General features: G+C 46.7%; 2 protein-coding genes and 1 long non-coding RNA gene across 6 annotated transcripts; 1 reads left to right on the top strand and 2 right to left on the bottom strand.

Moving 5' to 3' along the window:
• Positions 1-21,927: 21,927 nt before the first annotated feature.
• On the bottom strand, positions 21,928-44,834 carry LOC112322951 (urea transporter 1). The gene is given in 10 exon segments (XM_045187907.2): positions 21,928-23,525; positions 25,372-25,421; positions 29,239-29,373; positions 29,570-29,717; positions 32,080-32,272; positions 34,490-34,618; positions 39,789-39,978; positions 41,554-41,690; positions 41,692-41,708; positions 44,673-44,834. Coding segments are annotated over 10 exon segments (1,320 nt in total). The 5' UTR covers positions 44,820-44,834; the 3' UTR covers positions 21,928-23,351.
• A 27,376-nt stretch (positions 44,835-72,210) lies between these two features.
• On the bottom strand, positions 72,211-115,849 carry LOC112322741 (urea transporter 2). Of its 4 annotated transcripts, XM_024580366.4 has the most exons (17): positions 115,714-115,849; positions 114,754-114,882; positions 110,546-110,738; positions 106,347-106,494; positions 105,174-105,308; positions 103,656-103,705; positions 102,977-103,151; positions 86,303-86,425; positions 83,995-84,077; positions 83,138-83,297; positions 82,252-82,441; positions 81,795-81,923; positions 80,789-80,981; positions 78,088-78,235; positions 77,283-77,417; positions 76,126-76,175; positions 72,211-73,312 (listed from the first exon to the last, which is right to left on the bottom strand). In XM_024580366.4, exons 1-17 carry the CDS (start codon positions 115,845-115,847, stop codon positions 73,112-73,114), a joined length of 2,376 nt encoding a protein of 791 aa, XP_024436134.4. In that variant the 5' UTR covers positions 115,848-115,849; the 3' UTR covers positions 72,211-73,111. The 4 variants fall into 4 exon arrangements, with proteins under 4 accessions (XP_024436134.4, XP_045043930.2, XP_045043929.2 ...); XM_045187995.2 differs by lacking the exons at positions 86,303-86,425; positions 102,977-103,151; positions 103,656-103,705; ... (3 more) ...; positions 114,754-114,882; positions 115,714-115,849 and adding exons at positions 91,392-91,460; positions 92,874-93,635; XM_045187994.2 differs by lacking the exons at positions 102,977-103,151; positions 103,656-103,705; positions 105,174-105,308; ... (2 more) ...; positions 114,754-114,882; positions 115,714-115,849 and adding an exon at positions 92,874-93,635.
• Positions 115,850-126,582: 10,733 nt separating this feature from the next.
• LOC128779460 (uncharacterized) lies at positions 126,583-130,568 on the top strand. Its single transcript, XR_008425394.1, has 3 exons — positions 126,583-126,667; positions 129,016-129,128; positions 130,169-130,568. It is a non-coding gene; the product is annotated as an uncharacterized lncRNA (long non-coding RNA).
• The last annotated feature ends 12,777 nt before the right edge of the window (positions 130,569-143,345 follow it).

The following is a 143,345-nucleotide window of genomic DNA, read 5'->3' as shown; positions in this document are numbered from 1 at the left end:
GAAGCTGGATGCTTAACCACTGGGATGTCCTGTTGCTTAGTAAGATGCTGTTCTGCCCTCTGCGAGTGCTCTGTGAAGGGCCACTGCTCTGAGAACTATCTGAGACAGTGGGTTTTAGACCCTGTGTGAGGCTGGTGACGTGTTTTGGAGAAGGAGCGTTTTTGTCAGTGCTTTTCAAGTTGCAGTGACCAGCCCAACTGTATCTATAAAAAAAAAAAGGCTTTTTTTTCTCTGCAAAAAAAAAAATAATAAGTATGTATGCAAAGAGGAGACACTGACTCATTCTGAGCTAACCCAGCCTCTGAGAGTGACTCACGATGCCATAAGAGACCGGGGGAAATGACCAAGTGGGCAGGCTGTCAGCTAATGTCCAGTTCTGACATGACTAGATCTAGTGCAGATTGGTTTTGGTTTGGGAGAGGTAGAAACTTGATTTTCCAGGTCATTAGGAGGCATCTTCTCTTCCCCTTTATCTGCCATCAAGAGGGCATGAGATCCTAGGATGTGATTAGAAATGAACAAATAAATGCAGTTTGCATGAAGTCATTCGGTCACAAAGAGTGGGGTCAGGGTGGAGGGGAGGGGCGGTGCTGGGACACGTGGGGAAAGGTCAGAGGCATCAGAACTACTAGGCCCTATGCAGTCGCCTCCTCCCCCCTTCTATGGGCACCGGCGTGGAATATGATGTTTGGGGGTAGCTGGAGGGACGTGAGTCTCAAAGATTGTGCCAGCACTTGTTACAGCTCTGGTCCTCTGTGACTTAAGAGCTTTGGGGACAGTTGGAAGGGTTCCATAAAGTAACCTCCCTTTTCTCCTCTATGAAACTGTGGCTGAGGATGAGATACACTTGAAGGACCCTTCTGTTTCCATGAATCTTCAGAGAAGGGCCTCTTCACCGTATTAGCTTTCACAAGAGGAGGGATTATGGGAATGAAGGTCAAGACAGGGGAGGTTGAGGGCAGGAGGGTGTGGACACAGGAGGGCGAGGTGCCAGAGGCCAAAGTCACACTCACTCACCTGTTAACCACTCCACCATGTCCACCAAGGGAGGGAAAAAGAGAGGGAGAGAAACATTGATGTGCTAGAGGAACATCAATTGCTTGCCTCTTGCACGCCCCCAGCTGATAACCTGGCCCACAGCCCAGACATGTGCCCTGACCAGGAATCAAACCCGCGATGTTTCAGTCTGCGGAACAATGCCCGACCTACTGAGCCACACCAGTCAGATACGAAAGCCTCATTTTAAATGGTTGCATTACATCCTGTCAAAAGTATATGTCTGTTTTGTTCAACAAATGAGCCTATTTTTTTTTATATTCAAATTGTTTCTACTTCTAAGCTGTTTTGATAAATCTGAAGTGAGCATGTTGGTGCACAAGTCCTTTAGGTCAGATCCCCAGGAATGGGGTGTCCAGAAGGACCAGTGTCCCTTGATCCTAGGCAGGCTGAGGCTTTCCAGGCTTCCATTCCTTCTGCACCATTATGAACTTCAGGCCCATTCTTTAGTTGGTCTCTGTATTCCACCTTGTGACTTCCCTAGTGTTTGTACCAGTTGACATTCCCACAAGCACTTGATGGAAATCCAGGTTATTTGGAGAGGTCATGTTCAAGCTGGCAAAACTGTGATGCTGCTTTCCTTTGGTCTCAAGGTAAGTTACACATCCTGATCCACCCTTCGGGCCAGTCCTGGAGGCTGTCCCCAAAATAATGACAATGTTAATGATCACAAGAGAATCAATTTTTTAGTAAGTGCCAACTATGTTGTAAATTTTTTGTTTGTACGTGTAATCTAATTCTGACAATATCCCGGAGAATCAGCGACCTTTCCATCTTATGGATGAAGAAGCAGAGGCTCAGAGAAGATCAGTGCCCAAGGGCACACAGGTGGGGAGAAGCAGGGGAGGCCTAGACCCCGCTTGTCTGGCCCCTGACACCCATGTTCTCTCCACACACTACAGGGTGTCCAAGAAAAGGGGAGAGAACTTGAGGCTGAATGCGAGGCCGGGCTTCTGAAGGGTTTGGGAGTCAGGGGTGAGCCTGGGGTGGGGTTGCTTTCATTTCGGTTTCGGCTGTGGTTTTGGCCTCACCACTTGGTCATCAGTCATTGGGATGGAGGCCAACAGGTCGCTGAAGGTGTTTGCTCAGGGCTGTGTCTCTCTATAAGGACAGATCTTGTCGTAATTCTCATGCAGGCAGAGACTTTCCAAAACGGCTGCTTTTGTCCCAATTCTAAGGTCCAGGCTGCAGGACCCTGGGGATGCCTTGGGGGGAAAAAACCCACTTTTAATTTAATATTTTTTGACTTCTAACCTCCTGCAAACATAAGTTTAATAGCTGCAAAAATACGGTTACAAATATGCTCATTTGTGTGCAGTTTTCTCTCTTTTTTTGGGTGGAGCAGGGTGGGTTGTTATTTCTCCTTTCCTTCCTCCTCTTTCCACAGCCATGCCCTGCCCCCGCGTCCGGGGAATCGTGTTGAACTGCCGCTGTTGGCCAGAAGCCTTGCTGGGGACCAGCCGTCAACTGACACATGTCGTAGGTGTACTGCATGCGGTATTCTAACCACAAATTAAGCTAGAAGCAAGTCGTTAAGGAAATCATAAGGAAGAGAAAATACATTTACAGTACTGTATGTATTTATTGATACCGTACATTGACATCACCAGCTTACAGGATCAATTGTCTGTCTGTACCAACATCAGTACGGTCTTACATGATGCCAACCACTGTAGATGTTACGTGCGTTACTAACACTAGATATCACAAATGAAACGGTAATGTGAAAAGAAATTTGTATTTATTTACAGGTAAAATGGCTCATGCATTGATAACGAAGAAGCAGCAATATGATTGCTTTATAATAGTAAGGAAATCTCAAAAAAATTTAATATATTGATACAATCTGCATATAAAAGGACCTGGGCAGCTGGGTGCGTGTTGTTTGGCTGTACTTTAGCTATGATGTTTGTGTAAATGGAATCATGCTTTATGCATGTTTTGTCACTTTTCTGCTTAATATTTGGTTTTTAAGACTTATCCACATGGATGTATTAGCCGTAGCTCATTCATTTTAATGCTGCATTGCATTCTGTTGTTGATAGCATTTGGTTGGTCCAGTATTTCGCTCCTGTACTATGAGAATTTGTTTTAAATTGTATTTCAAAAATATTTTTTAAAACTTTAGCTATAATTATATCAAGGTAAGAAATGGGTACATTTCATCAATTTTTAAACAGGCATATAGTTTAATGAGTAAATAGACATGGCTTTTAACAAAAATATAGCAGGCTTTTTCCCTCAGGGAGGGTCTGTGACCAAGGCCGGGTCACTTGGAGGGTCCCACCTGGACTGTGGACCTGGGGTGGGGGCGTGATGCAATAGGCAGGGCCAAGCTGTTGATTACTGAGCAACCGTAGTGGAGGTAAGAGTCCAGAGAGGGCGGCAGTGGAACCGGCAGTACCCACCAGGCCATCCCAACTGCATAGTTCCCGGACCTGCATCAGCCCGGTAACCTGCTGCCCAGCCTCCCTTTTTAATTCCAGTTTTATTGAGAAACAAATGACATAACTCACTGTATAAGGTTGAAGTATACAGCATAACGGTTTGATTTACATGTATTGTGAAATGATTACCATAATAGGTTAGTTAACATCCATCAACTCATATAGATACAGTAAAAAGAAAAGAAAAAGATTCTTCCTACAATGAGAGCTCTTAGAATCTATTCTCTTAACAACTTTCCTATACATCACACAGCAGTGTTAACTATAGTTATCATGTTGTATATTACACCCCTCATACTTATTTATCTGATACCTGGCCGGCCGATCAGACCTTTGACCACCTTCCTCCAATTCCTCCTCCCCCACCCACTGCCTGTAGTAACTATAGATCTTATCTCTTTTCCTGAGTTTTCTTTCTTTTTCTTTCTTTCTTTCTTTCTTTCTTTCTTTCTTTCTTTCTTTCTTTCTTTCTTTCTTTCTTTCTTTCTTTCTTTCTTTCTTTCTTTCTTCCTTCCTTCCTTCCTTCCTTCCTTCCTTCCTTCCTTCCTTCCTTCCTTCCTTCCTTCCTTTCTTTCTTTCTTCCTTTCTTCCTTCCTTCCTTCCTTCCTTCCTTCCTTCCTTCCTTCCTTCCTGCCTTCCTTCCTTCCTTCCTTCCTTCCTTCCTTTCTTTCTTCCTTTCTTCCTTCCTTCCTTCCTTCCTTCCTTCCTTCCTTCCTTCCTTCCTTCCTTTCTTCCTTTCTTTCTTTCTTTCTTTCTTTCTTCCTCCTTCTTCCCCCTCCCTCCCACTCTGTCTCTCTGTGTCTCTTTCTTTCAGGTTCCACGTATAAGTTAGACCATACAGTATCTGTCTTTCTCTGACTTATTTATCCTAATGTCTCAAGGTCCGTCCATGTTGTCACAAATGGTAGGATTTCCTCATTATTATGGCTGAATAATATTCCATTATATATAGATACCACAACTTATTTATCCATTCATTCATCAATGGACATTTAGGTTGTTTTCATGTCTTGGCTATTGTAAATAATGCTGCAATGAACATGGGGGTACCTACCATGTTCACTATCTTTTCAAGTTAGTGTTTTTGTTTCCTTTGGCTATATTCCCAGAAGTGGAATTGCTGGATCATGTGGTAGTTCTATGTTTAATTTTTTGTGTTTCCTCCATACTGTTTTCCATAGTTTGCCTCCCTTTTCTAACCTAAAATTGTCAGAGAGGCCAGGCAATACCTAATCAGGTACTATGATTTTAGCAGAGCACAACTTCTAGTGGAGACCCTCCCTCATCCCCACCACCCAGCTTGCTGCATCTGGGCTCACGATGTCTCTGAGGGGCGAGTGCTCTGGCTGTGTGCATGGTGGGTCCTTGTAGCTCCAGTGCACTTCTGTCTTTCCTGTCACTGCTGTGCCAGGCCTGCTCAGCGAATGAACTTCCACACACGTGCCTGCTTTTATACTCTTGGTTGTTACTTCCCATTCTTCTTGCTTAGGAGTGTTATGGCCACAGTCTTTGGGGTAGAACAGATCTGGATTTAAATACTCTTTTGGGGCATGGAATTTCATGACCCTGAATAAGTTACATCAGCTTTTGGATCTGTAAATGATCATCTGAGGAACGGGGATAAGTTGATCTGAATGAGTCAGAGTTGGGCTTCTGTGAAGGAGGTGGTAAGTCTGAGCTATCTCAGGAATCCCAGGGAGGACCCTCCTCTTCCCTCACCCCCATCGTAAATACCACACAGAATTCCATTCTCTCCTGTGCCTTACAGCCTGCAATGAATTTTGTGGAGGACAATGTTTTCTTTGTTTAATTCTGGAACCAGAGATAAGAGACTCTAGCCCCTTGGAGCTATGCTAGACTGAGAGTCAGTGACTGATAGCAGATCTTATGAGAATGTATTTTTGTTAAGAAATAAAGAGAGAGAGAGACAGATAGACAGACAGACACACACACCTGGAGGGCAGTGGAGCCTGAAAAAGAGGTAGCGGTGAGAAAATCAAAAGAGGACTGGGTGGAGGCAGGCCATAGACAGTGTCCTGGCTTTGGATGCTCCGATGGCTGTTTAATCCTTTGCTGTTTCCTTGACACGTCTACTGAGCTGGCACCTCACAGCAGAAGCTCTCCCAGGCCTATGTTTTTTGTCCTGAGCAGTTTCACTGACCACTCTTTGTATACAGCAAAATGAATGGTTTTGAGGCAGGGAAAACAATTAGATTTCAAGCAGATGTCTTGAATAAGGGTAGGCATAAAAGATGTGCAATGAATCTGAGCCACAGGGCATCTACCATTTGCTCAAAAGAGTCCTTCAGAAGAGGGTGGGACTCTCTGGGGCCTACGGTTCCATCCTGGGGGTGTGTTGGTCCCCAGAAAACTTACACGTGTGATGGCCAGGAGGTTGGGCTGAGCTGCTGGGAGTCACAAAGGGTCTCCCCACTCTAGTCCCACCTCCTCCCTGAAGCTTGCTTTGGCCACTGCTGCTCAGTAGGTTTCTGCTTCCTTTGGTCGCTTGTACCAACCATTGCTGCTGCCATGCAATTTGCTCTGTAATCTTCTACTCCCCTCGTTTGACCTCCATGAGGAGACAGTCATGAAAATGGTCCTGGGGATGCAGACTTGATTCAGGCACCATGGCAGACCTATTACATCTCTGAGAGCAAGCTGCTTCCAGTCCGCCAGGGAGACCCCGGCTTCCTCAATTGTCAAATCAAACATAGTATTAGATCAGAAAATTTCAACCACGTATCATAAAAAATATGAAGAGGCCAGTTGGACAGGTTTCTAGGTAGTAATTCTTAAAGCAGATTTTATGTTTTATACATTGAGTTCTATATGGTGTTTTGTCAAACACAGTTAGATTATCATGAAGGCTTTTCTAACATTTGATGAGATTTTATTTGTATTAACTGTATCTTTTGTGTGTGAATTATGTGTGAATGCCTGCTACCTTAGTGATTGCCAACTAGCTAAGTGCTGGGCTCATGAAAGTTTGAATTAACATCTGCTATTTCATCATGTTTTCATTTTAAAGCCAGAGATGATTTTGCTCTGAGTCTGGGTTCTGGTTTTTGAAATCTCCCTGCTTTAGTTAGGAGTGTTTCCTTGGCAAATCACAGAAAACCTAATCACGATCGCTTGAACAAATAGTGGTTTGGTTTTCTCCCCTAAAAAGAAGCCATGTCGGGGCTGGTGCATTAGAGACTTTCCAGGCCTTTCCCTCCTGCCTGTCTCCTCCTCACAGGAGGGCCGCTCCAACTTCTGGCAACACCTCTGCATTCAAGTCTGGAGTTGGAGCAAGCTCCATTTGTTTCTTTTATTAGGGAAAAGAGATTTTCCAGAACCCTCGGGCCAAAGTTCTGATTACATCTCATTGTATCACAAGACCACCCTAAGATGAAGGTGTAACAGGGAATAGAGAGGTGTCCAAACCCCCCACTAATGGCTGGGGGAAGGGGAAGCAGAGTGGGGGCCATTGAGAGTTACTTTGCATATCGAAGGAACTTGGCCAGTCTTTTAGTAATGCTGAAGCCATGGTGGAGTTCCCAGCCTGGGAGATGGCGTGAGCACTTTTGAAGTAGTGGAGGGGCTTGCTGCGCCTGTGCAAGCAAGAAGGTGGTCCCCTACATCACAGGGAGATGTCTGCCTGGACTATCTACGGCAGCTGAGAAAGGCAGAAGAGACGGACCACTGGCAGGTGTAACCATTTATGGGAGGAGTCGGAAATGCGGTTACGGAGAAGGAGCAGCGTGAGGATTTAAACTCAAGCTCAGGGCAGCCTTGATTTCTTATCCTCGCAGTTTGGCAAAGAGAAGCCTCTTGACCATGTGGCTTGGGAGCGGTCTTGGCCATGTGGTATTAAAGAATGAAGAAGGACCCTCACCAGCCCACCATGAGGATGGACCATGCGGTTTTGGATTAAGAGAGGGAGCCTAGCTGAACACAGAGGACTGGGAGAAGCCGGAATGTTACAACGGGAATCTGCCTAGCCAAGCTGCAGACTTTACTCTTGTCCTGAGAGTCAGTACCTCTGACTGGCCTGGTTTGGCAAGGGGAGGCAGGACTGTATGTGTTTGTGGCTTGTTTTTTTTTTTTTTTTTTTTTAAGGGAGTGGGATTTAACAGAGAAATTCTGCCATTATTTTAATCCTGTATCACTTTCAAGAAAATAGTTCATTTCTTTTTCACCAGACTCTGGGTTTGGGAGTCACGGTTTTTTTTTTATCGGTGGCAGGCAATGGAATCCAGAGTGGTTCTGTCACAAAGGGAGTCTGAGAAAGTGAAGAGGTGGAGGATGGACGCCTGCTGGCCAAGCAGCTGGGTCTGCCCCATCCCCACTCAGCAAAGGCTCCAGCACCTTCAGCCCTGGAAGGCAGGCAGCCGGAGGGCCACATGCAGGGCCCTTGACCTGGACTGACTGGTGCTTCTGCCGCAGAGGTGCAGCCTCGAGTCCCTGAGCTCCTCCCCCCCCCACCTCCCCGCTGCCCCAGCACAGCCGGGGGTGGCTCCCTGAGAGCAGGGACGACAGTTCCGTGCTCTTGGAGTAGGCGTTAATCCCTCTGTGGTTTAGGTTTCCCTTTTCTCTTGGCAGACTTTGCAGTTGGAATGGAAGGCTTCCCAACAAGGAAGCAATTAAGTTAAACAATGCTGCCTGTTTCTGAAGTGCTGTGGGCTTAACTAGGATTAAAAGTCCCAATTTGGACATTAACACAATAAATCCTTTGATCCTGTATGCTGGCTGGAATAAGAGAAGGACACCAATCAAAAGAATCTTTTTCTTGTGTTCATATTCTCTGCTGAGCCCTGCAACAGCCTCCCCAAACAGCCTGCACATCACTCTCTGATTAATTTCTGCTCTCCTGTCCCTCCACTGCTCACACATTCTGATCTTCATGTCTATCCAGAGCCAATACCAGACTTCTGCTTCTAGTAGTGGCGGGCTCGGTAATCCAGATCTTCCTTCCCTCTGAAAACAGCTCAGAAAATGAGAAAAAAAACCCCATAATTTCCCCCCGAAAACATCAAAAAGCTAATGGGATAGCGAGGAGATAGCAAGCCCAAATCTAGAGGACAGAAATCCAGACAGGCCAGCTTGGCATGCGGGGCTACTTTTGCCCAAGGGGCGTTGGCTGATCTAAAGAGAAGGCTGAGAAAGAAGCTATGCTTTGAAAATCGTAAGTGGCTAGGAGTCCAAGAGTAGGAATCCAGCGCTTTCTTTTCCAGGGTAGAGGTGCTGACAAATTCCTTGGCACTCAGAGTTGGGGCCCTACTGTGCTGCACTGTAGGACTGAAGTGAACCAGACATAAATTGCCCTCCCATGGAGTGCCGTCCAGCTGAGCCATATGGGTGGGTGGCCAAAGAGTCTGAAGCCTTGACTTTGGATTAAACTAACCTTGAAACACTACTATTCCTAGGTGCCTGGCAGAACAAGTGAAATCCTCTCTGCAAGAAGTTACTATCCTAGGTCTCGATGATTTCCAGAGATTATTTTTCAAACATAACATCCAACGCATGATAAAAAATAACCAGGCAAATGAGGAATGCCATCAAGCACACCTTCAGGGGCACGTGTAGTGGGCCCACCAGTTATATCGTTGACTTCCACCGCTCCCTTTCTTAAGATCTCTGCTACAGCTATGGGATCTGTTCACTGTCCCTGACTGTGCTGGGTGTTCCTGTCCCTGCTCACTTACTAATTTAGTCCCTTCTCCTGGGCTGCCCTGACTAGTCTTCATACAATTTCTGCCTCTGGTGCAATGATGTCTCCCCTAGCTACTCTGCCACCCATGGCTCCTCTGGGCACCAAGCTCCTAGAGCCTTAATGGACTGCCTGACTCAGGATTGGATTTACTATATACTGTTTGGATTGTGGTTTATTTGGAGGATAAATTTTATTTTCCCTAGAATATAGGTTTCTGGAGGACAAGGATCAGTCTTTAATAACTTTAGTATTTCCCTTTGTCTATCACAAGGCTTTATACGGAGAAGAAACTAAATGTGATTTTTAAAGAAGTAGGTTCCCATGGAAAGGTATTTAATATCTGTGAGTGGTTTTGTCATCCGTTAGAATGATTGAAACAATATCTACCTTATTTCATTAGATTGCCGAGAAGCTCAAATGGGCTAATAGGTATGAAAGAATTTAGATTATTTATGCTCTAAAGAATTAGTAACAGTAACAAGCATGATGATCAAGCAATCATTGGGTAGTTACAACATGAAGAACATTGAACTATCCATGATTAGAGATGAACGAGAATCACAAGTCATCATCTGAGTCCTCGGGTAGCCAGGATTCAAGTCATCCGTTCCTTCACCCCTGCTGTGTTTACTTTGTGACTTGCACTGTGTCAGAAATGAAACAGTTTCTGCCCACAGCTAGCCCAGTCAGGTGGGGGACCAGGTGAAGGTGCACGCGATATAACAGATACTTACAAAGTTCTAAAAGAGCCCAGAGGGGAGACACCTGACCTGAGGAGGGAGGTGTCAGGAGGCCTTCCTAGAAGACATGACCAACCACCGAAAGAAGTCTTGAGAGACAAAGAGGAGATAGATAGGTAATGGGAGAGCAAAGTTATTTCAGGAAGATGGAACAGCACCTAAAAAGGCATGGAGTTTCTAAGAGCAAGTCTCCTTAAGCAGATTTTTAGTAGTCTTGTGCAGAGGTGGAGGCCTCTGACCTGAGAGACTGGGCCATTGCGTGGGTGCGGGATTGGCCGCAGCCCTGGGTGCCCTCACGAACCGTGCCAAGAAGCGTGAGTGCTTTCCTTTCCCAGGGACTCTGTGGATCGTCCGATCCAGCACTTCTCCAACTTGGGTGTGATCTGAATCTCTTGGTGGGTTTGTGGAAAGAGAGAGATGCTGGGCTCATCGCTGAGTTTCTGATTTGGTAGGTTGAGGGTGGGCCCGATAATTTGCCTTTCTGACAAGTTCCCAGGTGACTTGGATGCTGCTGACCTGGGAACCACTCAGAGAACCACTACTCTAGTCCCACCTGTTTTCCCTCCAGGTGGACAAGCTGAGACTTAGAGGGGAAGTGCATTAAGAAGGTCCCGCAACTAACAAAAACAAAGTAGCCAGGTGACCAGAGCTGTCAGCCTCTCTTCCCCTCTCACAGCAGAGTCCCCCCATTCCTGGACCTTAAATAACCTTCTCTCCCTCCCTCCCCCTTAATAATCCTACCCTGTCATGCTCTGCTTGCAACCGTCTGTGAGGGAAAGGAATTGGCTGTCCCAATTTACATTAAAATTCACTTTTAAAGACAGTCCCTAAAGAAGGCATCATTTAAATCTAAGACAGTGCATCTTTATTAGTGTATTTGCAGGCAGGCACGCTGGCAGGTGGCTCCTGACATGCCAGTGGGCACTGCCTCATCTCTGCCCCCAAAGCCATCTTGCTCCATCTGTGGAGGCACAAAGTTGGGGCAGATTTGGTACCTATGCCCAGCAGTGCCGTGAGACAAGCCCTCCACCACAGATGGATACTATAACAATGCCCAGTAGCTGTCACAAGTGCAGACTTAGGACAGCAGCCTAGCAGAGGGGACGTACGGAGATCCTGGAGGACTTCCTGGAAGGTGAGCACATTTCCAGTAAGTGAGTGGGAGGAGGAGGACATTCCAGGCTTCAGAGCAAGCCAAGGAGACAAGGGGAAAACTGAAGGAATGTGGAGGGGGTATCCAGAAAGGTTCTTGTGGGCGCAGTGGGGTTAGCTAAACCTGCACGGTCAGAGGGACAGACTAGAAGTTCTGGGATTCCATCCTAAGCCCTTTATCCTGCTTGCCAGTTATGTTTCATAATTTTCTTCTGAAATATGCTAAACAAGAGCTGGTTGGAATTTAAAGGGGCAGCCACAAGCACTGCTCGTGTTTTATCTCAGCAGTTCATGTGATTTCTGCACGCTACTCAACAAAGTCTCCATGTTCATTTTTGATATAAAGATCATCGTTTAAATTACTTCTCACTGGGTAAAAAAGAAAAGCCTGGTGTGCATTATCCTTCAGTTTCCCTTTCTCTAGGCACCTTGCCTCCACCTGCCCACCCTGGTGTGAGATGGGGCCTTGGGGTCTGGGAGGGCGCAGACGGAATGAATGAGAGCAAGGCTCACAGCAGCCTGAGGTGGGGGCGTGGGCACCAGGCAGCCATAGCCGGCAGACTCGAGAACCTGAGATGAGGGCTCGCTGGAAGTGATGGGAACAGACACCTCAACATTTGCAGACCCATGTTAAACCCAGATGCTGTCACTTACTGCCTGTGTGACCTGGCGAAGGTGTAATCTTTCTTAACCTCAGGGCCCTTCACATGGGAACAATGGAACTCTGCCTACCTCAGAGAGGCGGTGGGATTTGACTTAAGGGGACAAAGTATCTACAGCTCCTGTACCTCGTAGAGACTTCGGGAGCCTGAGTTTTCCTTCGCAGTCCTCTTTCCTTGTTTCTCTCCACTCCTCCCTGCCCCCAGCCTCCAGCACGGTGGAGTGGCAGTGAGAGTACAGGGGAGGAAGGAATGGCTGTATCTCCCCTTCCAAACTCTACCCCTGATTTCCCCTGTACATCTAATAATCGTTTAGTGGCTAATCAGAGGTGTCAAACTCATTTTCACGGGGGGCCACATCAGCCTCGAGGTTGCCTTCAAAGGGCCAAATATAATTTTAGGGCTGTATAAATATAACTACTCCTTAACAGTTAAGTGAGAGCTCGGCACTGCCTCGGGGTAGAAACAAGGTGCCGGGCAGATAAAACAAGGTGGAGAACCGGATTCAGCCCGTGGGCCTTGTGTTTGCCACCTGTGGTTTAGCCCAAACTCCAGTGTCTTCGTCTGTAGGATGGGAGAACACCCTCATGAGGTTATTTCAAGGTTCAAATGAGATCACCTATGGTTACTCAATAAAATCGAAGTCATTTCAGTGAACCCAGGTGTCTCCCATCTTCTAAATAATTGCCCTCCCGTTTCCATCCAGCTCTGTCTGCTGCCCTCTTTTTTTTAACTCTTTAGAAATTAGCACAGGTTTTCCAGCTCACTGTCTCCAGGGCCTACCTCCCATTCTCTCCTAAGTCCACGACTCTGCAGAGTTTGGTCCCCCCATGCCAGGGAACAAAAGACTCTCATGGACAACCTTCTGGAAGCAGTAACCACTATCAGCACTTCCTTCTCCTCAAAACCCATTTTTCCCTTGGGTTCTGTGGTACCCACCCTCCTGGGTTTTCCTCCACCTCTCTGGCTGCTCCATCTTAGCCTCCCTCATGCTCTCTTTCTTCTGTTGCAGCTTAAAGGCTGATTTTCTCCAGGGTCTTGTGTTCGTCTTCTTCTGTCCTATGGTCTCCTGGGTCATTTTTATTGGCATGTGTTCATACTTAACTGATTTAATTGCCTGTTTTTCTTTTGAAATACAAACAATTGAAAATAAAGCTCAATAAAATTTATCAGGTTGGCAGGGATATACAAACAGAATGAGAAAATATTGTAAAGAGCCATAGTTTTAAAAAGTTCCACTCAAATGTCCGGGGTTGGTTGATTAGTTGGGACTCTCAGGTGGAAAAGACAGCTGTCCTTTGTAAACTACCTTATGCAGAAGAGGCAAGGGCTCTCACGGAACTGAAAGATAAGGAAGACGCACAGAAATCAGGGAATTTATGGGACCTTCAGGGAGGAGGACCGGAGCTTGGACCTTGCTCTGTCCTACTCCAGATGGCCTTTCCCCACACGGTACGGAACAGGGCCACTGCCAGTCTTGGACTCACATTTTCTTGTGTCACCGCGAAAGGGGGCAGTTCCTTCCCACCAGGCCCAGCCAGAAGAATGGAGATTGGCAGCTGCTGTCCTGTGACTTTCTCGAATCAGTCATTGTGGTCAAGTGCAGCGATTGTTCCAGCCTGGCTCATGGGCCTCTTTCTGCAGTCATGGGTTCGAGATCTGTGACCAGTAGGGTCGGGGTGGGAGGTGGGCACAGACTGGACAACGCTAGCAGTCACTTTGCTGCCCAGCTCTCATACACCCTTCTTCCCATACACAAAATTTCAAAAATGTCCCTGCTTAAGATAAAACCACATACCTCCTTCCTGCTGGGAGACAAGCAGGAGCCGATTGAAGACCCCACCGCTTTAGATCTGAATGTGCTCCTCTTGACCTTGCAAGGGATAGGTGTGCCCCCAGCACACCACTATGTGCCCGTTATGGGGGAGGGACTGCATAACAATAAAAACTACTATTTTAAAGCGGGGAAAAGGAAGAGGAGATGACAGCCCTGGCCCGAAGGACAGCATATCCTGCTGGTCAGGAACAGTGACTAAGCAGGCAGACACGGTTGTTGATTCACTCTCGGCCATGGGGGAGTCCACAGTCAGACACTGTGGCTTCCCTGTGTTCTGCTTGCTGGAGCCTCCATCCAGGGTTCACCTTGGCCACACCTGAGGGACACTGGGCAGGCTTTTGCTGCTGGGGCTGGGGCTTGATGCCCACTCCCTCCTGGCATGGGCTCTGGGGCCTGGGTTTGCTTGGGGTGGATAATCGGAAGCTCCTGGTTGGCAAACCTGGAGTGTCTTTGGAAAAAAACAAGAAGAAAACCAAAAAACCCTCTCACTGATTCCATTTAGGGGAGTGTTACTGACCAGCAAGTGACAATGTCTAAATCTGGAGCCCAGCTTTGCACCTCTGTCTCTTAGCTCATCTCCCCAGCCCTCAGCTTGAGGGCTGTGTTTGGCCTTTGCCTTAGATCCAGGGACCAGAGCTGATTTGCTTCCTGGCAGGTTCTTCCTTAGCATTTATGGAACTGGGACAAGAGCCCAGAGTCCCTGGTCCATCCCCTCTGCCCCTTTTCTTCCTTCTTGGTTCTCTCCTGCACAGTGGGGCCTCATACACCCATATGGACAACTCACTGGGCACATCCAAGCTCTGTTCACTCACCTCCCTCCCACCCCCCATCACCGGTCTCTTAGCAGTACGAACGGCCAAGGGGCTGTGTAGCCTGAAACACAGCATTTACTTGGAACCATGACTCAGGGAATGGGCCCTCATGGAAGCAGGCTGTGGGCCATTCGGGCAGGATATTCTGTGATCTTGGGTGCTTGAAGCACAGTCTAGGAGAAGGTCTGGCTTTAGGTGGGCGTACCCTCTTGTCCCCATTGCTCCTTGTCCTGGGGGATGGGCATGGGTCACAGGAAGGTCATATTAGGACATTTTAAAGCATGGGGCCCCAGGACAGGACCCTCCTTGCCCTGGTTAGAGGCCAGTACTGCCCTTGCCCCAGTGACACAGAATCGTGGCCAGGAATTGCTGACCGTTTTGGGGCAATGAGTTAATTTATCATAGAATGTGTTTGGGAAAGGCCTGGAGATCAGTCCTCCTCATTTCTCCTCATCCTATCAGGTAGCTGCTTCCTCGTCAGCACATTCATTTTAGTGCAGGGACAGAACTCAGCTGAGGGCACACAGTGGGTCACACTATGGGAGAGTGACAAGAAACTGGACGCTACTGCTGAAAGTGGCAAATCCCTCTCCCCTCGTCTTGCTCCCCGTTCCCACTGGGGCACACTGTTAGCAGGAGCCAGCAGGAAAAGGAGGAAATGTGGGTTGTAGAGTCCCAGGCCCACCCTCACAAAGCAGAATAGAGATGGGTGCGTTTGGAGCTGGAGACAATAGCTTAATAAACCGCACAGGCAGAGTGCACAATGACTCAACCCCCAGGGGTCTGTTGCATTTGCTAAAGGCAGAAAGACAATCTCAACATATTTACATTCTGCTTTAATGTAAGCCAGAAAAAATAGCCAGAGAATTCCAATATCCTGACATTTTCCTGCCGAGTGTTTTCTAAAGCTTTTGCCATGGAAACACGTGGCTTCTACCACAATATAGCTCAGTTAATAGTTTAACCCCATGTAGCAAGAGCTATCAGATTCCCAGCCCAGATGGCGGGGGACGAGAGGGGTTCTTACTTAGCTCCCCACCCCATCTTGACTATTTAATGTCCTAAGTATGTCACTTGTAATATTCTGTATCAGTTTTGGTTGTTGATTGCAACTGAGGCAGATTCTGATCCACTTAAGTACCAATTGAGTTTATTGGAAAGATAAGGGGATTGTTCATTACATGAAAGTGATAGTAACCTTGCCTTGGTGGGTGGGGTGGGGGAAGAAGCCAGGATGGTTTTGAATGTTTCCTGGCCTTTCTCCAGGTCACTTTGTCAGACCCAGCCCTGGTCTCCTTCTATCTTGGGAAGTCTGCTCACTATGCAAATTCCTACAGGGCAGAATCTGATTGGCTTGGTGTGAGTCAGGTAGGTATCCCTTCGACCAATTTCTGCAGCCAGGGGTTGGAGTACATTGACTGGTCAGGTCTGAGCCACAGATTCCTTAAGGAAAGAGGAACTGTTACCAGAAGAAGGTCAGAGTAGTTCAGGAAGATAAAATAACAAGAGGCCATGAGTGCAGGCAACCTAGGACTTCCAGAACACAGGAAGAGAAGGCGACCACACCGTAAATGGCATGAAGGAAGCAAGCTGCTTCTTAGCCCACAGGGACCCACAGACAGTCCTGCGGGCACAGGCACATACCCGACTGGACTCCCTGGTCCTCCTCCTGGCTTCTCTTTTTGCTCTGATGTGCTCAGCAGGGAATATGTTTTGATCATGCATTGTTCTTGGCTTTCTCTTATATGTCCTTCCTCCTCTTTCCTGCCCTTTTCATGACCACTGCCTTCGTTCTAGATGACCACCTTCCTTGGATTTGCCCATCAAAAGTAATCTTTCTAGAAGCTTTTTCCTATAGGATTTGCTTTTGCCAACTATGAGGTAGAAGGAGACCAGATAAACTAGTTCCACAAGGATTTTAATACCTGAGCGCTTAATGAGTTGCTGTTGTCACAGCATAATACTCTTACTGAAAATTCAAGGGAGAGATTTTAGGCTCCCTGGGGGCTGCTGGTGAAGGCGCCTATGGCCTCGGTACCTCTCCGATCATGCAGGTGTTGGCCTAATCTGGCCCAGGTGTGACTGCAGTGATCCTGATACCAGGTGCATGCACGTCCCTCATGCACCTAATGCTGAGTCCTGGGTCCTGACAACCCACCTTGCAACCTGGAGAGAAATAATGCTTTGCATTAAGTTACTACCAGCTTTAGGCATGCAAAGTCTGTGTGCATTGAACTGTTTGAACAAATGTATACCAGGGTGACACTGAAAAACTTTATCAATTGGTCTGGCAAGGGTACTGAGCAATCAGATCCACGATGCTGAAGAAGGGACTCCTCGGGCTACTGTGAGTTTGTGTCTCAGAGCCTGTGATGGGCAGTGCTGGGCAGGGTTGCAGGTGACAGGATACTGTCTGTGAGGAACGTGAAGGTCAGAGGTGGGGCAAATGAGACAGGTGTAGGCATTAAAGGAGGTCCCCAGAAGCATGTGGAAAGGCCTGCCTGTTGGATTGGTTATTCCTGTGGCTGGCCTATGTATGCTGTTTCCCCAGTATGAGCGTGCCCTTGGGCCGCTGACTCATATCCTAGCTGCCATTGTTTTCTGCCATCTCAGAGACTTGAGTTTAGCCAGGTTTCCTGGCACTGTGCCAACTTTCCTTTGCGCTTCATTTCATCCCTTTCAAGCCCTTGCATGTCACTGTGTTATAATTCAAAACTTTTTGGGCTGGGATCCAATGAACCCAACCCAAGGAGGAAACTGGTTTCCTCATTGTTTATTTGGAACCATGAAGGAGAATGTGTTGGACACTCTTTTTCAGAGTTTCATTGAGCTGGAACTGAATTGAAATTCAACTCTTTCCAGGGGGACCTTCCAGTGTGGAAGGGTTTAGCGGCTCCCGATGTTGGGTCAAGAGGACTAATGAGAACACGTCGTGGCCCTAAACTTTCCTTACTCCGATCATCACCACTGGCTGTCTCAGCCTTTGCTTAGAATTTTGTTCAAAGCAAACAAAAATCGTGAAGCTGGGGTATTCTCAAGTACTCTGGGAATATTCCAGCAAGGACTCCACAGCGTATCTCTGTGTGAAATATCTTGGCCTAGGCCTCTGTCCTAACCTTCTGTGTGATCCCACAATAGACAGACTTATCTGTCACTGTATGGCTCCACCCACATAGTAGTGTACAGTGTGTGGGGGTACCATACACTGCTGCGGCAGGCACGTTGGCTGCCTGCCCGAAAGCCATTCATCTTGCTGTGGTTGCAGTATGGCAGAGCTCACCTGCTACAGTGGAGGCTGACAATGCTAGATGCATGTTCTCCCAGACTCCTCTGCAGCTGGGAATGGCGATATGACCCAGTTCTGCCAAAAAGACATAAACGAACATATTTTGGGAGAGCTTCTGGGAAGGATTTTCCTCCCCGATATAAAAAGAGAGACATGAGAGAATGACTCTCTTACAATTCTTGTTGCCCCCTTTTCCCTGATGTGTATCTGTAACCAAGGCAGCTGTTTAGAGACCATGAGGAAATAGGCCTGAGGATGAAAGTGTAGTCTTCTGAGGATGCTGAGAATGATAAGGGGGATGGAAAGAGACTGCATCCTTGATGGCATTGTTGAGAAGCTGTGCCAAACCTGGAAAAGAATCTCCTACTTTTAGGATGGAAACTACTATTGCACAGAGCACCTTTAGACAGGTATTCTGTTACTTATCACCCCAAGCATCCTATTTAGTATGGCTGCCTGGTACTTAATATGTTCTTGTCTTCTATTTCTTAGAAGGAGGAAGTCACTGGAATACTCTTCCTTCAACCTTGTCGCCTGGCTACCTCTTACTCAGCCTCATCGCCACACTACTCCATGTACTCATTTACTTGTTAGTTCACCTTATAAAGTTTTGGTGAGGGAAGAGTCCATGATTGTTTAGTTCACTACCACAACCCCAGTTCCCATTATGTAATAAATAATCATTCAATAAATATTTGCCAATGAATGAGTGAATGGGGGCTATGAAGGAGTAGAATGCTTAGAATGTGGCTATTGCCTAGAGGTGAGAGAATGAGTCAAGGATCTCACACTGTTTTTGGCTTGTATGGTTGGCAGAATACCATATTTTGCCAAGTATAATATGCACTTTTGGCCCAAAATTTTGAGGGAAAAATGAGGATGTGTATTATACATGGGTATAATGATTACATACCATGGGTATAATAATGGGTATAATAATGTATTATGTGCCCAAAAAATGTGGGTGCATTACACATGAGAGCACAATATACACAGCAAAATACAGTAGTTGAAGAAGATGACTTTTTTCCTGAGGGTGTTGAAACTGAAGAAGTACCGTATTTTTTGGACAATAAGATGCACTCCCCCCCCCCCAAATTCGGGGGGGATGGGGGTGCGTATATAGTCTGAATGTAGCTTACATGGCTTGCTAGGGGGAGAGGGGGGGCGGTGGTGGAGCGGGGTCACAGGAGGCAGGAGCAGGGTCGCTGCTGCAGGAAGCTGGTGGCAGCAGGAGTGGGGTGATGCTGCAGGCCCTGGGCTGGGAGGAGGGGGTGTCCCGGTGGTGCGAAGCAAGGGAGGCAGGAGCGGAGTCCCCCCTGCAGCATACTATAGTGCTAGGGTGGAGGGTACAGGCGGTGCAGGCACGTTAGGAGAAGAAGGCCTGCGGTGCCCGTACATGCCTCCATCACGTGATGGGTTGTCCCCCATTAACATTAACATAGGCAAATTCCACTGCAGGGTCACCTGTCAATCTGGCCCTGCAGCTGTTGCAAAACTACAACTCCCATCATGCTTGGACAGGTTGGGATGATGGGAGCTGTAATTTGGCAACAGCTGCAGAGCCACACAGGTTGTGCAAAACTGCTGTCCCCGTACAAGAGTGTTGCACAACCTGTGGCTCTCCAGCAGCAGATCCCATAACAGTGTCAGCAGCAGATTTCCCATAACAGTGCATCATCCACTGATGTTTTCAGCTACAGCGCCCCCATAACTATGAAGGACACAGTGCTGATAGTTCTGTCATTACTGTATTTTTTTGTAGGAAGATACGATAGCGCACCATAGTCTCCTGCTGAATCTACCGTAATTGTGGAAAGATGTCGAAGCAGAAAAGAATTTCTGCTTTAAAGGATGTTATTAAACATTTTACCACATTTTTTGCTTCAAACTTTTGTCCTATTTTCCTCTAAAACCTAGGTGCATCTTATGGTCCGGTACGTCTTATAGTCCAAAAAACACGGTACTTTTGGAATAGTCCCTGCAGACAGCTCAATCCAGGATCTGGACTGAAAATCAAGAAAGAAGGAACTGGCCAGGAAGAACGTGTAGCAGAAGAAGTGAGTCTTCAATGCTCCCTTCTCACTGTGTGGTACTGCCATCTATCTTGTTGCCCAAACCAGAAATCAGGAAGTCATCCTTGATACCTCCTTCTCCCTCACCTCCCATATCAGTCCATCAGTAAGTACTAAGGTTCCACTTCTGTCTCTCACACCCATAAACTTCCCTCCATCCCCTTTGCTACCACTGGAGTCCAAGCCAACCACCTCTCTCCCATGCTATTGCGATGGCCTTCTACTTGGTTTCCCGAACCCACTCCAATGCCCTCTTGCTCACCGTATTCCAGCCACATCAGCCTTCTCTCACTCTTTGAAAGCCAGTCTCCTTCTTGTCTCAAGGCCTTTATCCATGTGGTTTTCTTGCCAAGGACAGTGCTCCATCCATCCTCCACCTGCCCCACTCTGGTCTCTCCTTTAGCTCTCAGCCTAAACATCATATCCTTAGGGATGTTTGACTACCTTTCACTACTCCTTATCCCACTCACACTTTTGTGGCCTCAGGAAATTAACTTTGTTGGAAAACCATGGAGTGATTGGGCTTTTGGTGGCATATAGAGGCAAATAAAACCTTAAAAGACTTATGTATCAAAATTAAATTATTCATTAAATTGAGAAATGTAACTTGAGGATCAGAAACTCTTGAGTATGGACAAGTACATTTTTTCCTTTAGAAGGCAAATCTACACAGGAAGTCAGCTTGCAAGTACGGGAGCACATGACGGGCAATGGCTGCATGATTTAAATGTTTAAATGTGCCAAACCACGATTCCGCAGCACATTCATTCCCACCACAGAAATCTCCCCTGATGCCTGTTCCTGGGCGCCCACCCCAGTGCTGAAGACCCCCTGCCAATGCTTGCTTCCAGTTCCTAAGCTTCAGTGGTTAATTTGCTACCCCATCAAACTTAAGTTTGCTTTAGATTTGTCAACATCTACTTGGTTAATACTTAATAGGGCTAAGGTCAGACCTGGGAGCTGTCTTTTCTTTTAGATGACTTGGCACATATCTGGCTCTGATGTATTCTATGCATTTATGTTAAATTTTAAGAACTGTGAAGGTAGACTCTTATAGGACTTATATTCACTTCTTTAAAAGTCTCTTATTTTTTTTTAGATTCCTTCAGGATCTACATAGCTGGTTGTTTGAGCAAACAGAACTGCGTAGCATGGAAGCTACAACCCTGCTAATGGTCTGTGGGGTTGCCAATGCAGGCTCAAGGACATTGAACTCGAAAGAACAGAACCTTTTGGAAGGTGGTTGTTAGATAAGGGGGAAGGCTGAGAACAGTTGTATGTGTAAAACCTTGCTGCTGCTCAACAACTACAAAAACATTCTTGCACAGTTGTCGGTAAGAAGCCCCTTGGAAAACCCTCTTCTGTGGAACTTCTATCTATTTCAATGTATTCCATGCTCATCAGGTGTCCCGGGAAGCAAGCCAATCTGCACCTGGAACGCCTGCAGGTGAGACCTACAATGTCTGGAGCCTTTAGTAGGAGAGCCTCAAAACCTTTTCTCTATTTTCTACCTCAGACCAAAGGGGACATTTGATGACCAGATCACTCTTATACCGAGAGGCAGGGGAGGTTTGTTTTGACTGAGGGCCCTGCAACGGGCCAACCTACTGCGGCCCCGTTTTGTATCCTGTTTGGGCTGTTCTTGAAACTTGGAATACATTTCCATTCTTCCCATGCTTTCTTTGAAGTATGCTACCCATGGATTTGAGAAGGAGAAGTGGAGGAGAAGTGCTCGGGTGGCAGAGACAAGCACAGGCCGCATGGCTTGGGCTAGAGAGCTGGCCCCCGAGGCATGCAGTGGCGCAGCGTCAGCCCTGATGGGGCCCAGGCCTGTCTGGGAATGCGTGGCAGCTGGCTCTCATCACGCTCATCTCTAGCGGTGGCAGCATGCCCTGAGCATCTGCACCTGTCCTCAGTGGCCCGTTCCCATCCCTGAGTGCACAGAGCAAGGGTAGTTGAGAGGACACCCCAGCGGATGGGCCCATAAATATGAAATCGAGCAGGTTTTGCTCAGATACAACTCTGATGCTACTACCAAGTACAAGTAAGAAACAGGATTCTAGTCACTTGAGATGTAAGCAATACATCTTACATACTTACACATGTGATTGTTAACACATACAGCTATAGAGGGCCCGTTTGACTTTTAAACAGAACTTACACAAAAAGCTGTGAGTATGATTTATTTGTATTCTTACATAGAAATTTGTTATATAAACAACAGGAAAAAATACAAGTGCTCCTTAAGAAAACTCATAAAATACTTAATTTTAGGCTAATGCTTAGTAACAAAAATAGCTTGGGAAAACCAATGCCATTTAAATTAGACAATGTACAAGGCTTTAAAATGTTCTTATTTACAAGTCTGTGTGAGCACACAGGGAGAGGGTGTGTAATTAGCCACTGGGTAGGGCTCCATTCTGAAGATGGACTTGGAGGCATGTAAGAGGCCTCCGGGTGGCTCATCCCCCGGCAGGCTCTTTACTCCTGGTCAGTCTTGTTTACGCTTGCCTTTCCTGCCCCCTCCCCCAAGTCTTACTTCACAAATTCCCTAACCAGAGCGATTTCAGTTCAAACACTGAAACTTTAATTTTCCCACAGGAATATATGTGACTGTTGCCAAGTCGTGGTTTCAAAGGCTTTGGTCACAGGGTTTTAATGGGAACCAAGTTTGTTTGTTTTCCTGAGAGAAGGAAGAAGTGACCTTCTCCCTAAACTACTGGTAAGTTTACTTCCCTTTTCATGTTTATTGATTCAGCAAACTGCATATTTTGCACTGAGCACTGCAAACCCAAAGAGGAAAAAACCTTTAAGATCCCACAGGTTCCCTTCTTGCATGTTCCGAAATACTGGGTTGATACAAACTGAAGGGGACCTTCTCACAAGAAAAAGATGATAAACTCTACCTAAAAAATCCTTTGCAATCTCCAAGAAAAGTAACAATTTTGACTGACAAAAGCCCTTTCTCCCTACTGCCGCTCTGTCAGCTTGAAAACACCCAAGCTTAGCTGCTGCAGGTGCCACACCGCCGAGGCTGTCCTGTGGGGAGCTGGGAGCGGCTCAGCCATCAGCTGCAACAAGGCCTCCTGCACGCAGCCAGAACTGGCGCTTGCTTTGATTTTCACAAGCCAGGCTGCTTATCTGAGAATTCTGGGTTGGCTTCGATTTTGTGACCATGAATTCCATTCCCTTAAGGCTTAGTTGGTTTACAGAGCTTAATTTTTAATACTGTTAACATTATCTAGCCAGCTGAACATCAAACATATCAATAAATATCAATAATTAGCTCCCGTCTCACTTCCTCTTTCTGCTGGAGCCTTTTGGCTTTATAAATATATTCCAGTCTCAGTGCCTACACCCCATAAGGGTTTAAAATTCCGTAGGAAGAGCACGTGGGTGTGTCTCTCACTTGTTTAGGGGATGTTCCTGAAGTCTAAAAGAAAACTACAAACTGAGCATTGAGAACAGATCGCTGGTGGGTTAGTGGGAAAGCAGTTACTAGTGGGAAACAATGGTTTGCTGGGGCCTGGGAGGCCGACTAGGCACTTAGTCAGAAATGATGTGTGACCACAGCTGGGGGTGAAGGTTGAGCTCACAGAGGGCTTTCGACCATCCTTTTCTTGGCTTGTAGGTAGAAGATGCGGTTTTCTTCAGGATAAGTGACTTTACTGAGGGGAATCTTGTAGATGTTGGGGTTTTTTGTGTTCAGCAAGAGGAACAGCAGTGTGGCCAAGCAGAAGGGCCAGGTACAACATGATACTCCAACCTGGTGAGAGAGAGACAAGCCACGTGCTTTTTGAGATCCTGTCAGAAAGCTAATCCTCCCAAAGCTTCCCCGTTACTCTGTTCTCGGCCTGCCCAGGGGGACAAACCACTGCTCTGGGCTCTGCTTCTGCTCCAGAGACTGAGTCTGAGATCTCAGGGCATTTAGCAGCGGGGATGTCATCCTCCATTCTTTAAGGTGGTCAGTTATATTTCTATCTTGTATCTCTTCCCTTCCTCTCATGCATTCAGGTTTCTGACACCAGACGTGTGAAGATGCTACTTGGTGCACAGAGGTGACATTTAGCAAACCACCTGTGGCTCCTGACCACTCGTCACACCCACAGGCCTTCTTTGACTCGTTCAGCCCCCAGCGACCTCTCTCCCCTGATTTTCACTCAAACTAGGTCTTGGACTCCACTTGCCTTACTGCTTTTCACTCTGTCTCCCAAACAGGCTCTAAGCAATGTGAGGGTAAGTCTTTCTTCTGTGCAAACACATGATCATGCAGTTCTGCACATGCACCATGCACTTGATGAGGTCTGGCTCCCTGCAAGGACCCCAGGGGTGTGATGGTGCCCGAACCTGACTGCACATCAGAATCGATTCTCTGGGGACAGGGTTAAAAAACACAGGTGCCCAAGTACCTATCAGAAATGCCAAGGCACAGGGCCTAAGGACCTGCATTTTTGAAAATCTCCCTAGCTCACCAGCTGTGCAGGTTGTCCACTCTGGTCCCCAATGGACTGATGTCTGTGACCCTTTGTTGGGATGCAGGGGGCCCCACAATGCTCTAATGCACTGCCTGTCATGCCTGTAATGGGCTTTGACTTTGCACCAGAAAGATACTGTGTCTCCAGAGAACTCTCCCAGATAAACACTCTGTGAGAGGACCAGACACTGTCTCGACCCATTGGCAGCCATGACCACATCCACATGGATGGAGCTATCAGAAACTGGCTCTGCATCACCTGCATGGTGGGTGAAGAAGAGAGAAAGTCCAGGGCCCTGGGAGGTGGGGGATCCTGGAACAAGTCATATGAGGTTCCTCCTAATATGAGGGGAAAAGGTCAAAGGGCTGGATAGTGCTGAGAAAGGGTGGCAGGGTACACTTAATGGGCAATGATTTTGCTTATTAATTAATTCAGCCAGGATATGGGTCTAAACAAGTCCTATTGATGACTGACTGGGGATTTTAAAAAGACAAAGGGTATGTAAATTATTGGCTTGATTAATAAAAACTGGGCCCTGGCTGGTGTGGCTCAGTGGGTTGAGCACCAGCCTGTGAACCAAAGGGTCACCAGTTCGATTCTCAGTCAGGGCACATGCCTGGGTTGCGGGCCAGGTCCCCAGTAGGGTGTACATGAGAGGCAAACACACACTGCTGTTTCTCTCCCTCTCTTTCTGCCTCCCTTCCCCTCTCTCTAAAAATTGGTAAAATCTTTAAAAAAATGGCTTTTGGTCAATTATCTTTTTCTTCACTTTCCTGCTTTCTCAACTACTATATAGTTCTAGCTTTGTGTTTAATTAAAAAATACTCTAAAGTTAACTTCCTGATACTCAGAGTTAGAGTGCAAATTTGATAAAATGTTATACAACCTAAGTTTCACTTCTTTCAAGCAGGTAATCTGATATTCTTAACAAGCTTGGTGATTGTCATTTGGACTAAAATGGACTGTGATGCTGGGAGGTGAGTGAGGACAAGACAGGTGCAAGAAAAGGGGAAGTGGTGGCTGTCACAGTCATGGATCCTGCCAGGGACACCACCTGTGTGGACTTCAGGAGGGTTTCCTCACCACTGAAAACTGACCAATCATGCTGAAGACAAAGCACAGTTAAAGCAAACTCACCACGGTCATCAGGTGGGACATGCTGCCTCTGAGGTAGGCAGTGAACAGGGCTGCAAAAACAGAAGACAGAACAATGCTTGGTGGGGTTCATTTCATCACGGAAAGACTGCCTTCTGGTATAAATGACCTGGAATGTAAATATTCCCGTGTTGCCAGCTGGCCCGGTACCCTGGTTACATGCGTGAGTTCAGAGTCAGCAGCTTTGGGTTCGAATCCAGACTCTACCACTGAGGTGCTTGGTGGCCTCCCTGAGCCTCCATTTCCTCACATGCTGGTGGGAAAGACTCGTCTTTGCAGACAGTCTGGACTTCAAATCCCAGCTCTGCCACTTTGTTTCTTGTACAAGAAATCACTGAACTTCTCAGAAGCTAGCTGCATCGTCTGTAAAAAGGCAACTTGGAGACATGCTTTACGAGGAGGTGGTGAGTCCCAAATGAAATAATGTGTTCCCACAACAACAGCTGTCTACTCGTCCCCGTCACCATGCGACTGAGATGCTGCTGTGAGCGGGAGGGTGCAACAGACCGTGTTGAAAGGGTTTTCTCTCCTGTTGATACCTACTGCATTTCTAAGGCAGAGTCTTGGTGTTCCAGTCTCATGCTGCTATACTGTTGCAAAGTGATCTCCAGTTCCAGGTCACCTTTCTCTCCACAGTGAGAGTGCCAGACTATCTAACAGCAGCTGCCCATCAGTTAAGCCTTGCTCAAGGGGACTGGGAAAGCCGTCGTCAGAAGTGAAAGTCCGCACAGGACGGTTTGTGGGTGACGCCCTGACAGCTCTGGATAGCGTAGGGAAAGAAAGGGCCCTTGAGCGCTGATGGCAACACTGGGTTCTGCTCTTCACAGACAATGTCCCTCCCAGCAGAGTCCTACTGTGACACCTCGGCCATGCAAGAGATACAAAATGTGTTTACAGTTTGCACTGATAAATCACGGAATTGAAGAATTCCCTGGCCCTACAGCTTCTGGGTTAGAGGTAGGGAAGGCGGCATTGCCAGGCCCATCGGAGTCTGCCAAGCCTTCTTTCCTGATCCAGCCACACAGAGGAGCCCTCTGTGATCCACGCCTGCTGTTTATTTACCTTGGCCGACAGGGCTGGTTTTTGTCTGACAGTATCCAGGTGATGTGGGCAAGCTGAATCTTGCTGTGGCATTTGACATGTGATATTGACTTTCCAAGAGGGGCGGGAGATCTGTCTCAAAACTCGATGTCTAAAATGAAAAGCACTGATAGTACCCAGTGTGGATGAAACGGACACTCTCACACACTGTTGGTGGCAGGGGAAATTAATACGGCCTCTGTGGGGTGAATTTTGGCATCTGTTAAAACCCAAAGTGGCAGAGCTGGAATGTTGGCACCAGGACGGGGGCCCTTAACTGCCCCTAACCATTACACTAAACTAGGAAAGACCATCTGATCTACGGAAAGGAAGGTAGGTGTGGTAGGCAGAGTAAAGGTCCCCAGAGATGCCTACCTCCTAATCCCCAGAACTTGTGAGTATGTTGCCTTACATGGGAAAAGGGACTTAGCAGTGGCAACTACATTAGAAATCTTGAGATGGGGAGATCATCCTGGGTCATTCAAGTGGACCAAATACATCATAGGGTCCTTATAAGAGGGAGGCAAAAAATTCTATCCTCTTTATAAGAGGGAGTAGCAGTCTGCTTTATGCTCTTCCGTATTGATTGAATTTTTGTTTTGTGTTCTATCAGCCAGGTGCTACTTCTATAATAAAGTAATGAAGGTATTCTTGCTTTGGGGAAATACATCTGGTGACAGCTTTGGCTTCATCCCTGTCCATAGCCTGTCAAGATCTCATCAACAGCTCTTGTGACCGAAACAGTTTCTGCTTGATCTTCAAGAATGAGGCTCTGGCCATGGCCCGGACCACCCTTCCACCACTGAGAATGTCTCCTCTCAGTTTTTAGGACTTATGGAAGAGCCAGCTACTCTAGGAGGAGCTTCGTGATGATTCTGAACTGTAGTGTCCCCCCAAGTATCTTGGACTGTAGAGTCTCCTTGTTATAGTATAAACATCTGATGGTCTCCTGTGGGCTCCCCCTCTCACTCACCTGGCCTCGGCCCTTAGCTACACCTCTTTGTGTGCAGGGACCACCAGGGATCTCAGTCCCTAACTCTCACTAGCACTGAGTATTTAATATGCATTTGCTGCTGCTGCCAACACAGAAAAATAAAGGTATGCACTCCAAACAAGGGTCTGAAACCTCTAGCTAATCTCAGAATGAAGATTCTAACCCAGCTGAGCTCGGGTGGCCATATAATCTCTTGCAGCCTTCTCTTTTGCCCTAAGCTTATGAACCAATATGGGAGAACGAGCAAAAAGTTTTGGCAAGGCTATTAGGGGAAATAGCTGTGTAATTACAAAGAAATTGGGAAAATGACATACAAGTGGCCACCTGAGTTTTGTTATCCTTGCCACAGCACCAGGAAATGAAAATTAACTGAGGCCTTTGAAATCCTTGGTCTCATCCCACCCTCTGCCCAATACAGGAATCTGTTTTAAATCCTGCCTGACGTGAGGTCCACCACTTTAATAAGGACTTAAGACACCTTGGATTGACTAATCTGGTGTTAAATTGACTCTAGACAAATATTTCTATCATATCTGAAGAAATTTCTGCACAGTCCACTATCTCTCTGCCCCTCTGTCCCCCAGGGAGGGTCATTCCCTTCAGTCTAGCACAGTATCTCAAATCCTTTTACCAGGATTGAATAAACAATGTGTGGCTCCAGGAAACTAAGCATCCCTTACAGTGGTCTGGGAAGTCCTTAGCTTTTCAAATCCAAACCACTTGATGTCTGTTTTCACCTGAGGCCTGGAGGCTACTAAAGGGAAGCAGAGAAGTCTTCAGGTTGTTAGCAAATGTGGATTCTGGGTTTGCATTGACCCACACCTGATTGGATGTCCTTTGGCCTAAGTGTCCCAGCAATAAAGTGAGAAAGATGGAGTGGAGCTCTCCATAACCCCTTCTAGCTTGGACTAGCTGAGTCTGGCTAGAAAACAGGGGTCAAAAAGGGTTAATATAGCAGTTCACAAGATGTGGTCCCCCCCTCCCAGCAATGCCCCACCTCACACTCCTGGTTAGAAATGCAAACTCCTCTGCCCTGGCTGGTGTAGCTCATTGGATTGAGTGCCTGCTGGCTTGTGAACAAAAGGGTCACCGATTTGATTCCCAGTCAGGGCACATGCCTGGGTTTCAGGCCAGGTTCCCAGTAGGGAGTGAGAGAGAGGCAACCACACATTGATGTTTCTCTCCTCTTTCTCTCTCCCTTCCCCTCTCTCTAAAAATAAATAAACAAAATATTTGAAAAAAACAAAGAAATTCTAACTCTTTCCTCCATCCACCTCTAACAACGAATTCGGGTCTAAGGGTGGGCCCAGCAGTCTGCATTTTAACACACCTTCCAGGTAATTCTGATGTACCCTCAAGCTTGAGAAGGGCTGGATTGATGTGATTCTCAAAGGGCCTGAGCATAAAATTCTACCTGATTCACCAGGGGACACGGTGCTGTATTTAGCTTATTTCCTTTTAGTTTCTTGGGTCATATGATTAGTGTGAAGAACACAGGACAAGTTGAGTTTCTATCCTCCAACATACACATATTGTAAAATGGGTAGTAGAACTCAACAGGCTCTCCTGCCTCAATAACCACTGAGCTAGGCAGAGTCAACCTGAACACTCCCAGGGAGGGGGTGTCACTTGCCCTGGTCACACACACTTAGACAGCAGGGGTCCCAACTGGAACCCCAGCCCTAGTTTCTCATGCAGTCCTTTTCTACTGTTTGCCCTGGATTTTGATCCCCAAGTCACGAGCAACCCTCCACCCAGATGCACGAGATACTCACCACAGGCAAGAGCCAGGAGGTGGGTTTGCCAGGTGAGAGCCATGAACATTCCTCCAATCGCAATGCAGGCCAGAGAGCTGTTGTAACCCCAGAGTCCAAAGTAGATGTCATTAAATGGAGCCGAAAGACTGAGTGCTGTTGGATAAGACAGGAGGAGTCAGAGTTGCAGATGGAGGAAAGGCAGGATGCTTTGGAAGGGGTCTGGGGCAGTGGAAGGAAGTAGCCACTCCTATTGGTCCTTTGGAAGCAGAGACCTCTAGAATGGTCTGGAAGATAGGAGATGCCTGAAACAACGCATGGGGCGCAGGAGGTGCTCGCAGTGCCCGCTTACCTGCTGCTACACCCACCAGCGATCCCACTGCAGCATGTAGGCACATGAGCGGGGAGGACAGCAGGATGGCGCCCAGGAAAATGAGCCCTGTCCACAGACTGTCACAACCATATATCTGGCCAACACCCACAGGCAAGGATTTCAATAGCTGCAAAAATAATTTAGGAAATAAAGTCGTTAAGACAACTGGACAGAAACCCACAGGACACCCACAAGCACATACAAGTAATTTTAGATTTAGCATATCTCATCTTTTGAGATCAGTGTTATTAATTTTAAAAATGCTCTCTCTTTACAGAAAAATCTCTGTCATTTTTCTGCCTTATCCACAGAGGTACACCAGCCCCTCCCTGGTGCAACAGAGCCCGCCTTCTCAAAACTCCCCCTTCACTCCCTGGCTCCCCTGTTTGCTCTGACGCTTGAACTTGGTAACAGCTAGAGATCGACCCACAGCCTTTTGGTGGATGGGACATTGCTCCAACCAACTGGGCTACCTGGCCAGGCACAAGTGATAATTCTTTCTAACAACACTTCTGGTAGGGCCAAGATAGGCACAATTAGACATGTTAGTTCCCTTATGACCAAGGCCATTTACTGAAAGATGCCCTCTGCCCTGGCTGGGGGACTGGGTTGGAGCATCGCCCCATACATCAAAAGGTTGCGGATTCGATTCCTGGTCAGGGCACGTACCTAGAGGTTGTGGGTATGATCCCTGATCAGGGTATGTATGGGAGGCAACTGATGGATGTCTCTCTTTCTCCATCCCTCTCTTTCTAAAATCAATAGAAATATCCTCAGGTGAGGATTGAAAAAAAAAAAAAAAGAGATGCCTTCCCTGGGTCATATGTAAGCCTTTTGTTAAGGACCTTCATGGGGCAGTGATTCTGACACTGGGAGTCCCAGTTTTGGCACTAGGGAAGTGTCCTCTACCTTCATGCATTTGTCTGGATGTAATGCTGGCTTCCAAATGCTGGTTTGGTCCTTGCTCAGTGCTCAGAACCATATGCTTTGAGTTTGATTCCACCCTAAGATGGACCCTAAATTCTTCCAGCCCATTCTGGATTTTCATGTCTACACAAGATCATTTCCTATTTCTTTTAGATGCGAGAACTTGACACAGGCATATCCAGCAGAACTATCCCTCAGGTAGCCAGGGAGGTGGGGGTTTGGGCGAGATGGGAAATAAGTGTGCTGATGCTGAGGTGGAAGTTCAGAGGAAGGGGAAGGACAAGACCCCTACTTCCCTAGATCAGCACTGTCCAACAGAACTTTCCATGACCTTGGAATATTCTACATCTTTGTTGTCTAATAGATATGGCTATTGAGCACCTGAAATGTGGCTAGTGAGGCTAAGGAACAAAATTGTAAGTTTTAATTTTAATTAATTTTACATTTAAATTAAAATAGTCACATGGGGCTCACAGCTACTGTATTGGACAATGCAATTTGAGATTGATCAATAAATACTATTTTATAATGTCATTTTTCATGAGGAGTTATAATAAAGTTTTGATTTTCCTTCTGAGTTATTTCCAAAAGCTCCCATTCATTTTCTGGGCCAGAAGCTAAAGAAAAGACTGCTTGAGCCTCTCACATATTTTGCTCAGCACAGAGGACAGAGAAAGCTGTTTCACAACCTGATAGTGGGAAAGCTGGTCTTTTGCCCACGAGAAAAGCTAAGGTTTCATTGGTTTTCTTCTGATTTCAAGTGCACTCTTGTTTTTAATAATCAGGAAACTTTAGGGAGACTTATTAAATAAACACCAATAGGAAGAGCTGGAACTTGATTTGGGTTAGCCGGGTATTTAAAAATGGTGTTCTCTCTATGCACATCTGTAAAGAGATACATAGTATACAGCCTATGATAGTGTTTCTCAGACTCTGGCCCACATTACAAGTATTTGGGGAGCTTGTTAATGCAGGTTTCCAGGCCCCACCTCCAGAGATTATGGTTAAGGGACTCTGAGATGGTGCTTATGCTGGTATTTAAGAAACAATGATTCTGATTCCTACTGAAGCTTGAAGACCCTGAACTATTGTACTTATTCTGTGAGACTGACCATAAGAAAAGCAGAACAGAGAGGTTCTGTGGTGGATATAACACTAAGCAGCCAGTTTTTTTGATTTGGAGGAGGCAGGTTACGGAGGACTTAGCCCCAGGCTGGAGGTCCCTCGGCATCAACAGCTGGCCCCCATCACATCTGCCCAAACAAGGACCAAGTTTGCAATAGAGCGTCTGGTTTCTAATGGAGCTAATACTCTGGAATTGGCACTACAGACCTTAGGTACAGAGGGGAAAAGTGAGCTTTGACCCAACAGTCACTTAAAAAAAGTCCCTTAGAGCCCAGAGCTTTGGAAAAGAACAAACACGTTGGCTGGTAAAATGAGGGCAGCAAGGCACCCCTGGAGGCGAGTCTCTAAAAGGCGCTGATGCCCATGAACGACTAACCAGGAGGACACTGGATGTCTTCCGGAGGTGGGGGGGAAGGTGGAGAAATAGTGTATCTTACCTGCAGGGCATTGAGTTCAGACCAGGTGACATTGGGAACTGAGGTTTCAGGTATGATCAAGGTGGTTGGGAAGAATGGATTGTAATGTCCCGTGGCTGAAAGGTACAGGGTTATCGCCATGTTGAAGGGCAGGGTGAAGACAGGAAGTTCCCATTTGGTGAACACAGAGTTCAACCCACTTGAGAAAAGGGGACTAAAAACAACAACAGAACAGAATGGAAGAATATGCGTGTGACCACCATGTTGACAAACCGAATCTCTATACTATGGAAGGCCTTTGTTTCATTGTAAAATATGTCCCTAAAGTGCTGGATTGGAAAAATTTTCACAGAAACAAACAAACAAGCAAACAAACAAAATTCAAACACACTAGGGATAAATCCTATCATAGACTAATTCTTACTTGCAGTCAAAAAATCAACTCAGTTTATTTGGCTTTTGAAAAGTTACACCTGGGGTTGCTTACAGTGAGCTATAAATCTAGGTTTCAAAAATATTTTTCTAGTATTTAAGGCATATGAGATAAAATACTTACACCGTTAAAGCCACCCCTCCCCACCAGAGGCAACTGCAGTCTCGAACTTGTCTGCCATCTGCACAAGTCTTTAGTGTATGTCTTCTTGAAAAAGATAAACAATTCTCTAGGGGATAATTTCAGGTGATGTGGGCTGGATGAAGAAGGTCCTAAACTCAGGGGGCAGAGTTTTAAGTCCTTGAGTAGTTGATGAGCTGTGTGACCTTGGGCAAGGCACTGCTCCTCAGCTTTCTCGTCTGTAAACTGGAGGATTGGATTTGTTGGTCTCTGGGACCCTTTTGCCCACTCACTTGTTGACTTAATCAAAGGGCCATCACTTTAAGATCAGAACTCCAGATTTCATGGGTTGTGGGACGCTGTGTGGTAAGCATTCCTGGGCAATGACTCCTGCCCTTGAACCTGTTCTTCCTAGTGGGCCGGAAGTTACCTTCTCAGCAGGTTGGCTCTGCTGGCAGATTCTCCCCGACACCTGCAGGTGCAGCCAGAGGGGGTGGCTCTCCTGCAAACACTGTCTAAGGTGGGCTTTACTTGTCATTTGTGTGGATATTAGTGTTTTATATTGTAAACATGGTACAGTAAGAGGGAAATGTTTGTTTCTGAAAAAGGATTTATTATCAACATAGAAACTAGTTTGAAGAATTCAGGTTTTTTTTTTTTTTTAAAAAAAAGGAATTCAGTAAAGAAATCTATTCTCACTCTGCCATGATGCTTACATCACTTCCAGTAAGAATTTTTTTTAAGGGGAGTTCATAGAGGCACAGAGGTTCTTAAAGTGGGGTCCCTGGATTGGCTGTATCAGCAGTGTCCAGGCTCTTGTTAGAAATGCAAATTCTCAGGCTCCATCCAAGATGACCTGAATCGGAAAGTCTGGGGAGGGGAGTGGCAGTCTGTTTCAACCAGCCCAGCAGGTGATTCTGATAGAGTGCCGGTGTGAGGACCACTGACTCAGTGAAAGGTTCTCAACTTTGGTTGTACTTTAGGACCCTCTGGGGGTCTTTAAAACTCCCAACGCCCAGACCCTGGCCAGTATGGCTCAGTTGGTTGGAGCATTGTCCTGTACACCGAAAGTTTGTGGGTTCGATTCCTGGTCAGGGCACATACCTAGGTTGTGAGTTCAATCCCTGGGTGGGGAGCCTATGAGAAGCAACCAACTAATTTTCTCATCGCTGTTTCTTTTTCTCCCCCTTCCCCTCTTTCTAAAAAAGTAATGAAAAATGTCCTTGGGTGAATATTTGAAAAAAATACAAATCTCCCAAGGCCCAGGCAACAATCCCAACCAAGACCAATTACATCAGAATCTTGGGGAGAGTGGGGAGGTGGTATGAAGGGCCAGGTGCATCAGTGTATTTTAGTTTCCTTTTTCCAATAGACATAAACCAAATCTAAATTTAAAAACATTTCTCACTCTCCCTCCTGGGTGCACGCTCGTGCTGTTCCCCTTCCTCTTCCCCTTCCCCCAGGCACATTACCATCGCCTTCCTCTCCCCCAAGCTCCAAAGGCCCTTCTGTTGCTGCTGTAACTTGTTTCCTGAGCCCCTTCCTTCTACTGCTCAGTCTTCTACCTCTTTCTTAAGAGACTTTCTAAGTAAACAAGTCTCCTATAGTTTGAAAAAAGTAAAAACAAAACATGATTTCTCTTCAAGCTGTATTCTGTACATAACACGAAGTTTACCAGCTAACCACTTTACAGTGTGCAGTTCAGCAGCACTGGGCACGTTCTCACCGTTGTACAGCCATCACCACCACCCCTTCTCAGAACATTGTTCATCCTGCAAGACTGAAACCCTGGACCCACTGGGAAGTAACTGCCCGTCTCTCCTACCCTCGACTACAGATTCTTCCAAAAAAGCATTTGGAAGACCAGGTACAACTTACCAGGTCATGGATAAAGCACATACAGGGAATAAGAGCCACCAGAAATAGTCTCCCTTGTCTGAAAAGACAGCCATGAGCACTCCCACGAGGGTGGCATTGTAGCCATGCAGTCCTGCTGCAATTGCTGACCTGTGGGCAAGAGACACAGCATGGGCATTTCCTGGGTGGACGTTGGCTGGACTTGCATATTAATGACACTTGTAAATTCCAGATCAAATTCACGTTAGAAAATGAGATATTTAGAAATGCATTTCAAAGTCTATAGAAGCCAAATACTAATAAAAACATGGAAAAATAAAATATATGTAGAAAAAATACGGATGTGCCCACAGAGCAGCCCCCTGCAGAGGCATCGCCGCTGAAGAGAGAATTCCAGCATGTAGGGGAGAAAGAGAAACCAGCAAGGCAACCCGTCGTTTCCTTTTGGCCTTTCCTTAGGGAAGTTATTATTTCTTTTAAATCATTAAGAGCCTCTGACTTGAATAAAGCTTTTAGATGAAATTGTTTTGGAAGTTTGATTTTCTTGGTGAGAGATGTAAGATTCTTGAAATGTAAATTCACTTTCACAGTGTCTTTGATCTTATAAACATCAACCTTCCAACTGAGCATACATTTCATCTTCCTGTGCTTCCATTTTGTTGTCTCTAAATATACATCTCCAAGTTATTGCAAAGAAAAACAATGACTTCCCTTTTAATTGGCAAAGCACTCCATCTAATTTGGTGCATATGTAGCACCTAATTCTTTTTTGAGTCCCTTTTTGCTTCTCCGCATTTAACCTCACCTCCTCCCCATCTCCCCCATTGGAAACCATATTGTATTTCCTTACTATCATTACCTATTATGGGAAAGGTTGTGCAGATGCCTGTCGTGACATAGTCTGGCCCCTGTAGCTGCCTCTGGTGATAGCAGCTGCTTCTCGTGATAGTTCCTGGCTGGGGAGCTATCCCTGGAGAGAGTGGCTGCCTCTCCTGATAATGTCTTCCTTTTCCCATAGTGGCTGCCTCTGCCAATAGCAGCTGCCTCTCTCCATAGTAGCTGCTGGTCGCGATAATGTCCTGCTGTTGCGATAGAAGCTAACTTTGGCGATAGTAGGTGCCTGTTGCGATAGTGGCTGCCTCTTGCGACAGTAGAGGCCTGTTGTGGTAGTGGCCGCCTGTTGTGATGGTGTCTTCCTCTCTCGATAGTGACCACCTGTCGTGGTGGTGCCCTCTCACAACCGTGGTTGCCTTTCGCAATCGTGGCGGCTTCTCGTGGTTGTAGCTGCCTGTCGAGATAGTGTCTCTGTCTCCTGAGAGTGGCTGCGTGTGGTGATAGCATCTTCCTCTCACGATAGCGATCGCCTCTCATGATAGTGAATGCCTCTTGTGGAAGTAACTGCCTTTCAACATAGTATCTGCCTGTCGTGATGGAGACTACTTCTTGCGACAGTAGCTGCCTGTCTCGATAGTGCCCTCCTGTTGTGATAGAGACAACCTCTCGTGACAGTAGCTGCCTGTCGCGGGTACCAGCTGCCTCTCATGATTCTGGCTGTCTGTCGCGATACTGGCTGCCTCTTGCAATGGTGGCCACCTCTTGCAATAGTGAATGCCTCTGGACATACTGGCCGACTGTCGCAATACTGGTCTCCTCTCCTGACAGTGTCTTCCTCTTGTGGTACTGGCTGCCTCTCACAATAGTGGCTGCCTGTCGTGATTCTGGCCACCTGTTGTGATATTGGCCACCTCTTGCAATGATGGTCACCTCTTGCAATAGCGAATGCCTCTTGTGATATTGGCTGACTCTTGCAATACTGGCTGCCCCTCCCGAAAGTGTCTTCCTCTGGTGACACTGGCTGCCTGTCATGATAGTGGCTGTGTCTTGTGATAGTGGTTGCTTCTCGAGATAGCATCTTTCTATTGTGGCAGTGGCCTCCTGTCGCCATAGTGTTTGTCTGCCGCGACAGTGCCCGCCTCTTGTGGTAGTGGTTGCCTCTTGTGATACTGGCTGCCTGTCGTGATAATGGCTGCCTCTCCTGGCAGTTGCTGTTTCTTGTGACAGTTCCTGTCCAGGTAGCTGCCTCTTGTGATAGCGGCTGCCTCTCGCGAGAGTACCCGGCAGGGAAGTTGCCTTTCATGATAGTAGCTGCCTGTTGCGGTATCGCCCAGCCAGGAAGTTGCCTCTGGTGGTAGTAGCTGCCTGTTGTGATACTGCCCAGCTGGGTAGCTGCCTGTTGCAGTAGTAGCTGCCTGTTGCAATATAACTCAGCCAGGGAGCTGCCTGTCGTGATATTGTTCGGCCCAGTAGTTGCCTGTTGTGTTACTGTCCTGTAGATGAAAAAGGGGCCACATGCTAAAACTGCCAAGCTCAGGGGAGGCCTGCATGGCGGCCTTACAGACACAGGGACCCAAAGTAACCACATAGGATGGTCTGCAATGAAAACTTTCTCATTAAAAGTGAGTTACGATGTAGTCATGTCCTAGGCCGGTATCATCCTGGACAAAGGCCAATCTTCACCTTATCTGAGCCTATTGTCTTTTTGCATCTAGGATAATATACCCTTGGAATGTCAGGGTAATTTCCCTTTTCCCGACCTCTCAGGGCACAAACACTGCACAAAGCAGAGACCACAAATCCCTTGTTGTTATTACCATGTTAATTGTTAACTGTTAACTACTACTCTGTACCCACCTAGTAGAAGTATGTGTCTATTCATCTTACTTTTTATCCAGTCCCAGAGGTTTACCCAATTTGCTTTCTCCCGTCTTCCTGATCTATCACCAAAGGATTTCATGTAACCCCCTTACGTCTTCCCCTTTGATTCTGATGTATAGAAAAAGTGGTAAAACTGCCATTTTTTGAAGATTTTCTCAGTCCCTTGAGATTTTGCTTCCCAGCAATTGTTAGTTTGGTACACACACACACACACACAAAACCTCATAAAAATTCTTATAGGTTTACATGTTTCTTATGTTGAGAGTTCGGCCCCATAGCTGGGTTCTAATAGGATGTATATTTAGTTGAATTTATTGGGTGACATCAGTTAATAAAATTATACAGATTGTAGGTGTACAAGTCTATAACACATCATCTGTATATTATACTGTATGCTTACCAGCCCGAGTCACCTCTCTTTCTATCACCACTTATCCCCACTTTACCCTCTCCTGCCTCTCCCCACCCTCCTCTCCCTCTGGTGATGAACATAGTGTTGTCTGGCTGTGAGGGTTTTTTTTTCTCTTAATTCCTTCACCTTTCTCACCTAGCTCCCATCCCCCCTCCCCTCTGACAGCTAAGAATCTTTCTATTTTGTTTGTTAGTTTATTCTCTTCATTAGACTCCATATATAAGCAAAATCATGTGGTACCTGTCCCCCTCTGGCTGACCCACCCCACACAGCTCAATACTCTCCAGGTCCATTCATGCCTCTGCAAAAGGCAAGGTTTCCTTCCCTTCCACAGCCGAGCAGCATTCGATTGTGTAAATGCACCACAGCTTTTTTTTATCTACCTATCTACTGATGGGCACTTGCTAACCTCACTTCTAAAAGCTGTCTTATGGGTAAAGTTTCTACTCCTGGTCAAAATGGTTCCCATGTCATAACTGGGAAGTAGAAGCTGTTGGCAACATCTGGCAACATCTGGCACCATGAAGGGCCCAGCATTCAAGGTCAAATAGGGCCACAGGTGTGATCAGAAAGGGAGTGGGTAAGGACAAATGCTGGGCCTGATGGAGAGTTGATGCAGCCAGTGGTAGAGGATGGCGTGAGAACGCCTTCTTGGCTTATTTTTAAGTGGAACAGGAGGCACCAGCGCATCAGCAAGAGATAATGTCACTCTGAGTGAGAGCATTAGAGGAAGGACTCCCTGTTCAAAAGTCCTTTGTCTGCCTTTAATAATCCTGCAGGCCATGTGGGAGGTGATGCAATTTGTGTTGGTTTGACTCAGGAAGTGACAATGCCCTTCAGAAATTGAGACTAAACGTGATGACAATGGAGAGCATTATGCAAAGATTTATACTCTCAACAACTGGCTTTCCGAATTAATGCTTGAGTTTGGTCAACAGATTTAACGGCAATGTCTACAAGGTGTGGAACACCATGGTTAAAGCAACAAGAAGATGTGCTTTCACTTAAAACAGAGGATTGCTGTTTCAGTGAGTTCCTTTTAGGACCAAGGAAAAGAAAAGACTTTTATAAACTAGCATGTGTGAATATGGCTGATCTTCTAAAATACACCTGTTTTAAAAAAATGCCTCAGCTTTCACTGGAGCAAAGCAATGAAGGAACATTTGATATGGCACAGTCCTGAACAACACCTCCAACGTGGAAAAACCATTTCTCGGAACACACCGGAACAGGATTTAACCTAAGATGCCAATCACCCTCTACAGAGAACAAATGAGGCTCCTTTGACCTCATGCAAAAGTGGAACATTTGCTGACTCTCTCCCCAAGCATCTCAGACAATTCACAGTAAGAGTTCCAAGAGCTTAGCTGTGTAATGACAATCCACTGGGGATTACGCATTGACCTTGAACACCTGGAAGATCAGCATCCTCCTGGAAGGAACTGGTTAGTCAGCAGCGTTCTGTACACCAGGTGGGAGTCTGCTCATCACTCCTTCTTTTAACATTTCAATCACATTGATTTCAGTAGTTTTACCGTAAAATGAGACTAAGCCTGCTCATCAAAGAAGGGTTTCCACGTATTAATATATTTTCAAATTGGACAATTTCCTTATATTTATTACTTTTTAAAACACCATAAAGCATTTTGGCCACTTGACAGATCTATTTAGAAAGTAGACGCTATCTCTAGCCTAGCGCGGAGTTCAGAAGATGTTCTAGCACTACTCAAGTCAGAGCTTGCTCACTTGGAATGTGTGGTTACTCATCTCTCTAAAAGCTGAGCAGAATGGATTTCCTGAACAAATCATGGAATCAAGGTATAAAGGGGATTATTAAGCCAATAAGAGTTTTCATGAACCCATGCATGTTTGCCCCCCCCAAAAATGCTGATGATAAATAATCGATCAATTATCAAAGAGGATCCCTTTAGAATTTCTCCTGGGATGTGCTTGTAGCCTGTTCTGGTTACCATGTACAGCTGCGAGAATTTGGCGTTGTTCAGACTGGCTACTTATTCAGGTACCGTGAATAAATGATACCCTGACCTTTCAGTAAAAGCAAATAGAGGGAGTTCTGTGGAATAAAGGTTGTTTCTCCTTGGGAGGGTGGGGCTTTATTAAGGCTTCCCAGAGTCACTGGTTGGCTCCTGTGTCCTCAGCAGTGAGAGAAACAGCTTGGAGGGGTGCGCCTACCTGTCCTGACTGAGCACCAGCGCTGTCAGGGTGGAGACCACCGTTCCCACGAAGCCAGTGAGAGCCCACCAGGGGTTCTGGACCAGGAGTCCCACCAGAATCAGGATCCCACTGATGGGGTTGCTGACGAACACCACTTGGGATAGGCCCCGAAGAACCCAGTCGAAGAACTGGAGCACCAGGGGTTTGTCTGGAAAAGATGAGATGGGCAGAGCTAAGAAAGCAGCTGGGCATCCCTTCCCAAGTTTAGGGCCCTCTTGAGCAGAATCATCAAAATCCCCTCTGATGAAGGCAAGCCTTATTTCTGATATTCTTTGAACACTTTCCCCTTTAGTGGCACCAAGATCCCTAAAAGCATCCAGTTTCTTTATGCTCAACCCACACTGCCCCTACTAGAATGTCAGCCCCAGAAAGCATCAAATGCACTCACTTACCATCCTTAGAGATACAGACTTTGAAGCCAAAGGAATAAATCAATAAAGCAAGATTTCAGCTGTTAAGTGCTGACACTATAAAGTGGGGCCAGTTGCCTTCCTCTGATATGAGCAGGACCCTGGGCCTGACCACTATCTCCATAAAAAAAAGTTTGAAGAGGCTTGCATGTTTGGAGATAAAAAGTCAAAACATGGAGAGGAAAGAGATAGAAAGTAGGTGAATATAACTAAAAATATGAGTAGAAGAACTGAAATGGGGTGCAAAGCAAAAGAACCCCTGTATAGAGCATATTCCCCAGCAGTTAAGATAACTTTTCGTAACAATGGCAAGCTGAATCCTAACTAATAGGTATGCTACCGCCCTGGGGGAAAAGGTGTGTATGTGACTTTCAGAATGCATTCTGCCTTGTGACAGAGCCAGGGAGGTGGTTCCCTGGTCACTGAGTTACACTTGCCCTGACTAAAGGCGGCAGCTAAGAGAATGTAAACCATATGGGAAAGTGACAAATGTAGCTCACGGTGGGAGGGGCTGGAGAGGTCACGCAGGAAGCTCTGAGGCAGGATTTAAACTCAGGGTGGGCAGAGAGAAGAGGCCGTCCTGCCATGTGGGCTGAGAGAGTAGGTGGAAATGTGCTTGTCTGCAGTGAAGAGGGCAGTCCTACGAGAGATTCAGCCATGCTGTCGGAAGTGAGATAGGAGCCATGTGGGTGGAGTGAGTGTAGAGGAGAAAGAGCCCTAATGTAGCAGCGAGGCAGTCTGTAGTCAGGACCCGGCCTGGGGTCGTAGGGAAGAGAACAGCATGCTGCTGCTCTGATCGGCCCACTCTGGCTGACTCAGAGGCCATCAAGGACCCGCCTTGCAAGATACTGACCTGCTGCCTTGCAGACCTGGACTCTGTCTGGACTCTTGGGACTTGTGCCTTTCCTGGACTCCACCATGACCCAGTGCAACATGGCACATGCTTTCCTGGGCTATTACATGGAGGCTGAGGACAATGTACCCCAGATCCTGAAGGAGAGAGCTGCTGCGGGACTGTTTGCACAGCTGGCTTAAGCACAAATAAGGATATGGGGAACTATTGGGCTTGGCTTTGGCTTTTAGCCTTTTGGGGAGCAAGGGAATTGCTAGGTCTCAGGGAAGAACAGGGCTCCGAGCCTAAGTGTTCTCAGCGGGATCTGGTAAATAAAAACTTGTTTCTCTCAACACTGATTGTTGGGTCATGCACCAAGGCATCATGTCAATGGGCCCTTGTTTGCTCGGTTACAGAAGCATCAATCAATTTCTCCCAAAGCCACTTTTCATATCTCTCCCAGGCATAGAAGCATAAATACCTTTAAGCCAGTTGGCAAATTCTTTCATGTCACCGGTGACATAGCTAAGTGCCTTGGGAAAGCACCTTCTCCCTCGACATGGTGACATCTGGTTTTCGCCGCGGTCCACTTTAACTATAGCGGGGCTCTCCTCCATGGATCTCTTCCCCTGGCCCCTTGAGGAAAGAAGAGAGCTCATAAATACCCTGACACAGAATACTCCAGACTGTCCAGCATCGGGCCTGGGCACAGTAGGCACAGAGGGTGAGTTTAAAGGCACTTTGTCTAGACCATGACACCCCATGATACTAAGAAAGCACCATTTTCCTCTTGAAATATCATCATGGACATTATTGTCCGAACCCCAGTTACATCCTGCTTTTGTCATTACTGTCTTTGATGCTGCAAGGAGAAGGTTCTGGTTTTTATTTTCATAAGGTGCAGTTTCTAATTCAGCAAACATTTATTGAGCACCTATATCCTGCCTCAAAGATCTCACTCAGCCTAGTGGAAAAGGCTGAAAACAGTTATTTTCAACAGAATGAGTCACATGATACATAGAAAGAGCTAATATCACACGTTAAGCTGCTCGCTGTCAAAGGAGCCAGTTATTAGATCACAAAGTGGCGCCGACTAATGCAGACCAATGAGCTACTGTCTACGACTAACACTCTTTTAAAATTAAAATTTAATTTTATGAAAAGAAGCTTTCATTTTTACAAATTTGAAGGGAAGAAAAACTTAAAAAAGTTTGGTCTTGTCAGCACAGCCTAAGAAACCCCTTCACACATGTTCTCCAAATTCAAAGATTACTTGGGTATGTGCTCACATCAGGTAACTGCCTCAGATAATCATTATTTTTGGAATTAGTTATTTAAATGTTTTAAAACAGGCAAGAATATCATTACACAGAGGTACAGAATGTGAGTAAGGTGGAATTGGACCAAGTGGTTGAAAATCCAAGAGTTGAAATCTAAGAATTGTACAATATAAGGATGTACAGGGCCTTCATTATAGTAAATGTGCTTCAGGAAAATACTAACGGCATAACTGTGACTTGTGTTCACTGTGAGATTCTTCTCACGATTAGTGTGTAACAGGGAAGCCCCAATATAGAACTGTTTCACGATGTTGATGGTGGACACAAAAGAATACCAGTGATGTAGTCCCAGAGGTGGGCAAAGGGAGAAGACAATGGCAAAACCACCTTGAGCGTGCAAGAGAAGTCCGGAGCCCAACCAGGTAAGTGTGAAGTAGGTGAACACCAACACCATCAGCCCCCAAAAGGCACAACTGGAATGCTGAAGCCACAGGCACAGAAGACGCGACCGTGGAAATAACAAAGCCCGTGTGGATAAACCCACTCACCTTCTACCCATGGCCAGGCTGTGAGTAAGGGGTTCGTTCTCATGGCTTTTTCTGGCCTCATCATTGTTTACCATAGCCAACAAATAGCTCCTAACAGACAGAAAAGTGATGCCTTTTTTCCCCCCTTCAAACCTGACTCTGGCTTTGTCTTCTCTTAGGCCTGGTAGGGAAATCAATGGAGGTAACTGATTTTTTTACTAAGCAACAGTTGTACTTTAATTGTATTATTCCACTGCCCAATTGACCATCCTGCTTTCAAACAATGGTGAACCACTAATCATTACACAAAGTAGAAGGTATTTATGGAACACATTCTAGATGCAGCTCATGTTGGCGTGGCAAAATGGTGTTCGATTCATGCATGTGTGAGACTTCCAATGAACCTTTGCACTAGGAAACTCTTAAATTGAAGACTGCTGGAGGTGAGGATCCAAAACTAAGTCTCTGTGGAGGTCACTGCCCCCACAGTTAAACATGCAAAACTGAATTACTAAGCAATTGTGAAAAGCTGGTTTTTATTTTATAATCTAAGTGATGGCTATCAGTTATTTTCAGATATTTCCCTCTTTAAATGGCATTAGTGAGGATACTGGTTGGGCAGCCCCTTCCTCAGCTACGGTGACTTGTCTTTAACAGCTATGCCAACTTATCGGAGGCAGCAGGCTCCCACCAGGCAACCACCAAAAGCTCTGCTACAACAGCCTTGAGTTTCTCTGGGTAAGCAGGTCGGGATCTACAGAGGCAGCACGGAATGAAAACACTGAAGGGGCATTTTCCATCAGGTACAGGAACAATTAGGTATATATGGGTCATTCCAGGGCAAACACATTCATGTTCTCAAAATTTCCAGCCCATACGTATTTATTTTAGAGGGTTTAAATTCACCATGGCCTCGGAGATTTTCAAGATATAGATAGGAAACCTGATACTACAACTGGCTGGCTGTGACTGGGAACCTGAACGGGCTGAGTTCCCTGTGAAGCCACCTGAAGCTAAATAAAGATGGACTTTTTGTCTGAATCCACAGCCCACCATAAAGGAGGCTAACTGCCTTCTTTAAGGAAGGAGCCACATGTTGGGCTGGGTGGTGGGGCTTCCATGTCTTAGACAGAGGGGTCTCCTCCTGCTGGTGATTTGAAAGCCCTTGGGAACAATTTATTCTGAACTACAAAAAGCTTCTGGATGCCCTGCAAACCCTGACCCCCGGAGCTCCAGAGCTCCGGCATTTGTACTGGTTATGAGAAATAGTAACTTAAAGTCTGTATAGTTAGTTCATCCTAAAATTTTATCACACTAGACTTTGTACATTCCTTTCGGGCACTTTAAGAATCCACACATCGTATTTGGAAAGACAGTGGAAGGCAGTAGGGTAGGGACCACCTAATGATGCACAAGCTTCTCATATCCGACTAAGTAGGCCATTAAATTCAACTAAAAAGGCAGGACACGAAAATGAAAAGAAAAAACCCTAATAAAATAGAAGCACGATAAGGTAAAAAAACAAAAACAAACAAAAAAGCCCAACAAAGCCCAGACTACTTCTCCCTTGCTTTTCTGCGGGTATCAAAATGCTGCAGCTCCACTGCCCAGCATCTGAACCATGAGAAGCACCGTGTGAGTTGCTGGATCAAGGCCCCGTGCATCCATCTGTCCGCCCAGCACACAGCTCAGCAGTGCAGGAGGTCCCCACTTCCCAGGCTCTGCTCAGGAAAGAACACAGGAGCGCAGGTGCTGAGGTTCCCAGAGACAGAGGCTGCATGAAGGAAGCATACCTGTTCTGGCTGCCCGCGAGCCAGGGCCAGCTTTAGCCGGGGGAAGCCTCCGCACGTTGCTTCACCGGCTTTATTTCCAAAAGGGACCCTCCAAAGAGGAACAGGAGGGGCGTCATCAGCGCCGCCAGTCAAAGCCTGTCCATTCATCCTCCTTTCTCTCCACACTCTCCATACATGACAAAGGGCAAAAAATACATGAATCAGCAGGACGCGCGCCCTGGCTCTGAGGAGCAGGTGAACTGTAAGGTGGAGGGAGGCCGGAGAGCTCGGGGGTGGGGGGTGGGGGGTCCTGAGGAGAGGGGGTGTCTCCATCAGCCAAGAGCTCCAGCAGCAAAGAGACAATGAGCTGACTACAGGCATTGAATGTTCGTTTTGCTTTGTTTAGAACACAACACAACAAAACAAAAATGGTAGCAAACCATTCTGCATCGAGACCAACGCACAGATCTTGTGCCGCGTTTTTCCACTACCGAGAAGTTGGCAGATCTGAAGCCTGTTTCAGTGGGAGGGGTGGGGTTCGGCCCTGAAATGCTTCAGCGCAAACTGTTAGGGCTCCGTCCTGGGACCAAGGCCAAAGCAACAATGTCCTCAGTCTTGTTCTTTACAAATGTAACAAGGCGGGGTGTGGACTCAATTTTCTGTAATAAGGTACTAGCTACACTTAACACACACCAAAGGCCCTGTCTGAGAGAATGCTAAATGGCATTTTTTCCCTGTATGTCTGAATAACAATTGTTAAATGCTGGTCATCATCTTGTTAATGACAAACAATTCTTAGTTGAATTCAACAATTGTGGCAGATTTTTATGTTTTATTTTTTAAAAAAACCTGTTGCATGCAAGGATATCATTCTTCCTCCATAGTTCCAGAAAACATTGAAAGTGGTACGTGTGGTATTTCTTGTTTTCTCCGCCTTTTATTTAACTTTTACTTTCTTCTATTGGCTCGGTTTGAAACCTGAGAACTTACAGTCTACCAGAGTGATTGAGAACAGTCTACAATTGTGGCAAATATCACTGTCATGTCTTAGAAAAAAATTATGTGCCTGTGTTCTCTATCTGTGGTTAAACTATCTGATTAGTTAAATACAGAACTGATGTGTCTCTGGGTTACATTGTGTATATTTTTGAGAAAGAGCAATATTAAGAAGCCCAATGGCAAGACTCTCATACATGGTTAAAAAGGAAAGAAAGACAGAAAAAAGGAAAGAGATAAGCAGGAACTGCCGCCTTGCGTCAGTGTGAACGTGTAGCCCTGCATCCCTGCACGTTCCTGCCGTTCACCCACAACCAACATCACACACATCGTGGGGAATCATATCCTTTGAACTCAAAGTCAATATTTTCTTAGAGCCAAGAGATGGAAAAATTTGAGAGTGAGGTGCAGTTTTAGAGAGTGATAGCTTAAACCTTCATTCTATAGAAGAGAAAATGGAGGTTCACAGTGGGGACCATCCAAGTTCACTCAGCAGTCAGCCTTACGGAACAGGTAAGCCTCGGTAGTTCCACGTCTTCAAGTCTGGGGTACATTAGTGCCACCCAAGGTTCTGTTCAGGTCAACAAACGGTGAGGGGAGAGTTTCTGAGTGCAGCCCGCAGAGGGCGCTCCGGTGCAGAGAAGTAGTAGATGTAACCTGTCTCCATGGCTGCCTTGGAATGACTGAGCTGGGAGCTGAACAAGGACAAAGGGCCCAGCCACCCCCATTTCACCCTGTACCCCTGCCGGACCGGTGACTGTTCTGGCAAATGAACACCTCCTTGGGCCTCAAAGCAAGCCCCGCTCTCCTGTATTGCTGACACACCCACAACAATGCCTATGTGTGCTGAACCTAACATCCGGAGAATATTCTGGAAGCTGCTTTCTAGCAAGAGTCAGAAAGCCTCGATCACCAGTGAAACAAAACGGTGCTTGCCATTCTAATACGAGGCAGTATCAAAATTTCAATCCAACCAACATTTCCTATTTTAGCATACACAGTAAAACTTGTTCTACTATCAGCATATGTTAGAAATTTGCCCAACTGGAGAGACCTGAAAGTCTTCAATTTTCTATGTCTCAAGCACAGGCATAACTTGGAGATATTGCAGGTTCGGTTCCAAACCACTGTAATAAAGTACCTTCATAAAGCAAGTTGCACAAATGTTTTTACTTTCCCAGTGCATATAAAAGTTATGTTTACACTGTGCTGTGGTCTATTAAGTATACAATAGTCTTGTGCCTAAAAACACAACCTACATACCTTAATTAAAAATAATTTATTGCTAAGACATTGCTAATCATGACCCGAGCCTCTGGTGAGTCATAGTCTATTTTCTAGTGGAGGGTCTTACCTTCCATGTGTGAAAAAAGAGAATACCCCACAACTTACACAAAGCATGATAAAGCAAAGTACAGTAAAATGAGGCACACTAGTATGACTTTAAAAAATAGTCAAAGTTTTGGATATGGATATAGAAAAAAGAATCTACACATTCAATCGTATTAAACAGACTTCCAACTTTGACATTTCTTTGGTACTTACAATAATCTTTATTTTAGGTAGTTTTTGATATTAAAGGTTGGGAGGTGCTCAGTTTTCTTCAGGGCTGTGAACAGAAACAAAGAAAATGCTGTGAGGTATTTCTGTCCCCTGATTAAAATACTTATCTCTTGGGAACACACCTCTGCTAGAAGCCCTGAGGTCTGAATTCCATATTAGAAAGTGCAACTGCAAAGAACCTGCCAAATTCAGAGTTTCGTTGTGGGTCCCCGATGGGTGAGCACGTTCCCTCTGGTATGACAGCACATGTAGGAAGATCCAGGAAACCAGACTGGAGAGGGCCATTGCCAGTACCCCACTTTTTTGGGAGTCACAGTGATGTCTCCAACTTTTCTTAATTATTTCAAGAACACAGCCCGAAACTCTCATACAGCGTGGATGAACTCGGAGTCATGTAGCACATCTGGGAGAGACCTTGCTGAGAACCCTCTTCCACACAGAGCTCAGAGATCACAAACACAGACATCGCTTTCAGGCTTTCAGGAAGAAGCCCATGGCTTTGGGAAATTGTTTTCTAGTCTACCAGAACTCTGACTTTGCTTTCTACTCAGTTCTGACCATTGGAAACATTTCTCCACTAAAACAAAGAAAAGGGAGAAAGAGCAAAAACTGAAGCAGCCTGAGCAGCCAACAGTTAGAAGTGACTAGAAATGAGGAGGGTACTCACACTCCAGCTGGCTTCCCGGTGGCAGAAGGCACTGGCTTCCCGGTGGCAGAAGGCACTGGCTGATAAAGCCTGACTGTGCTCTGCTAACAGGGAGGGTGCTTGGAGGAGGCAGTGCTGGCAGGGAGGCACCTAAGAGTTTTATACTGAGAACCCTACTCCGCACATTCGGGCACTCAGCTATCTCCTCCCACTTCAGGCACCAGTGCCAAAGCACTGCTGAGAAATGGGTCCCCTGTCTTGCACCCAATGTCTCTCTCTGTTCTTGATCTGGTGCCAACGTCTTTGCCATCCTTTCCCCAGTGTTTCGAGGTCTTTGCCGTGCCATAATCCTACTCACATTCATCTTTTTCTTCTCCGTGCTGTTTCCTGTAGCTTCCCCCCTCATCCTGAAATATTTTTTGGAAGGTTTGTAACTGAAAAGGATCAAGAGAGTGTCACTTTAAAAACCAAGGAGCAGGTTGCTATGCAATGGACTCTGGAGCTAAGTGACCGAGTCTGGAGGGAATTTGCTCTTAGACTTGACACACCTTCTGCACAGGTGTGTGAATCCAGCAAGGTCCTGAGGCACGCCGTGTGTGGGCGAGGAGGACAAGGGGCAGACAATGTGTTTTCTGGAAACCAAGCTGCTCTTCCCCCAGTGAGGAGAAAAAAATATATAAATCTTTCTCTGGAATGTCCCTCTGCCTAGGTGGAAATCGCAGCACAAATTCTGCTGCCTTTAAAAAATCCAGAGGCTACATAGTCAACAATGTTGTGATAAGTTCACACAGTGACGAATGATTACCAGAATTAGTGGGGTGGTCATATTATAAGGTATAAAAATATTGAATCACTATATTGTACACCTGAAACTAGTATAACCAGCATAAGATTGTATACCAACTATCCTTAAATAAAAATAAATTTAAAAAGAAGTGCAGAAGCAACCATTCCATAGCAGAGGATCTAAAATTTAAGTAAAAAAATTCATTTCTTCCTCATTCTCCTCAGACGTCAGTTTCATGGCATGTTCTGAGGGGCGGACTCTAACTCAGGGGTACTCTGTGAGCAAAGAATTTAAAAACTCCACAGAAGGCTATGCAGATGTCAGCAGCCTTTCTCTCCTCTGGGCCTCCCTCCTGCCTGGACGAGCTGAGAGCCCTTGCCGGTGGTCAGCAAAGCAGCCACAACTCTTTGGCTCCCCCCGCTGGATGGCCGCCAAACCACAGGGTTCCTTGTTGCCCTGGGGGCTGACTCCCTCCCTCCAGGTGCCTCCTGCTGCTGAGGGTGTTTGTGTCTGGGACTTGGGAAGGAGACCATAGGTCCAGGTTCATGATTAGAGTTTTGAGGCCCTGGCATATTTCTCCCCCTGGTAAAATAAGGAGAAAATAAACTAGGGCTACCCTGAAAGAGAAAGGTGAATCACGAGAGGACATTCTGAGGGTCTGGCACAGGAATGGAAAGCGTCCCACTAGTGTTCCTTATGCACGTGAGCTACAGTCCTTAGAGTGATAATAATGATGTTAATAGCCATGATAATGATACAAATGGCACAAATAGTTGAGCATTGACTCTATGCAAATGAGAAATCCAAATTTTCACAGCTTGATTGGTCCATATAGCATTGCCCTGATTGGTCAGAATTGCATATTGATTGGTCGTATGGAGCTCTGATCGATCGGTAAAGATGCAAGTGTGGATATAGCTGCGCAGCTGTGATTAGACGGGGCAGGTCTCAATCCACCGGTGGAATATGATTTTAGGAATTCCTTTATAGGGGTTGGCTCAGCCTGCAGCAACCCAGTGCAGGAGTCCAGGCTGCCCAGCCCGCAGCTTTCCCCTAAAATGCCGCCTGTGTGAGAGGCCCTCTGTAAACCATGGCTGAGAGACTCTGATTAGAAATTTGGGCCCATAACCACAAGGAACCTTAAAATTTATTTTATATATTTATTTTTAGAGAGAGGGGGAGGGAGGGAGAAAGAGAGGGAGAGAAACACTGATGGGTTGCCTCTTGTATGTGCCTCAACCAGGGACCAAACCTGCAACCTGGGCATCTGCCCTGACTGGGAATTGAACCGGTGACTTTTTGCTTTTTGGAAAAATGTTCAACTGATCCACACAGGTCAGGGCACAAGGGATCCTTTTTGATAAGTACAGTTCTTCTTGCGGTCGAGAAGAGAAGGCACAAGAAGCCCTCAGCCCCTACCCTTAATGCCAATAAGAGCAGAACCTCGGACCCATGCAGCTTGTGTGCACGCTCTCTCTCTTTCCTCGTGACCTCCTTGTGTGTGGCCCCAGGAGAGCTGTGTAATTATTCTCCAGGTTCTATGAATAATAAGCCTTTACCAAAGTTTTCTGATGGTTGTCACTGAAGGATGTTTGTGACTGTCAAGAGAAACACAGGTGCGAGCTACAACACCGGTTACTGTTAGGCCGACACCAGCAGAAACCAACCATCCACATATACTTGTAGACGTTGTCCTGAAGCCAACTCCACAGGGACCCAGGAAGCCTTCTGCGTCAGTGGCCCTGGTCAGGGGCTGAGGGTATGTACTGGGGTCTCGAATCGTCTGGGCAGAACCACCGCCTCTTCTATCCTTTCTTCCTGGCCTCTCCCTGGCCTCTATAAAGCCATACCTTATCACACTTTCTGTGCTGCTCACATAATACAGCCTGGCTACATGGTATTCACAAGGCAGCGCAAAGCACGTGGGGTTCTGAGTCTGACAGCTTTGAGTTTGAGTTTTGGCTTCATCCCTTGCTAGCTGTGCCCCTTACCTACGCTGACTATAGGCATGCTACTTACCCCGCCTGAGCCTTTGATTCCTCGTTGTAAAGTGGGGTAAGTTTGCGTCCTGTCTAAGCTTGTGATGAGGTTTGGCGAAGATGTATGTAAAGCTCTGTACTGGATACGAAGAGGTGCCACCATTCCAACGTCTGTCTCTCTCAGTAAGGGTGGGTTTGTTCTTGAGAACTCCTGTAGGGGTCCCTCCTTCCAGCTAGAACCAGGGGAAAAGCTTCTTCCTGGCTCCCACATCAGAAGGGGTGTAGTTATGAGCAGGAAGATAAGTAGAGGGTCTGGCACAAGTAACGCCCCCCTTTTTTATTACAAAATATTAAGCATGACAATATCACACACAAGCACACTACAGGACATTTTTGGTAAAAAGTTCAAATTTAAACTGTAAATTCTTACACCCATATTATTACCCTACCAACCATACTCAGGCAGGCCTTACTTGCGCCGGACCCAGTGTTCGGTAAGCACCCTGAACCAGGCAGGTGGCTGGCGAGGCTTCTCCCACTGCAAGGTCCTAGGGTGCCAGAGTCTGCTGTCAAGGAAGGGCTGTGGCTTTGGAAGGAACCCTGAAGCTGGAGATCAGGAGGACAATTGGGCCCCCAGGAACAAGTCACGCATGGGTTCTTAGGTATTGTAAAACAGAGCTAATTGCTCACTTCAATGCCTTTTTCTCAGTTCTTTCTCCAGTACCTCCTGGTGTCATTTACGGAGCATCACTTGCTGCTTAGTCCCTGACATTGTTCGCTGGTTTTTGTTCCCCTACATGTTTTCCAACCACTTCTCCTTGTATCCCTTGCGCTCTTGGTTCACTGGACTCACCTTCCTTCTCCCTGTCTGGCTCAATCACAATAGAACATGTTAGAGCTTTCCTCCTTTTTGAGTTTCTCCATGGAGTTTTGGGTCCTAGAAAGTTCTCTCCCTTCCTATGTTTTCCATCTTCACACCCAGCCCTCTCTCCTCTTCTATTTGGATTCCCCAGCAGACTCCTGCCCACGCTGCTCTTCTGGGAACTTAAAGCAACATCTCTCACTGAGCAAGTGCTCGCACTCCCACCCCCCCTGCAAACAGCTTTGGTATTATCTTTTATTAAAAAAAAGAAATTACACTGCACAGTTCCACCTGGGCTGGAAGATTCTGGACGACAAGGTGAGGATCTCTTATTCCTCTTTATTCGTAACATCTCTTTCTTTCCAAAGAGATTTTGAGGATGTTCATAAAATAGATGTAGGAGGAGATTAGAGCTTAGTGAAGAAATGGGGAAGAGTGACATGATTTTAGTGGGTTTCTTTTTGCACAATGTTTTACATTTGTAGGTATTTCTAAATACATGTTGTTTGACTCAGAAAGTATTCCAGCTCTATTTCATTTGGATGACGGCCGGTAGCTGTCTAGCTGCAGGCAGTTAAACTTTTCAAATCTCTTGCACCACAAGCGTAAGGGGCGGGGCCACACTGAGGACTTCTAAAGGACAGGACCGCTGCAGAGGGCGCTTCTGCATCCCGCATCCTGAGCAGGCCTTTTGTAAACAGAGGAGCATGTGCTAAATAAAAAAAATCTCCTTCTCTTTCTATCCCCTCACCCCTCATGAAGAGCGAAGCAAAGACAGCAAGTCTGGAACAGAACGTTCCTCTGCAGTGTGCTCTGAGCCCACAACGTCTAGCTTGGTAAACAGACAAAAAGGCACCAGACGAGAACCCAAACTCCCACTGACCCAGAAGCCAGTTGGGGCTCACACTTTGTGGTAGGCATTCCTTAGCCAATGCAGCAGGCACACAGTACAAGCATCTCTCTCAAACCTCCACCGCCTGTCCCTGGCCAGAGCAGCCTGGGGATGGGCGATGCCAGGAGGCACTGTGGTGCCTCCATTTTTAGCTCTTAAATGCAGTTATTCAGTTCTTAAGTGCTGTTATTCAGCTCTATTTAATAGCTGGGGGTTCCTCCTGCATAGGGCAGAAGGGCGAAGGAATCTCCACCCTGTCCAACAACTTCAATTAGATGCCCAAATGCATCGTCTGTTTTCCAGCTTTTAAATGTCTGTTTTCCAGCTTTTAAATTAAATGCAAGCCAGTGCAAGGCCCATCACGGAGGACTTGGGCATCCGTCCACAGCCAGTGCCTAAGGGTATGCAGGTTGTACACTGGACAAATGTACTACATCTAAGGGACACGATTAGCATCCCAGACATTTACATATTTACCGCAAAACTCCTGCGGGGGCACTAAATGCCCCGAGGAAAGGGTGCTAGAATGCCTTTGCACAAAGGGGCCATTTGGCTAGCGGTGGTCCTGCTGGTGTCTAAAATTTTTCCCAGGGAGGATGAATAAGGAAAGGGGTAGCAGGAGAAACATTTAAATTTCCTCAGACTCTGTTGAGAAAGAGGAAAAAGGAGGTTTGGGGCTGGCCCTATTTCGCTGACCCTCTCTTGAGGGTAATTCACAACTTACTAGATTGTTTCCTCACCATTAAAGATATTGGGATGTTGGCCTGAAGCCTAGGCAGTGGGACTGTAGTTTATAATTAGGCCATGAAGAGAAGGTGGGACAGCCTGGCATCACCATTGCAAAGGGGGCTTTCTGGACCAGGGGGCTGGCCAAGTGTTATGGGCTCTTGGCAAAGACATCAGCCACCAGAGGTGGAATGGGATGGGTTGAGGCCACTTCCATCCAGGCCCCCGACTGGGGTTACTCACCAGGGAGCACTATGCAGAGAGCCGGCATTAGAGTAGCCAAGAAGCTGCAAGGAATGGATGGATGTGCTAAGTAAACTGGGGCTGCCCTCTGGAGCTGCCCTCTGGAGCTGCCCTCTGGAGCTAAGGAGTGGCAGCTGGCTCAGGCTCCTCACGGTTGTCCCATCTGGAAGCTTCATTACTGCTGGCTGCACAGTTTTGTCAACTCAGCCTGATTTAAAGGACCCTTTGTGGTTATCAGAAGTGCTCTCTATCACCATCCCCGTCTTCCACCAATTGACAGACACAAGCTGGAGAGGGACTCACAGCCTGGCCTCACTCCTGGCGTCCCTCTTGCCCTTTCCCTAGTGTTGGAAATTGAGAGGCACTAATTGTGACAAGATTGGCACTTCACCCTCTAGCTTCTCACTTGCCTCACTGATTACAAGAGGAGTTGGCCTAATTCTCAGTCTTGTAGGCACATTGGACTTACTTGGGGGAGGGGAGCTTCTAAAAAACGCCGATGTGGGTCCTTTTTGCTAGCAAGTCTGATGTAATTGGTCAGGGGTATGAGAACTTTAGAAGTCCTCTTGGTGACTCCAACAGGCAGGCACAGTTGAGAACCGCCAGACTGAATCTAGTCCTAACTCTTCACCTTCCAAAGCAGGGAAGTCTGTCACAGTGGAATCAGATGGATTTTAGAGTGTGAAAGACCAGGTTCAAGTTCCAGCCCGCCATGACACCCCAGGGAAAATTACTTCACTTCTCCAAGCCTTAATTCCATTAGTGAATTAATGGAGGTTAATAATACCTACCTTGCCAAATATAAAGATTAAATAAGATCAGGTCGTGTGATAAGCATTCAAGCAAACATAGCTTTGTTATTCCCTCCTAAAACTGTTCCTACCTTTGACTTCCTTTTTTTTTTTTTTTTTTTTTTGCCAATGGTGCCATCATTATCCCAGTTCTTATGCTCAACAAATGTTTGATGAGTGAGTAATGGCTGGTGGATCTGACCATTCTTACCCAATGAAGGAGAGGGGAAGGTTTATTTCATTCAGTCTTGTTAATGTTCTGAAGTCTTCCCAGTGTGGTCCACAGACCAGCACCATCCACATCCCTGGGGACTTGGTTAGAAATGAGGACCCTCAACCTTACTCAGACCTTCAGAATCAGAGTGTGCATTTTAACCAGATCCCCAGGGGGTCTGCATGCACATTCAAGTTTGGGAAGCAACACTCTCTAGCATCCTTGTCCTTGAAAAGGGATGAATTCAAGCCCCTGGAATGGTGACAGTTTACGAATTCCAGTGTTTTGGTTGGAGACACCATGGTGAGCCCAAGTGAGTCATGGTTGCACTCCAGCTGGCAGCACAGAGCACACTGTCACGGGCTGGGCCCTGCTGGCCCACGGCAGAGCTCTAGGCAAAGCCTCATCACCCCATTAGACTCCATCAGGGCACTCTATCAGGTTCCACCCTCGGTAGGGCGCTAATTGCTTCACATAGGCTTAGTGCATGCCTAACCGCCCTCAGTCACTACAGCAAGTTGTCACAGGTCACACAAATGAAGTGATGCTTGCACGCATAGGGGCAGACCCCTTCCTGCCCAGGGAGCCTGTGGTCTAGCCAGAGGCCCCAGGACCGACCCCCCAATCCAGGGTCTTGGGGATCTTCCCCAAGCATTCCTGCTTGACTTCCACTCCTTGGTTCTCCAGCTTAGATTCCTTGGCCTTTTTACCCAGGACCCTGCAATGATACCCCATCCCACTCCGGTGCACAGCTACCTCACCCAAAAGGCAAGCCACTGGGTGTGGAACTGTACTTTCTATTGTCTACATTACGACAGTAAAGATGTTAAATAAGCTTTTCAAATTATAAATACACCTGCCATCCCATTTGTTATCTCTCTAACTCCAGGGCAGGTGTAGTAACTGCCTCCCCTCAAGGCTCACTGAGGGGAGGTGACACTGCAAGCTTGGGCTGCAGTCAGCGGCCGCTCCCACGGTGTTTCTCTTTGCTCTCCCAGCATTGATCATTATTTGTAATGACATTAATTGCGTGAGTTCTTGCTTTATTTAGTTTTTTCCCACTTGGCTACAAGCTTCCTTAGGGCAGAATCTGGGTTGGCCCTACTCACAGCGGTAGGGAGGCAGCAGACAGTCAAGAGGGAGGAAACTCTGGAGACACCCTAGACAAAGGACCAACTAAGACAAAGGACATCGATACTGAACAGAACCCCTGTTCTAAGACTGGCTTCTCAGGAATGAGAGGTCTCCGGAGGTGCCCCAGGGCTAAGACAAATGACATCCATCCAGCACGGAGACCCTGTCCTAAGACCACTTGGAAAAGTGGTGAATCATGACTGTATCTGCTCAGAAGATGCTACACGACCTCTGCTTCATTATAATAGCATTATAATACATTAGCATTGTGGGATTCCATCCCCTGGTAGCCGATCAAGGAAAATCATGGGAGACCACGTGCACAGTAGCTTAAAAGTGATATAACTACTATTGTTCATTCACAATGAAAGCCCACCAAAAGTAGCCAGGAACTATCCGCCCTATAAGAATAGAATCTCTTCAGTCACTGAGGGTCAATTTCTGCCCAGAGTTGGCCTGCTCCCATGTTCTGTGGAGTGTACTATCGCTTAATAAATCTGCGCTCTTTCTTTCTGCTCTAAACTCTGTGTGTTCAGTTCAATTCATGGTTTATGATCACTGAGAAACTGGTTACCTGTGCCCACCTGCAACAGTAGCACTCGTTTCAGGCTCAGCGTCTGGCGCATAGAGATCCTCAACAGGTATTTCCTGAGTATACGTATGAGCAAATGTGATTCTGACTCTGGAGACTTGAAGAGCTAGTGTGGATTCTTCACTGAGATAGTTGTGTGTGTGTCTTTGGTGTGCCAAGGCGGCGGGGATGAATTTGCCCCCAGTGCAGCCCTCAGAGCAGGCTGCAGCATTATTGGGACATGCAGTCCAGGGAGGAGTGCCCTTGCCATCCGAACACACCGATGGCCACTCCTGCCACAGGACAGTCAGCCTTAGGAACAAGCACCCAGCACTCCAGCTTGCAGGCCAACCATAGTCAGAGGATTTGGCTAGCGTCCAGGACAGTCCTAAAACAAGGGACGACTGAGCCCTAGCTCCAGGTTTGCAGGGGGCTGGTTCCAGGGGCACCTGAGCCATCCTGAGGGTGAGCAAGCAGAGAGGAAGCCTGCATCTTCAGGACCTTCTGGGTGGCAGTCAATGTCGATAATATAGGAAGTCCCAATCCAAGCTGCCATACCTGGGCTCAACCCAAACCCAGGAGGCCTGGGCTCCCAAAGATTGAGTGTGGGCTATTGCTGGTTTCTCCTCCATTTACATTCCAGGTCACAGACTGCAAGTGCAGGACACCTTGACTAGTTTAGCAACCTCCTGCTAACCTGGGACTTACCGTCTCCTCTCAGCTCTGAGCACCCCCTACCCTACACTTGTTCATGCCCGATTTCCCATGCTACTGTCTATCAGGGTAAATTCTCCAGACTCTAGAGGATAGTGTGAAGTGGAAGGTAGTTCTTGTACCCTGGTGAAGCAACAAGACACAGGCAGCATCAGTGTCAGGGTCCAGGCTATATGCAACCAATGGTCATCTATGGGCCTTAGCCCAGAAGGCATTCGTAATTATCATCGGCTTACAAGGGAGCCCATCATGCGGTCTTCCAGAGAGGGACGGGAGGCCTGTCAGTTTCCTCAACAGCTGCCATATTTTAAGGCTCTCTGAATGATAGGAGACAATATGCAATTAAGTACTAAACTGTGGGCACACACACGTTAGAGCTAAGAGTTTGGTGTCTGCAGTAGGCAAAGGGGCATTACTGAAGATAAAAGCCTGATAAGGCCCTTCACATCTGAGTAGCATTGAGTGAAAGCAGTGAAAGAAGAAATGGCCTTTCAGGAAGAAACATGAGTGTTGGCTGAGGGAAGCGTGGCATGCCTGTGGGCTGTGAGCATCTCCGTGATTGTGCTGGAGGGTGTGTGCTGTGAGTCACGCCTGAGTTCCCAGCCCCTGCTTGGGTTCCCAAGGGAAGCAGCGTTCCTTCGTGTCTGCTAAGGCAGGTGAATTGACGGCCCTCCTCGTTTGCTGCCCTGTAATGTGATACATGAACCAGGCCTGGAGCCCCTACTAAAAACTCAACATCAGAAAAAGTATAAGTAAGGAAAATACTACATTGTAAAAAGAAAGAGATGGGACTATGAACCTCTACAGCCATTTAAAATAGAGAAATTATGCTTTGAGCTTTAAAGATGGATGACATGAACTAGAGTGGATTGGGACCCCTTGTGTACAGTATACATTCAAGTAATAACTATAATAAACTGTAAGCAAACATTAAACACAGTTTTATTTGCCTTCAAAAATTGGGGAGAAGGAAGCAAATTTGTTTTTTTTCTTTTTCCCATGCATTTATTTCTATTTCTCAGTAATAACAGGAGGTAAGGATGTTTCTCTTACCAAGAAGCAGTTCTAAAAGGGGAGTCAACTTGAGATTTCTATTTGTTACCCCCCACTCTTCTCCCCATCCAGTTAAAATCCAAAGCTCGGCTTGCTTTAAGATCAAATAGCGGCCACCAGAAAACAAGAAGGGATTGCTGTCCCTTTAGGAAAGTCATGAAACACTTGTGAAATCACTAGTAGGTTTTTTGCTACGTTCTTTATAATTTGGGGCTCCTCTGGAAATGAGGGTATTGGAACAAGCTCCCCAAGGCTCTACCAACACCAAGTCTCTCCAATTTGGGTGCTTCCTGTAGCCCTGCTAATAAAGAGGACAGTTTTCCTGCCAAATAAGCCGAGTCTGAGACTCACAGGAAGGGGGTCTAAGGCATCGGGACACGGCACGTGGGAAGGCAGCATCGAGGCCTAAGGGAAAGGTGGCGACTGCGGACCATTGACCAGGTTTGCACAGCATGTCAAAAACCCAGCACATTCAACCAGATCTAACTCTAAAGTAAGTGGAGATCGGGAGTGACTAAAGTTCTCTGGACAGAGCAGTGCGATGATGACAGCTGCACTTAGGGAGGCTGTTGGAGAGCGATTCATGGGGTGGCCTGGAGGTCAAAGCCAGGGAGGCTCGCTCACAGTGCCTGCAGTGGGGACAGTACCAAGGGGAAAGGGCTGCAAATATGAGATCGTTTGGGAGGGAAAAGGGTGGTAGGCTTAGGGTGAAGGTCAGGTGAATCCAAAACAGCACCAAGTGTTGGGGAGGAGGTGGAGAAACCATAACCCACACACGCTGCTGGGGGAAATGGACGTGACACCCACTGTAGAAAACTGTGCATGGAATCTACTAGAGTGGCTGTCTGCACACCCGACAGCCCAGCAAGGCTTTCCTAGGAACATACACAAAAGAAACACGTACATATGGTCACATCAAAAGACGTGCACCACAAAGTTTAATATGTGCTATTTATAAAAGCCAAAAATGGAAACCCAATAGCCCATAAGCAATAGAACGGATAAATAATGATATATTTACACTGCAAGAGAGAATGAATGACCTAAAACTCCATGTGGTAGTATGGCTGCAACTACCATGTGGAGTGAAAGAAGCCAGGAACAAAAGAGTATAGATGGTATGATTCCATTTACGAATCATACCAGAAGGTATGAAGCCATGTAGTATGAAAAATAGAGCCATTAATTGAAGAAGATACAAGATACAAGAAACATTATACATAGTACAGTGATGCCTCAGTCCCCTTCAAAGTAGGCACCTTGAGACCTCACACAGTTCTCCCAGTCGCCATCGGCTGCCCTGTTGTATTTTCCTGAATCTTATTGATGGTCTGAAATCTCTTCCTTTTCAAAGGTGATTTTAGTTTTAGAGAAAGCTAGAAGTTGCAGGGTGTCAAATCTTGGCTGTAGGGGTCTGAGTCACCTGGGTGATTTGATGTTTCACAAAAAATCTTTGCATGCAATGTGATGCATGCATGTGTGTTGTCATGGTGAAGCTGCCAATCACCAGTTGCCCATAGCTATGGCCTGCTGAATCATCCTAATAGTTTCCACAGAGGAATGTTCAAGCTTAACACAAAATTTCATGCAGATTTGTTGCTCTACTCGCTCAGTCACTTTGGATGTGATGGCCACACAGTACACATGCTCACTCAATGTGTCTACTGCTCCCACTCACTAGCACAGTGAAGTCATCGTCCTTTATGCGTGCACATTCTAGTTCACTCTCCTTGGCTGCCAGGCTACTTCGATGTCACGCATTATATTACACAAACAATAGCTGGACTTTTTCCAGACAGACTTCATATACAACGTTGAAAAACAGGCTAGGCTGAGAGAATTCAGGATGTTAATCACCATTGGAAGGGGGCGCCAGGGCAATTTCTGGGATGCTGATAATGTTCTGTGTCTTGATCTGGGTTCTGGTTTTCAGGGTGTGTTTGTGAAAATTCACCAGGCAGTATACTTACATGTGTACTTTAATGCATGTCTATTACACTTTAATAACGATGATGAATGGACAATATGGAGCAGAGTAAAGGCGTTAGAGAGCCCTTTTGGTGATGCTGAGTTTGAGATGTGCAAACAGGCAGGTGGAAGCGCCCAGGGTGCAGTGGAGGTGAGGGACTCTGGTCTGAGCAGGAATCCAGGGCTGCAGACATGGAAGTAGGCACAGAAGTGGCAGGGAAGCTGAGAGCACAGCTATGTCTCCTGGGACAGGAGGGGAGCGTCGGGAGCGTCAGAAGGCAGGAGGAGGATGAGGAAGCCAGGAGGAGGATGAGGAGTGAGCAGGGACATTCGTCAGCAGTGCAGGCAGCCCTCCCCTGCCCCAGGGCCCTCCGCCTGGCTCTGCTGGCTATGATGTCTGTCCTTCAGGACTTTGTATGTGTTGATGGGGTGGAGGGCAGATGCTCCATCATCCCTTCAGGTGGCATCATCTCCCTTTCAAAGCTGAAGAAACAGCACGGGCCAGGTGCAACTGTTCAGGGCTAGGGAGTGGTAGCGTGAGGTGTCAGCTCACTGGAAATTCATTCGTGAAATGTTCATTTGCGATTTTTTAAACTTTATTTGGGTATACGTTAAAAACAGATTTGTTGCAGGGTGTCTGTGCTCCACTACTCAACTTCATAATCAGCAGTCAAGGCCGTGTGAGGGCCCGAGTTCTCCTAGCAGTCTGAGGGTGCTCTGGAGAGGTCCATTTTAGGGCCGTTTCTGGCGAGCAGGGCGGCCTCATGAGCCTTTAACAAGCCACATTAAAATGGTTAGAAGTGAAGTGTGTGCAAAATAACGTGAAAGTGTTGAGAAAGGAAATTTTGCTCTGCCTTGAGGATCAGAGAAGTCCTCCCACAAGATGCTGGGGACATTGGACTGGGTACTGAGTCCTGAATAGGAGTGTTTCTGGTGGAAGACAGAAGGACGTCATGAGGAGAATAGTGCAAACAAAGAACAAAATGAAGGTGTGTGGGGTCTGAGGATCATAAAACATTCTAACGTGCATGTGAGTGTGAGTGTGTGCGTGTGTGAGTGTTGTATGAATGTGACGAGTGAGACTAAGGCTGAAGGAGGAAGCCACAGCCGGCTCATGAAGCACTTTGCTAAGCTCAGGGTTTGGGATTTATCCTGCAGGCAGGTGGAATTTCTGATGATGCTAATTTGGAAAGTCCACCATCCCCCCACCCCCACCCCCACCCCCTCCACCTTTACCGTCCCCTCGCCTCCATTACCAGCAGGGACACAACCAAAGCATGCATTACAATAATTGTCTCCACAGAATGAATTATTATACTGCTAATTAGAGCACAATTAGTTAGGGAGCAGCCTATAAGGACTGCCTACTGTATTCTGGGGAAGAAGCTGAGTGAGTGGAGCTTGGGTCCTAGTTGGGAGCCTCGCCTCTGCTCCCCTGCGCTCTTCTGCTCTCCATCGGTGGTGTGAACTGTGTTGCCGGTAAAGTGATAAGGCCCACGTCAAAAATTATAGAGGAGATAGAATGGTTTCTGAGTATAGGGATGAGAGACAGCCCAGACTGAACTTAGATTTGTTAATAATAAAATTTTGAAAATATTATCTTTGCAATTCAAGGTTTCTGCTTTCCTAACAGTGCAAATCACTGCCTTATGGTAGAATAAATAGTATCTAGGAGCTGATCGAGTAGCTTTACCTCTATTTTCTCACTTCACTATTAAGAGAACTGCAATATGGAACTGGAGAGCATTATGCTTAGTGAAATAAGCCAGGAGGCGAGAGACAAATACCATATGATCTCATCTATAAGTGGAACCTAATCCACAAAGCAAACACGCAAGCAAAATATACCTAGAGGCATTGAAATAAAGAACAAACTGACAGTAACTAGAGGCGGGGGGAGGGGGGTAATGGGAGAAAGAAGGGAAAGGGTTATTAAAGAACAAGCATAAAGGACACATGGACAAAGCCAAAGGGGGTAGGATCGAGGTGGGAGGTGGATATGGGTGGGGCGGTGGGGAGTGGTATGGGGAAAATGGAGACAACAGTATTTGTACAACAATGAAAAAAAAAAAAGAACTACAGTAAGAGGTTTGTATTATTTCCTTGTTAGGATGAGAAACTTGGGCTCAGAGGCATTTGAATACAATCCCCAGGCCTCACAACTAGTAAGTGTTTTCTTAGTAGCTATGTACGCTTATGTGATCTGGTGTCATTTTGAGAATCAGTGAGATGGGGAACATGTTTGAGACTGGGAGACTGGACCTGAATGGAGACTGCAGTGGAAAAGGGGAGCAGAGGGGACTTGCATGGCTTTTGGAGGCACTCTGGCGCCCTCTCGTGGCAAGCTGCATCACAACAAAAATGCTTAGTGTGCCTGAGTTCAGTGGTCTTTCACACAGGATTTGTCAACATGCAAAAGGGCACAGAAGTGGGCAGTGGAGATGGGAAGGGACAGAAAAGAAGAGAAGTAGGTAAAGAAGAGCCAATGTGGTCCTAGGTACCTGTCGGCCTCTGCTGCTCACCTCTTTATAGAAAACTTGGCTCTCTCCCTTAATCCAGGGATGAGCAGCTGTTCTCAAGTGGGTGTGCACAGAATCACTGGGCAGCTTCAGAGAGCAGCCTCTGGGCTCCGGCTCCAGAATTTCTGCTTATTAGGTCTGAAGGGGCCCAGAGTCTGCATTTTAATTTTTTTTAAAGATTTTATTTATTTATTTTTAGAGAGAGGGAAAAAGGAGGGAGAAAGAGAGGGAGAGAATCATCAATGTGTGGTTGTCTCTTGAGTGCTCCCTACTGGGAACCTGACCCACAACCCAGGCATGTGCCCTGACTGGGAATAGAACCAGAGACCCTTTGGTTTGCAGGCCAGCACTCGATCCACTGAGCCACACCAGCCAGGGCCCAGAGTCTGCATTTTTAAACAACATCCATGTGGTTCTGATGCAGTTGGTTCTTGAACCACACTGTCAAAAAGCCATACTGTTTAATATAAACATTTATCTTAAAAAATGGATGTTTCAGCAGTAAACTCAACACATGTCTCCTAAACCACTCACTGAAAGGAATTCAGAAGAATTCACAGGTTACTGTCTTATTTCTGTTCTGACCTGGTTAAAGTTAAAAGATACAACTCTATCAAACACGCTCTCCCCATTCCCATAACCAAGTTGGTGGCTTAATTCTCAAAGGGCAAAGTTAGAACATCTTAACAGAATTTAAATTCTGTCCCCTCAAAAGAGTGCATCCAAAACTTGAGTTCCTTGGGCATGTGCTTCTAAAGATGTTAATAAGTGGCCACACAAAAAGCCTTCTCTGATAAAGTAAGGATGAGAGAGTTATTAAATCACGCTGGCACTAAAGTCTTTGAGGAGCCTACACTAAAGAAAGATGTTTAACTTTATTTGGCTAAATGCCTGGATCTTGTTGAATCATGTGGCTTTCTTATTTTTTTGGTTACACATTTATTAAGTTTCATGATAGACCAGTTTGGGAAATACTATCCTAGAAAAATAGGAATGTAAATTACAGGTTTTTTTTCTGGGTTCTGATAAAAATTCCTATAAGTTGGAAAGAATAGTCCTTTCAATAAGTGGTGCTGGGACAACTGGATATTCACATGCAAGAGACTGAGGACCTCCCCCACCTGGGATACATAAACCAACTCAAAATGGATCGAAGACCTAAATATAAGGGCTAAAACTTTCCCTGTCAAGAAAAGTTTTCATTACCTTGGATTAAGCCGTGCTTTTTTTTTTTTTTTTTTTTTTACTTTTTTAGACATGACACCAAAAGCACAAACAACAAAAGAAATAATGAAGTCCAATGATACATTGGACTTCAATAAAATAAAACATTTGCGGTTCAAAGAGACCATCAGGAAAGTGAGAAGACGACCCACAGAGTGGTGGAAAATATTTTCATATTATATATCTGATAAGGAACTTGTGTTCAGAATATGTAAAGAACTCTTATAACACAGTAATACAAAGATGAATAACCGAATTTTAAAAATAAGCAAAAGATATAAATGGATGTATCTCCAAAGGAAATACACAAATGGCCAACAAGGGCATGAGGATACGCACATCATGAGCCACTAGGAAAATGCAAATCAAAACCACAGCAGGACATCACCTCCAACCCACTAAGACAGCTAGAATCCAGCTAGAATCAAAGAAGACATAACGTAACTGCTGAGGGAGAAGTGGAGAAATTAGAATTCTCATACAATCCTGTTGGTGGCCATGTAGAACGACACAGTCATTTTGGAAAAGAGTCTGACGGTCCCCCCAGGTAAAACAGATAGATACCATATAACTTAGTAACTCCACTCCTGTGTATACGAGGTCTGTCCAGAAGGTATCAGCCATGTAATATGAAAAACAGAGGCATTTATTGGAGAAGATACAAGATATAAGAAACATTGTACGCAGGACAATGACACCTCAGTCCCCTTCCAAGTAGGCACCTTGGGACCTCACACAGTTCTCCCAATCTCCATGAGTTGCCCATTGTATTTCCCTGAATCTCATCGACAGTCTGAAATCTTTTCCCTTTTGAAAGTGATTTTAGTCTTGGGAAAAGCTAGAAGTCGCAGGGTGCCAAATCTGGGCTGTAGGGGGGCTGAGTCACTCGAGTGATTGGATGTTCTGTCAAAAATCTCTCCATGAGTGGTGATGCATAAGCGGGTACATTGTCGTGATGAAGCTGCCAATCACCAGTTGCCCACAGCTGTGGCCTTCTGAATCATCCAAATAATTGTCATGGAAGAATGTTCAAGCTTAATGCAAAATCTGATGCAGATTTGTTGCTCAGTCATTTTGAATGTGATGGCCACAGAGTATACATGCTCACTCAATGGGGTCCATTCCCCACCCCCTCACTGATTAGTGCAGTGAAGTCCTCATTGTTCACACATGTGCATTCCAGCCCACTCTCCTTGGCTGCCAGGTTACATCGATGTCATGCAAACCGTTCTCCTTATATTAACAATGGCTGGGCTTTTTCCAGAAAGACCTCATTATATCAAATGAAATTAAAACCCACAAAAACTTATAATAGATGTCCACAACAGCATCATCACAATAGCCAGAAAGTGGAAACAATCCCACCGGCCGTTTCCTGTGGGATGGATAAAGAAAGGGTGGAGTAACAACACAATGGCATATGACTCAGCAGTGAAATGAATGAAGTACTACTGATCAGTGCTACAGCACGATGAGCCTTGAGAATATTTTGCTAAGTAAAAGAAGCCAGTCACAAAGGGTCACATATTACGGTACATGGTTTCATAGACCTGCAATATCCAGAATAGGCCAATCTCTACAGACAGAAAGTAGATTAGTGTTTACCTAAGGTTGAAGGGTTGGGGAAATGGGGAGTGACTGCCGATGGGTATAGGGTTTTTTGGCCAATGAATACAGGGTTTTCTAGGGGGTCAATGAAAATAATAAATTGTAGGGTTAATATCACATTTTATGTTGAAACTACAGTTTTTGTAAAGAATGTAAAAGCTATTAAAATTTATGCTAAAGATAAATTGAAGCTTTTTAGGGGAGAAATGAACAAATCATTTATATTTTCTTTAAGTTATGCCAAACCATAATGAGACCCTTTCCCGCTGGTGTCAGTGGTAACTGTGGCCCCCACAAGCTCCTCTCTGAGTCATTTGGGTGGCTGCTGTGATAGTAAGGAACTCGGATGTGCGGGGCTTCCCTGCCCCCCTACTCCGGCCACACTGTACACAGACAACAGTCTCTCTCTAATACTCTGGTGGGTTCTTCTGACCCAGACTGACTCCTCAAGGAGCAAGTGGTGGGGAAAGGATGGGAGCCCCCGACCCCCCTGCAGTCCCTGTCCCATCCCTGGCCCCACCAGGCAGTTCACAGAGGGGTGGAGCTTGTCTCACTATCAAAACTCGCCTATTTTTTACCCTCTTCCAGTTACAGGACCACTCGGTCCCCACACTTGCTCTACGCATTGCTCTGTGTTCTGTTTTTCTCCATCTCCTTCACCTCTTGGATCAGGGGTGTCAAACTCATTTTCACCGGGGGCCACATCAGCTTTGCGGTTGCCTTCAAAGGGCCAAATGTAATTTCAACTCCTTAATAGTTAAGGAGTATTTACGTTTATACAGTCCTAAAATTATTTTGGCCCTTTGAAGGCAACCATGAGGCTGATGAGGCCCCCGGTGAAAATGAGTTTGACACCCCTGTCTTAGATGTTTACCTGGTTCAGTCTTCCTCACTGTAAGTCTCAGTAGAGCTCCCTATTTGTCCACCTGCTGTCACTGCTTCCCACCCTTCCATTTTCCGTCCCCACCCCGAAGCAGCCATCCCATACCTGCTCACGCAGCACACCTCCAGCTTCTTACCTGCAGCCATGACTCTCCTTCAGGGCAACACTGCCCGTAGGGCCAGGAAGATAGCGCCCAGTGTGAGAGCGGCTTGGGGTAGAGGTGCTGCTGATAAACTCACTGTTTCACGCTTCCTTTCTAGGTCAAGGCCGCCCACTCAGCAGGCTTCCGGGGCCAATGCAAACCCTTGCTTACTGGGCCGGATGTTTCCTGTTAGTGGTTTCGTTTCGCTTTATATAGTCTCCTTTGGGGTGCAGGACCGGGGCCCAACAACCTTGAGAAAGAGGCACACTTCGTTTTTGAGGATTCTCTGTGCCTCCTGCGTACACCCCTCCTGCCTCCATGTGCCCAGTGCCTCCCATTCCTCCTTATCAAAAGCGACCTGGGGCCTGAGGGTGGCCAGGACTTAACAGTTGGTAGGAGCGACTCTGATTGGAGGTGGGTTGAAGCCCAGGAAACAGACACCGCAGCTGTTTTCAACCCTGGCTGCACATTGGAATCACACTGGGAGCTTGAAGAATACCAGTTCCCAGGCCCACTACTGACTTAATTGCCCTTGGATAGGGCCTGCGAATCAGAATCAGGTGATTCTAATCCAGCCAGGAGGAAGCACCACTTGACAATGATCTTGAAGTCTGGACTTTGATCCAGCAGTGTCTGCACAATCCAGGAGTTTGCTAGAAGCTCAGATTCTTGGCTCCGCCCAGAGCTACCAAGTCAAAATCTTTGGAGTGGAGGCCCAGAGATCTGTGTTTTAATTTAATAAGCACTGTAGACGTTTCTTACATACATAAGAGTGTGCAGACCGATGCATCCCTCCATGCAGCAAAGGGAGAAGGGATGACCGGGGACAGCACCCGATTTCTCAGTCTACACCGTGGTTCTCCGGGTGGGGTCCCTGGACCAACAGCATCCGCATCACCTGGGAATTGTTAGAAATGCATATTCTCAGGTCCTTCTTAATCAGAAACTCTGGGGTTGGGGCCCAGCAATCTGTTTAACAAGCTTTCTAGATGATTCTGATGCATGTTCAAATTTGAGCACTACTGGTCTACCATTTACCTGACTCACTTGAGACCATTACATGATTTGGGTCCCAACTATGGAGGTTCTGTAAGAAAAGAATGGTGGCAAAGGACACTTGGAGAGGCCTGAAGTTATTGCCCATAAAATGATGAAATGTGTGGGGTCAGTGCTGTGTCCATTCTGAAGGGTTCTTCCCCCGAACACTGTTAGGGGAATACATGTTGGGAGGAGGTGACAGGCAGGAAGTCGGGGAAGCAGGACTCAGCCAGCTGGCCTGCCTGAGATTCCACGTCTGTTTTACGTATGTGGTTGGGTGTGTGAAGCAAATCTCAAGTTCCAGGCGGGATGAGTGAAGGGGCTCTGTAGAGGGAGAGAGACTGGGGCTGGGAGGGTGTTTCAGTCAATTACTCAATCCATTATTTCTTGGGGCTGCTGTGTGCCCATCCGTGGGCTAGTTCTATGAAGGAAAGGGACAAAAACAACGGTGTGTGCGTATAGGTAGCTATACTTATCTACAGGGCAGGAAAAAGTAGGTTTACAGTTGTGAGTACACAAGCATGGAGTTTATTCTTGCATTATTATTTATTAATTATTGAATTATTTTCCATAGGAACAACTGTAAACCTACTTTTGCCCAGCCCTGTATATAGGTATGTGTGTGTGAATGCACAAAGAATGTGTGCACACACATGTGTATACCTGTGTATATACATGCATGTACATATATGTATATGCACATATGCATGTGTGGGGGGTTGCATGTGTGTTGTGTGGGTGTGTATATTACAACCACTGTCCTCGTAGGACTTGCGATCTAATTGGAGAGAAAAGACCCACGTAATGCAAAGAAAACAGTTGCGTGGTCCACTCCATGGTAGTGTCTTTAAGGGGCCTCTGGGGGGTTCGTCTTGAGGGAGTTTTCCTAAAACAACTGATGCTCTACTCTGATGAGGTAAGAGGAAGGAAGGGGATAGTTCAAATGGTGAAGTGAGGGGCACCTTTGGTGCACCCCCACGTGGATAGCCCGCCAGTTCTTTCCCTAACATCTAAAGCTAAAAAGGAGTTCTGATCTGGCCCCTCTGGCCCTAGACACCTACATGTTAAAGAAAACCCATGAGATGATGCCCAGGCTCTGCTGGGCCTTTCTGGTTACTGGGACTGCCTGGGAATTGTGGGTAAGAAGGTGGGTTCCTCCATCCCTCCAGTGCCAATGGGCCCTGCGGCATGGGCCAGTCACATTATCTGGGTTCCTGTTTAGCCTTCCCGTCAATACTGCTCCTAGGTGGGTATGATCCTCATTCTGTGGATGGTGAGCTGCAGGCTCCGGGAGATCAGCTTCCCGCCAGTTGTAACAGAGAAGGGCTGGACCTTCCACAGCACCTCTGCTTGACTTACTGTTGAGGTTTGATGGCTACAGGAGGTTGTGATGACTTCATTATCTTTGTCTTCGGCCCTTGCTCCTTCTGAACTCAGTTTGTATCCTACATCTTTTATGCTCAGGAATGTCTTTTCTCTCCCACTTGTTGTCCTCTCAACAACAGCTAAAAAGTTTCCCCTCACTTCCACATTTCATCAGAGGTTTTAAAACATTCTCAAAGCACAAATAAATACATATGTTCATTACCATTGTTACTCTAGGAATTCAAAGGTTCATTTAATTTGGAGGCAAAGGGCAGAACGTTTTTTTTTAGTATATAGAAAACACTTTGCAGTGTGGCCGGAATGCTTCCAAATGCTCATGGAGGCGGAATGGGGCACTGGGGGCCTCTGCAGATGGACTTGGCCCCCACCCCGGGGTCAGTGACACTGACGGCCGGCCGGAGGCCCTGACTCGGCAGGGACGGGCACACACTATGCCCCGCCCACGTGAAGATGCTTTGACAAAGGTGAGTTAATCATGTGGCTTCCTCCCTGCATATCATCTTCACCGGTCTCTCTGCAAGGCCCCTCTCGTGAATGTATGAAGGTGTGTCTGTCTTTTCATTTTTATACTCCACTCTCTTTTCCTTTTAGCATTTCAATGTACCTTTATTTGTGTGCTTGCAAAATGCATATTGTTGTTTTGCGTGTGCATGCATTTTTAATTTATGCAAACGGTATTGATTATAAACATAATTTTCTTATTTTTATGCCAGCACTAGGTTTTTAAGATCTACCCTCATGGCTACATGGGTAATACTGGGGGTCTACCTGCTGGGTAGGACCCCACCGTGCGTCTCACCCACTTTGCCTCTGCCTTCTCCCGCAGCTCTCTGCATCACAAACACGTGCTTTGGTGAGCAGCCCTCCAGGCGGCCCACTGGGGCCATGCGCGATGCTGTCCCTGGGAGCCACGTGCACTCTGGAGGGGAATTTCCAGGTCCCAGGGGCTGTTTATACTTATTCTGAGGACCTGCGCTCCAAATGGCCGCACCAGTCAGCTTCCCACGAGCATAATGCGTGGTCTAGTTTGTAAATATTCTGGGGGTGCTTGGAAAGAACGTGTTCTCTCTTCGTTCTCTTGTGGGGCGGGGTGTGGAGTAGGAGGGCTTAGAATCTTAAATGTATATAATAGCTTACTCTTATTAATTCTCTTGTTTAGACCCCCGCTATCTTTGTTCCTTTTTTGTTCTCTCGATGTATCAGTTTCTGAGGTTTCGGTCAAATCTTAGCTACAATGATTGGTTTGTTTATTACTCCCTGCAGTTCAGTCAGCTGTGGCTTGATGCATTTTGAGGCTGACTGTTCAGTACCTATCTGTTTACAATGATTACGTACTCTTGCCCTCTTGCTTGTTTACATCATTCTTTGTTCTTCACTTTTCAAGCTATTATGGTTGATACCCAGCTTTCTTTTAGTCCATAGTTGTTTAGAATATTTTATTGCATCTTTGTATTTAAACATTTTGTGTCTTTCTGTTTCAAATGTGTTTCTTGTAAACAGCAAATTGTTACCTTTTTAAATAAAAGTACAACCCTACATCTCTGTCTTGCAGTGGTAAATTTAATAGTTAACATGTTTTTTTGGGTCAATTCTGTGACATTATGACTAATTTCTGCCTTCCGTTTATTTTTTTACTTACTATCATTTTTGGGTGACTTTCTAGAGTGCTTTTCTCCTCTCCATTAGTAAGAGAATATTCTTCTGGTCCAAATTTGTATTTCTCATTTTGTTCTCATGGTGGTTGCCCTTATCACCCATGTTTATTCCTGCCTGTGGGCTTTTTAAACTTATCAACTCTTGTACAAGCTAAGTATTCCTACAGCCTCCCCTGCTTCTTTTGTCTCTCTACCCCTTTCCAGCCATCATTCAGTATTCCAGTTCTAGGTCTAGAAATACGTGTATTTCTTCTATTTCCCTCCTTTGGTCCTGATAAAAAAATAATCATTACCAAGGTATTTGATCACCTACAGTATTCTCATGTCTCTTGTAGCATTTCCTAGATTAGTTTTCTTCTTATCTGTAGTTTTTTCAGGGTAGGGCTCTGTGGGTAAGTCTTCGGAGGTCCTTTCATGCCTGAGTACACTTTGGTGATTCTCTTAAATGCCTTTTGTATGTGCTATGGCATCCCTCTAGGATTGCTGGATCGAATCTTCTGGCCCTAGTTTCTGAGACTCTGGCTAGGAGCCCTGTAATTGTCCTCCTTTCTTCCCACCGAATTGGCTGGTCAGTGTTATACCGGTAAGCTGGCTATCTGGGGATAGAGCCCAGATCTGTAGTTTGCCAATTACTGGGGTGTAAAGACTCCCACCATGGCTGCTTTCAAGCCCCCCACGTGATGTCATTGAATGTGGCCTTGGGAGAGGTGTGCCCATGAGCACCATCGGTTTTCAGGAACTGGTGTGAGCTGCCTCCTTCTCTCCTTTGTTGATGCCTAATCGAAGTGCTGGAATAGACTCCTGTGGTCATTGTACATTTTCTCAAGTCGAATTATTTTGTCCTGTCTATTTCCACCTTGCTTGTTATCCTAGGCCAACTCAATTTGCTTTATAGGTGAGGATATTGAAATACTTAGAAGAGCTAAAGGGATTTGTTAGTGGTCAATAATCAGAAAGGCATGCACTCAGAGGTTTCCTGCTCTTAATAAAACCAGATTATAACACTTTCTTGGAAAATGCATAAAAAGTGGTATTTTAATAGTTCTATGTCATCACTTAGAGGTTCTGGGGCAGCTGAGTGAGCTGTGAGCATAAACAGCCTTCTGGTGAAATTCCTGGATGCCTAATCCTCAGAGAACTGTGACTCCATCGCCATTAAAATATAGCCTGAGACCTATTTGGCCTCAAGGTGTGACCGCAAACTCAGAAGCAGCCCCTGGAGGGGAACTCCCTCCCCTTTCCTATGTGGGGGACTTGTTTGCAGCAAGAAGTGTTCCATTTTCCTGGACAAGTCATAACTGGCTAGATACAGTCTGGGAGAAAAACAGGCAGCCCTGTCCTCTTGGGCTGGCAGAACACGGCCAGGATCGCAGGGCAGGCAGAGAGAAGAAAAGGTAAATGTGGACCAGCTTTTCTTAAATGATGGATTTTAGTGAACTGGAATTCTTTCCTTAAAGCTGCATTTATAGAGGGTCTGCCCCCTCCACCTTGCCTCCTTCCTACACCCCCATCTTAGGTTCTCAGCCATCATGCTAAACTGGAAGTGTGTGAGACGGGGGCTGTCAGAGCTGCATCCACACTCCTCTGGGGGAGGGGTGGGAAGGCTGAGCCTCCTGGCTTCCCACAAAGGGGTCCTGGGCTCCAGGAGCTCAGTGCTGTAACTGAAGTCATAAAATAACATAAGGATTTGGATTTGTAAGTCTGGGGGCACAAGGCTAAGAGACCTTGCTCTATGCCCTAAAAAGTGAGATGGGTTGTTACCAACTTGTACTTTAATTCAAACAGAAAAAGACCACTGTCCTTTCTGTATAGCCCCCTCTGCAAACTGACTGAAGCCTCTCCTGAGAATTTTTCACCCATTCTCCTCTCTCTTCAGACACCTGTTTGACTGTGGAAAATCCCTCACATGGGCAATGTGCGAACAACGTAGGTGAGCCGCATGTAAAAAAAGCCCTGATACCAACTTGCAAACTTAACAGTTTAATGAGAGTATGCTTACATCTATTACAAAAAGAAACACATTTGTTGAAGATATGATTTGAATGTTGAAAAAGATCATTTTTCATCTTATGACATTTCCAGAAATGTTTCTGTTATGTGAGGAAAGACAAGTTGGCATTTCCAGTGAATCAGGTTCCTAACCCCAAGTCTGGAGAACATCTTCTCACGACTCAAGACAAAATCTCCATAGATCGTTAAAACCGCTCTGCCCCTTCCCCAGGTGGCCCTTCCATCTTTTACTCAACTCTAAGTGATCACTTGTTGGTCATGCTGATTTTGTCAGTTTACAGGGAGGAGAGAGAGAGAGATGAATCAACACTTCTAAGGTGGAAGGGATGACTGAGTCCCTCCCTGTCAGGAAACTGGTAAGAAATTGAGGCTGAGAGATAGAGGGTGGACTCACCCCGGGGGCAGGAATTCATTAGTGTCAGAGCTGGGGCAGAACCAGCCCTTTGCCTTCTGGTCTAATGTGTATTTCCTGACACTGTGCATTGCTGCATTGGGTGGCTGAGTTGGATGACCATGTCACCAACGTCTGTCCTCTTTTTGGTGAGTTCTTTTTAGGGATGTGGCTTATTTTGCCAAAGAAGGAATATTCCCATCAAAGGAAGCTCCTATGGAGTGAGCTGTGCAAAGTCTAAACTAACCATATCTTTGATGAGTGTTGTGCTTCTTAGAATGGAGAGGTTCCTGAGTGGTGACCACACAGTATTTCCCTGTGCTTGGGAATAAGTGGGGCTAGGACTGCTCTGGGGGTGGGGAATCACAGAACAGACAGAAGGAGAGGTTAAGTGGCCTTCAGTCTGGGGACATGGGCAACATGCTAAAGACTCAATTTATAGTGACATGTTTTGGAAAGGGAAACTTAGGAGACATCATAGGCCTGGTACTTTGTTATGGTTGACGGCCTTCTGTTTTTCTCCTGGGACAGGTAATACATGCGGTTGGCCTCTGGGTAGGTGACTTTGCTGAGCGGAAGCTTGTAGATGGCGGGGTTGTTGGTCGTCAGGAGCAGGAAGGTTAGCGCAGAGAGGCAGAAGGGCCAGGTGCAGGTTGGCAGTCCAAACTGGGGGTAGGAAGAACAAAAGAGGAGCCTTGGTTACATCAGATGCTTGTGCCTGTTTCATCAAACACCTCCAGCCCTGGGCAGAGGAGGGGTGCTTCGTGGGGGTTGGTAGGACCGATACTGAATGCATGGGCAATAGGAATAAAACCATGCCGCTGGTGTCAGTCGGCAGTGTTACCGGTGAACTCACAAACTTCAAAATGCAGCCATTTGAACCCGATTGTAATACACCTTTATGTAGGAGACATGATTGTTGGGGTTATCTGGCCAGCCTATATCTCTGACTTAAGGAACTGTGGCCATTCCTACCTTATTCCATAGCCCCTGTGGGAGGAATGGCATTGACAGTCATTTTATAGTTCAAGGCCCTTTTCCTGCAGTCATGGCTGATTGGACCAGAGACAGACACCTGACTCAAATGCAGCTTCCTATAGGCAGATATCCTGGGAATAGAATTCCTCTCTTGAGAATTTGAACTAAGAGGCACAGAGTCTGTGTCCAGAGGCTCTTGATCTGGGTTATTTGGGGGCTCTGTCATCACAGAGAGACACAGGGAAATAGACATGTAGAGAGAGGCAGAGATGTGACATCCTAGTCCCAAGAGCTGGAGTTGGAGAGTAGCTACCTCTCTTCTCAAGGCTCACCCATTCTCAGCTTCCTTTCTCATGGTGTTGTCCTGTTTTTATTTTTAACATTCCCTGAAGCTTTTAAATGCCCTTCCTTGCTCTTTATTTGAAATAAGTGGAATGGATAGCTTGCTAACATACAGCCTGCAATTTCAGCTATGAGGCAGGTCAAACTGTGCCCCCTTGCCCCTAAATGCCATTTCATTATAAGGAATAAAAACCTCAGGTAATACCAAGGGGGTAACAATGCCAGCCATGTGTGTGTTCAAAGGTGTCGCTGTCGGATGGGACGTGGGGAAGAACAATGGCAGCCTGGTGCCAGAACTGCGACCGTAAGGAAGACCCGTGAGTGATGAACCCCACTCAGGGAGTCTTCCCAGAGCCCTGCTAAGGCTGCACTGGGTACCTGGGGATCTCCTTCGAGTCCTACAGTGGGAAGGATGGGGGCGGGGAGGTCCACAGGCCCAGATCCAAGTCTCAGCTCTGATCGCCTTGCTGCAGTCATTCTATCTTTCTGAGACCTGTTTCATCAATAATAAAATAGGGATAATAACATCTACTCAGAGAGTTGGTGCCTAGAGCATGTGGCCCTCAGTTTGTGGTCATCACTGAGGTGGCATTGTTGAAGACATGGGCTACACAGACATGGGCCAGTTGGAAAGCAAACAGGGGAAGCTGCTAAGTGCTCTCTTGTGTGGAGGGCTTGAACAGTCTCATAAATGTCACTCAACCTTTGTATATCCACAAGACCGGAAATTCCTTCAGAGTGTGTCAGTAACCTGCACATTTTTGTATCCCAGAGAGAGGTCAGCACAGTGAGTTAAACATAATAGCACATGGAAAGTAAACTTCAATTTGTTTTGAAAAATATCTCAATTGACTGGTGTGACCTGTAACTTCTGTGCACCAGAGGAAAGGGCCAGTCACCCTGCAGATGCCTCTGAACAAGAACCAAAGCCTCCTGTTCCACATCCTTTCCAGTCCTGTGCCCGAGGAAGGCAGTGACAAGCTCTTATTGGGTGGACAATTGGGAGAGTTGGGGTACAAGAACAATGGGAGCAGACAGGAGTCTCAGAAGCTCTACTCCATCCTCCTGCCCCCTGTCAGTGTTTCTCATGGTCGGCTATTTAGTCCCAGCTCTAATGACGGAGCTCAAAACCTTAGGTTTCATTCCTGCAGCATTTCTTGAGCACCTACTGTATGCTGGCACTGTAATAGGTACTGAGATAGAGATGAAAATGGGACCGGGTCCCTGTTCTGAAGGAGCACGCAGGCTGCAGGTGGACAGGCCCGCGTGTTTTTGAGTCACCACAGGAGTGCATGTCACACGTTGCAGCAGACGCGTGAACAAGATTTGATGGAGCTCAGAGGAGGGACTTAGCCCATTGGGGACACAGGATGGTATCAGGGAAGACTAATTCTAGGCCTAGAAACTTCTTGCCCATGCCAAGTCCAATTTCACTAGGAAGGGATTTAGACAGGTGCGAGTAGAATGCCCACCTGTCTCCACCTGCAGGACCCAGGGACTTTTCCTGGTTGCCCATGGAAGATGTGCTGCTGAACCCTTATCCAAGACGGGGAGGCACTGACTTCAGGCTGAGCCCTGAGTACTCTGTGCTGGGGCCTGGGAGCCTCCCTGTGTATGAGCTGGGCTGGGCTGGCCATGCGGTGCCTCCTAACCTCATTGAAGGGGTTCTCGGGCTGCTGCATGGGCTGACAGCCACCAGCTCTAGCTTCTCTCAGGCTTGCCTGGGGCTTGGCTCCCTGTCTCCCCTGAAGCCTTCCCTTAGGACCCCTGACACCATGCTGGTTGCTATGGGACAAACAACTGGCCCACAAACTAGTTGGGCAGATGATCTATAAACATACTAAACAAATGATAGATTTAAAACTAGTTCCAGAGGACGACAGGACCAGAGCTCTATCAGAAAGCAGTTTGATTTCTAAGATAATGCTTTTCAAATTGCTGGCCCACTGACAATGGTCCTGACTCAGTTGCACTTGACATTTAAACGTTTGAGGCCCAGCTTTTTATGTCCAGCAGGAACTAAGGTGAGGGGTGGAACTTGCGACAAGAGGGATTAACTGGGGGAGGCTTCCCAGAGGAGGGGCTTGGCATTAGCTTTGGGGAGACGCGAGAACACCAGGAAGGGTGCCGGGGCACGTTCTTAGCTCACGGGGACTCACCACAGATAACACGTTAGCCAGGGCAGCACCCAGGTAGGCTGCAAACAGGGCTGTAACAGAACCGAAAAACAGGCACATGACTATCGGCGCCTCAACCTTCGTCTACTCGTTCTCTCCTCATACGGTTTATGCCACAAATGCTTGCTCTCAGATTACAAAAAATTGAGTTTTGTTTCCATTGCTTGGCAGCTTAGGAAAGTGTTAAATTCCAAGCAAATGCTGGCACATCTAAGACAGCAGATGAACTTTGTTAAAAAGGGCCAGAATTGAGCTGTTACAGTTCTCTTGGGTCGCACCACCTTGCATTCTAGCAAAGGAACATTTAGCGGCATAAACCATAAATGAAAATTTTACTATGCAGCCAAGAGGAGTGAATCCCAGGACTCCCTGCTGGTGTATTTCATCACAATTTATGAACATAATATGGGCTTCCGGGGAGGAGCAGCATTCTGTGAACTTGAGGAATACTAAGTGCACCAACTGCCTCATCTCCTAGGCTCTGCATGGGGTGGGCATGACCAGGCTGGCCACTGGGAAGAGCCAAGTGCCAGCTATTGGTGAGGGTCTGTGAAAATGGGCCAGGGTAATTGGGCTTTGCTTCTGAACCTTTACTTTCTCAACTGAAAGCATCCCAATTGTTCCTAGGATGTTAACAACGAACCTTTATTAGAGAGTTACTGAGTGCCCAGCTGACCACATCGTGACCACATCCCACAACCTAAGCACTATTTGAAGGTCCTATGTTTGGTCAATGTTTGGGTGCTTAAGGTTAATTGCTGTATCTGATGTAAATCACCCAACTTCAAATATAAAGATACATTTGCATAAGAGTTGCTCTGTCATTTAGTTCTAATCACTGGCCAGGAAGGTAGCAATCACAGGAGAGAGAGCCCATGAATAACAACCAAACAAGCACCATCTAAAAAAATCTGTCTCCAAGTGGCTGACCATTTTGCGTTCAGTGAAAGTGGTTTTTAATATATTTATCCCTAACCAATCATTCAAAAACAGTTTTAAATAAAAACCCTTTTATAAAGCAAACGATCCTCATGTTAATCTTTAAAGGATCAGCTGAATTTTCAAAGGGTGGTTTTCCTTGCGGGGGATGGACCCAGCCATCTTTTCTGCTGCAAAGGGGATTTACTGGCAGCACCTACCGCAGGCGATGGCGAGGAGGTGGGTCTGCCAGGTGATGACGTAGAACATGCCCCCTATGGCGATGCAGGCAAGTGTGCTGTTGAAGCCGCACAGGCCGAAGTAGATGGAGTCGAAGGGGGTTGCGAGGGTGAGAGCTGTGAGAGAAGGCAGACACCGTGCTGGGTGTGTGCGTGTGGCGGGGGCAGGGGGTTCCCATAGGCTCCCTGCCAGCCCTGGAACCCACCGTGGTCCTTGAAACCCAGACTAGTTATCCTTATAGACATGTATAAGAAAGAACTTACGATTTTATTCAGTGAAAAAACACCTACAGGAAACAAATGGCCACCGTGTCACGTGAATATTAGTGGTGAAGCTGTTATGGGTAGAAGAGACCCTTTGAGTAGAAACTCCGAAGTGTAATTTAAGCAGTCCAGAGAGGGTCCTTCCCTGGCCCAAAAGAGGACGACTTCTCCTTCTTCACTGATATCTTAATGTTCGCTAATGGAGAATACATCCTTCGGATCATCATTCAATATAAGACTTAAAATATAAACACACCTGGAAAAAAACCCCTCCCAAACTTTAAATTTATACTAAAGTGTAAATGACTAACACCAAAGTCTTTCTTGAGGGCAGCTTTTGCTCACAGGAGCATAAGGGCGCTGGCATCCCAAATAGAAAAAACATGGCACCATGAAATGAGGGAAAGCTTATAGAAATAAGTAGGTGAAGCATTGAAGACACATGTCACCATTTTCTTTGGAGTCGGTCCCAGGCACTAACATCCTTATGGCCCATTAGTAAGGGAGAAGTGATGATACTGACCTGCTAACATCCCCATGGTGGATCCAATCACAGCGTGCAAGCAAATGAGAGGCGAAGCTATGAACAAAGCTATGAGGAAAATGCCTCCAGTCCAGGGGTTATCACAGCCGTACACTTGGCCGATTCCAACAGGGATGGCTCTCAAAAGCTGTGGGTGTCACATGCAAAGAGACAATTTTATCCTCCACTGGAAATAATTTGGCGCCAAAGCCTCCACACTAACATTTTGCAACAAGTGTCTAAGATACTATTCAAATAGGTTACCTCTGAAAGGAGTGTGAGCTTTAACTGTTTTCATCTTGAGTTCTTAGAACAGTAAGGGGTCCGGGTATTAAGTTTCCTTCATTTGGAGACAGGAGTGTAAGTCACTAAACCCCCAATGAAGGGAAACTGAAAACCTTTCCAATGAGGGTATTATTCATTAGAAAAGTAGCAGATGTCCTATCAAAGTAGGGGCTTAAAAACCCTCTGGTAACATTCCTTTTAAAGCTAAAAAGATGAGTAGAAGGCTGCAGATGAGTTGGAAAAATGGTCCTTTGTGTTTTTAAGAACAACATGTCTGGAGTGCAGTCACGTAAGTCCGGTCTGGGTGAGCAAGTGGACTGGCACCCACAGGAGAGCCCCGAGAAGGCAGGGTCATCGCACCCGCTCTTTGACAGCTAACTCGCCTAATGGTGGCTGACAGGTGAGCCCCCTGCTGGCATCTGGCTCCCATGCACTGCATGGGTGGGGGGCTCCATCTGTGCAGGACAAAGGGTTTGAGGAGGTCAGGGTCAGGGCCTGGGGACACTGGCACATGTGCCCTGCACTTGGGAAAAGAATCCTGAGTGTGTAGCCTTCCCCAGCAGCTGGGGTTGGACCCTGTGTCGTGGGAGTCTGGCCAAGGCCCCTTGAGCTGGGAAAGTGTTTCAGGAGCGAGGCTCTGGGCTGTGCTGGGAGGCACGGGGGTTTGTCTTGCCCCTTGAGCAGTGAGCTTAGGAGAAGCAGTGGCCTGGGGCCAGAGAGTGTATATGTTACAATGAGGCAGGTCTTCTGTTAGCCTGTGTCCTCTGAGAGGACTCTGCCCTGTGGGGGTGTGCGAGACAGGAGGATGCTGAGGGAGACCCAGGCACAGTCTCCTGTGACCCCAGGAACAGAGAACAGAATGGGGGCGCAGGCATCCCTAAGGGAGGGGGGGAGGCAGGACCATCAAGAGTTTTATAGCGAGGCAGTGGCACTGGTCAGCTCCCAGGGGGCTCTCCAATGGCTACAAGAGCGGAGGAACTCAGGGGTTCTCAGACCTGTGGGGCGGTTTAAATCCTCTCTCTGACATTTACCGCCCGTGTCCCCCACATTCAAGGTTCGTATGAGATGGCCAAAAGGCGAAATGTCTCCATCGTGACCGTAACCCATTCATTTGTCCAGAAAGTTATTTCTAAAGAACAACTGCCCAGAATCGAATTTTTCTTTCCTGGAACTTTTGGGCTTTTAAAGTTTTTGTACAGCGTGTCTTAACTTTGTTTTTTCCACCTCTACAAAATTCCTAGGTAGCTTTTCCATGGAAAATGTGGCCTGCAGAATGCCAAGTACCTTAAATTTGCCTTTTCTAATAACATCGTCTCCCTGTAGCACACCAATTAGACAATTTTGCCCCTGAAGATATTGGCGGGGTAAACACCATGAAAGGGAAGCCTCAGGCGTGAATTGCAACGTGGCGCCTGTCCTCCCTGCTGGCTCAGGAAGGCCCGCAGACACTCACACGCATGCACAAATCTCGAGAACAGGGCTAATGCGGGTATTTCTCTTCCTAAATAATGATGCTTTTGGTGCAAGTGCAGGGCTCTTCCTACTATGCCTTGCTGTTGCAGACTTTGAAATGGCAAGAGAAATTAGGCAACATTGCTTCCAAAAGTTCTTTCAACAAGGGCAAGTAGTTTTGTGGTTAGATGATGAATTGACAATAACGGAGTTTCCGAGGGAGCCCCGTCGGGGGGTTGTTCAGTGTGCCGGAAGGTGGGGGGGCCTCAGAGAAAACGTGTCCACTTAGATAAGGAGGCTAATGGGCTCATTGCTCCAGGCTGATTTAATGCTCTTAGTGTAGCTTCTTGTTAATTATCTTGGCAGACTTCCAGAGGCCAGCATTATATCCAGAATACTTGTAAAAAACTTTAGAAGCTCTGTTATATATGCATGTTTTAATGGAGGAACACCTGTGCCTTAAAGCACGTGCATGCCTCGGAGAGCAAGTGGAATTAACTCGGAGGCTGGAGCAGAGGCTTCCTCAGCTGAGAGGTGGCAGTGTGATGTGTACGTGTTTAATAAGTCAGCGAGACCGGGTGAAAGAAAAAACACGTTGCAAACTGGATTAAAAACGGGAATAACACATCGAAAAGACTTTCAAACAAGGAGAAAAGAAAGAACGCAGGTCTAGCAGGCAGGAGGCCAGAGTTCCAGTATTGACTTTGCTCTTCACCAATTAGCTGCCTCTCGACCTGGCCTCAGTTTCTTCCTCTGTGGAACCAGAAATGGCCTTTTTAGCTCTTAGTTAGAAAGAAAAGAGAAAAGGATGGTGGCGAATGACAAATTGTGTGTAGAGTGCCTCTCGCTGTATAATTGTTAATAGTAGTTATTATTCGTGATGTTTCTAATGTGCAAAATAAGTAAGTGCTACTTCAACACTGAGTTTCAACGCATACTGTCCTTCACCTTCCCCAGTACCTACCAAAGGCACTTGGACCTCTGACCAGGTGATGTTGGGCACAGAGGATGCAGGCTGCAGCAGTATCGTGGGGAAGAAGAGGTTGTAGTGGCCTGTGGCTGCCAGGTACAGGGTCACGGTGATGTTGAAGGGCAGCGTGAACACCGGGAGGTCCCACTTGCTGAAGATGGTGCCCAGGGCACTGGAGAGGATGGGGCTGGTGGCAGAAGACCAGGAGATGTTGTTCAAGAAGCCGCAGACCCTGACACTAGACTGAGCAGGGGCAGGGTGCTCCCTGTGCCGTCCTGGGGAAAAGCAGGCTGTCTGCGCCTGACTGGCCCTGAGCAGTCGTCTCCCTGGGCCTCTTGCACCCTATCCTTGGCACAGTGACAGGGTGGATGCCCAGAGTCAGCTTGAGAGGGAAGGCTTTTTGGGGGGACGTCTGAAGGCAAGGAGCCACAGAACTTCCTTAAAGAGTCACATAGCTCCGTGCCCAGGCATGAGGAGAGAGGCCGGCCTCATGGCCAGCGTGCCCTGCAAGTTCTGGAGGTGAAGGAGGAGCTAGGGCCTGGCATCTGAGGGCTCTGCCTGGTGCTTCCAGCCCATGCTGGAAGGCTGTCCCAGTTTGGTCAGGGGTTCCAAGGACAGGGAGAAGCTTGGGAGGGGGTGGGTGGCAGCAGGAGGAAAGAGAAGGTTTTCAGAAACCGCTGGGACCCCATGGTGTGGCTCTTAATCTGTGTGCCCCTCAGTTCCTTTCCCTGTGCTCTGGCAGGGCAGGGCCAGACACCCTTTTGGGTCTCGAAAAAAGAAACAGAGGAGTAAATGATGGGAGGTAAGGAGATACTGTCTACAGGCCGCCCAGCACACTGCTCACTCTGTGTGACATTAGTAATTAGTTCCTGTGGAAGTTTCCAATGTGCTAGCTGAGCAAATGCCACTTTAACAGCGAGTTTAGACAGATGGACATGGAGTTGGGATAAAAGCACTGGCAGCCCCCTGAGCTGCACCCACAGCCTCAGATGCCACTTACCAAGACATGGACATGACGATGACAGGGAGCAAGAGCCACCAGTAGTAGTCGCCTTTGTCCGAGAACACGGCCATCAGCAGCCCCACCAGCACCCCGTTGTAGCCCTGAAGTCCTGCTGCGATGGCCGATCTGGGGGGGAGATAGGGGGCTGGGGAGGTGGGGGCTCCCCAAGGCCCAGTGTAGGGGTGCTGCCATGTCGATTTCCTTCTGAGGCAGACTTTTCTCAACTGGGGCCTGACAACCCACAACTTCAAAGAGATGGCCCCTCCTCCCATTCCCCTTGACGACGTGCGGGGGTTATATGTTATCAGGGAATGGTTGTTTTTAGTTATTGGTGTCCTTATTTTGAGGGGTTTCTGAGCTGGGAGCCAGTGATGAGGAGATGGGAAGGTGGCAATGGTCCCCACAGGGAGTGACCTCTGGCCTCAGGCTGGGGCCCCGGTCTCCTGGAACTTACTTGTCCTGACTGAGGATGAGGGCTGTCAGCGTGGACACAACGGTGCCCAGGCAGCCCGAGATGGCCCACCAGGGGTTCTGGATGAAGAGGCCGAGGACGATGAGGATGCCGCTGAGGGGGCTGTTCACAAACATCACCTGAGATGTGCCCCGCAGGACCCAGTCCAGGAACTGGAACACTGGGGATTTGTCTGCAATGGAACCGGGCAGGTAGTCAATGCTCAGAGTGGCGGCCCTGGGCCCCGCCCCAGAGGGTGGGCGCAGGGTGGGAGGGAAGGTCCACACCCTCGGTGGGTCTGCAGGGAGCCAGCCCCCTGCTGCCACCTGCCACAGAAGGGGGTAAACTGAGGAACCGAGAGGCCGTTCGACTGCCCAGAGAACTCTTCAGGCCCACGGCTAACTGGCTGTGCTCTTCAGGTTGTTTTTCAAGCAGTGGGTGCCCTGAGCTACCTGTGCCCCCATGAGAATAGTGCGAATTTTCAAGAAGATGGATCTGGAAAGAAAACTCGCGTGCTGCCTAGAGGGCGTCAAACCCACGGCCTGAGCTCTGGGGAAGTAGATGAAGAGAACCTACTGGAATAGTAGACGCCGTTCTCCCACGAGCCACCCACGGGACAGACGGTTTTTCTAGAACGCTGGCTCCAGAGTCTCGGTGCTGAAACGCCTGGCTGCAGCCCTGTGACGGGCCACCCGGGAAGCCTAGCCGTCGTGCTCAGCAATGGGAGCTGCGCGCTTCCAGTGACTGCAGCCACGTCCCAAGGGACACAAGTCTGTTCCAACAGCAAAACTGCTGTCTTTGCAGACAGAGCTCAGTCCGGGCCACTGAGAACTGCGGCCGAGTGTTTCCCGGGGGACGAGGAGAGGTGGCCTCGTCGCAGCCCCTTTACCTTTGAGCCCCTCTCCGCACTCCTTCATCTCTCCCGAAATGTAACTGAGGGCTTTGTAGACCCTTCTCCCGCAGTCAGCCACGCAACCGCGGATCCAGGCCGTCCTGGAGCTGCTGGGGTCCGCCTTGATCTCTGCGCTCTCCTCCATGGGGTCCAGATCCTGCCCAGGGACAAGACACTGGCAAGAAGCTCCTCAGTGTGCGCTTCTCGTGCTGAGAAGCGGCCCAAGCTCAGACTTAGGTTCAGCGGTTAGTGAGATTGCTACTTAATCATCTCTATGCTCCCGTAGGCTGATATCTTTGGTTTCATTGTGTCACCTCAGTTAAGATGAGCAACAACCTTGACATTCAGTGAGACAGTATCTTCACTCTCGTTCTCATTCTGTGGCTGAGGGCCCAGGAATGGAGAGGCTTTCTCACTGGCAGACATCAAGGTTGAACAGTAGCATTGGGATGTAACCACAGGTCCTTAGATTCTTTTTTCTTTTTAAACATTACTTCCACTATACCACATGCTTTCCTCCACATCCTTTCCAGAAGAAAGGACCCCTCCCCAGAACTAAAATGCAACTCTCTGTAAAATTAAACATGTAAAGATTTTGTTTTTGAGTATTGGCTCTAGCTTGTTTCCTAAAGCCTGGATTTGGAGGAAGGTGGATAATAAAGAATTCAAATAAGAGGAATATTAACCTTTATAAAGTAAACTGTGAAAAACTGACATTTTTATCCCAAGTAATTATGTTTCAGGAGACACAAATTCAAGAAAGTTTGCCCAAACTAGAGAATGCCTTTCCCAGACCCCAGGTCCCTAGTCTTCTTCGGGGGTGCTGCCCCTAGCGTGGGCCACATGTTACTCACCAGCAACTCAAGGGTGGGCTTCCGGTACTGATAGGGGTAAGGGTCTTTGGTTTGTCTCTCCTGGTGTTCACCTTTCCCAAACACTGGAGTTGGGAGGGGGAAAAAAAGCCATCATCAGTTAGGACACCTCTACCCTGGCACGGAGCAGCAAACTTCTTGGGAGGCTGGCATTGGAATATCTCTTTCCTGTTCCACTAGAGGAAGCCCAGGACCTTGGCACCTTGCAGGTGGAAGGTCCCTTTTTCTTTTCTTTTGCTGGTTATGAAACCATTTGGGCTCTCCCTTTGGGAGGAAAATGCACATCCTCATGTAAACATTTTACAGGAGTTTAAGGAGTCTAGAGATTCGAGTGACCTTGAGTTGACAAACTCTGATTTAGCTCAACCCTTGTATTTTTTAGATGAGGAAACAGTGACCTGTCCATGATGCCCAAATTCAGGGTTCTTTCTCGTATACCACACAGACAACTTGTAGGTGTGCAAAGGAAGGAACTTGGACACTACTGCTCATAAAGTATTAACTGCCTGAGCCATGCAAGGTCTGCTTGCATTTGCCCATGACTCTTCCCAGCTGGATGACCTTTGGCTGTTTGGGTCTCTTTTTTGGTTGTATGCCTTGGAATTTTAGGCATTTTAGCAGCAACGGTGGTTTGAAGTAAGAAGTGATATCCATGTCGTTGAAATTGATTTTGGCATGCCCTTATAATTCTAAAAAAAAACCCTTGTGAAGTGTCTGTAAACATATTTTTCATTGCTACCAGAAAATTTATTTTTAAAGATGGCCAATTTCAGTAGGGTTTTATACGTGGTAAAAGAATTTAGGACCCTTGAAATTTCAGTCTTGATACTCTGGTTCCCTCTTGTGGTCAAGTGTGAGAATGGCAGGCTGGGCTCTGAATGCCCGGTATTTTCAGACTGAATAGGCAGCTCCCAGTCATGATGCTTTCCTGAGTCTTCACAGTACCCAACCACTGGGAGGAAGGCATCCAAGGCATTGTGTTCCCACTCTCAAAGGGGCAGGGTCTGCAAATACACTGTGGTTGGGAGGTTACACTATGCAGGTGAAACAAATTCCTGTTTGGAAGCTTAGAAAGGAAGAGTAGGAAGCAAAGAGGATTCCTCTAGACTTTGAGGCCATTGTGTATGATATCCTAATGGACCCACTGCTTCTGTCTGAAGCTCCCCATGGCCTGCCAGCTCTTCAGCAATTGTGACCAGGCTTCACCTCCCAAGCTCTTTTGCACGGGGCTGTCGGCTAGGCCCTCCCCACTCCAGCCCCGCACCACTACATAGGAGGATGCTTGGAGGGGAATTATTAACTTTTTGATGCAAGCCATCCTCTCTTGCACACTGTGCTCAGGGCCCCTGACAAATACAAGCTCCCAGGCTAGAGGGGCCCTTGAAATATCCTGAGGCCCTCTCCACCTTGTGTGATGTTTTCTCATAACACCCCAGGCCCATTTCTCTGGGTTGGCTACTTTGGATATGAAAGGACGTGGCTCAGATGACCTGGAGCAAGGAAGTCACTTCTGGGAAGCAGGTGATGTTATAGAAAGGACAGAAACCAGGAGTCTGTTTTGCTCCTCGCAGTGCCCCTCACCAGTTGGGTGACTCTGGGCAAGTCAGCTGTCCTCTCTGGGGCCTGGGGGACAGAATTAGATGGTCTCTCTTCCCTGGCTTTTTGCGAGGCTGCTCCAGCCTTCCAGCAGGCTGGGGACACCCTCCAACCTCGCCCCCCAACTCCTTCCTATTTGCCACAACACGTCCTCAGCTTCTAAATCTAAGTTTCTGGCTCCCCCACTGGCTCAGCTTTGGCTGCCATCTGGACCCCAGTCTTGGCCTTTCAGAGCCCCCTCCCCTTCCTGCCTCTCTACTTGTTCCCTTGCCCTTGGCATCCCCATTGCTGCAGTATTGAACACTTGGCATCTCTAGCCTCCTAGACCAGTGGTTTGTGGCCTGGCAGCAAACAATCTCATGGAGAGCTTTGAAAGATCCTTAAGCCTACTCAGGTTGCTCCCCAGAAGAACTAACGTAGAGTCTTCCAGGAGGGGATGCAAGTGACCCCAATGGGCAGCCAAGTTTGAGACCTCCTGGCCTTGACCTACAGAGTCCACTGTCTGTTTACTCTCCCAGCCCAGGAGAGTCTACTACACATGGGGACCCATGGCTGGAGTCAGAGGTTGTTTAGAATAAGAACAAGCCTGACCCCCAGGGTCCTCCCCACCGTCCTGTGAAGCAGGTGCTGCCATTTTCCTCATTTTAGAGATGAGTAAATCAAGGGCCCAAGAGCAAGGGGAGGAAGTGCACACCTTTGCTCCTCCTCCGAATGGATGACCACTCGATGTGGAACACACTCCTGGGCTTGGGGAGCACGGCCTCTGAGCCCTCATCAGCCTTGGGGCTTGTCGTGACTGGTGGCTCCCCACTGCCGCCTAGCCAGGGGTAAAATGGCACAGGTCAGTATCCCACCCTGTCCGTACCCTGTGAGAGCCAAGAAGAGAGTGCAGGAAAAATCACAGGTGGAAGCTGGAAAAGAAAGAGCCGTGTGGTCTGAAGCTGCAGTAGTCACTGCCTCAGTATCTGCTAAACATCTGGCTTCTCCATTCCTCCAGTTAAAGCTTCCACTCCTTTCCCCACCCACCCATGCCAGGCCAGAGCTGCCTATTGGTGTCAAGAGACCATGAGCTAGTCTGCCTATTTCTCCAGCAGGAACTAGCCTGAAACTCATTCCACCTGACCTTGGATTGGTCTGGTAGGTAGACCCTAGCTGACTGCCTATCTCTGTCCTTCAGCAGGTGCCTCGGTTTCCATCTGAGGTGGGGAATATTTGTGGGGAGCCCCTCAATGCTGGCTGCACATTAGAATCACATGGGTGCTTTAAAAGTGCCTGAACCCTACCTCAGACCAATTTAGAAAATTAAAGTTTTTAAGTGCTCATAGCATTTAGAAGACAGCTGTAGTGGGCAGCTCAGGCTGAGAATTGCTGATCTAGGTTCTTGCTGCTCCAGGCGTGGTTCCCAGACCAGCATCATCTGGGAGCTCGTTAGAAATGCAGACTCTCAGGTTCTACCCAGACTGATAAAACCAGAATCTGTATTTCAACCAGATTTCCCAAGTGATTTCCGTGCACGTTAAATGTGACAAGCACCAATCTGCGGGGCAGCAAGGGTCCTGAATCTGGGACCAGCTACAGGAAACCCTCTGCTGTACCTTATTCCTTTAAATTTGCACACGTGGGGAGAGTGGAGCACTCTTGCCCCTTGGAACAGGGTTTCTCGGAGTGTGTGGTCTGAGAACCGACAGCATCACCTCACCTCGGTGGGTCGTTAAAATGCGTGCTCCCGTGCCCACCCAGGTCTGCTAGCTGGCGTATTTGTTGGTCCCAAGGCAGTTCTAACGCAGTGTTTTAATGCAGTTTTAACACATTCTGCTTGGGGTTCCGGCCCACACTACAGTTAGATACCTAGTGGCTGCCAGCAATAGTGGGGAGCACTCACACTTCTGTCACGTTTGCACACTGGCCCTTTTAATGCACCTTTAAACTGTTCAAGTAGGCAGTGTTATCTCCAAAAGACGGGAAATGAAGGCTCTGAATGATTTCTGAAGCAGACTACAGACAGCGAGCTGTGCGGCTCTCAGCCCTCGGTCCTTCTCTCTGCATCCTCGTTGCCCAGAGTCTGGTTCACGGACCAGCTTCATGCACATCAAAGGGGGCTTGTTTGAAATGCAGACTGTTGGGCTCAATCCCAGACTGATCGAATTGGATTTTTTTTTTTTTAAACAAGGTTCCCCAGCTGACTTGTGTGTACATCAAAGTTTGAAAGCCTTGGTCTGAATCACACTGCTCACCTGGAAATGACTTCAGCAAAGCTCAGAATGTGTCACAGTCAGCAAACAGAGAGCATGTGGGACACGTGTGAGCAAGGACAGGGGTTGTCTGCACCCTCAAATTGCAAGGCAAAACACGTGACCATGTCCCATCCCTCTTGGCTCAGGGTGGGGAAGAATCTCCCGATTCTGCATCCTGTTGGTGAGTCAGCATTGAACCATAACTCCCTCGGCGGCTGGAGAAGCCCTCTTGACCCTGTGCTTCAGACACACCTGGAATGCCATCTCACCCTAGGACACCTCTGCAGATAGGGTTCATGCAAGGTGACAAGGACCAAGGTGGGGGATCATTGCATCATCTGGCAAAGAGGGGCATTTTCCCATAGCACCGATCCCCGTGCAGGTCTGCCTGGCTGGAAGGGCACCTCCACCAGCCCATTGCTCCTCATCCTCATGTGCTAAGTGTGAGTCACCACAGACACACCCTGGGCAGACCAATATTTTGATCTGAGCATCATCGACTCAGAACTGCATGGAGCTCCTCCATGCAGCTGATTTCTCTGGATTTGCATGACTCTGAGATCCAGAGAAATCAACTTGCCCACATCACACATCCATCATGGCGCAGCCAGGAACTGCACCCAGGTCTCCTGACTTCCAGCACGCTGCTCTGAAGATGGCTTTGGAAGGCTGGGCTTGCCTTTCATGCCCTGGCTCAGCAGGGCTCACATTACTGTGAACTCCTAGAGTTCATGTCCCAGTCACAAAAGACAAAAATAAAAAGCATCTCTCTTTCCTTTAACAACACTTCATTTTTTGTCCTTGTTTGGAATGAGTTGGGAGGTGGCACCGAGGATGATCCAACATGGTGCTGGTTCTGGTACTGGGCTGCCAGCCTCAGACCACCCAAGAGGGCAGCGGGCCCTCAAGATGGGCCAGCCAAGAGTGGAGAATGAAATGTGCAAACAGATGCCATGACAAAGGTTGGAGATAAAGTAACACATTTCCTGAGGCTGTGAAAAAAACTTAAAGCTAAGGTCATAGTAATTTATTGCTACTGTTGGGACCACATAGCTCGGTTCAGGGACTCTGGCCACACTAGGTCCTACCTGACTGCTTAGAGGGCCAAGGGGGTTGCCCTCTCGCCCAGCTTTGAGTGCCCAGCTGTGGCACAGGGTTTGGGAAGCTCTGTCCTCAGTAACCTGTGGGTAGACCTTAGCAGCTGAGTGACTCCCTGGCATGCCCGCCTGTGTAGGAACTGCTGTCCTCTCCTACTCCGACAAGCCTTTTAGGTGTCCCCGGGCATGTAGCTTCACACCGGGGCCGTTCAGGACCATTTCAGGGGCACGGTCCCTGCCCTTGAGGGTTTCTGCCACCCATGTTTTAATAGGCAAGAGTCCAACAATGCTTTCCTCCCATTGACTCAGAGAAGAAAAGAACGGCTATGAGCCATAATGATTTGCTTGGAAGCACTTTTTCTGGAGAGTCCTCTCCCATAGGACTCACGCCCCTACTGACTTCTAACTACAGAAAATGCCAACTGTTCTAATAACAGGGGTAAGACATACCGAGTACAAGAGCCCCGCCTGCCAAATACAATTTTGAAGGTGACAACAAGTTCTTTAAAAGGATCAAAACAACCTTAAACCATAGGATGACATCTTTCAGAAGGGGCAAAGATGGTCTAGTGATCTCATTGAAAGTCAGCCTTTCCTCAAACAGGGCCATTGCTATGCTCTGTCCACAAGCTCTCTCTCAGGTGGGACAGGTTTTACCATCTCCTGGAGGGAGTTCGATGCTGCCCTTGCATCACTTGCCATGTTCAACATATGGAGCACCTGAAACCCACCAGTCAGACCGATTTGTCCCCCCTTCCCAGCTCCGTGGGTCTCCTGTCCCTCCTGCCTACTGTTTGCCAACACACCCGCCTATCAGGGGGCCATTTCTTATTATGCCAGTGTGACTTTTTTGAAGTGACACATTGTATATGATTTGACTTTTCTAAGCATCCAGTTCTATGTGGTTACACTTTGTCCACAGTTCCAGGCCTGTCTCTCGATGCACAAGTTGAGCTTTGCATCACCACGACTGTCCTTTCCAGGGTGTGTGTGCGTGTGCACACGTGTGTGTGATATGAATGCCTGTGGGTGATAAAAATGGTATCTCTTTCTGCGAAGTTGTGTTTAGTTGACATTTTCAAAGATCATCCTATAGCCTCTCGGAGGCCTTGAATGTCAGGACTGGAAAGGCTTTTGAGATTATCCAGCCCTCCCAGTTCATGGAAGGGGACACCGAAGCTGAGAGGGGTGGGGTGACTTCCTGGGGCCCACACAGCTAGTGCCTCTCACCGTCTAGTCCACCACTCATTTCCCTAAACCTTCCTTCCTATCGGATTTATTTGGGATCCGACAAGGTGAGCTAGAATCCATTCTCTCTCCTCTGGGGCATTTGAGACAAACCCACGAGTCTTCCTGAGCCTTCCTGAGATACCTACACTGGGAAGTGGGTTGGGAGGGAGACACACAGAATAAAGGTGAGGGTCAGGTCTGTGGGGACACTTGGAGATAAATTATTTGGAGGTTCTAACTTTTGAATTAGCCAATTTTTTAAAAAGAAGGTGGGGTATGAGTCACTGTAATCCTGAAATAAGTGAGGCCTCAAACCCAAAGTAAATACTTTAAACTCTCTTCCACCTCACACAGCTCACTAGCTGGCCAACAGACTTGCCCAGATTGTGTTTGGTTTTGCTTTGTTCTTAGTGCCTTTGGCTCACATCACAGAGAAGACAGTAATGAGCATAAATGAGTTGGTGCCTCATTTAACCTCAAGATGCCTTGAGATGACTTCATAAATGAGGGTATAGAGGGCAGAACAGGCTGTCTGTCTGTCCTTGGGGTGACATCTGTCAGATCTTCCCCCAGAACGACCGTGCACTCTGTCCCCCCTGTTCCCACCCCAGCCCACACCCTCAGAATCACATGTCTACATTGTCAGTCACCCTGATTTTGATCTCCCCCCTTTCTATCCATTCTGTGCTTCAACCACTAGACCATATCATTATGTCACTCATGTACTCAATACTCTACCTGGCGTCCTATTGCCAAGGGTGTGACGCTCAGGCCCCTCTGCCTGGCTTTCCAGATGTTCCACAGGCTGGCTAAGTTCCCCATCCAGCTCTTTCTGCTCCTGCCCAACACACACCCTGCCTTGGCACTCTGGCCTTATTGCTGGCCCTCTATGTTTCTTTCCTCTTCTTGCCTAGTTTCTATCGGCCTCTCAAGGTCTGGTTCATGTTCTACTTCCTCCACGATGCCATCTTTGACTTACTGGGCCATACGGATCATTCCATTCTTTGAATCCCTGTTGTGTTTGCAGAAGACTGTAGACTAACTACATCTCTTGAAGTTAGGGCCACAGTGAAGTTTTATGTCGACAGTGACCATGCCCATGAAAAGTTAATAAATCCTTTCCAGTCCAATGAAACTACTTGGAATTCTCAATCCTTGACCGAGTGACCTTTGAGTCTAGGCATTGACAGGAGGAAACTGAGGCCAGAAAGAAGTGGCTTACCTGAGGCCACATATCTGGTCAGTGGTGGAGCCAGGGTTGACCTCCTGGTTTTGATGCTCTACTCCTGCCCTGTAGGTGTTTCAGACAGTTGGAGCCTTCCCAAGTGATATCAATGGACTTGTGACATTTTTAATTTAAAGAAATTATGAATTATTTCATATCCCAAAAGGAGTAGCAAAAGTTACCAAAACAAAACAAAACAAAACAAAAAAGCCCACCTGTGTATCATTACATTTGTGACACCCAGTGAAAGGCCAGTGGAAGTTCTGGGCCAAGGTACACTAGCTTCTTCTCTTGTGGCAACATTTCTGCACTCCCTTTCCTCCCATCCTCCTCTCCAACACCCCTTCTCCCCATTATCTGTGCCAAACATAGCTAATTGATCATAGCACTTTCCCTATAAGTTTCAATACAGCCTCAGAATCCTTCTTAACACAGTGCTCCAGAAAACCAGTACCAATTAGTCAGAGTTGGCACTTGATGGTACCTTCTTTTCTCCCTCTAACCTTAAAGGAAGGCACAGATGAAGCAGAGGCCTGGCCACGGGCACTTCTGAACTTCACAGGGTAGTCTTTCATCAGCAAGCTCACCAAGGTTCATGTGCGTTGGTGCCAATTTTGGAGGAGGTCACATACCTTACAAGGCGGTCCATTCTCTGACCAGATAACTTCAGTGTCCTTTTGAATTTGTCCCTTAAGGCACAGTTATCTGTCTTCCAGAAACACCCACTCTCTGTAGCTACTCTGAATATGTCAACAGTAATCTAAGATGGCTGTGTAAGAGAGGGGCACCAAGAAGATAGGTTGTTAACCCAGGTGTTAAGATGTTTGTGGAGGCTGAGATGGTCTGGTTCTGTCCGCATGTCTGTGGGAGGGGTTTGGACCTGAGGAGAGAGGCCTAGATGCCTGGACCAGGGGCTGCCCCACGGGAATCAGCAGGTAACGGCTCCTGGGAGGAAGGTTTTCAAATCTACCTCATTAACCTCCCCCAGCTCAGCTCAACATGGTGCTGCCCTGGGAACCGTACTAATATCAGAGCTGTGGAAAGGATGACAAATAATACGAAGGCTCATCCACTGGGTAGGTATGGTAGTAAGGGATTTGAGGGCTGATGGATTCACCTGGTTCTTTCACCAGGTGAGCAAGAAGAGCTCAGGGTTGTGAGTTAGGACACTGGGACATTTGTCCAGACTCCTGTTCTCTGGACAGGTCTCTGGACAAGCCGCAGTGTCCTCATCTATAAAGGGAGGGATTTGAACTATAAAAAAAAGAGCTCTTCCAGTTTGAAGTTTTCAGAATCTAAACTCTCTTCAGAATTCTTAGCAAAGTTTCCTGGCCCAAGACTGACCTTCCTCAGACACCACAGCTCAACAGCAAAAAGGAACAGAGAGGGGTCAGCCTTTCTCTTCCTTTGACAAGTTGGATGGCCCTGCTGACCACAGGGGCTACCTGGTCCATTTCTCTCCCCCCAGGGACCTCTTACCTGGACTCCTTTGGATGTCCTGTACACAGGGCTGGAGGGATCTAGGCCATTGAGATTTGGGAAGAAGCTGCTTTCTGATTGGCTGGTGTCTCTGGTCTTGAACTCCAGTCGTTGGACTTCTCCGTAAACCCAAACCCCTTCAATTCCTTAAGCCTTCCAGCCCATCCTCTTGCTGACTTTCTGTAAATTCCCTCTTCATCTCCTAACCTTATGCCTGGTGCATGCCTTCCAGTGGAGGAAGGGTACCATGGAGGACGAGGGAGGGAAAAGACAAATGCTCTTGCTGCAGCTCGCCCACGCTCTCTCTGGCCTTCCTGACAAACTCCCTAAACTCCCCAGGGAATCCTGGCTCTGGCTACCATAGTTCCCTGACCTGGTATGATCAGGCAGGTTTCCTTTAAAGGGGCAGAGCTGGGGACTGTCTAGCAGTAGCTTTCCTGCCCTCCTTTAGGCACCGCTATCCAGTCACTCCTCTCAGTAGAATTCTTACTCTGGCATTTGCCTTTAAGGCAATCATCTAAATGTTGTCTCCTCAGGAGGCCAATTTGCCTTCCAAGCTTAATAAACTCTCTCAGTTCCCCATACAGGTAGGGCACAGGCCGGGGAAGAGTACTGCCATCTGCATCTTGATGGAAATGTCTGTACAGCCTAATACTAGATGCTGTCTTTCTGGTTCTGTGGAAATTTTCAGACCTTTCCTCCTTCTGACTCCTGGGGACTCACCATGGGACCCTCTCAGTGGAAGAAGGGCATGACCTAGCCCCTGCCTGGAGCAAGGACTCTGAGCTCTATATATTAGCAAAGCCAGCCCTCCCAAGTCCCATGAGGCCATGGGGTCTGGTATGCTGGAGTTTGGGGAGGGGGCCCAATCAAAACAGGTTTTGTTTGGCTTTGTGTTACAATGGGTCAAGCATCTCTCTGCCACCTTGGGCTTGTGTACCCTTGTCCCCTCCCCCCTCCACTCTGTGACAGGCTGTGAGGTGGCCTACCCAGGTTCAGAAATGGAACCTCACACTGCAGGAATTAGCTACACTTGAGTAGACAAACTCCCCACTGACGTCAAACACCCCCACCCTCCATGCCAGGTGTTTTGGAACTGCCAAAGAGGGGTCCTGATCACGGAGGGCCTTCAAAAGATGGAAAGCAAACAAAGGTGGGGGTGGGGAGGAACCTGGCGGGCCCCACATTCCAGGGACAGGTGTGGAACTGACTGCAGACCAGTTCCCTTCACAGGGAGCCCTCCCTTGGTGTTGCAAGTTCAGGGCCCATGGCGTCTGTTGACGACACTTTTTCTTGTTCCCCAGCTGGCTGGTCTCTTGGCTCAGCCCGGATGCCCATCGCTTGCCCTCTTGCTCTGGCCTCTACTGGGGGTCCTGAAATTCTTGTGGTTCCCTCACTCCAGCCCCCTCAGCATCTGCACCAGAAGTAAGAGGGGGTTGCTGCCCATGCAAAGCATGTAACCAATTTGAAGAGACAGGACACGATTATTCCTGAGGAACCATCCAGGAAGTTGACACGCCATCCCATGAGCCAAATGGAACCGTGGTGCTTAGCAGTGCAGTGAGTGCCAGTCACATGCACTAGACATACGGTGGGGCAATCAAGTGCCCTCCTAGAAAGCGGAAACCAAGGTGGAATCGTGTCTCTGACAGGTCCTAGTGAAGACTGCAGCTCAGACACCAAAACTCCCCGAGAGATCTGTCTATACCCTCAGATTAGTTCCTTGAAGGCTCAATCTGAATTCACTTTAGAACTAAGTTGGCAATGCTTGTGGCTTCCCCCAACTCTACATATTCAACATGGTAGAGGGAGGAGGTTGCACTGACCAGTAGGAGCTAAACTCGGAGAAGTCAGATTCTTCCAGAGGAAGAGGCTAGACTTCATGATGAGTAAATGCAAGCTGAGCTAAAAGTTCTCTGAAGAGCTAATTCCTTTATTTCATCTGTTCCAGCAGCCTGTGCAGCTGTAGGAAGGGGCTAGGGCTCCTAATGATCAATTCACAGAGTTTAAGAAGGACTTTTCTGGCAAAATCCTTACCTCCCACCTTGGGACATTGGAAGGATGGAAGGTTTCCCTATGGATTTGCCTAATTTCTCTCAATGGCAGAAGGCAGGAAAAGGCAGGCAAGTCAGAAATAATCTCACATAGAAATGAAAACTTTTAAAGTTGCCGGATGAGACTGAGTTTGATTGAGGAGAAATTATAGCCACCCTGAAACTGCCAACCTCTAGCTGGCTTTAGACTGTAGCTGTCCCCAGCCCCTTGCAACCTTCAGGACCCAGAAAACCAAAGACTCCTAAGGGAAGCACATGGGTTTGATGTCACCACAGATGCAGGCCAGGAAGACAGAGTGTCTTGATGGGAAGATCTCAGAGGGTTGACCAGAAGAAGAACCCCCTGAGACGGGAGAGTGACAGGGAGGAGACGGTGAAGGACAAGGCACAGCTGAGTGACATTGGGCCCACAGCTGGCATCCACACACACAACCATGTCGAGCATTTTGGTAAACTGACCAAATGGCTAATTGGTTAAGCTCTAGGGAACGCTGTAAAGGCAACAATGGTATGTTTTGGGTACATTTGATCTCTGTGTTCTTAACTTTTTAAAAAGATTTTTTATTTGTTCTTAGACAAAGGAGGAGGGAAGGAGAAAGAGAGGGGGAGAAAGAGAGGGAGAGATATATCGATGTGCAAGAGAAACATTGATTGATTGCCTCTCACACACCCTCAATGGGGGACCTGGCTTGCAGCCCAGGCATGTGTCCTGACCGGGAATTGAATCGACAACTTTTTAGTTTGCAGGACGATGCTCAACCCACTGAGCCACACCAGCCAGGGCTGTTCTTAACTTTTTGCCACCTCAGTGATATCACCTCCTCATTCCTCTGTAGGAACTCAGAGCCATAGAATCACAGAAACTTGGAATTGGAAGAGAAAGTCTACAGTGGTTAGCTGGTCTATTCCCACCCAAGGCAAGCATCTGCAACAGGCCTCCGGTTCCTTCTCCTGCACTGCCAGAGCAGGGAACTCAGGGTTACACCAGATAGCCATTTCTTAGGCAACGTTCATGGTTAAAAAGCACCGTCTCCAGTGGTTCAGAGTCTGCCTGCTTATCACTCCCTCCTAGTGGGTCTTGTCCCATGTTCCGAAGTAACTTTGAGTAAGCTGACTTATTCTTCCACATGTGTTACCTCATACCGCAGACAGTCCCAGCCCCAGTCATTTTCCTTTTCTCCAGCCAGCGGTGTCCAACCTGCGTCCCATGGGCTGCATGTGTCCCAGGACAGCTATGAATGTGGCCCAACACATAATTGTAAATGTATTTAAAACATTATGAGATTTTTTTATGATTACGTGTCACAATACATTTAATGTGTGGCCCAAGACAATTCTTCCAGTGTTGGACATCAAAAGGCTGGACACCCCTGCAAGCCAAAGACAGCACCTTCATTATCATTCCTCTTGGGACAAGGGGCCCCAGACCTTATTCACCCAGCTTGGCCTCATCTCAACATACCTTCCCCTGCCAAAGGCTCTCTTAAAATGTGCTACCCATTTTTTTCCTTTGTACTCTCCCTTTTTTTTCATTCAATGTATTCTCAGAAATGATTCCTCCGACCTAAGATGCAAATGACTAATCATGCTTACTGTGTTACCTTCCGAGAACTGTTTATATTTTAACAGGTTCAAAGCCTTCAACTGAAGGGAGGCTGGGAATGTGTGGGCAGCACGTAATGGCAAGAGGAGGATAGGCACAGAGATTTCCGGGACCCTTAGAGTCATGCTTGACACTTATCCTGAACAGAAGCCCAACCCAACCAGATAATTCACAATAATGAAACTGGTGACGTTAACTTATGTGGCTCAGATAAATCTGTGGTGTGATCCTCATCTTCCTCTCAGGTGAGACTTCTCACCTGGCCAGGAAAATCCTCTTAAAATGAATTCCTTGAAGGCAGGAACTGGTCTGACTCTTTCCTGGTTGGTTGTCAAGTGGGGGCCTGAGTAGCACATTAATAGTCCCTCATATAATGTCTTCTGGATGAATGAGTGAATGAGGTCAGGCCACAAGGCAGAGTTTCTAGGGGCTTTGCTCATGGAGGTGGGCAAGTGCCCTTGAGCTGCCAGTACAGGGTCCCATTAATCATGGGATAAGGAGACTAGGCAGAGGTTGGGGTCCATGAGTTACCAGAAGCTGTATCTGATTTACCGATCAAGAGGAGATTGACAACAATAAAAGAATAATATAAACACACATGGAGATTCAATTTTGGCTCCCATCCCAAAGATATTATGGAATGAAAAACATGATTTTTGAACTAAAATATTCAACTTATCTGTTAAATTGAAGAAAAGACAGGTTACTGTTGGGATCTGAATCAGTGGTCTGGAGGATGAAATGGAAGAAATATCTCAAAGCAGAGCAAAAATACAAATGGAAAAAACTGTGAAGGAGGTGAAGGACTTGGAGCAGAGATCAAGGAGAATTGACATTAGGCATTCCAGAGACTGAAAAAGGAAGAGTGGGAGGAAAAGCAGTAATCAAACAAACGTTAGAACAAAAGCTGCTGAGCTGAAGAAAGACTTGAGTTTGCAGATGGAAAGGCGGTTTTGATGAGGAAAGACACATATAGGCTTAACCTTATAAAATCCCTGAACTCCAGATATAAGGAGAAAATCTTACACCTTCTAGAAAGAAAGAATGGGTTGTTTACAAAAAGGAAAGGATGAGATTGACATGAGATTTTTTATTTGCAACAGTTGGAAACTAGAAAATGAAGGCACAAGAACTACAGACAGCTGAAGAGAAAGGCTGTAGCCCCTGGGCCCCATCCCCAGCTTAACTGTCCTTCACTTACCAGGAGAAAGAAACTGTGGACAGGCAAGCAGTCAGAGAACATGTCACCTGTATCCTGTCATACGTTATTTGAAGAAAATACTCAAGAAAGGGTCCCAAACAGGTAATTAATGAATAAGAGCAAAGATCACAAACCAGGGGGAGGCGATGAATAAACAGTGATAAAAGGTAACACGTCCAATCTGAACAGGAAACTCCAGATGAACAGTGATAGAACTGCTGGGAATGTGTAATACAGGGGTTAATTAATAATTCTTGTACAAAAAAGAAATATTGCAATGGAAAGATTAAAAATGATAAAAATGATCTCAGCACAACCTAGGTGTGGGAAATACAAGAGAAATGAGTGTTAGGGACGGGGCCTGGGGAGGAGAACAGTGAAAGTAGTTTAGAGGGTTTCATTCCTCAGGCTGAGAAAGAGCATTGGACAAATAGGGTTTCTTGTCAGGGTAAACTATTTGGCATCTTGTCTTTTATATAATAATAGAGAAATATACTTTTGATTATGAGCATTGGGGAAGGGGCAGTAACCACTAATAGAATGGAATAAAATAGCAGACCTTCCAAATCAACAAAGGAAAGAGGAAAAAAAGAACAGTAATTAACCTGCTAAAATGAGAAAAATGAGAACAGTAAGGAAAAACAAAAGCAGTAACAAAAAACAAATAGTAATATTCTCCAGGTCCATCCATGCTGCAGCAAAAGGTAAGAGTTCCCTTTTTTTCACTGCTGTGTATTCTCCATTGTGTAAATGTACTACAGCTTTTTTATCCACCCACCTAATGATGGGCACTTAGGCCTGGAGAATATTATGCTAAGTGAAATAAGCCAGTCAGTAAAAGACAAATACCACGTGATCTCACTTATATGTGGAATTTAATGAACAAAATGAACTAATGAACAAAAGAGAAACAGAAACATAGATACCTGGAACAGACTGACAGCTGTTGGAGGGGAGTCGGGGGACTGGATGAAAGATGGTGAAGGGATTAGCCAAAGAACATTCATGCATGACCCATGGCCACGGACAATGATAGAGGGATTGGCTGGGAAAGGGGAGGGGATGGGGCTGAGGGGAGGTGGACAAAGGGGAAAAAGTGGGGACAACTATAATAGCATAAACAATAAAAAATAAATTAAAAAGCAATAAAAATAAAGTGGAAGAAATAAAACAAGCATATTCATTGCTACACTAAATATGAAAAGGTTAAATTATCCTATTAAATTACAGAAACACCAAGATTAGGTTAAATACAAAACACTGCTCTATGTTACTTTTAAGAAACAGTTAAAAGAAAATGATCAAGTTAAAAGGAAATGATAATGATGAAAACAAAGGGATAAGAAAATATCAGGAAAAAGTAGGTGTGGCAACATTAAAGTTGGATAAGCTGAAATGAGGTTAAAAGTACTAATGAGGATAAAACTGGGCAGCTGTAATAGTAAAAAGTAAAATCTCTGAAGAATCAACGATAGTCAATAGGCATCAAATGGTACAGCTGCTACATATGTGAGACAAAGATTTCAGAAATACAAAAGAGTTTAATAAAACTATACAATTACAGTCCTACCTCGGTACTCGTTGGCTTCAGAACCCATTGCGTTTTGATGAGAAAAAATGTCTCACACTTGGCGCTTACTTGGGACTTGTCGCACTTGCTAGAACTTGTGTGAGTCGTGACGCTGCCCGGCACTTGTTGCTTGCTTGGCACTCATTGGCTTCAGCACTCATCATGAGCTCCAGAATGAATTAACAATGAGTGCTGAGGCACCACTGTATAGTGGAATATGAATAAACCCTTTTCAAAATTGAGATCCCATAGACAAATAAATAAGCACATAGAAAGAATTGAATGATGCAATTAATAAATCAATTTAATATGTCTTTCTTTCAAATAAAAATTTTGCATTTTATATGTCCAAAATAATTCAAGTAATTGGCTACAAAGAAAAATTCAAAAAATTTTCAAATAGAGATTTTACAGGCCATATTCTCTGCTTATAATCCAATAACACTAGATATAGGAAGTCTAAAAATATCAAAAGATCCTAAGTGCTGGAAATTAAGAAACACATTCTTAAATAATCCTTGGATCAAAGAGAAACCAAAACTAAAATTACAAACTATTTAAAAACTGATAAAGGTAGAGTATTTTATTCCAAAACCTATAGTACACAGCTAAAGGTGTACTCGGGGGAAAATTAGTAGCCTTAAATGTCATTGTCACTAAAGAAAAAAAGATCTAAAATGAAGAAATTTTACATCAATTTTATAAACATTTGGACAAAAAGAACATTTAAATAAACCACGAGAAAACAGGAAAAAATCAATAAAATAGAAAACAAACCACAACAAGTAGAAATGACAAATTAATTCCAAACTGCTTCTTTGACAAATCCAATAAAATGGGCGAATCTCTCACAATCCTGATTAAGGAGAAGAGAGAGCAAAATTACATCGGATTAGAAAGTGCAAAGGAGACAGAGCCACAGATGCAGGAGAGGCTGAATTGTTGTGAGAACATTATGAGTAACCTATGGTGTCAAATTTTTAACACTAAAGAAAATGTATTTCCCAGCAAACAAACTCTCAAGTTTGACAGAGAAGTAGGAAACTTGACTTTGTCAATTATCAGAGAAGATATTGGGAAGATGATTTGAGATTGATGATTTAAAAATGCAGCAGGACAACACTGTTCCACGCTGACAGAACTCTTCAGTGTGGAGAGAAGATCAAAACGGGAGGGGGAGAGGGTGAGGCCGGAGGGAGAAGAGATGAGAGGATTTGGGGAGGGGACAGTAGAAAGGGGTGTCTGTGATAGAAAAAGAGTTTAAGACAGGGTTTCCTCTAAAGCCCTCTTCCCGCCAGTCCCACCTTACATTCCTTCTCTCTTTAATGACTGCTCATTGATGCTCAGCCACAAATGCACATGCTCAGTTACTGCTGGTAGTTTGGGGTGATAGTGGAAAACTATCTGGTGGCCTGCTCCCACGTAATCTCATGTTGGCCATGTGAATCTGTAAGTTTAAGGCTCCTGCCTCTACTCAGTTGGCGGGGGCGGGGGCAGGGGCAGTGAGACAGGGAAGTGCTGGTAAAGGTGGGAGAAGATCGCTGCAGGGAGCTCTCCTGTCTTGTGAGACTATTTGGGCTACGTCAGAGGACATCTGGGCATCTGCCCATGGCCTGTGGACAGGGTGACCTACACTGGGCAGGCTTCTTAGAAGGGTGGGGATTCTCACTTGTGCCCCATCCTCATCCATGCCCAGGACAGAAAGACACAGCCTCTGCCCACAGGCCTGGCTTCATGAGATTTGTTTTGTCTCCAGGAAAGACTTGTTTAACTACATTTGGGAAATACCACCAATTTTCTGCATCTTAGCCCCAAAAGTGTTTTTAAAAAACATTTCATCACTGTTGCCTGATTCTCTTGGCAAACAAACTCAGTGATTAACACTACTTTATCCAGGCATTTCTTTCTTATATCAGCCTAGTAGGTAATTTGTTTCTCCATTTATACATAAATATCTGGCCCTCTTGATCCTAGTGTATTATAGAATTTCTGGGGCCCTGTGGTTTTTCCAGACTTGCTGGACATATATTTTTTCCTTTTTCTGACTTGCATCACAGGACGGGGGACCACCTGGCCTTCACACTCCCTTCCAACCCCAAGATTCTATGAGTCTCCCTGCTCTTCCTGCTGGAAACTCCTGGGTTTCCGAAGAGTCATGGTTTTTACTTCCTCCACGGTGGTGAGCCTACTGGCAGAGGGGGAAACAGAGGGAGGAGGTGGGGGATGGTGAGCCTTAGACGTGGTTCCCAGACATCTGTGTGGAAGGGGGTATAGTTTAAAACTAGTGCATATCACTGGGTCTGTCAATTCTCTGAGAGCCTCATGGCACATCTTCCTGAGTCTGGTCATACTAATCTCATTTTCTCGTGTCCCCTCTGTTTCCTAAGAATCTTCATACTGTCACCCAGCAGGTAAATGCCTTTGTGGCCATGTCTGTTGTACACAGAACCTGGTGTACCCTTTGGGCCTCCTGACAGCCCATCAACTCCTCACCATCATTATGTTGATTACCTGTATCAGGCATGGGCCAACTATTGCTTATAGGCCAAATCTAGCTGGCTGCCTGTTTAATCAAGTCTTGTTGGAACACAACCACATTCATTCATTTAAATACCATCTAAGGCTATTTTTTTGCTACAATGACAGAATTGGGTATTTTCAAAAGAGACTGTATGGCTTCCAGAGCCAAAAATATTTGCTATATGACCCTTTCCAGAAAAAGTTTGTTAACTCCTAAGCTATATATAACTAAAGAATGAATGTAAACTAATGACTATATGGATTGGAAACCAAATTGTAAAATTTGTGGATAATTATTTGTTCTTCTAGAGTCAAGGGTAACCATTTAAATATCATACATCTCATAGAACCTCCCAATACCCACAAGCAAGTAAGAAAATGGAATAAACTTCTCTAGCTATTCACAAATGAACTCAGGCTTTTTCCTCAACTGAAATTTCTGCCCAAAGTTGCTGGTTTGAGCTACACTGAGGAATGCTTATCCTTCATAATAAAAGTCACATATAGGATTGTAATTAATTAATTCCTTCCTGCTATGGAATATAATCTTGCCCATTACTTTGACCACTAATTGCTCAAGACTCCCTGTCTAGACACTTCCAGTACCCTAGTTGCCCCTATTTTGACTTTAAAACTTTATCAGTGTGAAATTCCTCTGTTGTGTAAAGCTGTATGTGTCCCAGCCACTAGCTCTGTGCACTGTGGTGCCTTCAATTCTTTGCACATGTCCCCTGAATTTTCACCCACTGTGTGTCTACCTAGGAACATTCAGCAAATTCAGTTTTGAAGCATCTATTACGTTAAGCATGCCAACAAGATTATCTCTGAATCACTTTCCCCCAAATAACATTCAAATAAATACAAATAACATTCTTGTTTTAAGTCGATGACATTTAAAACATTATGCCTTGCTTCTACTCCAGTAAGCTCATGGCCAACTTCCTCTAATGTCATGTGATGGATAGTTAAGGCGATTTGGATAGAGAGAGAAAGCCAGCATCAGGAAAAAGAGTTTTAGGTGTGTTTGGTTCCACACAGGTGCAAGGAGAGGCAAAGAAGGAGGGAGCTGCAGCTGATTGACCCAGAACCGAGACCACAGGGAAGAGACACGAGGTCCAGGCAAAGAGCATTTCTGCCTGGAACTTGACTAGTCACCGCTGGGGGACTTCTCTTCTTCACTGCTTTTCACTGTTAGGTAATAGATGCGGTTGGCTTCTGGGTAGGTGACTTTGCTGAGGGGCAGCTTGTAGATGGCGGGGTTGTTGGTTGTCAGGAGCAGGAAGATGAGGGTGGAGAGGCAGAAGGCCCAGGTGCCTGGTGGCACACCAACCTGGAAACAAAAGCCCTGGGGTCTGAAAATGTTCCTAGGCTCCTGAGACCTTGGATGAGAAGGATGTGGTAGGGGTTGAGGATGGGGACCCTCCCCCAGAGACAGCATTGGTTTCTAGGGTCATAAGGACAGACGAGTTGGTCTAGGAATTTGTGGTGTCATCGTTGGACACAACCATAATCTTTTAATGATGGAGCTGAAAATTGGCCTGGGAATGGATGACCTCCAGTATCTAGCTGGATAGAAGTACTTCTATCTCTTCATCCTCGTTCTCCACTGCTGCTTGCAGCATACACACACACAGCAAGCACACAGCACGCACACATCAGAGGCACATGTAACTAATTGCCAGTCCTTCTCTGGACAAACCCTGGATAAATCTTGACAAAGGCATTGTGCAGAGTATCAGCTACCGTAATCCCCTCAGGATTCTCCCACAAGACTCCAAACACCCTGAAGCCCTGGCTAGGGATGGGCACAGCGTTCAGAAGAGTCCAAACTTACCACTGCCATTATGTTGGAGAGGGCTGCTCCCATGTATGCACAGAACAAGGCTGCAGAGGAGCAAGAATCATCGAGTCAGGTTCCCAAGGCCCACCCCCAATCCTCTCCAAGAGCAGAGATCCCAGCCTGTTTCCAGCAGCCTCAGCATCCACACCACATCTTGACATTGGGCATATGTGAATGACATTAGTTATCTTTGCAGGTAGGTGTGGCCCATCTCCCACCAGACTGTGCATTCTCAGAGTAAAGCTTAGAGTAAAGGCAGAGAGTAAAGCTTACATATCCTTTTATCCCCTCCATTTCCATGGTGGCCTTGCATAGAGTCAGGGGTCATTAAGCATCTTTTGCTTGTACACATTGACCTTGGGGATGGTCTAGCACAGACTGGATGACTGGATAATTACCTGTCTGGGGGGTAACGGTCAGACTGTAGGAGCTCCAGATAAGGCCCCTCCTGCCTAAGATTCTGGATGACCATGATGCTATTGGACCCTCAGCAAGTCCCATCAGAGCTGGACCTTATTGGGTCTCTGAGCTCATCCCTAGGAGCCAGGCATCTGGGTTCAAGCATGGGATATAGGCATCCAGGTCAGATAGGGGAGCTCTGCCACACCCCTGGTGCATCTGGACGAGCTCCTCTGCCCCTGCCCCTTTGCTTTCTGTTTCTTTGTCCAGAACGCCTTCCCCTATCTTTGCTCATACAAATCCCACCCTGAAGGTGTAGCAATGAACCTCAGCCTCCCTTGGAAGACTTCCCAGATGGTTCCAGCCACAGGAAGCCACCCCTTTTCTGAAGGCCAAAGGCAGTTATAGTTTGAACCTCAAAATATCTGGCACTTTGACTTAACAAACATTTACTGAGCTCACTGTCTCCATGTCTACCCTTGTGCTGGCTGCTGAGGGATATACATGGAAGTTACTCAGAGCATGGTGTTGGGTGCAGATTGTGGCTGATTTCTCTTCAGACACAGCATTCTCTCTTTACTCTATGGAATTCAAGCTGCCATAGAGCTATGTTTTATTTTTCTTAGATCTCAGTGCTCCCATGTGTACCATCTCACTAGATCTTTCCAATGATATTTTTAGACATCACAATCTTAATTGTGCAATGACTTCCCTTCTGCTAGACTGTGTCTTCCTGAGGATGTGGTCACCACATATCTGCCACACCTCGCTGAGGGCCTGGCACTTACTAGTGCCCTACAAATCGCTGGGCAATGAAGAGTTATGGAGAGCAGGGATGCTGCCACTAGCACATGAGGAAATGCACATGTGGCTTCCCCATCAGTGTTCCAATACTGTGTGAATATAACAGCAGTGATAGTGAGTGTGACTCCACCTGACAGGGGAGGAACCTCAAGTCCTCGAGCTGTGAAAGACCCAGGCCACACTAGTCCTTCTATCACTGCTGCTCAGTTCTGACTAGTGGTCACCAGGGGTTTCACATCATCGAGGGTGTGGGGGCGGGGAGGGAGAAATAGCAGAGTGACTTGGTTGTCAGCTTTCCCAAATACCCACTGCAGACGAGGGCCAGCACGTGGGTCTGCCAGGTGAGGGCGTAGAACATGCCTCCGATGGCGATGCAGGACAGGACGCAGTTGTAGCTCCAGAGGCCCATGTAGATCATCTCGAAGGGTGTGGCCACTGTCAGGGCTGTGGGACAAGGTATGGTGTTTCTGGCTGGTTCTGGGTCACAGCACCAAGGCCACCTTGTGGCTGGTGCTGGGACTCAGGGTGGCCTACTTCCAGCCCTTCCTTCCATACCCCCCTACCCTCACCCATCAAAGGAGCCTCTGCAAACAGCATCTTGTCTTTGGAAACCAACAATGGGAAGAGAGCAGTGGTTTCCAAACTGTTTTTCAAAGATTACACACAGACGTATGACTACTTCTAGGGTGAGGGCAGGCCAAAGTCATGGGACTCCAGGCTCCCTCTTTGGCCAGAGCAGCTGCATTTTCAGCAAGAAAGATTTCAGTTGAAAACGTTCTGCTTCAAATGGTTGATAAAATGTGAATGTGCACGCATAGATACATGGAGATAGAGAAATGATACAGCAAAATGGGTGGGGTGTGAACAACAGGTGAGCTGGGTAAAGAATTATGGGTACCTGTTGTGCTAGTTTCATTTTTGGTAAGTTTGAAATTTTTTCCAGATAAGTTTTATTTAAAGTGCTTCCTCTAAGACATTTTTGAAAAATATTGGAATAAGTTAATAGGTTCCTAGTCCCAATGCAACAAACTCTAATTTCTGACTATTGTCCACATACACATATATAAATATGTATATATACATATCCATATATGTAGAAATATTAAATCACATTTGTCAAGTGGCAATACAATATATGAGAAAATCTTTTCTTTTAGCTTGCTCGAAATTTCAGTGTCAGCTCACTTATGCCTCTGCCTGGTCGGCTTCAGTTCCCCACTCCTTTCTCCCACCCCTTTCTCCCACCCCTCAGCTCCTAGGGGCTCAGTCTGCAGGCCAACCAGTCTTCCATCCCCTTGGCTCTCTCCACATGTCTTGCTATTCAATCTGCTCTCTTTGGAGAGTCAAAAAAGGGAAAAGTAAGCCCCTACCCCTGATAGTGTTTAAAAACTCCAGTGAAGATGTTAAGTCTAGAACATTTGTTGTGTGGGGGGGAGAATGACCTTAGGAATATGATCCCTGCAGAGAGTGGCCCTGCCCTACCTGCTAGCATCCCCACGATTGAGCCAATGGCTGCATGCAGACAGATGAGTGGCGAGCAGATGAATAGAGCCACCAGGAACACGCCACCTGTCCAGGGATTGTCGCAGCCGTACACCTGGCCGACCCCGACGGGGATGGCTTGTAGCAGCTGCAAAGTAAATAGAGTCCAGGTCAGTGGAGTGTGGGCTTATAAAGCACAGACTAGGCCTTGGGGCCAGGACTGAGCCATTCCTGGGGTGGTAGGCAGGTAATGGGGTGGAACAGGAGTATGGCTGAGCCCTCTAGCAGGTGAGAGAAGATGGGAGAGCACGAGCTGGAACAAACAGCTCCTCACTCCACCACCTAGCAGGCATCCGAGCATCCCTCATGCAAAACCAAGCAGGGCTCCCTAACATGGGGGCTGGGCTGAGTGCTTCTGAAGGACACATGGCTTCTGCTTTGGGGGGATCAGGGGACTCTTTCTCTCTAGACTGCCATCGGGGGTTTCAGGGTACTACAAAGTTCTTCTAGACTTTCTGAAATCCTAGAAATATTCCAGGAATATTGGAAATATTCTAGGCTATTTTGAGGGATGATTAGACCAAAGGTCACTCAGCACACTGGTGGCCAAGCCCAGTTACAGCCTCTGAGCTTGACCCCTAGTCTGCTGGTGGCTGCTGCACATTCAGTGCTACCCTGGGGACTATGAGGCCCTGGGAAGGCGGCAGAGGCACTTCCCTGCTGAGGAAGAGCACTCAGCACTGAAGACAGGTAATGTGAAGACCGTCTGGAGGACAGCATGCAGCCCAACCCTCCCTGAGCCCAAGCATCGTTTGGTCACGTTGGAATTGAAGATGATTAATTGGCAGTGAGGTCAGATGGCCTTATTCTGCTCAAGCTGCATCACCCACATTTTGGCCGTCCTTTGAGGGTAAGAAGGAAGGGAGAGGGATTGGCAGGGAGGGGAGAGAACTAGCCTGGGGGTGTCAAGGGCTCCAGCTCTCAGGCGGGCTCTGCACAAGGTCCTGTGTGACCGTGGGCATATCACCTCCTTGTTTTGGGCTGTGGTGCCCTCCTCTGTAACAAGGAGGCTGCCCTAGCAGGTGATCTTCCAGCTTTAAAGTGCTTTTCTCCACTATCAGGGCATGTGTCTTTTTTGAGGACAGGGTTCCCTTATGGCTGGTGTTTAATAACTGTTATTGATTAGCTCAGTGGTTTCTAAACTTTGTATACATTGGAATTACCTAGAGATCTTTAAAAACATATTGATGTCTGCTTCCTCTCCAGACTTTCTGATTTAACTTGTATGGAGCATGACAGGGCCTCAGGGGTTTCTAATGTGCATCAGAGTGTGGGGACCCATGGATTCATTATTGATAATCTAATATAGATGTTGGAAATTAATGGTCTTTCTCCCATTGGTGAAATTTTGTATTTTTTAACAACTTGGCTGAATTCTGAGGTTAGTCTGATTTCTTTGGTCCAGGAGTCTCAGAGAGCTCTTGAACTTGTCTCCCCTTGTCTCTGAGTAGGTGGTCTTTTAATAACCAAACACTGTTTAGGGCAGACCCTGCGGGGTTGTGGAAGGAATGACAGGGCGGGGTCCCTGTGTTATTTAAAAGAACCCTGGAAACACTTTGTAACCAGTCCAGGAAACTCAGCTGAAGTGGGGGAACAGGCTGGAAATCTACTCAATAAATATTCCATGATTTCCCGAAGTCTGAGGAATGCAGGATGCTAAGGGGAATCCAGCTCCCACCTTCCCATCTGGGAACACGGGTTTTAAGCCCAAGCAGTCAAGAATGAGAGGAATGAGGGAACAAGCTGCCTTGGAGTGGAGCCTGGGTTTAGAATGAAGCTTCCTCCACCGGGACCCATATTTTAGCCCAGTGAACTGTGGCCCCGGGGTGGCCTGCCCTCCCCTTCAGGAGGCTCTCCAGGCTGCAGCTGACACCCTGGTGTGAGGAGCGGTCAGGTGTGCTGTGGAAATTTACTGAGCGAGCCTCCTCCTTCTCAGAATAATCCTCCTGTAACAACAACAGGCTTGTTCAACAAAAAGGAAGTCACTCCCTTCATTGTTTGAAAGAGAAAGAGGGAAATGGCACTGATTCTTCAAAGCCCAGCTCTGGTCGGTGAGGAAGAGCAGGAGCCTGTAGTGGGAGAGCTGGGGCGTCGGGGAGCTCAGAGAGTGAGCTTGGGGTTCAGGGTATGTGGATTTGGGGCCTACCACTTTTTCAGTGTCTCTTTTGAAGAGACACGAGAGGCATCTCTTCCCTGTGGCCCTTTCCACTCCGGTCCCCTCAGCACTGGACTGTATAGCTACACAGTGCGGGATGGCTGGGGGTGTCTTTCTCTCTGGCAATAGCTCATGTCACTGCGGCTGCCACGTGGGCCATGCCTCATGGGTATAGCTTAGGGACAGTGGGTCTGTGCCCCAAAGACGGCGTGCCTGATTGCCAGATGGCCGATCATTGATGATCCTATCAAAGTTAGTTTTGCCCCTGCCTCTCCCCCAGCCATTTTCCACTGTAGCGGTAGCGGGTGGGCTTTCCCATAAACACAGGCTACTGGGTTTTCTCTCCTCTTGGATTTAGGCCCTAGCCCTGCCTTTGACCCCACTGTAGCTCCAGCCCTAGACAAAAGTTTAAGAAGACAAAAACTTTAAAAATGGTTGGCCACAGCATTTGCCCCTAAGGGTAAGGGGGCCTTTTCTTTTCTGATGGGCTTCAATTCAGAGTGGGCCTGTCCCTGGAGGTCAAGCGCTGGCCACCCCACCCCAGAGTGGTGGCCTGGAGCCGAATACCCAGTAGCAGGGCCACATGGAGGTTTAAGCACATCTAGACAACAGGCATGGCTGTGGGGGGGGCAGTGGAGAGGGCTCAGAAATCAGGTCACTCAAACAATATGTGGGGACATAAGTCGTGTTTTCAAATTTTCAAAAGGTGGTCATGGAAATGATATTGTAAATTACAAAGGAGAGCGAGAACTAATGGGTGGGAAATGAAGCGAGGTAGCTAAGGAATGTAAGGAACCCTCCAACACTGACAGGCACACAGTCATGGGGTGCCGTGTGGAGAGCAGAGGGGATCACCTCACTGTGATGCCCCCAGCTGAGCGTGCAGGGCCTGCTATGTACAAAGTGGGGGGGTGGCAAAGCTTGGGCTCCACAGCAGGCTGCCTGGGTTTGAAGCTCAGGCACTAGCTGCGGTTTGACCTGGGGCAAGTAACCCTCACTGCACCTCAGTTTCCTCATCTGTAAAATGGGGATGATGATAGTACTTCTATCATGGGGTTTTTATGAGGGTTAAATGAGTTATTAAGTTGAGGGCTTAGAACAACATTTAATGAATAATAGGCTTGCCTTAGTGTTAGCTGACAGCCATTTCGAGGTTTGTTAACAGGGCCAAAATGTTACAATTTTCTACCTATTATGTTAGATTTCTATTATATCCCTTCATCTACGATGTCTAGCAGTCAGTAGAAAGAATGAGTATGTACATTCGTGACTGTAGGATACAAAACATGGTTTCTCAGCTTTGGCATTCTGGACATTTGGGACTGGGCAATTCTTTGTCATGGGGAGGGGGTTGCCCTGTGCTTGGTAGGATGTTTGGCAGCATCCCTGGTCTCTGCTCACTAGATGCCAGTCACACCCCCACATGCCCAGTCCTGACAATTAAAAATTGTCTGCAGACACTGCCTACTGTCCCCAGGAGGGCAAAATCACTCCTGCTTAAGAAACATTGATATGGAAAGCACACGAAAATTTACCCTCCAATTCTATTGATAATATTTTTAAATCCTAATTTTAACCCTTTTGTTTTTAGTGTCTCGCTCTTTCACTGGACTATCCACCTTATGTACTATTTCCCCCTCAATCCCACCATCCTGTACAGTCAACTGAACACACATGGACTGTCGTTTATTATCTTATCTGTTTTTCTGTGTGGAGTGAGGGCCTCACGGAGGCAGGGATGTTGCTGTCCCCATGTATTCCAGTGTCTGATAAAGTGCCTGGCACAGAGTAGGTCTTCAAAAGAGGCTTGATGAAAGAGTCTGTGAGGGTGGCAGTGACCCTTTCCTGTCCTCTTCCCCACCACACCCACCGTCTGAGGGAGAGGCGTGTGGAGAGGCCGAGAGCCTGGTTGTACACACACCCGTCAGTGAGAAGGCCTGTGGAGGGGGCAGGGGCCCAGCCTCTCTCCCACTGGGTGACTTACCAAGGGCACTTCAATCTCTGTCCAGGTGATGTTGGGCACTGCAGACACGGGCTCTATCAGTGTCGTGGGGAAGAAGAGGTTGTAGTGGCCTGTGGCCGCCAGGTACAGGGTCACCGCGATGTTGAAGGGCAGCGTGAACACCGGGAGATCCCACTTGCTGAAGACGGAATTCAAGGCGCTAGAAAGAACTGGGCTGAAGATGGAAGAAACAAAGTGTTCATCACTGTGGTCATTCTTAGGTCTACACCACCCCGTCTGTGCTGGCCCCTGTGCCATTTACTGTCCCCTCTTCTTGTCACGGTTATTCCTGGTCCTCTTGATCCACTGATCTGTGATTGGGAATAGGGTGTTCAATTCAAGGCTGTACCTTTGGGAAGCAGAATGTAAAAATAATACAACTTGTCTTGAATAGAAAACTTAAAAAATGATTTAAATATTTCCTTGTCAGTTAAACCAAGAGAGCTGAACAAAGTATAATTGTTACAAAATATCATATATTACTTTTGGATCATCAAGCTGTGCCATGGCTACTATGCTGGGCTGTGATCATATTTTAGGAGCCCGGCCTTCTAGAAGGAGGGGCTAGGGCACATAGGTCACACATGGGATTGGACTCAGTTAAAGTACTTGAGCTACTCTGAGAGTCACCATGTGAACCTGAAACCTTGAGGTGTTTGTGTTCTCTCTCTCTTGGCTTCTTCCCTGGAGAGAGCATAGATTTTGGAGAAAGAGGGAGCAAGGTGCAAGTTCTAACTACAGTCTGAATTACTATGTAATTAATCTTCCTCACCTTTAGTGTCCCGTGAAGGGCCCAGGCACCCTGGACACCTCACACCCCACTTCTCCCACACTCGGTGAGCTCTGGACAAAACATGAAATCACGCAGGAGCTCACATGATCTAGTTGATTGGTCTACTTTTAATGAATGACTATGAATTACAAATGGGCATTTAAGACTGTCTGAAATCCTTCCTAGCAAATTAACTCTCCAATTGCTGAGATGACTGTTTTACATTTCCTCCTTTCTCCTCATATCTTTACATCTGTTTCCCTTGAGTTTCAGCTGACTACCTTGCTTTATTTCATTAAGAAAATAGAAATGACAAGAGGAGAAATGCTTCATTTCCCCAACCATAAGATCCACATTCCAACCGCCTTGTGTCCACGCACTCTCCTCTCTGCCCTTTTCACATAATGGAAGTGTTCCTGCTCCTTTATCAGCTAATTCTTTCCCCTGTGCTTTGGGATCCAATCTGTCTCAAAGATTTCCATCCTGCAATTCTCTCCTGTCTCTCTCCTTTTTCTCTGAGTCATTCTCATAAATATACAGACATATTCTCATATCTTCTACCTCTACAAATCCTCCCCATTTAATCTGATGTCTGCTTAGTTATTGCCCCATCTGTCTGCTTCCATTCACAGCAATACTCATCAAAGTATCGTCTATCTTGGCTGCCCCCGATATTCCTACTCCCATCCTTTCCTAAACCCACCCTAGAATCAGAGTTCTTCCCATGTTGTGGAGATGATTCTTGTCCAGTTCGCCAGTGGCAACTATCTTGCCAAACCCGTGGTCATTCCCTGCCCCCTCATTGGGCTGTTGGGCCCTCTGACAGGATCGAAGCTCTGTCTGGGTTGACACGACACTGCATGTCCTGTTTTCTTCCAGCTTCTCCAGCTGCTCCTTCTCGACTCTCCGTCAGTGGTTCTTCCCCTCTCCTGCCAATTTCTAGACATGAGGGGATCCTCTGACTCTTTCTTGGGTTTTCCCATTTTCTTTCTTTGTAAATCTTCTCTTTCTGGGTAATAGCTTTAGTCCCATAGACAAAAATATTTTCCATGGGCTTCTGCCTTCCAAGTCTTGACCATATCACTGAGTTCCATATGTATACATCCAATGACCTACTCAGCGTCTCTTTTTGGAAGTTTGAAGTTTAATATGACCAAGGAGAACCTTCAAGTTGCATCCTGTCTCCAAGCATTTTCTTAGTCTTCTCCATCAACCCAGGTGCTTGGGCAAATTATAGGAGTATCTGAGTCATCCCTCACAACCCTCATACTCCACAGCCTCTCAGGAAGTTCTGTTGGCTCTACCATCCTTAAAATATACCCAAGCCCAACCACTTCTCCCCACCTGCCTGGATATCACCCTAGTCCTAACCACTCTCAGCCCTCCGTGGCTATTGCAGCAAACTCCTAACTATGCCTCCAGCATTTACTCTTGTCCAGTTGAATCCATTCTCCACATGGCAAGCAGCAGACTGATTGGTTTAAATTTAAACCATATCCTATCACTCCTCTGCTTAAAACCCTTTAACTGCTTCCCATCACAGTTGTAATGAAAATCTAAAGGCTCACTAGATCTGCAAGGCACACGGGGTTTGGTCCTCCTCCACTTCTGCCCTCACCTCCTGCCACTGCTGCTCTGCTCAGGGCTCTGGCCCCACCAGTCCTCTTTCTTGAACACATCACAGTTCTCTGGTTGGGGTCTGTGGCCCTGCCGCTGCTTCTGTCTGCAGCATCCTTCACCCAGATCTTCAGATACCTGGTGCCTCCTTATTTTTCATTTAGATCAAATGTCCCCTCTGCAAAGTGGCCTTTCTGACAACCACATCTGGAGCCACTCTCTGTTCCATTTGCCCCATTTTGCTTTCCTCAAAGTACGTATCACATCTTGAGATGAGCTTTTCAATTAACCAGTTCACGAATTTATTTCTATCTTTGCCGAGGAAAACATCAGCTGTAAGAGGATGGAGACCTTGTCTTGTTCACAAGGGCCCCGATACCTAGAATAGTCCCTGTACGTAGCAGGCCCTCAGCAAATATTTGTTGGTTAAACCTGGAAAATGACACTACTGAGACCTCCCCGTGGATTTGATTTCAAGGACTGCAGGAGGGGAGTGAACAAGTGCAGGAGGAGCACAGAGCTCAGCCCAGAGTAAGGTGCTCAATGGTGTTTTGTCTTTAAGGTTGGGAAGTGAGGGTGGGGTGGGGGCACTGGAGGCAAAGTACCACCCAGTGCAATGTGGCTGAGGAGCTGCGCTGAGGGGCTTAATCTATGCAGTTATAAACCAAGCGTATGCAAATGAAGACAGCCCTCCTACTCCTTACAGGTAGAGGGGAGCCTGCAGGAGACATTAAGGAAATCCCCATAGAAATGACTGCTTTAGTTGTTTGTTCTGATAGACTGAGAAAGAGACCCTAAGAAGAAACTTAAATTGCCCAGAATGCTCAAAGTAGTAATTTATTCACTAGCACTACTAAAAAGTAATGGGACAGTACTGAAACAAAATTAAACTGACTGCTTTTAGTAACTCTAGACTTTGACACCAAATAAATGAATCGACTTCTTAGAGATGTTAAAGATCAGTCGGCATGTCTGAGAGGTGAGCACAGGGGTTGGGGACACAGGTTCTGCCACTGAGCAACAGGGGGCATGTTTGTGTGGACACCCTCGGACACTCCAGACCTGCTGCGGATGCAAGCGAATCGAGGCTCATGTGAGTAAAAGACCTAGCGCACCCTGCACTTGGCCGCTGTTTCTTCTTAATACTCTCCTCTACCCTGCTTTTCTCATCCTTCTGCAAAATGAGGTGATTTCACAGTAAAATCTCAACCGATGCTTCTCATTCAAAGAGTCTATGCTTTAAATGTAGACATTCTGGTCTGGGAAAGCTCTATGCTTCTATCACAAGCAAGTTTCCAGCTTTTTGATCTTGGTTTGGCCCCCAGGATAGATGATTCCCATATAGCCTAGAGTTTAATAATACAGCCTCTGAGTTCAGAATGTGCCACCACTGATACCTTTTACCGAGTATGATCTGGGGACAAGTTACTTAAGCTCTGAGTGCCTTGAACTTTCCTCCTGTAAATTGGGGCAATAATGGCCCTACCTTGCTTTGGACTGTGCATGTAGGAAATACTCAATAAAAGTTATCCTTTCTTATGAGGCCTGTCATGCAAGGAAGACTATCATCCCAGTACCAAACACCTGGTGCTTTGCTGCTCTAGGGTCCCTGTCATTCCAAATTCAAAAGTGATTCTCTTGGCTTGCAGTTGAACTTGTGGACTTTCATAGTGTCTTTCAGGACAAACCAGCCTGACTCTGAAGACACTGGACCCCATGACGGTGCATGTGCCCATCCAGTATAAGACACAACCATCTTGCATCTTTGTGAGTCTATGAGCAGAGAGAATGAGCATCTCACCAGGCCATGGCGGTGAAGGTCACAGGAAACAGAAGCCACCAATAATAATCAAACTTCTTGGAGAACACAGCCATCAGCAGTCCAACCAGCATCCCATTGTACCCGTGGAGTCCGGAGGCAATAGCAGACCTGGGGTGAAACAGAGTTACTCTGTGGTCAAATTTCCTGGTCCCTCCCTCCTGGTACTTACAGAAAAAAGTCAGTTTATTTGATGAATGTCGCATAATCACATAGCTGCCAGCAACTTTCCAGACACACACACACACACACGTCTTGATCACCTTTGCTGATCTAGAATTAAATTATGCACTTTTGTCTTCTCTGTGTCTAAACTCTCCTTCACAGGGGAGGTTCAGATTGTGACATATAGCAGGAAATCTAAAGGAAACCTGAGGTGTGACACTGGGAAGGTGTGTGTGTGTGTGTGTGTAAGAGAGAGGGGTTTTTGGGGGTGGAGTCCAGGAATACATGGGGCAGCTGCAGAGGGGGCGCTGGAAAGAAAAGGGGGAGGCAGGGAAGACCACTGCTGTTCAGAATCTCCTTGGGACTAGAGTAACTCTCGAAGGAGCAGAAACCCGTGTTTTGGGGAAAATCATCATTTTTAATTGTGCTTGCATTTTTGCTGTATTTCCCCATTTGTGTTCAGGGTTAGACTTTAGTCCTTTTTTTGGTTTTCAATGCCCGCTGCTTCAGGCAAACTGAGCAGAGACAATTGGCCCCCACTGGTCTGTGCCTGCCTCAGAGGGAGTGTTTCCAGAAGGCTCTGCAGTCAAATGGAGCCTGGCTCTGTCATTTGCTGTGAGCGTAGGAGCAGTTTAAGTCTGTAAGGATCTCTACTGACCTGTTCAAAGTTGATATTCAGGAGACCTTGGCCTGGTTGATAGGATAAGGTTGATAGGAAGTAATCACCTCTCCACCTGTCTGCCCCAAGACCCAAGACCATCATAGAATGGGACCCACCTGTCCTGGCTCAAGGCGAGGGCAGTTAAGGTTGAGACCATTGCCCCCAGACCCCCAGCAATTGTCCACCAGGGATTCTGGATCAGGAGCCCGATGAAGATGATGAACCCGCTGAGGGGGTTGTTGACGAACATCACCTGAGCAGCCCCCCTCAGGACCCAGTCTGTGAACTGGAGGGCCAGAGGCTTATCTGAAAGAGACAGGCAGGGCCATCAGCAGGGTCTAGTCAATGCTTCCCTGCTGGACCACTGGTTGGCATGGCAACCAAGACAGACAGGGATGCATGAGCCAGGATATTTCCCCTCACTCAGCCTGGCACCCAGCCCATCTCTGAGTGGCCCAGCAATCAGTCTGCAGTGGGTATTAGTTTTTGCCATAGGGACTGAGGCACTGTACCGAGACCAATTCAATACTGTTCCAGCCACTGGCTTGGTAGGCAAGGAAGCCTCAGGGGCATTCCAAGGGAAATTTATTGATCCAAGAGAAGAGGTGGAGAAGGTAGGGAACTCTTTATTTGGAGTGCTCTATAACTCTTTTGAGGGCTGGTATCTCAGCAGCAAAGAAAGTAGTCTAGAGAAAGGAAGCTGGGAAAGAAATCAGTACTGAGTCAGGACCTGGAGGAAGCCAAGCCCAGAAGAGGGGACACACATCCTGCCTCAGTCTCTGGTTTGGTTTCCAGGACAGTCCGTACAGCGGGGGAAGGGGGGGCAGGGGTGTTTGTTGGAGCATTTAGTTTAGGGAGATGCGGAGAAGGAAGGCACTACAAGGAAAGAACCCTGGATCATGGGGCAGGATGAAGCCAATACTTTCTTGGCACATGGCTAGGAAAAGTGAAAGGAAGACCAATCAGCTCATTTGGGAAATGGCTTATGTGTAGCTAAGTGGCTGTCCTATAGCTATTCCATTATCCCATGAAGGAGTGAAGAATTTTCAAAGAGCTAAAATTCATGAAAGGCATTTAATTCTGAAACCTTGGGAATCCAAGTTAGTAGGGTATATTATGCCTACCTGGAGTCAACTCAGGGCTGGAGCAGCCCCAGCTGTGAGTGAGTGGGGGAGTAGCTTCCCCAATCCAAGCCAGAGGGAGGGCTGTCTCTCTGGCCTGGCCCTGCCCGGCTGCTTCTTCCCTGGGCAGTTGCTTACCTTTCAGCCAGCTCCTGCACTCCTTCATCTCTCCCGTGAGGTAGCCCACTGCTTGGAAGAGGCTGATGCCCTCACCACCTGCGGAGCCCCGGGGCACAGCCCTGCTTTCTCTCCTTTTACTCCTTTCATGGGGCTTTTCAATTTTCACGATGTGGCTCTCTTCGTTGGATGACCGGAGAGCCTTTCAGGAGAAGCCATGACAAAATATCAGATAATAGAGCTTTGGAGGGCAGGGACATTTGGGGATAAAGAAGGTTGTCAGTTTTTTGTTTTTTGGGGTTTTTTTTTGGATATAAAGGATCATAAGACAAATATGCCCAGAGTACTGCACACAGGCCTGATGTTCCCAGGATTACTACACATTCTTCATGGCAGGGTTTCTTAACCCTTTGTACCACGGATCCCTTTTGGAATCTTGGCAAACCTATGGGCTTCTTTACACAATGTAATGTTTGTAAATAAATAAAGTAAGTAGGATTACAAAGAAAATCAATTACATTGAAATGCAGTTGTCATAATATTAAAAAAACTGTGATGCACGTATAGGCGTGACAGTCCAATGCCTGCTATAATGTCACAGCAGTGATGCGTGAGTACTGGGGGCCTGTTCACTCCAACTCAGGACAACTCTGTAGAGCCATTGCAGCTCAGGAGCTCACCACCGGAGCAGCTGAGGCCTTTATTGCGACTGCATCGCAGCCGGACTTCTTCTGTCTAACCCCACTGCCTTATTTCTCTACAAGTATTGACCTCAATGGCATGCCCCTGTAAACTTCTCTTTTTTTAAAAAAGATTTTATTTATTTATTTTTAGAGAAAGGGGAAGGGAGGGAGAAAGAGAAGGAGAGAGACATTGATGTGTGAGAGAAACATTAGTTGATTGCTTCTCGCACATACCCTAACCAGGGACCAGGCCCCCAACCCAGGCATGTGCCTTGACTGGGAATTGAACCAGTGACCTTTTGCTTTGCAGGAAGACAATCAACTAACTGAGCCACGCATGCCAGTGAGGGCCCCTGTAAACTTCTTACATACAAATCTCCAAGTCAGCTTCCTAGGGGAACCCAATCTGACAATGACAAAAAATCTCAGATGTTCTAATAGGACTGTTGTTCATTTCTTATACTCATAATTGAAATAAATGCTAAAGTTTGTTGGAGGTTAATGAAAATAAAGATAAATTATTTTCCCCACCCAAGTTCATAACCCCTCAATTCTGTCCAAGCACCCCTTGGTCAGGATGCCTTACTCGAAGGCTACGCTGTCCAATGTAGTAGCCCAATAGGTCGTGTGGCTATTGAGCCCTTGAAATGTGGCTAGTCTTAACTGAGATGTGCTTTAAGTGAATTTAAAGGACAGTATAAAAAAATAATGTGCAAATTGTCTCAGTGCTACTTTACATTGATTATATTGAATACACATAATAATATTACATATTCATATGTTAGGATAAACAAAATTTATTAAAATAATTTTCACCTGCTTCTTTTCACTTTTTAAAAATGTGGCTAATAGAAATTTAGACTTACGTGTGTGGCTCACATTATATTTCAATTGTACACTGATGGTCTGTAGATTTCTCCAACCCCTTGCCTGCATCAAAACTTAAATGCCTTGAGGATATCAATGAAAATATCTTCCAAAAATTCTCCCCTCTGTAAAGGCTGAGAACACTGGGAAAAATTGTGCCTGAGGCACTGGGTAACAGTTGAGGAAAGCAATGAGCTAGTCAAAAAGCTTAAGAGGATAAACTGGGGAATGGGATGTCCAAAGTGGGTTTTAAAAAGCTTGGATATATTTCTGTGACTCTGGAAGGGCTCATGCATGTGTAGGGCTGGCACATGTCCAGGGCAGTGTGCATGCTCAGTGGAGACCTGAGCAGTCCCTAAGCTCGCACCTGGCTGAGTCGGAGTCTCAATCAAGCAGAAAGTGAAGGCTAAGGTGGACTGGAAAACGTCCTGGGTGAGTGTTGAAGATATGCCCCGGCATGCCCACAGATCCCTGAGAAAATGTTTGTCCAATCATTAGCCGACCAGTAGGCTAACGGAGCAGAGAGCAGTGGCTAGAAATGACAAAAAATATAGGCTTTCCAGAATTAGTTCAGAGAAGCCATGAGACAAACAAGCCAGCAATTGACTTGTCTTTAAAATTCCTGACTCTTCCAACTGCACCAATCTGATTTTGAGCTCCTCTGGAAATTTTTAAAATTTCTGTTATACTTTTCAACTTCAGTTGAATTTCTACCAGTTGTGAATAGAAAGAATTTCGACTTCTTTCTTTCTTTTTCTTTTTTATAATTTCCTCTTTATCGAGATTCTCTGTTTGGTGAGATGTTGTGGTCATACTTCTCATACTGTCCTTTAGCTCTTTAGACATGTTTTGTTGTTTCTTGATTCTCCTTAAGGTGATTTGAAATCTTTTTCTAGTAAATGAAATGTCTGAGCTTCCTCAAGAACCGTTCTATCGACTGCTTTATTTCCCCTGTTTCCTACTTTCTTGTTTCTTGACATGTCTCATGATGGTTTGTTGAAAACTGGAAGTTTTAGATAAGATAGGGTGGCAACTCTGGGAATCAGGTTCTCCCCTCTCCCCAGGCTTTGTTGTTGCTAGTAACGCTCTCACTGCATCAGTAGCTGGAGCCAGGCTACCTCTGCGCGACTGTTCAAGGAGGGCTAAAAGCTGGCGTTTGGATGAAGGCCTTCGTTTTGGAGACAGTGAGTAATTCAAGCAGGCAGGTGTAGGGCAAGATTTTGGAGACTGGTTGGAGATTGAGGCATGAAAGTGTGCATTTCTACTTGTCCTTAAAATCATATTGCATACAAGCTACATTTCTGTTTTAAGCCAGGTAAGGCCCATCACGGGTGGGACCACGTATTGATTTGGGGCAGAAACTTTCCCAACAGGGGCCCCTCTGTGGCGTTATGTAACACACACACTGGGGAGTTGGGAACGCAGCATCTTTCACTACTCTTCTCCCCCACCATCCCCGTCCCTTCTGGGGAACATCTTGGGAGGGACATTGCTCACCTTTTCTTCAGGCATTTCCAGGAGGGGCAGGGCGGGGTGTGTATCCTGGGGGCTGGAGGGCCAGCTGGGGCTGGTTAACCCTGACTCGTAGAGTTTGTATCTGCTGGAAAGAGGCTCTGCCAGAAGAGGACTGCTGTGAGAATCAGACATCTCCTTCAGGGGCCGGCCACTCTTTGGTCATGCAACTGGTGAAAAAAAGGGTAGAGCGAGTGAGTCAGAACTGGGCCCACCTGGGCTTGGCTGAGGCTGGATGGAGGCCTCAGGAGGTATAAGGTCTTTCTCGACACACAGGGGACCTACTGTTCCAGTAGCTTGTGCTGCCAGAGGGGCCTACAGCCATTCCCCCACCCATGTGACCTTTACCTTTCAAGTTACCCCAACTCTTCCAAGTCCAGAATAAAGTCCATTTCCATTGTGAAGATTTCCTTGACCACTCAGTTAAGATACGTGTCTCCCCTTTTTTCTGATTTCTAAAGTAGTTTTTCTTCTACATTTTATATCCGTTATTGTACTATTTTATTGTGGTAGCTAGCTGTACATATGTTTTCCCTTGACACATACACATAGATCTGGCTCTTCCAATTGAGGGGGGATCGAAGAGGAACTTGTTTTCTTAATTGCCATGGAGCCTATATTGCTTACAGTTGACTTCCAGTCTCCCTTCTCTCCTCTCTGTCCTCAGTGCTCTTTCCAGCCCCTTTCCCCCTTTCCTTCCCTAGAAACAGTAGGAAGCTGTGGTATACCCTATTTGATGCTGTGTGCACCAGGCTGGACATCCTTCCCACGCTGTGGGAGCACTAGGGCCAGGGTTTATGCTGTGAACTTTTTTGGAACCACATGTACCCAAGGTCGTTTCCTAATCTATTCTGGTGTCACAGGTAGTACTGTACTTTCCCCCTTCCCATTCAATAATCTTAACCACTCTTTTCTGGCCTCCTCCAGTTCAGTTATGTCTTCCTTTACTTTATTGTTTCTTTGAGACATGGTTTTGAACCTGCACATAGCCTCCTCAATATGATCTAGATTTTCCCCATTGCTCAATGCTTCCTCCTTGAGTTGCAGGACAGTGTATCTTAGGATGGTGATTGAAGATACATGGCCTGGGGGTTAGCATTCCTTACACTTACCATGGCAGACACTGCTAAAAGATTGCAGAGTTTTTTTCCAAAGGGGATGAAGTCCCCATTTGTATACCTGCATTAGTACCATTTCTCTGGGCTCTTTCCTCTTCTATGCCCAATGAGAGTAATTCTTGTTCTTCTCTGTTGCTTTCAGACCACTATATACCTTGCTTGTACAGAAACCTATCTTATTTGAGGCTCATACCACCTGTCTAACTGCTCACTGCTGTATTACTGACTTTCTGCTCACTCTTCTCATTTTATGAAGACGTTAGGGGATCCTAATAGTTATTTTCATCTTCACTCCAATAATTTTCAACAACTTCCATGTGCAGGCATTGACACTGACCTCAATGACACGAAGTCATTACTTATTCTCTGACTCTGCAGATCTTCTTCTCATCTTCAGTGACTTGCTTTTCTTCTTCCTTTCAGCCACTGATTTCCGTGATCATCACTTGGACTTGATATCATACAAACTATGAGATCTCAAAAGCCAGAGTCTCTCCTCTGGTTACCACCTCCTGCACTTCCAGCTCACCTGCTCAAGTGCTCCCTCTAATACAGTTTTTGTCACTTCCTGGGGACACTCAACCCCTTGCCTCCATCAGCCTCCATCTCCCTTTTTCTCCTTATCCAACTTAAATTTCATGGCCCATCATTTTCCTTCTTTCAGCTCCCTTGCTCCTCCTCCTCACCCTCCCTCATTATTGTGGGGTGAAATCCCAGCCAGGTTACCCCAACTCTCATCAAACAACTGAACATTGCTAGAGAAAAACAGCTTAACTGGGCAGGCTACTTTCACTTTAAATTTATGCTTCCCATCCTCAAATGAACTCTTGGCATTTTATCTTTCTCTCTTTAGCCACCCCAGGCTGGTTTCTGCTGCTACTGCCCTTGCTCTGAGACATCCCTGTTGGCAAATCCAAACATGCTTCAGTCCTTATCTCATAAGACCCCTCAATGGTATTTATGGACTTGGCCATCCCTCCAGACACCCTCTCCTCTCTTTAGCTTTCATACTCGGTCCTCTGTCTGGCTGCTCCTTCACACTCTCCTTGGATGCCTCCTCCCTTCAATATGAGCATCTGCAGAGCTTTGTTCTGGGCCTTCAGCTCTTTAGTGATGCTCTTACCCAGTTAACTCAGCCCTTGCCGTGGTTTGACCTTCCCTCTGCATGCCCATGACTCCAAAATCTACTATTTTCAGCCCAGTTTTGAGTGTTGGATTCATAGACTTGATTGTCTAGTTTACGCTTGCATGTGGATATTCCAGAAGTAGGTTAAAGTTAATATAGCGCAACAACTTGTAATGTTTTCTTCCCAAGTCCTGTCTTCTTCCCTCAGGTTCTCATCTAAGGACAAGTCTGTTCCCCCTTCCAAACTGCTTTTTCAGAAATCTCAGGAGTCAAATTTAATATTACCTTCTCCTCCACTCTCCAAATCCAGTAGTTCTATTTCTAAAATACACCTTCATGTCCAGTATTGCTATTTGGTGCCATTATTCCTTGCCACTTCTCCAGTACCTCCCAATCGGACACCCCACTTCTCAGATTTCTCCTCCAAGCCGTGCTCCGCAGGGCGATCAAAGTTGAGTATTTGTTAATACTCAAATCCACGTATGTCAGTTCTTTGCTTAAATCCTTTCAATGGCTACAGATAGAAAAATATGCCTTCAACATGGTGTGCAAGGCTGTGCATCACCAAGTTCCTGTTATGTTTTGGGCCATCCTGTGCCTCTCTTGCCCTTTATCTCTGGGATCCACACTGGCCTCCTTTTAGTGCCTGGAAGATGTTAAGCATGTACTTTTCCACCTCAGGGCTTCTGCAAATGGTGGTTTATCTGCTTGAAGTTTCTCCCCTTGCTCTTTACCTGGGTAACTCCTACTCATCTTTCAGGCTTTGTCTCAACAATCACTCTTGGAGAAGACTTCTCAGATGCTCCCCTGACAGTGTTCTCCTGTTGCATGCTGTCAGGGATCCTGTGTTTTTTCTTATAGCACTTTTTACACCATTCAATAATAGATTTTATTTGTATAGTATCTATAGCACTGTACAATGATCAATTTTATTCATATAGTATCTGTAGTATTTATAGTATCACTGGCAGTTAAAGATGCATGAGGACAGTGACCTTCTCTGTTGTGTTTACTGTTGTAACCCCAGCTCCTACCACAGTGCCTAGCACATAGTAGGTATCGCGATGGTAAACAGCTAAATGAGGGAAGGGAGGAGGGAAGGAAGGACAGGAAGCTACAGGTGACTACTAGAGTGGGAATGTTTCCTTGGAGAGCTTTAGAAATCATGTGGGTCTCATGAGACTTGAATGGCTTAAGAAGGGTGTGGGGCCACCCACCAGCTCTGCATTTTCGAGCCAGTACTCTGCCTCCTGTCTAGCACCTGTCCTCATTTCTAGGAGGAGCTCATAGCTGATTTTTAGCATAGATCAGCAAATATCAATTGGATCCAACCAACTGCTCTTTCTGATGCTGCTATTGCTCTGGAAGGGGGTCTTTTTCTCTATTCTGACCCTGCAGGTGAGTGTCAGTGACTTTGGACTACTCTGGAGGGAGCAAGTGGCAAAGATTTAGGAGAACAAAAGCTACAAGGCTGACAACCTGTCCCTCTCCAATGCTCTCTCTCCCTCTGGTGGCCAGGAGGTGGCAAAGCATCCTGGCCTTTTGGTACAAGATTCCTTCCAAGCCATCCAGATAAAAAGCAAGGAGCAATTAGATATCTAGACACATGATTTCCGTGACACCATACATCTGGATGAAGTAGACATATTTTGGAAGGAGCTTGTATTAAATTCAGTGGCTGTGAAATCCATTAAAAATCCAGCTGAAAAATAACATTTTTTCCCCTAATGTATTTCATTGAATCTAAGATGTTATCAACTGTAGGATGTATCTTTATTTTGTGTATCACTGAGAAAGGAGAAAATGCTGCCAATCAAAATTGTAGGATGCATCTTGATTTCAGAAATGTTAGAATATAAAAGCAATGTATATCATCTAATCAAGGTGTTTTTTTTTCTTTTTTTGTGGTGGTGATGGAGCTCAAGTATACAGGCTGAAGTTGAGAATGGGTAGCCAAAAAAATTATTTTCTAACCATGAGGCTGCAAACATTTTTATATTTCTTTTGATAGAAAATGTGTATACACATTATGAGCCTTTTAAGTAGAGGGCCTGTTACCTTATCGATTGCTGTGTCAGGAGAAAGCCTTTCATATATGTTCAATGAATTACAGAAGAATGAATGACTGCACAAGGGATGTACGCTCCAGAGCCAGCTTCAAAACTCAACTTTCTTTCCCACCTTTGAGTTCCTCCTTTACACAAACAAGATTTCCAGTTACAGATGGAGAAATCAAGGTGCAAGAAAACAAAGCAGGTGTTGTTTCTCACATGGATGTCAGTCTCCATGATTTCTGCAGCAAGCTTTCCACCTTGTGAGGGACACAGGAAGAAGAGACCCAGTAAACCTGGCAGCTTGCTGCAGAGTCAAATGAGACCCAGTTCCCCTCCCTGGGCTCCTTCTGTTGCTTCAACGGCCTCGTGGGGTACAGCTGGGGGATGTAGGGGAGCGGAGGCTGCCCTGAGCCTCCGTCCAGGCTCTCAGCCCAGCGTTCTATTTCATAAGCCTGCGTGGCCTCGGCAGGAACAACGTGATTGCATCTCCTCTGGGGAACACAGCGTTCCTTTGCCATGGGAATGTTTATCCTGTTCAAACGGGGGAATTTTGGCTTTGGGGTAGGAGTGAGACGCACAGCAGAAATGACCTTGTAAAAAAAAAAGGTCGCTGTGTCTGGAAAAAGCACTGGCTGCAGCTCTGATGCCCAGCCTCACCATTTTCTCCGCCCCCAGGGAATGCATGAGCCTTTTCTCCCCTTTTGCAGGACAGTGCAGGACGGTTAGGAGAGTAAAATTGCTGAGTTGGTCCCTGGCACATAGGCGGCGCTCACTGATTTTTAATTTCCCCTCTTCTTGTGCTCCCAAGTGGAAGGGAAAGATGGCTAGAGCAACCAGATGAAGTACAAGCTGGCTGGTCCCAAACAGAACGCCTCTCAAAAGTTTCCATAAGGCGTCGGCCACTTGTTAGAACTGGATGGCAAAATCCCTGCCTGAGCCACGTCCCGTCTGAAGGCGCAGGTCTCAGAGTCCGTTCCCAGCTCAGCTCTGAGCCAGTCCATTAAACCTTCTTCCAAGAACACATAATTATCTGCTTGGCGTGCTCACACTCTCCTGGGCTGCCCACACCTCCTTCTTCTCCCTCAGAAATGTGGACAGAGAGGGCTGTTTGGATTAGCCTCACATCTCTCCAAAAAGCCAGGCTTTGAAATGGTCCCTCAGGGAGGCTCCTCCAGCCTTCTTGTGAGAACACTCCTTGTTGAGTACCTACTGTGTGCCCTTGGGCTACCCCCAAAGGAGCAGAAGTGAGAGGCCCAGGCCCCATCTGCAGAGTGGCAGGGAGAGAGGAGTAAATGTAGACGTTCAGTTCTCAGAGGAGAAACGCAATGGCCAAGAGGAGGCAAGGGCAGCTACGGGAGCAGAGGGCAGCTTCCTAACCTCCCAGCCTTGGAGAGACAGGGATCAGGCTTTCATTTTGGGAAGAGGGGAGGAGCACACTCCAGGCCAAGGAAATGCCTGAGAAAATGCATGGTGTGTGCCAGGAAACCCCAGTTGCAGACCCGGCTGGAATGTGAGGAGGGGTGTCAGCAGGCAATAAAAGATGAAGTTAGGCTATCGGAAGCCAGGCAGCGAAGAGTTCTCAGTTCTTGTATTTGGATCCCAATTCTTCTTCCAATGTTTACAAAACAGGGCTCTGACTCTATTGTACTAATTTAGAAACTTTTCTCCTGGCTCTTTTCTCTGAAAGGCTATTCATCCCTGGTAGGAAGGCAAACACCTGTCCATGCCACTGGAGAGGGGCTGTGTCCTCTCTAGCATGTTCCTGCAGTCATGGGTGAAAGGGGCCTGTGATTGGAGGGGTTTCTCGAGTTGCTGCTGTGAATCAGTGCAGATTCAAAGCTCTCTCCTTCCCTGTGACCTGTTGGTTTTAAGTAGGCCAGCAAACTTGTCATGGGGGGAGGGTGAACCTAAAATGGCCTCATTTATATCATTTTGCAATCAACCGAGCTATTGAGGTCACAGCAGCTCTGGAGAAGGAAAAGTGATCAGCAGCTTCTCCAAAATATTTGTTGAATTAATTAATTTTACCCAGGAATTTGCAATTGACGCAATTATAGAAAAAGGAATGTTTCCCCAAATTTCTATAACCTAAGAACCAAAAGGAATATTCTTTATCTCTCTCAAGTAATGAAGGAACCTGACTTTTTAGTGCCTCTGACTACTGACCGGGTTTCCTCCGACCCTGCAGGGCAGGCAGTTCTCATTGTGAACAGATCTGATTATGAGAAAGCCTTGTGCCTATGGAGCTGACATCAGGTCTCTGGGCCATTTGCCCATGGCCAGTTCCAGTTCTGTCCACCATATCAGCACTGGACAAGTGGACTCCCTTCTCCACTTGAGAGCACTGTAGAGATTAATTCTAAGCCTTCTTTATTTTTTCTTTTCTCCCTCTAGGGCAGACCTCTCCTTTTCTTTCTGTTTGGCTCACCAGACACAGCCCCTGACTCTCTGCCATCTGCCACTGGATCAAAGGTAGAGACATCACTGTGACAGGACCTTGCTGGGTCAGGCTGGGTCCGTGGGCCAGGGGCTGGGCTGATTCCTGCACTGGGTGGACAGTGGCTGGAAGGCTAAGTGGATGCAGGGCTAAGTGGATGCTGGAATGGGGACAGAGGAGGTTCATGGCTGGTGGCTCAACTCCCCTGGAGGCCAGGGAGGGGATGAAGCCAGGAGGGGCCTGGTGATGAGACAGATAGGGCAAGGGAACAGAGGAAAGGGGCCTGGCCCGCAGCTGGGCTAAGGTGAGAGGTACCTTTCCTGGGTCTGGGTTGTGTAAGAGTTTGGCCGAGGGCTGCCTCTTATTGGGGGTGGCTCGGAGCTGTTCTTGGCAGCTCAGCCGAATATGATGTGGGCTGAGAGGAGCCTGACTCACTGGGGCCACAGGGTCAGCCTGGGTGGGATGAGAGTCAGGAGGCAGCACAGCCTCCCCTGGGCCATCTGCAGACTGTCGGGTTAGAGATGGCTGGTGGCCAGCACGCTTGGGGCTGTATCTTTCTGAGTTCTCTGGCAGGGCCAGCTGGCAGTCTCAGCAGGCCTGGCGGGGGAGCCCTGGCCCTCAGCTGAGTGGCTTGGGAGCCTAGTGGGGTGAGGTGGGGGTTAGAGGCCAGAGCTCCTTTGATCTCCTTCTTAGATATTAGCTTGTGTTTAGAAGGACATTTGGAGGGGTCTGGCTCACCCTTCTCAGCTGATACTTTGAAAGTGGGATGAGCCTGCAAAGTGCTACATATTGAGCCCCTGTCCCACCACCTCCCAGCAACAGCAATTACAGGCTGTCAGACTTTCCTTCTAGAACCTGTCTGGATCCGTCTGTGATCTCCCACTGGGCCAGTCCCTCCCTTGTCCAGGTCAGCTCCCAGCTGGTCTCCCTGACTTCAGTCCCCTAGTCCCTCTCTAGCTCACCACTGGTAATGGACTGATTACTTTTAAACACGACTCGGTCACACCATGGCTCAGAAAGCTTCTGAGGTGTCCATGTCTGCGTGGCTTGCTGCTGGCGCTGGGCATGTTACCCCTGCGGGTGGCCCAGGCCCAGAGCGTGGTGGCAGCCAGTGTTCTGGAATGCTAATTGTACTCGTTGGGAACAGATACAGAATACTAGTTGTACATTTAAGCAAACAGGGCTTATAAAAGAGCAGAACGCAAATCTTTTTATTTTTGAAACAGAAATTTCTGGGAATGTACTTGGAACCTGCAGGCAGCTGCTTCAGGTGTGTCCCCACACAACCTGGGGGCAATGTGTCCCGTGCACCCAGCAGTGGGGGCTCCTTGGGGGAAAAGCTGAGCAGCCCTGAAGGCAGCTGCTGTTCTCGCTCTCCCATGGTTCTGCCCTGGGGTTGGGGTGCTCCACTCTGGCTGGGCCGATGTCCAGCTTCACTGTAGTGTATGTGCCCCTGTTCTGGGCAGGTGGCCTCCACTGGCGGCACAGCCACCTCAGGCACAGCTCGGCCTCCATGTATGTAGTTTTCAGTGAGCCACTCTGGCGCTGCCCGCATGCCCCTGCCCTGTTTTCCTCACGGTGCCTTCCTGACCATCTAGGGCACTATGACTTCGTTTTTGGCCTGTGAGCTAGTGAGGATCTATTTCGCAGTGCAGTAGTTACACACACAGGCACACACGTGCATGAACACACATGTTCACACACACACAAACACATTCACACATGCACACAGGCTTATATACATGTGAGCACACACTCTCCACCCTCCCACACACACACACACTCATGTGCACATGCACTCTTGCGTGTGCACACACACAATGAACTGTGCACATTCCGCACTGCTTTCAACCTTGATGCATGTCATAGTTCATGCTTTCCAAAGCGCGTGCCTCTCTGGGACTGCCTTTGTTTTCTTGGACAATCCTGCGATGTGGAGAGTGTTTGGGGGTTCTATTCTCCTTTCTCAGACCCAGAGAAGTGAGGGTTCCTGCCTAAAGTCACACAGGGAGTGGACACAGTAGCTGGGACTGACTCAGCCTAACGCTTAGACCAGGGCTCTGTCCCCAGCAGCCACAGGCCCTGGGGCCTTACCTGAGGATGTCCCTCCCCTCTTGCGGGGACCAGGGGCTAGAGGGTGTTTGATTCTCCCTGCGACCTGCCTTTATATATTTTAGGTTTTTGGTCTTTGTCTTCGGATTCAATGTGCACAAACTCATACCTCCCTTCAGGAACTGGACCAGGGTGCAAAGCTGAGAATTCCTGCATGTAACCTGGGGTGGTGTGTAAGCCCAGCCCTCCTTTGACAGGGATAGAAGTTCTTAGGCTCTTGAGTTACATTCATTTTTTGCAACAGAACCTTGATAATACTTTCCCTGGTCAGATGTTTGTGTCCTGAAAGCGATGCTGGTTAGAGTGAGGAGGCCTGGCTGTCCCTGGGAAGAGCGGAAACTGGGGCAGATCCCATCAGGCTCTGTCCCGAAGCTCTTCATTCAGGTAAGACTCTGTTAAAGGCCTTCTGTAGACAGAGTGGAGTGTTCAAAGAGGATGAGGTATTGGGTGGGGGCGAGGGGAGGTAGTTAGTGAGCTGGTGTTAAATCTCAGGTCTTTCTTAAGTGCCACCCCAAGGGGCACAGGGCTGGGTCCTGCTCCAGCAGCACCCCACGTGTCCCACCCTCCCTGCCTACAGACGGTGCTTCTCAGCATGCCTGCACGTGCTTAGGAGTCGCCGCAGACACTGGCTTTTCTTCCCTGAGTCACCTGGTCTTCAAAATGGCCTCACCTAGCTCATGTTCCGCACATGATGAAGCCGAGCTATCCTTTTTCTGGCTTGGTGGAGAACTGACTGGGTGAATGGGGGCAATGTTTTCAGAAGCACTTTCCTCTGCCCCTTCAGCTGGATGTGGATGCTCCTTTCCTTAAACCAGAGAGCAGAGATCCACAACCTTGACGGCACACAGCTTTCGCTATCTGGGGAGCTTAGAAAACGCCCATGCCTGGGCTCCCCTCCAGATGGAAGTGGCCTGGGGTGCACCATGGGCAGTGAATTGTTAAAAGCTTCCCAGGGGAGGTTAATGTGTGGCCCAGAATGGGGACCACTGGCCTACGTCTCTGTATTTGTTCCTGCTGCACCTATTTTATCTCCTTGCAGCTCCAGGGGAGGGCTAAGGATCAGCTGCATTTCTAAGTGCAGGATCTCAGCCCCACCCCCAGATGCGAATCTGCATTTGGACAAGACCCCGTGGTGGTTCCTCTGTTCATTCAGGTCTAAGCATCCCAGGTAGTCATCTAACCCTGCAGGGCTGTTGCTGAGAGGTGGGCTGTGGGTATGCAGAGCTAGAAGGGAGGGGGAGGGGTACATGCTGGGATAGGGCCTGGAAACAATCTTCATTCATTTCAGAACTTTTGCTTAGTGGTCAAAGCATTCAGATTAGACAAGCAAGACCAGATTAGAGCTAGGAACAGCAAAACCCAAATGAAACAAAAGCTAGATTTATGACTTTAATTAAATATTTTTTTACATCCTCTATCTTTAGATGAAAGGAGGTGGCAAATGCCCCAGTCTTTTCCGGCATATGTCTTGGCCTGTGGAAACTAAATCCCTGCTTCCCACACACCCAGGGTCGTAGCAACGGCACACTCCCAAGGAAGCTAGCTGTAGAGTGTGCAAAATTTCAGACATGAAAATGTGCCATCTATGGAAATGGACGCTCATTCAATGGTTGCAATTTAAATTGAATGCTCACCTTTGCTTTGTAAGTTCATACAAGACCACAAAGAGGAGACAGATGGGTGATCAACTTGCCCAGTGCTGAAAAGGATAGATACATGGTCCCATATTGGGACTAGTCAAAGCTAGGGAGCTTTGGTTATGGAACCTCTGCAGGCTTGCTTTGAACTTCAGAGGGGAATGCTGGGCAGTGGGGAGGCAGGAATGGAGAGCACTAGTGAAAACCTCCGACAACCAAACGATAAGCTTGTGCCACACCAGAGGAGAGAACAGGGAAAACGCCGCCAGGAGTCGAAAAGGACACTTCGTGGAATGGTGAGAAGAGAGATAGGATTGCAATTGGCAGAAAGTACAGAACAAGTGGAAGGACTGGGGAACAATAGACACAGGAAAGAAGAAAGAAGAAGAGGAGAAGAAAAGTAAATGAGGAGAAGAGAGAAAATGGAGAGTCCCAGCAAGAGAAGCTGCTGTGCTGGCAGGGAGGAGGGGCAGAGAAGGAAGCAAAGCCAGTGGAAGAGGAGATGGGGCCAGGGAGACAGAGGGCTGCATCCCTGAGCCATGTCCTTGCTCTGAAGGGGCCAACAGGCTTCAAGCTGTCAGACTCCCAGTGGGCTTCCTTTTCTCCTCCCCTCCTCCAGGAATCCTGCAAAGAGGAACTGGGGTGTCTCTTTTTCATTGCCCTGTGGCTCCTGCGTATCATCTGGATTTAGAAATAGACAGCCCCTGGACCAGCCACGTGGGAAGGAAAACCAGAGCAAACCTGATGTGGAGACGAGCACTTAACAATTCTAGCTCAACCCCACCCTTTCTCCTCCTTCAACCAAAGGCAGACTTTCAAGATGAATTTTCTTCAGATCCCAAGAAGCCACTTGGGGTTGCATCAGTTGAGTATTAAGGAATGTATTCATTTTGGAAGTGGCTGAAGGCAGTTGCCAACATGCTTGTCCTCTGACCCCTGTGGCTGGACTGAGGTAATGGGAGAGACAAGTTGGCTCTATTTATACAACCAAGACTCTGAAGAAATGGAATTTGTCTGGACATCCTGGAAAATAAATTAAGCTTGTTGTGAAACCTCTGAAGATGTGTTTTCTCGAGAGCATCTGAAAGGAGGATGAGCTGATGAGCAAATCCCACTGCCACAGTCACAGTGGGTGGGACACAAAAGCCTGGACTTCGGAATCCAGCCACATACCAGCTCTGCCATTGACCATGGTGCAGATTCATAGCCAGCACAGACGCCCCCTTCTCTGGGGAGCAGGGTGGTGACCACTACCTCCTAAGGCCTCATGCAGGGGCCTAGTGCTCTGCCAGGCGTGGAGCAGGTGCCAACAACTGTTTATTCCTGCCTCAGGTCTCCTGTCTTTTCTGGGGTTGTCCACAAGCTCCAAAGGCTCCAACGACCAGAGGTTTATGTAGGTATTTAGAAATGGTAATCTTCCTAAAACACCAGCATCTCTACCGCCATAGCAAATCCTGTATTGGACTGTTCATTCTTTCAAATGTTTTGGTTGAGCACCTACTATGTGCCAGTCACTGGAGATTCAACAGTGAGTAAGAAAAAGCTTTCTGTCCTAATGGAAACCAGAAGGTAAACTGTAAGTGCCAAGGGATGGAACTGCCCTAGTCCCATTTGTGTTGGATGGGAGTGTGGAATGGAGGTAGAAATGAGGGGAGTATCTTGTGACCTAAGGGCACCTCTAGTATTTACTGGGTAAAGGCCAGGGAGGCTAAATGTCCTGCAATATGCAGGGCAAGCCTAAATGACAAGGGGTTGTCTCACTCAAAATGCTCCGAGAGAAACCCTGGTAGACCAAGGATGAAAAGTCATGAAAACCAAAAACTTGCCTCTTGGTAGAAAGATTTTTAATATCATCATTTTCCTAAGCTCAACTGTTAACAGACCTTTGACTTGGGTGTTAAGGGGTGCTGTTAGCTGTTTCTTTCTGTTTTTCAGATTCTACAGGTGCCTCCCTCTTCTCCTGGGGCTTTTCCTTCCACATATCAATTTTGCTGCTGTTTTTGGGTAATGTTCCTAATTTCTTCAGACACAAGATGAATGCATCAACTGTGAACTGAGAAGTGGGAGTTGATCAGGATCTAGGAGTGAATTCTGATCAGTGATTTGCCTCTGCAAGAGGTTCAGCTCTCATTAGGGGTGCAGATGGAGGCCACAGATTCAGGAGAAGACCAATGGTTTATTTGGGGGCCTGGACCCACTGTCTTTGGCTGCATGAAGTCTATACTCTCACCACTAGGACAAGAAGCAGGTGAAGCACAGCTCTGCAAACTAATGGCCCATCTATAACATCTTTGAGGACTTCTGAGTTTTAAACATTTTGGGGCATAAGCATTAAAATGAGATGACAATATATTCCACCAAATAATATTCTTTTATTTTAAGTCTCATCATCATGTTCATAAAACTGCATATTAAACTGTGCATATTCATTGTGAAAACTTCAACTACTAAAGCGTACAGGAGAGAGCAGAAACTTACTGCCATTTCCAAGTGCAGAAATGGCCACCATACACATTCGGGTACTATCCTTCCAGACAGCTCTCTGCTCGAATTCAAAAGCAGCAGGAGAAATGGACAGACAAAAAGAATTTTCTAGAAACAGGATCGTGCTTTATGAACTATTTTTTAAAATTAGTATTATATTTAGTTTTATGTGACCTTAAAAAAAGAGAAATGAATTCAAGAGAAATGAAAGAAACTGCTAAAATTCAAATAAATGTTTATTCATCACGGAAAGTATTTTTAGTGTTTATAACCCTTTAAGGTTAAGAAAACAGAAAAGCTATTTGGAAAAAAATTCAGAATTTAGTATCTTTCAAAAAAATTCAAGGTTCCCTATTTAGGTAGTGTTGATTGCCTTCTCACTAAGAAAAATAAGAAAATTGGTTTTCTTATACTTTAATCAATTTTTTAAAAAAGATTTTATTTACTTATTTTTAGAGAGAGGGGAGGGAGAAAGAGAGGGAGAGAAACATCAGTGTTTGGTTGCCTCTTGCTTGTCCCCTAGTGGGGACCTGGCCTGCAACCCAAGCATGTGCCCTGACTGGGAATCGAACCAGTGACCCTTTGGTTCAAAGGCTGGCACTCAATCCACTGAGCCACACCAGCCAAGGCTACTTTAATCAACTTTTAATAATTTTATTACTATGTTATTTTTGCTTTGTTCAGGTTTATACAATTTCATCCTATTATTTCATTGTAATTCACAGTTGTCATGTACTTTTAATTTCTATTTACTGAGAGAAGAAAGAATATTTATATGTAGAATATATATTTATATGTTTGTATGATATATATACACACATATATTCACATATATAGGAATTCAGTGACCATCAGTACTTTTTAATTATAGCTTACACATTTCTAAGTTCTATATTGTATTTTGTTTTGTGGATGATATTTGATCACACACATACCCATAATTCATGTACATATATATTTAAAAGAAAGGGCCCATAGATGCTCTATCCCTTCAACTGCTCCATGTTTGAGAATGTCTACATATTGCTTAAAGGACAAATTTATTAATTCTTCACATACTTCCTGAGTGTCTAATAAATATACTGCAGAGCTAGAATGTCGACAAAGACTAATTCATCTCTAAGGATATGTACTGAGACATTCAAAATCTCTCCCAAATCACAATTACAGTCACTGGCAGAGCTAATATACGAGGCTGGTAACAGAGGTGGCAGCCAGCCTCCAAGGCAGTGCTCACCGATCCTTCTCCCTGCCTGGTGCACTCACAGAGCTGACCTGGGTAACCAGTCAGTTGCTGCAGAAATGACGGTGTGGTTTCTGAGGCTAGGCCATCAGAGGCGTTGCCACCTTCGCCTTGAACTCTTGAGTCACTCGCTCTGGCAGAACTGCTGCCAGGCTGTGATGACACTCAGCAGCCTTAGGAGTCCCTCATGGAGAGGGACGGAAACCTCTTGCCAGTAACCAGCGTCAGTGCTCAGCTGTGTGAGTGGGCTGCTGTGAGAACCCGCCCTGCGGCCGCAGGGAAACGACAGAAACCCTGGCTGACATCTTGAGTGCTATCTCAGAGACCCTAGGCCAGAACAGCCCAGCTGTGTTGCTCCTGGATTTCTGGCCAAAGGCTTTGTGAGGATAATACCTGTTAATTGTTGTTTTAAGATGCTAAACTTAGGGCAATTTTTACATATCAATTGGTTAGTAATATGTTAGCCATCAATACCTCTTCAAAGATCTGATCAGTCAGTCTCCTAGCAAGAACCCAGAAAGGCATATATTTTATATATATATTTTTTCTTTTTTTGTCCTCACTGGAGGACATTTTTTTATTGCCTTTTTTTTAGAGAGAGAGGAAGGGAGAGAAAAAAAACATTGATTTGTTCCTCCCTGTCAGTGCCTCAATGCGAGATTGAACCTACAACCCAGGTAAGTGCCCTGACCAGGGATTGAACCTGCAACCCTTCAGCTACAGGGTGATGCTCCAACTAGCTGAGCCATACCAGCCAGGGCAGAAAGGCCAGTATGGAGGAAAAGATTTTTTTGAGGAAAAAAAAGAAACTACTATTTATTGAACACCTACTATGTGGTAGGTACTGTTACCTATGTTATCTTATTTCATTTCATAGCAACCAGGTAGAATAGTGTAGAGGGCACTTGCTTACCAATTTGGAGGTAGTTTCTTGCCAAAATTGGATTACAGGCATATAAGAAAGATCTGTTGGCTTCACACTTTTGCAGGAAATTAGTTTCCCATTGGTTGAGCTTCATGGGGCAGAAATGTCTCTTTGGGTAAAAAATTTGAGGATCAGTTACAAGCCACTAACTGAGGAACATATGTACTTAGGCCTTTGGCTCACTCTGTGAGGACATACCTGAGAAATACTAACCAACATTGCCTTCAAGTAGGTTTAATGCAGAGACAACACTAAAATGTGGGAACAGAATCAGAAAACAAATTAAGAAAGTACTGAAAGTTAAAGGGCTCCATGATCCAATTATTTGGCTGTCCTTAGCAAGGATGTCTCATGGGCCAGAGTTGTAGCCTGATGGATGTGACATTTATGATCCCTGTGCTCCAGGAACTGAGGGATGGTTAGACACAAAAACAATGTAGGATGAATTATTTGGAAAATTCCCATAGTTTTGAACCTGTAGTTTGGCTTGCTTAATCCTTCTTCTAGGGTATCTTATTATACCCAGGAGTCTGAAAAGTTAAAAGTCAAGTTTCTCAGCATCCCTTGCAACTAAGATTTTAGAAGAAAATCAGGCTTGTCAATTAGAGGTATTCAGGCAAAATTTAGAACGTGGAAGTGAAGCAGAAGACCTGTTCTTTCAGCTGTTTTCTCATGAAAGTAAAGTCATGAACGCATGCTGTTTTCTGCCATTCAGTGCTCAGCCACCAGCTTTGTGGGGCTCGAGAGGCAGTAGCTATACTGACTTCCTGATTCTGGAATCCAGTGGCGGGTTCTGGAACTCAGTAGGGTCACTGGTGGCCTCAGAGGCAGTAGCTCCCATGGCAGATCCGTTCTGTAGTGTTCCAGGAGCCATTTTGACCCCCAACCTAGAGCTCTCCCTCCTACAACTCTGCCCACTTTTGTATGCCCTTTAATCCCTGTATTAAATCTCTTTCTGCTCAAAATACCTGGAGTTGTTTCTGTATCCTACACTAGACCCTGAGTGATAGATACCATAAGAAATGCGGCAGGGGACGAGAGGGAAAGAGTAATTAGAAAGGAGTTCGGGGAGGAGGTAACTTTTTAGTACAAAGAAAGAAGAACTTCAAACAGTCCAGAAGGCTAGATGAGCGCTCCGTGTGGGAGTGATTACAATAGCTTGTTTCTCTTTCCCCAGGTTGGTACCTCCCTATCAACGTCCACCCTTCAGATGGATGGATTATGGTTTTTATTAAGGCCTGGACTGGAATGAATAGTTACTCAGAGTATCTGTTTGTTGTCACTGGGAAGTGTGTTATTTCAATATGGGACTCAATACCCAGAAAACAGATTGTCATGGAACCCCGCATGGATCCTGTAAAGATAAATACATCTGGAGAAGGCCGTGCTTTTCCTTTCCTGTTGCCTCCCTTCATCACCCAGCTGGAAACTACAGGCTGCTGTCTGGGCTCAGCTCCTGATCACCTATCTCCCTGGGGGAGCATAAAACAGAGGGACCAGGTGTTCTCTGACATGGCAAATCAGAAGAAAAATCACTATATTGGGAGTGAGGAGACTGGGAATCTAAATTTAGCTCTGCTGCCTACCAGCTGTTTAACCTTGGCCAAGTTTAATTAATAACCAAAATTTTCCTATCTTGTGAATCTGCCCACTTCTGTCCATTTTAAAGGCTGCAACCTTAACTCAGACCATTAGAATTCCTCCTGTTATAACTTCTGTTCTCTGGGCATGCTCCAGAATCCATTCTTCTTGGGGCATCTGGAATAATCTTGTAAGAATGCAAATCAGATCACGGCATTTTTCTTTAAGACCCTTTAATGCTTCCCAATAGCCTTAGGATGTCAAGACTTATGGGCAGCACAATAAGTCTGATTTGGTGTCAGTGGGCCTCCCTACCTTCCTCTCCGGTAAAGTCTATATTTTAAGGTGAACTAGAACCAGAGGTTCCCAGAGAACCTATGGGGTGTGTAAGACAGTCTAGTGGACTGTGGGTTGAAAATATTAGAACTTCTTTGTATATTTTCCTCTAAAAAGTAAGGAGATTAAGCTTTACCATCATCTAACATAAGGTGTCTTTTCTCAGCTCATCTTTCAAGTTGTCACACGTCATGTATGGACTTTGTGTACCATGTGTGAAGGTCAGCATCACAGGGTTAAGAGGTTGGTGACTGTCTCTGCAGGCTCTGGAAGCTAGACTTCCTGGATAAGAGCTTTTTATTAGTAATTATTATTGTTAATTATTATTACCATCATTCTGACAAAGAGTAGAGCTCCCGTGGTACAAAAGGAATTACACAAAATTGACAAGTGGATTAATATAATTCCTGCAAAGAGTTTCAGACGATAAAGAACAATTTACTAATATATGCCCAAATGAAACCCAAGACAGTGGTGGGGCTGTTGCTTCCTCAGTTCTAATTATGAAGTCATCACTATCACATTAGGAAATAAAGGCAATGACAACCTAGTAGCCATGATGAGAATTAGGACCCCCAAAAGTCAAAATTATGAAATCTACTTTAAAAAAGATTTACATTCACTGCTATTAAAGATGACCTATGCCTGGTGTGTGTTGTGCTTTGACATAATGGCTGTTGCAAGTACATGGGTATAATTTATAATTAATCAAATATCTTGGGGGTGATTGCTCAAAAATACCTTCTGGTAGAATGGCACAATAAAGAAATTTGGAGAACGTTGAGCTAGGCACAGATTTGGGTTTAAACTGTGTTAATGACTTGCCCTAGACCCAATATATGTTCTTGGGCCTAAGGCAAGAAGGTGGATTCCTTGGTCCTTGATGCCTCTACTGCATTTATAGAGCAGAGCTGTGACTCTGCAGTATACTTTCAGTGGCCTTTAAAGAAGTAGTCTTCAACATTTAGAGTATGTTATCTGCACAATTATTTGATTTGGATATTGTCCTCTTACATTTACTCAAAATAAAAGAAAAAAGGAAAATGTTTTATACCATACAAAAATCACATCATCGATAAGGATGGGTTATGGTGACCTGCACGCCTATGATGGTGAATTTCTCTTGACATTAGGACCAATTGGGTCATACACCAGTTCCATCACTTAGAACTTAGCATGCAATGCTCTTTGTGCACCTCAGTCGCTCCCAAAGTGATTTCTTTACCCCAATCATCAGAACACAGTCAATACATGGCAGGGATTGACAAATGGCACTGTGCAGGCAACAGAGGGAGACTGGAAAAGTGACTTGTAGGTGGTGAGCGACTAGCCATAAGTAATCAGCTTATTCCCATTGCAGAAATGTCTGTGACCAGGAGAAAATCTGGCCAGTGGAAACTTTGAATTGGACGAAAGTGGGCCACATAATTCTGTATGAATACATTCAAGAATGAATACATTCTGAATCTCTAAGCACAAGGGCTCTTCACAACACCTGGTTTTGTTAAACCCATGTCTGCTGACACTTGGACACTCTCCAGTTACCTGGCATCTGAAATTATACCATTACTGATTCACTCCTTGGAACTAATCACAGACTTCTTCCTGTATTCTCTTTTAAAAAGCAAGCACCCCTGGAAAGAGTTAGCACTTCGAGTCAAAGATCCCTTAATGTGACTTGGTTTATTAAATGGCTCTGCCTTGTGGGGAGAGCTCTGGGACACTATTAGGGCTGTGGGCATCCTGGAAGGGGGTGCATGAGAACCAAATCCTGGTTTGCTGTGGAGACTTGGGGAAAGAGTTAAGGCAGAGGAGAGTGCCAAAGGCTAACTTTAATGGTTTTGGTTTGAACAAAGGAAAAAGCTGATCTGAACCCTTTTGTTTGGGTCTAAAACAGACTGTGTAAACCACTGAATTTATCATGATCTTTGGGACTTAGGAAGAAATCCCATCTTTCAGAATTAATTCAGTATAATACAACATTCGAAGGATCCCAATAAGGACAGTCAACCCTCAGTTTTGTGGCCGTGGCATCGGCTTTTTGATTGTTGATGGGCAATCTGGGATGCAAATCATACCACTCCCCGGGCAATCACACCCATTTTCTTAGTATCAGTTATGGACAAACCAGGCAGGGAGGTGAACTTCTAGGAAAAAAATGGTCTTCAGCAACAAAGTTGTTTTGATTAGGTATTACCTGTCATACATTTTGCAAGATCCCTTTTCTTATTGTCACTGTGGATGATTGAGTAGTGGTCATTCTGATGAAATCTTTTTGATGATTTTATTTGTGATATTCACCTGCCTGCTTGTTCAGCAAGCTGAAGCATCTGTTCAATAGCCCTGTACCCACACAGAGATGATTGATTTAGTAGATCCAGGGGGAAAAGAAATCAAAATCATTTGACAAAAATGTACTTTTTTGATAGAAGTTATTCATCAATTTCTAACTAAATTGTAGGTTACTTTTATCTTGAGTTTTTGTTTTTGTTTTCAGAAATAACAAGTTTAGTTAACTAAAAAGACAAGGCGTTTAGTCAACGTGGCTGGTTCTGCTGACAGATACTTGATGTGCGATCAATTGACTAAACTGACAGGAACTTGAACAAGCTCAGTCAAAATGTTTGAATCCATCAGTGGGGAGTGTCAAACAATTCTTGCTCTGGAAAAAGCGCTCAAGTGTCTGTGTTTTACAACAAGGAAGTACAAGGTTTTTGGCCTTAAGACACAAAAAGTTGATCCAAAAGAAGACTTCTTTGAAAGAGTCTGAGTAACTTTTTATGTCTTCCGATCTCTCACAAGGACCTGAGCTTCTCAAGGAAAGACCACCCTTGTCTCTACTGTGTGGCCACAGTTACATTACACAGTGTGAACACTGCCCTCTTCAGACACTTGGGGCCAAGATCGGTGGCCTAGAGAGGGGTGGGGGAAAAGCCAGGAAAGGGAGGAGATGGCTTTTCCACCTGTCTTCTATATGTTAGGTGACACTGGTGCTTCCAAATAAATGTAACTTTATGATCCCATATTTTTTATTGTCTTTACAGTTCCTCCATGTGGCAGGATGGGCTAAAGCTTGGAGAAACTAAGTGAGTTGCCCAAGGTCACACAGCCAGGTGGTGGCTTAGTCAGCAGGCAGGGGCAGGTTTGGGTGTGCACTCTCTTCTGCCTTTTTTCACCAGACCACGTGGTGCTGTGTTAACCCCTTTGCAGGAGGCAGTCAGGTTTGGGGGAATGGGAATGCATAGAGAAGTGATAAAGGAGGAGGCCCTGTGTCCAGATGATGGAGTTTGAGTCTTAGTGTTCCCCACCCCCACTTCCCAGCATCATGACCTTGGGCGAATTACAGAGCCTTTGTTCTCCCACCTACACAATGAGGACGGAAGTAATATCTACCCAGGATCAGTTTCACAGGCAAACAGCCAGTGCAACTGCATAGGCCCTGTCCTTACAAGGGCCCCAGGCTTGGGGGTTGATGCTCTACAATTGAAATTCTTAATAATTCAAAGATCTTCAATTATTCAGTGAACTCTGATAGGACAATGGCTCACGAGTGGGGAGGGCTTGGATCCTTGGCTCACACTCAGTTCCCCCTCCCACTGCCTCTTCTTGCTCTCTACCACCTACTTCTTCTTTCCCGTCTAGCCCTCACCTGGGCACTGCTGCTACCCTCTGTGCACAGTGGGGCCTGGCTGCCTGTGCACAGACGTGCGGAGGGTCTGAGTTGAACGATGCACCCTGTGGCATCTTGGTCCATTCCAGGTACCAAGCACATTCTGGCTCAGAGGTGGCAATCTCTTGGGGGTTGCCCCCTCACAGCAGGTTGGGGCAGAGGACCTGTGGGAAGGGGAGATAGATGCCTGGCTCAACTCCTACTCCTACACTCTGGTTGGGCCACGGGGTATCAGTCTGATGCCTGGCAGGAGAAAAACCTGGCAGCCAGTGGGCCTTCTGTGAGATTACTGAGTGGCAGGGTAGGGCCCCTGGGTGCCTGTGTTGGTCTCGTACACTCACCTGGCAGGTATCCTGGTACCCCAGGAAGGGAAACATTACATAGCAGATAAAAACACCATGATAGGTAGAGAGAAAGAGAGATAGAGATAGAGAGAGAGAGAGAGAGAGAGAGAGAGAGACAGAGAGACAGAGAGAGACAGAGAGAGGGAAACCACCCAAGGAAGAATTAAAAAGTCTTATAATTTAGTACTTGTAACTGCACTCTCCCTCTGCTTTTTGAACAAGGACCCCCAATTTCATTTTGCATTGGGTCCTACAAATTTGGCAGTGGGCCCTGACTCTACCTCAGGGCTGTGGTGAGGACCAGATGAGGAAGCATCTAATTCTGAGAGTGCTCAGGACAGGGCCTGGTGTCAGGCTGTGCTCAGCACACCCGTGTCCATTTGGGCTCTGTCCCTTTGGAGAGGGTGAGCCACAGTCATGCCCCAGGGGCACTTCCCTCAGCACATCAAGCCCATAACGAAACAGAGAAGGATCTGCTCTCTCCCTAACTCCTGACATGCTTCTTTAATTCGGGCCAGGTATTGAGTGGTAATTAATTTTGCAATAGTCAGAGCAGGTCAGGACCAGGGCTGTGGCAGGCATGTCGCTGAACCCAACTGGAAGGGAGCAGGGGGATGTCATGTGGTCACATCTACTGCGATTCAGCTCATTTCCAGCATGATAATGAATTCACGAATGAGCTTCTGAAATGAACTCTCTATCAGGAGGGAGGCAGTAATTGTGCTGGTTATTAGCGAGTACTCCTGGATGGGGGTTAGGGGTGTGAGCAATAGAATTAAATGAATTTCGTTTGAAAGTTCTGCTGTGCAAAGTAAGAGATATAAATGCTACATTATGCATTTAAAATACCTCCAGGGTTTGGATTATAGACTTGTTTATATTTATATATTTATTTGAGTGTTTATGGCTTTCTCTCTGTCATTTTCACGTTGGTATCTCTATACTCATTATGGTTTTATGGCTGCTTTTTGGAAATCAGTGGCTGCACACACCAGCACATGACTTGATGAGTGAAGGAGATCCAGGAAAGGAAAACAAATTCAATATTGTAGCGGGAGAAAGAGACTTCCCTTGGGGTAACAGAGTTAAAAATGAATCTTGAGGTCTGCATGCATTAGTTGGAATCTTGGAGAGTTACCCATAGAAGGCAGTTGAGAGATGGTTCTGTCCTGCTCCTCCTGGAAAGGGGAGGAGGCAGAGGAGCTGAGAGGTGAAAAGACTGACCATAGGTCTCATAGCTTATTTTTCAGAAGTCACAAGACTAGGGCCCAGCTCCCCTAATGGCCATTGCTACTCCAGACCCACCTTCTTTTCCTTCCTATACATGCAGGTGACATTCAGCCGGGCCCAGTGGGCAAAATGCCTAGAGCCTACGATGCTTTTGAAGGCCCACAAAGATGCTTTAATTTATTTTGAAATCAGAAGAAAAAATTGCATATAATCCAGCTTACATTAGATTCATCTTGATACCAATGCAGTCATAAAATACAATTTTTAATATTTTTTTATGGAGAAAGGGACCTATGAAAGCCAAGTGCCAGGGCCCCCACAAGTCATACTGTGGCTCAAGAGAGCTATGGGAGAAACATGAGGGGAGCAGCCCCCTGAGCCGCCCTTACCCCACAAAGATGCTGAGGCTCCACTCCCTCCCCGCCCCACCTGCTTTTAAGCCGCAGTGTCTCAAAGGTCTTTTTGTCTATCTCTCTCCAGAGAGATCATTTTAAACAGGGGTGATGGGGTTCTGAGTAATGCGTTACGATGGGTAAAGAGTGACAGAGGTCACCTACGTGGGCAAATACACACTGAAGAGTGAACACCTGTGGGCTCCATGTCGATCAGAAGTAGTGAGGGTGTTCCAGGCCTCAGGGTCTCCATGGTGTGTGTGAGTCAGAGCTGCTGTGTGAATGTATGCATGATAGAAGGTTCCATTTAGTAAAATGAAAGATGTGTTGGGTACCTCTGGGTGGGTGTGTATTGATCGGCCTGTACCTCTCCAGACCTGATCAGCCACTGAGGCTCCCCAATCTCAGTAAAAGAGACTGTCACACACCACTCTACACTGAACATTTGTGTCCTTCCCTGCCCCTAAATTCATATGTTGACATCCTGCCTTCCTATGTGATAGTATCGGGAGGTGGAGCCTGTGGCAGGTGACTAGGTCATGAGCTTGGAGCCTTTGCAATGGGATTAGTGCTCTTATAAAAGAGACCCCAGAAAGCTCAGTTGCTCCTTCTGCCACACAAGGACACAGTCTAAAGATGGACGTCTGTGAACCAGGAAGTGGGCTCTCACCAGACACTGAATCTGATGGGGCCTTGATCTTGGACTTCTAGCCTCTAAAACTGTGAGAAATAAATGCTTGTTGTTTATAAGCCACTCAG

This window comes from Desmodus rotundus, chromosome 10 (genome assembly GCF_022682495.2).
Source record: "Desmodus rotundus isolate HL8 chromosome 10, HLdesRot8A.1, whole genome shotgun sequence".
NCBI classification, from domain to species: domain Eukaryota; kingdom Metazoa; phylum Chordata; class Mammalia; order Chiroptera; family Phyllostomidae; genus Desmodus; species Desmodus rotundus.
The sequence above is the reverse complement of the archived record's forward strand: the minus strand, read 5'-3'. Positions and strand labels throughout refer to the sequence as shown.

What these genes read in the sequence shown, in the direction of transcription:
- LOC112322741 (XM_024580366.4), bottom strand. Translation starts at nt 115,847, where the DNA reads ATGTTCGTCAACAACCCCCTCAGCGGGTTCATCATCTTCATCGGGCTC. An exon ending in CACCATGGGGATGTTAGCAG is followed by an intron (nt 77,418 to 78,087) that starts GTCAGTATCATC and finishes CTTCTCTCACAG; the next exon opens with CTCTCACCCTCGCAACCCCC. An exon ending in CCTCCTCGCCATCGCCTGCG is followed by an intron (nt 76,176 to 77,282) that starts GTAGGTGCTGCC and finishes GTTCTGTTACAG; the next exon opens with CCCTGTTTGCAGCCTACCTG.